We start from the raw sequence: 137,472 nt of genomic DNA on the forward strand, positions 1-137,472 counted from the left end.
AAGTTTTGAACTGATTATGTTTTGATTATTGTAATTAAAATGATGTGACTGATTATGATAATTATTTTTAGAGTTTATGTGCATATCTTTGAAATCGTTTAAAATTTTATCCTCGTATATAGCCACGTTCGCTGCTTCTGTTAATGTTGTTGGTTTAGACAATCGAACTACCATAGACGTTTGAGGATGGATTCCTAGCATGAAGGTATTTAGAGCGCTATCCTCGATTTGTTTAATGCGACCAATTAACTCGTCGTCATCCTTATGTATAAGTGCGTTGATGCGGTTATTTCTGCAATTTTCTACACGCTGAATAAATTTGATAATAGGTTCTTTATAATTCTGTTTACAATTTCTCAGTTCTAATTCTAATTGTGATGTATGTTTATTTTCACCGTAAGTAGTGTTTAGGAAAGATTTGAAATTTTCATAAGATTCAAATTTATAATTTGAAATTGTATATTTGGCGTTACCTACTACGCAGTGAATCATGAATTTTAACAGGACGGGTTTTAATTCATTCGGACATATCTCAAAAGCCGTATCACAGTCATTAAGAAATAGATAAAGATTTTTCTTTTCTCCATCGAAGGTTGAAATAAATTTAATCAGGGTATCTAAACTTAGTGACGACATAGTATTATTGTAGTGATTGATAATTTTCATATAAATGAATGAATAATTAATTTACCGTTCTGTTGTGGAGAATAAATACCTACACTTTACACTGTCACTGTTACAGACACTAAGCACTTGACACTCGGAGATTATGAGATTGATATTGGAGATTTGAAGACTTGGAGACTTGAAGATCTGATGGACGCTTGAAAAATATGAAGCTGTAGCTTGAAGAATATGAAGCTGTAGCTTGAGAATATGAAGTTAGAGCTTGAAGAATTGGAGTTGGAGCTTGTAGAATTCAAGATTTGATTTTGAAGAATTGGAGATTATTCGTCGAATTCAGGAATTTGAAGATATTTGAAGACTCTTGGAGACAGGAGTTTGTAGGCTTCTCTTGTAGATTTGAAGATATAGAAGATTCTTGATTTAATGATTTTGAAGATTTAGGAGAATATACAACTTTATATTATTAATTAGATTTTTAATTTCCGTTCGTTTTTCACAACGATGTACTTTAAAAAAAAAAACAATTAGTTTATAAGTAATATTATTATATGTTTTATTTTTAGGATTCTTGCTATTTTTAAAGAATTTGAATTCACCGTTAATTTATTTGCTTAACTTTATCCACACTTCCTGACACAGTGGCGCACCCAGGATTTAATATTGGGGGGGCCCAACGAGGAGAATGTTAATTAGTCCCATGGGCTCTTTTTCTTCTTCACAGCCTAATTTATCGTTTATCGGTCTTTTGTCTATTGCACCCGGTGTACCTACACCATGGTCCTCACATCCTGAAACGGGCCCTCAGGCTAGGATATTTGGTGGGCCCCTTACCTACCGCTAAGATTAAAGGCAGTGTGAAACACTACATTAACGTTTTTCAAATTGTGTTTTAGTTCAAATTAAGGGTACTTATACAGTGAATTATTGGCGATTTTTAATATATCTACTTTAATAATGGAGCTGTCGAGTATCGACTCATAATAATCAAAAAATATATTGCACAATTATATAAGTAATTGAAAATGTTCATGGCCATGAAGTATAATAGCGCCGCAGGCGACTTTTTTTACTATTAGAGCTAATTTATTATGTGTGTTTATCTCACTTATCTGGTCAACCCGACACGCCGGGCCCCCCACAGCCCGGGCCCCCAGGCTAGAGCCCTGTCAGCCCTCCCCAGCCATGACCTACACCACTCCGGAATTCGGGTGGACACATATGGTGATATAACGGAGTATTTATTAAATGTGTTTGATTGTTTTAATCTTATGTTCTTAAATAGTATTAAGTACAACAGTTATTAGGTGTATAAATAGACACACAAAGTTTGGTTTTTGACCTAATTTACAAAAAATTATAACGTGTTGGGTGCAATTTCGGTTAACGATGAGTTGACAACGTGAAAAATGGACATTTTTTTAAGGGTAAGTAACCTACCTATAACAATTTCTAGCATTTCTTCTATAACGTATAAAAAGCTAATTTGCAATACGTCTTTTAAGTATACAACGAAAAGGCAAATTAAAATAATATATTCAAAATTGACCTACCCAGTTGTCAGGTTTAAGGCCGCTATTGCTAGGTACAATATGTGTTTCTTGTTAGAAGTCCGACTGAAGAGTGTTTATATACTGGAATACTACTAGAAACTCTATAAAGGAACAATAAAGATGTTGCAACAAACTTAACAAATGAAACAAGATTTAACATGTAAAAATAACAATGAACTCATTGTTTCAGCCAGTCGAATCCACTGGCTGACTCGAATGGCACATAGCAGTGTTGTAAAAGAAAAAACAACTATTTTCGTCAATGACCTACCTATTTCAAATCAAAATTAAAACATTTTCTTGCGTTGATATTATTGTTTGACTGAAATATGTAGGTACAACTTATAGGTTTTTTTTATAAACCCCGTCATCAGTTTTATTATAAAGCGCAAATAAATTAATTAACATCAGACAACCAAAAAATATCTCACTAAATTATTATTTATTTTATGTATAATGACGCAGTATATAAATTTAGAAATCAATATATTATTATAGTACATAGGTAGATACTAATTCTTTTGGCAAATTTAAAAGAAACCATTCTATAAAAGCAGACCTAATTAGTTTATCTGCCATATGACTATTTTTGTCATTATGTTTGCATAAAATTTGTTAGGTACACAAATCTAGAAAACCCTTTTTAGAAGTCATCTAATTTCACCCACCATTAAGCAATCTATGCTTTATACGCTACCAGGTACCTATATTATAATAATATGATAATACGAAAAATAAGATTTGTACTTGGTAATAAAAATAAATGTTTTAGCATCTACGGTAGGTAGCGAAGGTGGTAGAGCGGCGATCTATAGTATCGTATCTACAGCTCGGCGGGTTCGATCCCACAGTAAGCAAAAAATACATATTGATTTTTTCAATCTATGTTTGTTCCCGTGCAAGGACCCAATGGGTTGAGCGAATGGTTAAGAATCATTCCTCGTTAAAAATCCTGTAATATAACCTCCACCACAGGAACCTCATGTGCTCTGTCGAAAATAGTACCTCATAAACTTTAACTTTCTATTATCTACTCTTTCAACATTAGTCTGTTGATCAACATAATTATACATGAAATGAAAAAATATTTTTGAAAGCATTATTGAGAAAGTAATAGCGTTGACATTAACGAGATTTTTTAATTTTTGGTCCACATTGACTTCTGAATGACAACTATGGTGTATGATTAACTATCCATTTTTGATATTCCTATAAACCTCAATAAAGTTTAGCTGGCAATACCTAATATTCACAAAATTGTTGATCTGCTTGTCAAACGTCAATTCTGACAACTTTCGTGTTTTTTAATGATTTTTTAAATGATGTCTTTAATCGAAATGAACACAATAAATAAATATATATAAACTAGCTTTTAAATAATTTTATCATGGAAACTGAAAAATCTCCTGTACATAATGTACAAATTCAATCTCTATCCGCATATCTGAAAACTGAACCGGTCATCAATATCTGTGGATGCTGCCTAGCAGAGAATAATTTGAGGAGTATGATATCGACATATTATTACGAAGGAAAACCGGAAAACTACTCTGAAATGATTGCTGGTTGTTTCGCATTAGAGGTGCGTAAATTCTATCGCCAATTATTCTGGTTATTAAACTGGACAAACCAATATCATTTAATATGGCTACCATGTATAATGTGAATTTGAAAAATTTAACATTACTATCCCCCAATATACATCATTATTCATTAACCCCTAGACCAGTAGAGAACTTTCTCTTTCATAAAATTCTACAAAAATATACGAGAGTACCTAATATAGTCAGACTATGTTTTAATGGCTAATTAAACAAAGATTTATTAATATCAAAAGTAAGATCGATATGGCAGTCTCATTGAATCTTGTTTTGATACCAAACTGTATTTAATTTCATAGCAATGTTTGCCGCAGTGGACATGCATTAAGTTTCAAACGAATGATTATGCATGCGCATTTTTGTAACGTGACAAGTTTACAAACCATATTTTTATTTAACAAATGTTCCTTCAAGGACTGCAGGAACACACAAGCAAATCGTTCTCATTACAGTACCTATGTCAGTAATCCAAGGAATTTATCTATAATTTTAATCGTTGTATTGATTTGATTGAACTTTGTGACATGAACATGAACTTTACCAAAAAATAATAAGTCTTCAAGTGACAATACCATCTCTTGGTAATTTGGGAAAACTTGTTATATTTCTTAAGTATAATATAAGTTATTTATTATTAATTATTGTCTGACTGTTCTTGTTCGTAGATGGTAGCGATGGATGAGTACCAAGAGAGAATATATTCCATATGTGAAGCGTGTGTTTCTCGACTTAGAGAGGCCTACTTCTTTAAACGCCAAGTTGAAGTTGCACAAGATTCCATTAAAAAAAGTCTAAGTAAGTATATGTTATACTTGTCTTATAATGTAGAATAGTTTTCATCAATGTAGTATATTTATTTATATGAGTGATCATTACAAATTTCAAGTTTAAAATGTTCAAAAGACGATATGAAAATAAAATAAAGAAATAATTCAGAAAGAGATAAAGCAGATAATACATAAATATATAATAATACCTACCATTATGATAAATATATGATAGTATCTCACTAATGTAGCACTTCCGTGATCTGTCACGTCCAGAGTAATCTGGCACTATCTGTGGCAAAGCTGAAAGGTGAAAAAACAATTGTCAATAAATAATTATTTCGGTAGACAATAGAATAATGTTATGTTTTGCTACTCCTTATGAAACTTGACGAATTTTTCAAAATTAAAATAGAGGAAATACGTATTATTATCTTTTAGAAAAATACAAATATGTATTTAAGTACTTACACATTTTCAAGTTTTCCATACATTCCTGTAATCTGGTAGGTACCATCATGTTTTATGAAGTGCCGGATTCGTGAGATCCTAACGTATATTATATAAGTCATAAAATAGTAAAGTAAATTACCATGTGTGTTCCTAATTAAAGTGCATAGAGTGGAGGTTATATTAACAGTTCTTGGCCATTCACCCTACATGCTGGGTTCTGGCACTATATCAAATATACATTGAAAAAGACAATATTCATTATTAGTTAGCGCACACGCGCACACCTTACAGGGAACATTGGTCTTCACATACTTTTTCCATTTCGTTCCAGTCTAATGGTCCAATCAAAAAAAAATTGATTTTTTTCAGTATCTATATAAAAACCCCCGAAATTTGCAGGTTTACATGAAAGTTTTGTGCGGAAATGCCAGGGGCCCTATTGTTAAGAATTTATGGAACATGTTGTTGTATATTGTACCTACATTCATAATATGTGTCGCTGAGTTTCAAAAGCCGCTATAACACTTTTTGAAATAATTAAGATATATATATCGTTGGATTCGTTATTAAAATCTCTACATGAAAATTCTATCGCCTCTTTCAAAAGCCGCTACGATTGACTGTCATTTCTGAAACAAAATCAATGTGTCTATCAAAACCTGCTATAACACTTCTGAAACATTCAAAAACTTTTAAGTTCAAAAAGTTTTTGGTGATTTTCTCAACATAATGAAAAAGTGTTATAGCGGGTTTTGAAACTCAGCGACACCTATATGCCCTATTTTTTATGTTGAACTAACGTTTTATTACTTTATTTTCAGAAGTATTACAAATAAAAAAAGAATCCATACAAAATGACTGCGACAGAGTGGAATATATTGATAGCATATTTGATGATGATATACCTTTCGATAGTAATTCCGTTAAAAGTGACAGTGATGATGAAAAAATTCTTTCAAAATTAAATAAACGTTTACATGTAAAAAAGATATCTAGTAAAAGAAACAAGAAAAAAGAAAAACATTCAATGCAAGTGAAAAAAATAATTAGAAAGAAGTCAAAAAATTCAAATGACTGTTTTGGCCAACTTGCTACAGAAATTGTAAATAAAAAGATGAAAATAAAAGTTAGCAAAAGCTTGCCTGCAGAAAAAGTCAGCAAACCTAAGGAAGAACCCTACATATTGGACAAAGAAGCTCTAACATGTGAAATATGCAACGAAACATTTCCATTACATAGTCACTTGGTCCGTCATATGCCCGTTCATTTTCCTAATCATATTTGTCATATCTGCGCTCGAGTATTTTCGACAAAAATAAAACTAAAAAGTCACATTTTTCGACACAAAGAAGTTCCGCAGTCATGTCATATTTGTAATAAGTCTTATAAAGGATCAGACAACTTAAAAAAACATATGAAAGGTCATTTAGGACCTAACGTTCTTTACAGGTGCCCTCATTGCCCAGAAAGATTTACCGTATATTATAGACGTATGAAACATTTAGTGGATGTCCACAATGATGAAGCCAGAAAATACAAGTGCAAGCAATGTCCCAAGAGATACTTCCAACAGTGTGCTCTGAGTCGACACATTAGAAGTGTTCATCTTCAGGAGAGATCTTGCATTTGCCACGAATGTGGCGATGCATTTTTTGATAAATCAGGTCTAACTGAACATATGCTCAAACATACCAAGGTCAAAAACTTCCAATGCGGTATTTGTCATAAGGCATATGGTCGACGTTTTACATTGAGCGAACACATGAAAATTCATAATAACGACAAGAGGTTCATTTGTCCTGTGTGTGGTAGAGCATTTACCCAAAAGTGTACGCTAAAAGGACACATGAAAACTCATGAAAAACTACCAAATACAATATGTCAAATAAGTGATTTATAAACAATAATAATGTGCTCAGAGTATATTGTAAGACTTAATATTTCCATTAAAAATAATAGCAAATTGTAAACTGTTCATGAATTTTGCATTTCAAATAACCCCAAATTTTAAAATACACAATAATTATCATGCAACCACAACACTAACATAAATTCAGGGCCGGAGAGACTGGGCTCCACCAGTATTTCATTAACGTATAACCAATCAGAAAGAATTAGGGTAAATGTGCTGCAGACGTGGCCATGAGATGTTACAACTTTCTTTTTAGACCAAACGAAACCTAATTTAACCTACCCCGACCTAATATTACCTCATATAATCTTAGTTTGTGATAATGTTGCATCAAAATGTATGAAAATTTCAAATTTTCCATTAACGATTATTGGATCGAAAACCCGATGCGCCGACAGAAAAAGGTATTTATTATAATTGTCTACATGGAATAAACTGTTTTTGTAAAAAAAAAAAAATCTACCTCTGCGGCACAATTACCAGAATTAGAATGAACTAATAATTTTCAAAAATCTTAATTTATAAAACTATTCAAGTACATACTGCCTTCCTGACCCCAGGGCTGGATTAACCTTAAATGAACCAGTTACAATGCTTATCGGATCTTGACATTTATAAAATGTCAATAGAGATTGACAGATGCTGTATATTTTATTGAAAATAATTATATAGCGCCCAAGGATTCCTTGATTTTTGAGTGCATCGAGTATTGAACCTTTATGGAAACCCATGCATAGTGGCAGTTTGTATTCCTGGCACCACTCTATGATTTCTCTGACGACTTGGATATGGTCCATAGTGCTGTATCCTCCTCTAAATCCGGCTTGTTCTCTCGGTTGGTTCTCGTCTAGTACATGTTGCAGACGGTTTGAGAGAATTTTTATGAATGTCTTGTAGAGAATAGGGAGTAAACTTATTGGACGATAATTTGGTAGGTCTTCTCTGTCACCTTTTTTGTGAAGAATGACAATGCTGGCATTTTTCCATGCCTCTGGGACATCCTCTTTGCGTATGCAGGCTGTGAACAATTGCGCAAGCACTTCGTTTGCATCCTTTCCCGTTTTTTTGAGAATAACTATTGTTAGACCGTCTTACCCCGGGGCTTTCCCGCTTTTCATGTAATTTAAAGTATGGGTTACTTCCCAGGATGTGATTTCGGGAGTATGGTCTTCCAAATTTCCATTTCTCTGAAGATCTAAGTCTATAGTCGTATCGTCAGTGTCATCACTGTAGAAATCGCTGTAGAACTCTTCAACTCGGCTTAACAAATGTTCCCAATTTCTGATGATAGAACCATCTTTTGCTTTTAGTGCTGTGATTTGCCGTTTTCCTATTGACAAGCATTACTTGTTTTTGTTCAAACTTCTCCCTGCTTTCACAATTGCTTGTATGAGGTTTACATTGAATTTACGAAGGTCTTCACTTATCTTTCTTCAGAAGGTTTTGCAAAGTGATGAAAACTCCGTATCGTTTTGCGCCTGTCTATCGCTCTTGGTTTTCCTTCTCTGCTCCATAAGAATCAATGTTGCCTTCGAAAGCTTGGTGGGAGGTGTGACTTAGAGTGATATTCGTTATATCCTCCACATTGGATAAGGAAACAGTTTTGTTCTTACCTAAGAAAGACGATAGTGCATTTTTGAGTTCATCTTGGAATTCAGTATTGTTCTTCAAGTATATACGAGCATTTGACTTCTTTTGTAGTTTGGATCTTTCTGATTTGACGTTCAATCTTAACTTACATCTCACTATCAGGTGATCGTTGCAGGTGTTAAACCTATTGATCACCATACAGTTTAAAAATGTATATTTTCTATCAGGAATCCTGGAAAATCCTGGAATACTAAATCTAAATCTTACGTAATGGTACAAAACTCTCATTAATCTTAATTTATGTTAAGATTGCTTAAAAAATGTGTAACAAAATAGAACAAAATCTTATTACTGTTTGTAGAAATAGATGTAAGTATGTATATGAATTATCAAGTCTCTTATTGAACTTTATTAAAAAAGGTAAATTAATGTAGATAATGATTTTCATAATAATTCCCGAACCAGAATGCTATTTTTAACTTTTCCATGGGATGGAGCAAAAATCTCGAGGATTTAACATTTTAACGCATTATTAATCATTGAAAGTTTTGTATTCTTTACTAACTCTGATCTAATTTGTTTTTAGTCCACACCATAGACTAATATACTTTTAGTCCACACCATGACCACCGACTACATTAAAGGTTGTTGACTTTTCTTCAAACCATGCATTTGGTGTATTAAAAATATCTACCTATATCAATAGTTAAATTGTCATGATTTTTTTGTGTCTTTTTTTTAAATACTGACGCATCATTTTAAGATTTCAGTACTGCCTGATAAAGCAACCGTCTCATTTACTTCATGGAAAGACTCATGCAATTCAAAATTTATTTCTCTCAGAAAAGAATTGTGGAAGGAAGTCCAGACCAAGGCCTCTGATAGATATTTCTTTATTCAAAATACCTGATAATTGAAAACCGCCTGCTTTATACTGAGTAAATGCTTTTAAAATATAAGTTTATATATCGAAAATGATGTTGTGTTGCTCCTTTCAATAATACTCATTTGTACCACGGTAGCAAATTTTGGCACAATTTCCCTTTGATCTGTGAGTCGAGGTTCGAATTTCTTTGCTTAAATAAAATTTCCTAGTTTCTTTTTCTACCGATGTGTTATACAAAATCAGAGAATTACAGGCAAAGACAGACTGTTGTCGATATTATCATAATATTACATAGATCGGCAGCCAAATACACCAATCCATCTTATTACAACAGTCAGAATTTCGTTAACAACCAATGTGTCATACATATTGTCCAACAAGAAGATTTAGGCACAAGCCGGAAGTCGCTGACGTTGACTAAATAGGAGGAGCTTGTTTAGTTCACAGTTTTAACACGTGGATAACTCGTCGCTAACCGGAAGGCGCTATAATCGAAAATGGGAGGAGCTTGTTAGTTCACAGTTTTAACATGTAGCCAAGAAGATCTTGTTGAACAGTACCTACAGACATAAAAAAGGGCTGCAAAAAATAGTGAATATAAAATATATTCTAGTTGTGTCGCTGAGTTTCAAAACCCGCTATAACACCTTTTTGAAATAATTGAGATATATATATCAATGGATTCGTTATTAAAATCTCTACATGAAAATTTTATTGTCTCTTTCAAAATCCGCTACGATTGACTGTCATTTATGAAAGAAAATCAATGTGTCAATCAATTCACGCTATAACATTATGTGTTACATTCAAAATCCCTATAACACAACTGACCAATAAGAAGCGAGAATCAGACGAAATGCAACATGGCCGCCACTACATTTATGTTGTGAGTTGTGGTAGGAGTGCTGTTTTGTTGATTTGATATTCTTACGATTTATAGTCTTAAAATGTGTGACGAACTTATAAATATGGTTAAATCTCCAGTTAATAAAGCTAGGAAGAGGTTGAGCCAACCAAAATCTTGGAAAGTCAACGAAATACGCCGTAAATGGTAAGTTAAATTAGACATAAATGTGTTAAAAATGCGCGGGTCATCATCTGAATTTCCAGTGGCGTGTAACTCAATTATGAACTGGTTAAAACTGTTCTTTTCTCTAATATATTTTTATAATTTATAATAATAAGTTTATTTTTCTGTATAAAACTCTATATCGAGGGTATACTGACAGAACGCATTAACTCAGTTTTTGCTGTTTTTCTGTTTTAAATGCCAAAATGTATACAATTTTACGCTCTACGTCCTGGTAAAACGCACAAAGGCATAGGATATAATGGTGAGAAAATAGAAACATTATTAAATCATATTGTTATTTTTTATTCTGATAGAAAGCATGATAATGACCTAATGTGTTCTGCGTATACAAAATACAGGACTTGTAACATGTCGTATATTGTGTTTGCCATAAAGGTTAGTCTTTATAATGTAGAAAAAATGTTTTTAAATCATAAAAAATCTACATGGGAGAACGCTTTGAAAAAAAAAATTAAAGTCCATTTTGCGATTATCTCAGAACTTGTTTTAATGACTTAATGCTTTCTGTCAGTAAACCCTCGATATAAACCTTTTGATGGGTGAACATTATCGCCTTATCACTTATCACATATTCAACAGTGGCAGTGTTATGTTATTTAGAATATTTTCAGTATGATTTTGTGAAGAAAACAGTTTGTTTGTCAAGCACGTCACTGTTTTAAAGAAAATATTTAGCTCTACAGTATTATTCAAATGGTTGCTCTGATATTAAATTTGATACTTTTCATAACATGTGAGCACCAAACCCCATACAACCGATTTATTGGTCAGGCACTAATGCGCGACGATAAACCATCTAAATTATTATATTTTGGAGCATTTTTCAATGGCGCCATTCACAAACCGCACTTGTATGTTATCAATGTGTAGGTACTGTGAAATGTTTTATAATTTATTACACATAGATACTTTATAAGTATAACAAATACCTTTCACATTCAAGTTCAAGTGGTGATGCTACTGGCTCAGCGCGGTGACGGATTATTTGACTCACTTATTTACATGTTATCGACTTAATTTATGTAATATAGGAACAAGATGATAATGTTTTTTTTTTCATTTTAAACTGCTATTTTAGAATATCTACCTACTTATAATACTAATTTTAAATGAAAAAAACGTTTATTAAATAAAAATATGTAAGTAACTCTTTTTCATCTTACCACGCGCCACCAATGGAAGATTCTGACTTTAAGTTGTCAAAAATTTCCCTAACAAAATACGCTATAACCTTCAATGCGTATTTCAAAAACCGCTATAACACTATGTAACTTACAAAAGCCGTGGAGCCAGTGGACTAGAATACAATATAAATAGATATACAAATTTTTTCCAAAAATAATCCATCATTGGGCAAAAAAAGAAAAACATCGATAATCCCTTTATCCATAAACTGAGAAGTTTTTATTGATTTTCTCAACAAAATGAAAAGGTGTTATAGGCAGTGCTCGAAATAGAAAATTTTACGAACCGGAAAGCTCAATATTTTTTCAAAAAATATGTGCAATATTCGATATAATAACTGTAATACAAAAATATCTCAGTTTTACATAATGTACTTTATAAAACATTTTCATCACCACATTCGCCCGAATCAGTTGTTTGTGACATCAAAATATATAATAATTTTTATTTTTCATTTATATTTTTATAAAAATCGATGTTTTTTAAAATATATATAAAAAATATTAAAACGACGAATTAGTCAAAAATCTACACCACATAAAATCTAAAACTTAATAAACTAAATTTTAATGATAATTATGACCGTAAAATATAATGCAATAATAAGATTTTACCCTGCAACGAATTCACATTTTATTACATTTTTTTACAATTGTAAGTTTATCTTTAAGTTTAAAAAAAATAAAAAGTCTTTTTAATGTTTTCGGATACATATTTATTAAATAATACAGTTGAAATTATAAATTATCAAAAACAAATCTCAAATTGCAAGCTTCGTATATTTCGGCTAGGTTCTCTGCTGGCATGCGTCTCCCCCTTAACCAAGATAATTTTTAAAAAATAATAAAAACCTATTTTCATTAATAATTTGATTATAATATAATATACCAATATACACCTACCTGCAATGGTTTTATGAGTGCCAAATACATTTTCCATTGTATATATTACTATTATAAGAATGACGTGAATATTCGAAAAGTGGATTGATTGCATCATGATACTTTTATATTTCACAAACCATCTACCTTACGTCCTTCTATAATCTATACCCATAATACCAGGTACCCTAAATAAATGATGTATTTTGTGATTTTGTCTGCACGCAAAAAAACATTGTTGTAATAATATACTATTATATTATCATATTGTCTTATTAAGAAAACGGAATAGAGCAATAAATCTAAAGGTGCTTTCTTCAATAAAAACTTTTATTTTTTATTATTAAACACATGGGTTGTCTAGAAATCCATTGTTGCGAAAAAATATACCTAGCTCGATGTATTTCTAAAAACAAAATTTAACTTGGTTAATTGTGGCACCCATTTGCAGTGGCGCTTCAGGATTTAATATTGGGGGGGGGCCCAAGGAGGAGAATGTAACTTAGTCCTATAGGCTCTTTTTCTTCTTCACAGCCTAATTTCTCGTTTATCGGTCTTTTGTCTATTGCACTCGGTGTACCTACACCATGGTCCCCACATTCTGAAACGGGCTCTCAAGCTAGGATATTTGGCGGGCCCCCTACCTACCGCTAAGATTAAAGGCAGTGTGAAACACTACATTGACGTTTTTCAAATTGTGTTTCAGTTCAAATTAAGGGTACTTATACAGTGAATTATTGGCGATTTTTAATACATCGACACATAATAATCAAAAAATATATTGTACAATTAGATATTTTAAAATGTTCACGGCCATGAAGTATAATAGTAGGCGACTTTCTTTACTATTAAAGTTAATTTATGGTGTGTGTTTATCTCACTTATCTGGTCAACCCGACACGCCGGGTCCCCCACAGCCCGGGCCCCCAGGCTAGAGCCCTGTCAGCCCTCCCCAGCCATGACCTACACCACTACGGAATTCGGGTGGACACAGAGAATTTTTTGGCAGTTCCATTAGGGATTGGGTTTCTAAAAAACCTGACATTAGTGTTTCGAAATTTTTGTGTTAGAAATTAAAATCTAAGAAATTTGTCTAAAAAGGGTGCTGGACAAAGAGATTGAAAGACTGAGTCCAATCTCTTTGGTGCTGGAGAATTATTACAAATCATTTTTTTGTCGTGTTTTTATTTGTCTAAGCCCAAAGGTATAGTTTATTGGCTTTCAATTTCAATGTTTAAAATCATTCTGATAATTTTCATTTTTGGGGGGTACCAGGGCCCCTTGCCCCCCCCCCCCCCCCCCCCCTGGGTGCGCCACTGCCCATTTGTATCGACATATTATGCAGGAACAATAATTAGGGATTTTCAACCAGTAAAATTATTGTTTAATAGAAAGATAATTATTTTATTATGTTTCAAAATATTTTGAACCGGAGCGCCATATGAAATATTTTGATGAGGCTCGAGAATTTTACGAGACAAAGTGCTATCTTTTAGGATTCCACGAGAAGGAACGGTACCTATATTCGAGGATTCCACGAGACAGAACGGTATTCTCGAGGAATTCACGAACCGGAACGGCGCTCCAGGGCGTTCTGCTCCATTCCGAGCGCTGGTTATAGGGGGTTTTGAAACTCAGCGATACAATTCATAGTCATCACATTTTAATGTGCCAATGAACTAAATAGTGTTTTTGAGTATTACACTGACAATGTTTTGGAATTATCATCAAGACTGCATACAAAAAGTTTATAAAATGAATCAATCTGATTATTGTCCAAGCCCTTTTGTATCAGACAATGATGTGAAATATGAATAAATAAAACACCACTGGTTCTAGTTACCTATCTACTTGATTATATTTTATTATTATGTAGGTTATCGAACTATTTTTCGTAAATGCCAAAATATGAACATAAAAAATTCACAAATAATCAGCTGTAAACTAGAGATTAGCCTTATTAAAAATAATGTCTATGTACTAAAACCCTTTCAAATAATTATTATTGAGGACCATCCAACCTCTTTGTAAAGTAAAGGCGGTCATAATTTTTGTTTTTATTGCAATATTCTACGCTGGCAACTATTTCGTAGGTTCATATTTCACTAAACAGATGTCAGAATTTTGCGCGAAATCGAAATAATATGTCAGACTGACATCTTGTCAGTTTTCAACAGAACTGTCAGATTTAACGAATTTTAGGAAATTTTCTGTTATAATTTAACTCTACGCGTAGGTAGATGACTTAATTATACTATGAATGAATAACCTAGTGTTCGTATCTCTGTCTACTTTTTCTTAATTTTCAGTCGAAGTAATAAGCTGCGATGTTTCCGTATAGTGTAAATAATAAGTTCTTTATTTTGCAATAATAATGTCACGGTTGAGGAGTTTCCTAAATTAATCATTTCGTTAATCAAGCTACCTCAGATAGTATGGACCTCTCTCCGGAAGAAGACAATTTTCCTGGGAGACTACTACATCAGGTAACAGAACTTAGGAAAGGATACCTACATAACAATTACACTGTGTTCCCACCTATTATGCTTTATTTTAATATTTAATTAATAGGCCTACTAAGTAATCTCTATAATCAATTAGTGGAAGTTACCTTTGGCGATAAAAAAACCGTGTTAAACTAGAATATTTTTGTCCTTCAATACTTATATGAAACTGGGACAAATTGGATTTAGAGGATAGACCACCTCTTTTCTATAAAGTTGTCCCAGTTTGGTTACGAATTTAATAAAATACATATTATAATTTATTCAGTAAGTTAATTTCAATTACATTATTAGTACTTAGATATCCATTATTTTTAAAAAAATTGTAGTACTTACCTAGGTAGTGAGGATTGAACGAAAACAAGTGCATTGGTTAGCAAGTTGAGTAAATCGACTTCAAAGTGAAATATTCTATTGGAAATTCTACATTCAAAGTTCTGTAAATGAGGTATTTTTCTTCAAATTATCCATCATTACTATTCCAAGAAGACTTCTTTATCTTTGTTAATGTTTTTAATGGTTTTAAAAGAAATTTTGTTGTTTACTCTACGATAATTTATTTATTTATGTTGACAGCTGTTTTGGTCTATGAACTCTTCTCATTGCATAAACACAAATTCAGTTAATAATGTTTTTAGTCTTTTAAGTGGGACAATTCAGGTCAATAACACCAAATTATATATACTTATAGATAATTTGGAATACCCCAGAAACATACATATTAAATATTTTCTAATAGGTATGTTTCTGAGCTGTTCCAAATTATGTATATTCAATAACAAATGCTACATTCTTAAATCTTTTGAACTATTCATTTGAATTGAATGAAACCATAGTTTAATTACAAATTATATACCTACCTATTATGTTGCTATTTATAATAACTAATAACATTTTGTACATTATGTCCATGAGATATACAGTGGAACCTTGATTAACCTGATTTAAGATACTGTATGGATAATAAGAAAAATGTGTGATTGAAAAAATGTTCTGTAATAAAAAATGTGTAACTTTCAAAGTATAAAAGTATTGGTAATGAAAAAAGATTTTTGTACGAGTTTTCGATTATCTGGAGCCCAGGGTTTCCCAAACTTTACCTGTAATGGAGCGCAAATCCTGAAATTTTATCGGAATATCTTGTTTATTTTGTAGAGTAAGTAAATAATACATAATTGATAAATTTAAAAAAAAATAGAAACAACAAAAATCGTTTATTTACTTGTAGTAATTATTTTTATAACATAACACATAAAATATTAGTGAATGAAGTTCTTAATGACTTCGATGACTTTGGATCCTTGAATTGCAATTCTTCTTGATATCAGGCACAATCTTAGAAAGTTGAATTCTTATATCTGGTGGGGCGTCGAGCCTGTTCCTGTAATTTGTCTTCGCTGCTGCATAATAATAAAATCCTGCTTCATGTTGTATGTCATAGTTAACGGAAGTAAAACAATAATAGCTTATTTTGACACACTTGGGTACTCTTCTGATAAATTCGCGGAACACCTATTCACGTTCGGCGGAATACCAGTTTTCCGCGAAACATAGTTTGGGAAATCCTGATCTGTACTATCTTCATCCCCAATCAGTCCAGATAATCAAGGTTCTACTGCGATCCAATGTTAGACATAAAATTCTTATAACATTTGATACTTAACAGTTACATTTTTGAATCCTGTTTCATGCAAAAATAGATGTGCGGTGTATTGAAAACTGCTCAAAACTCATTTTTCAATCAATGTCACTTGTACTCACTTAATCCTCTGCACGTCAATTATCCGCACTAAACAAACTTATTTATATACTGAGCACTAGGGAATCCAATCCCGAGCCAAAATTCTGATCCCGGGATTTTGGGATTACAATTTGACAATCCCGGGATTGGCATTTTTTTCCATTGTTAATATAAAATTTTTATATTTACAAAGAACATTGATAAAATCGGTCAAAAATAAATCTAGTATGATTAATACTACATATTTTTGACATTTATTGTTAATATTGTATACGTTCAATCTTGGAAATTCATAAGTTTAATACTTTGGACGCGGAAGACGCACACGGTGCGTAATGACCAGGCGGCCGATCGATGTAATTAACGTGCATTTTAAAGGGGGCAATTAAAATCTCATTATCTATTCAGCAGCGAAAGCGTTAATGGAGCAAATAATATTGTAATATAAATAATAATGTGAATTTATTGTGAGATTGCTGTTTCTGATAGTAAAGACTTAATGAATGGGTTAGCGAGATTTAAAATAGTACCTAAAGCAAATCATGGTGTATGGCCTTTCCGCTTCATAAATCTAATTAGTCAGCCAAATATGAAACAGCCGTAAAACGTATGAGATCATGGTGGAATTACTTTGTTAAAAGTGCGAAGCATTGTTTTTTTCCAATCTTTCTCATTTTTATTAATCTATGTGAAAAAATAAAATTAATTGGCAACTTACACATGGGTAATAAATCAAACTTCATTCACTCAGTTTATTTCTCATGTGGTTATTTGTTATTAAAAGTATTTTTCTGTTATATTTTAGTTTTTATTTTATTTTCCATAAAAATTGATAAAAAAATCAATCCTGAAGATTTCGGGATTATGTTTACCAATCCCGGGATTCATAGGTATCGAAAATAGTTCGAGATCCTGGGATTGAAATCCCTACTGAGCACTATTAATACTTCACATAAAATCTTTTAATCGTCTCGAATATTTAGAAGTTGATGGCGGACAACTAATCCAGGAAAACCATGAGAACTCCACTATAAATCAGTATCATATTATGTGCTATGTATTATTTTACATGGTGGCATTACACCTGAATGAATGTTATTAATTTTTTTTTTTTTTAATATGGGAGTCAATATTATATTATTATTAAATAAGGTTTTAGAACAACACAGCGATTAAACTCAATTAAGGACACAGATTGAAGAACAGCTCGACTGTAAAAGTCGTGTTCTGAAATATCATGGCGGCAACATAGCAATGGTAATTCATGGAGAATAAATACTTGTTTATATTTTATTTTCTGTACTTATGGTAATAGTTACAGCTTTGTATATCAATGAAATATGTAAATGACTGATAAACCACCTAATGTACATTAAGTTGCTCTTCCTCCTACCTCCTCACTATTTCATGTTATTACACAGGCTGCTCTCTGGGATAATGCAGAGCTAGCAGAAGATCTAGTAGGCGGAGAAGGTGGCCTAGTGGATGCACCCGATGGATGGGGACGAACCGCTTTGCACGCCGCTGCTGCATGCGAGAAGTCTCGGTGCCTGACAGTATTACTTCAGGCCGGTGCAGATCCTAACAAAGCTTGTGGCCCACGAGACAATTGCAAGGTACTTATTCAATTTTCATGTACTTCATGGATTTCATGTTATCGATGTTTAAATACATGAAATCTCTATAGAACTTGTCGAGTTAGACAAATTATTATTGCATTATTGAAACTATTTTCATTGTTTTAATTCATCTCTTTGCTGTATAGCAACGTCCAACCTCTTTTAGGCCGCGGGCCATTTTTTGTTTAGCAAACATTTCGGGGCCAAAAAGGATAGGTAAATGAAAAGTCAGTTAATGTCAATTCAAAAGTTATTAAGAAAGATAGTTATTAAGAAGAAAAAAATTAAAAAACAAAGATTATACTTATACGTACTTATATGTTATTAATTAATGGGACCATTGTGGCCTTAGTTGTTGAGCAACAATTTCTTTTATGTCAATATCAACATTTGTTGTGGCAAGTATATTTCTTTCTTTTGAAGAAGTATTTTTTATATTTAGTATTATAATGAAACGTTTTCATATTTTAATGTATGATGGGTAATTCTCTCCCCAATGTTTGATGAAAAATTTGCTGTATAGCTCACGGGCTGCAAAAAAAAATTGGCGGGATGCCAGTTGGACAGCGCTGCTGTATAGTATAACTCCTATAATATAGAATGTTTACAGGTGAACAATTATAATAGACCTATTAACTTTGAAATTCTGAATTGGTACCGAATACAATATGAGGAGCAAACATTCAAAACGTGATTTGTCACACAGATGTTGAGCTGAGATAATCAAGAAAAACATATTGTACTCAAAATGGTTTTTTTATTATAAAACTGTTTAAGGAAAGAATTTTAAACTTGGTATTTTGTATAATCCAAAATTCGCGGAAGTGGTTCATTTTTTGATTTGAAATTTGGACAAAACACGATTTGCATGAAACTTGTGGGCAAAACACTATTTGAATGAAAATCAAGGCATTATATTTTTTTATAGGATAAAAGGTTCTTTGAACACTGATTCTGGTTTCCTTTCATAGATTTTAATATGGACTATCAGAATTGACAATAAACGGCATTTTTCAAAATGTGTGACAAATCACTTTTTGAATGTTTGCTCCTTATATAGTCTCAGATTTTAATCAAACATAAATTCATACTACAATTACCAAATTTTTAGATTCTTACTAGATTTAATAATTAATCTGAATTATTTACGATATTTTCATGTCATAGAAATATAAAATCATCAAATAGCATGTAAAAATGGTTCAAAATAATAGTTAATTATGAAACTTTACCATAGTTATAGTACAATCATTATTACTAATACATTTTTTTGTCCTTTTCTGAAAAACTAAAGTGAGCCTTAACTTTGTACAGCTACAAATGCAATGATGTAGTTTAATCACATGTGCAGACTGTAACATTAACATATTATATTAGGACAAAATTAGTCTTAATATATTCAACTAATATAATATTAATATTCAACGAATAATTCACAAGATTTAAAAATCTAACATTCTTTATTAAACATAAGTACATAGATACGTTGGTAAAGCACACTGACCGAAATCTAATGCACCATATTTTTAATGATATGTATTTTTTTTGGTATTTCCGAATTATACATAATTCCAGTTGAGGGTCAATAAAAATGTGGTGTTGTATAAACGCAATCTATATCAAAGTCATGTGGAATGGCACCTTAAATATACTATTTCATTAGTGATAGACGGAACATTAAGATTGTCGACATATTTAAATACCTGGAGGATCGTTGGTGCATTCAACTCAATGCGGAATGTCTGGAACTTCCAATTATAGTTAGTCTGAACCAAATACCCCCTCTTGAATCTCTTAAAGTAACTTACAGAGAGCAACCAAATGCTGAGCTTCGAAAACAGACACTTTCAGCGGATACTGGGTATCCGGTGGCATGACTTTCTCAGAAATTACCATGCAGCATCCCATCACATCTAACATGAGAGGTTGTGGCATTGGATCTGGCTTAGCCACGTACCACATATGTGTCGCTGAGTTTCATAACCCGCTATAACACTTTTTTGAAATAATTAAGATTTATATATCGTTGTATTCGTTATTAAAATCACTATATGAAAATTTTATCGCCTCTTTCAAAGGCCACTACGATTAACTGTCATTTATGAAACAAAATCAATGTGTCTATCAAATCCCGCGGGTTTTTAAACTCAGCGACACATATGCCTTAACCTGTTCTATGCCAGGAGGTATTAGTATGGCCATATACGGAGGGCCGCGATTTTCTTTGAAACAATAAACCTTAGTAAAAATACTTTTTTTGGCATTATATTAATACTATATCATATAAACTTACCAAATTAATACGCGATGTGTCCATTTACGCCGTCATTTATTGAAATAAATCAAACTTAATGTTTCACAAAATGTCAGGGTTGTCACAACACTTACACAATAGAGATGAGAATGTGATTATGTATGAGAAGTAATTCTACAATATGCAGCTTCATATGCACTGGGAATCAAAACATCTTGTTCCTCTTCATCATAATCTACATCAAAATCACTGTCATCCGATTCAACAGTGAGGCCTGCTCGACATTTTCTGATGTACTTTGTGTTCCTTCCATTTTGATTAGGAAGAAGATTAAAAAATGTATATGTAAAAAAGTTCAAATATCCCAGAAACTTGACTTATTATATAAAGATTTATTACAAAAAAGTCAAATAAGTTAAACACTATGCGAATAAAATAAGTCCCGACACTAATATCTTATAAAATAAACAGTTACCGACACAGCACCCGTAAATTACGAATAAAAACGCAGAAAGTTTAAAAGTAATTATTATAAAACTATCATAAAAGAAATGAATTATAATGTGAAAATATTTCAGTCGCGAAACCGAATTAGATACGTCAAATACGACTTCTAATATTCAACTGGTATGTATTCCAAGATGTGTCACTCCCATTGAGTATTAGTGTATATTCAGTATTCGCCGTTTCTCGTATGCATAAGCGAACCATAATTATATATGTCGATTGCGTCTACTATAAGTAAACGGGAATCCCGGCGTGTGATTTGATAAATATCGGATCCGTGGCTCAACCCTACTAGTGACGCGTTTCGGTAATCCAAGAAAGCTTTGTTTAAAATTGACGTTTCGTTGATGATAATATAGAAATTGTCAAATGTAAGTATTACACCATGATCCTAAGAGATGTCGCTGTGTGGGCAATGTGATTGAATTATTTAAAACATTGACCTCAACCGATATATTGCGTTTCAAGTGGAGTGTCTTTGCACGCGCATTTTGCTTGGCCCGCCGTCTGTTCTCGGAATAGAAAAGCATGCTAAGACGCTGGCGGCAGTTATCCGGTTAAGATAGGTCTTTCCATCAAGCCAATATTGGATACCAAATGTTCTGGAAGACCACTAAATGCAATCCACAAGGTGTATACGGCGAAACTACAGGTGCTGTCATGATTTTGGAAGTCACGATAAGATTGACGATGGACAGGGATTCGTAGAGGCACCACATGGTGTCTGCAAGCTCAACCTGAGGAACGAACATGGAAAAAGAAACGGAACTGTGTTACTGAATTGTAGGTTTTTCACTAGTTTTTATAGTCAGGATGAGTTTATTATTAACCTTTTATTATTTTTTTAGACACCGCTGCATATTGCTGCTGAAAGAGGATATATAGAAAATGTGAGGGAGCTCATTGCTGCAGGTGCTTCACTGATCGTCAAAGATGCGGGTGGACTCACTTCTCTTCTGCTGGCTGAACTAGGCGGACATACAACTACTGCACGATTTCTTAAAGATGTCCAAGGTAATGTTTTCCTAACATATAATATTTCATTATATCTATTAGACAGAATAACTGTGCCATTTTGTCTATATTGTAAACATTTATGAAAAAGCATAAATTACCTATCAACAATTTGTTTAGCGTCAAACTTGAAATCCAGCAACAATCTGAATCTAAATCTTTTTTTGTTTACCAACCATCAACTTTTCAGCTATTATAAAACACGGGGATGGACATTGCATTGCTATCACAGAATATATTATTACATAATAAGATAGAGATGTAAAAGCTAGTCACCATGGTCAGGCCATAAAACACAATAAATGCAAAGCGCACCGAGTGTCCTCAAATATTACCAATATTGAATACGCGTTTCTTTAACGTGACAAACTTTAATTTATAATATAATACAAATGTAACTATGTCCCATATTTCCACACTCAAAAATTTAATCTTCTTACAGCCTCACCCTGAAGGTCACCCATTTCCCTTATTTTTGTGTTCCCTGGTTGTCATAGATTATAACTGCATTTTTTTTTTTATTATATGTCTCCTAAGTATTTTTAAAGTGGTATATTTTTCTATTTTTCCGAGCTATTTAAAGATAGTTTTAATAAGCTGAGAAAGGATATTAGGGTCTTGAACTTCTAATTTATTTTTCATACATGAATTTCACTTCAATCATATATGTCCATGAATTGAAGTTAGCAGTGGCGGCTTAAAGTACGTGGAGACACCAAACGCTGACTGATCTCCACCCTCCCTACAATAGAAATTATTCCAAATGAACTTTAACGGCCCACATGCTCAGCGTAGGTCAAAATTGAGTTTTTATTGCATTTTCAAACCATGATCCTGGACATTCCTTAAACGTTGTAGATAATCTATTTATATAATTTTGAAGCCTTATTATCCTTTATATTTATTTTAAACATTTGATGACTGCATAAAGTATTTTTGTTACATAAAATAGTATTCTTTTAAACCTGTCGCACTAATGTTTTAGAATATAGTCATATTTCGGCACATGAATGTGCAGTGGTGTTAAGATTTTTTACATTTATTAATTTTTAATCGCATTTATAAAACCATTAGTATAATTTATGACGAGATAATTTTAGTAAAATATTCACGATAAAAAATTATATTGATAATCTCTGTGATCCCAAATTTGACAAGAATTAGGCATTTTATTATTAAAAAAATCGGCAAGATTAACACATTTGAAGATAATTCTAAAGATACTAATTATAAGCTATTTCTTTGACCATTCAAGTGTGATAAACATTATACGAATAATGATTGCTTTATAATAATTATTGACCTAAGAATAAGGTAGTGTTTTTTTGAAATACGCCATTTCTTTTGTCATTCCCCAGTGGTTAAGCTACAACATACGGCCGTAGCCATAAATTGAGAAACTATAATTGAAATAGCGAGTAAAATGATATTGACGCGCGTGTTTGGACTACTGTTTAAAAAAAAATTTAAAAAAATCGGTTAGGTACATGTTCAAACACGCGCGTTAACATCATTTTACTCCCTACTTCAATTATAGTTTGTCAATTTATGGCTACGGCCGTATGTTGTAGCTTAACCACTGGGGAAAGCCAAAAGAAATGGCGTATTTCAAAAAAACACTATCTTATTCTTAGGTCAATAATTATTATAAAGCAATCATTATTCGTATAATGTTTATCACACTTGAATGGTCAAAGACATAGCTTATAATTAGTATCTTTAGAATTATTTTCAAATGTGTTAATCTTGCCGATTTTTTGATTAATAAAATGCCTAATTCTTGTCAAATTTGGGATCACAGAGATTATCAATATAATGGTTTTATAAATGCGTTTAAAAATTAATAAATGTAAAAAATCTTAACACCATTGCACATTCATGTACCGAAATATGACTATATTCGGAAACATTAGAGCGAGAGGTTTAAAAGAATACTATTTTATGTAATAAAAATACTTTATGCAGTCATCAAATGTTTAAAATAAATATAAAGGATAATAAGGCTTCAAAATTATATAAATAGATTATCTACAACGTTTAAGGAATGTCCAGGATCATGGTTTGAAAATGCAATAAAAACTCCATTTTGACCTACGCCGAGCATGTCCCCCCTTAAGGAAAAGTGTGTAAATTTTTAATAATTTGTATAAAATTTACAAATTTTGTTTTATTGCATTTAATTAATTTCCGTTAACTACCTCACCTTACATTTCTGTCGTATTTTATGACATGTTTGGCAACCCCCTTGCGAAATGGAACCTGTGCGTTAACCCACCACCGAGCGTTAAATATACTATTGCTGTAAGGATTTTCTCAGATTGTAAAAAATACGCATCTGTTTTAAGATTTTGGATCTATTTTGAAACAAGCGTCTCCTGCGCTCCAAGAAAAACCCTCGCTGTTAGGTTATAATATAAAATGCGAAAACTATTTCTCAAAACCAGAGACAATATTTTCAGAAAACTGAAAACCCGTTTTATTTATTTTAATCCTAAAGGTTGACACAGGTTTTGATCAATACGATGTCACTTGTTGTTCACCACTGATTTTTCTAAAAATCAGACATTCATTCAAAATTATTCTCGTGTAAGATTACAAGTGCTTGGGGATGCTTTCATTCAGTATATATATATATATATATATATATATATATATAGAATAATTGAAATGTATTTTCAATAATCTTATTTTGGTTATTGCTGTTTTATTTTTTATAAAATAAAAACAACTATCAAAATTAGGGTTCTCATTAATTCTTTCAACATTTTTATTATTAATAAATTACGAAGATACGATCGGTAGTTTCAGCAATAGCTATCTAATTTTTTCGTGGTCGCAGAATATTTGAATTGCGTTCGAAAACTAAAAGCAAAGCTTTTGAAACAGCCGCCATTCTATTACGCACCACACGCACTCATTATTGATTATAATTCAAGAGGGCGGGGGTTGCGTGCAGAAAGAAATAATATGACATCACATAACCACTAGTGCCCTGCTTTATTTCCGACATTTACATTTATTATTACATTCTATTACCATCACATTTCATTTTTATTTGGTACAAAATATAACACTTCCGGGTAGGTATGGCAGCTCCGCAAAAAATCTTCCCTTATTAAAATATAGACACGTACATACTTATCCGACTTAGCATGCGCTAGTGTGTAGCTGTCAAATTATCGAAAGCCTGTGGATTCGCGGATGTCAGTTTCGGGTGTACAGCCTTACCTTAGAAACCCTGCGCGACAAGACTCTCGTTTTGTTAATGTTTTCACCAATAAAGAATTTCGCTCATTGCTCAACGTTTTATTATATAATTTCGCTTAGTTCTATGAATAAAGTTATCGTAATGAAGTGATTGGTATTTTCGTTTACGCTTAGTTTTGGGGGGAATATTCAAAATTTTAGGTTATACCTATCTGTCAGTGTGCCGCCTATTTTTCATACGGATTTTCCCATTGTGTCCTCCTACCTTCCTATTAGTTTTCCGCACTAGAGATGAATAATTTATTGTATTTAGGTATCACCATACAAAATATATTAAATTGTATAAAATGTAAATTAATATAAATATTGATGATTACCAGATATCAATCTTCATCAACATTAATTTGAATATTGCCGGCATTGTATTGTTATAAAGATATCACATCCACTATATGCGATGAAACATCGTAACATAGATAAATTATTACTATTACAGAATAAAAAATAACCATACTTTATATCCGGATAACAGCTGTTTGACGAAAAAATTGATGCTTTGCTTCTTTGACAAATATATTTTGCCATTAGGGCTGTGGCGGTTTTGGGTACGTGGAGATTCGAAGCGCCGACAGGTTTAGTGCCAAACAATATGTTTACGCGATAAACCACAATTGAGTGTTAAACTACACTACTGCAATTATTGTTATGTCTGGACATTTTACACTGTTTAATCGTCACTGTTCTGGCAGAAGACACTAATTCGAAAAAATGACATATTGAGTTAGTTATACCAAAATGTTCCTTATTTCAAACTTTACCGTCTGGAAACCTTCTTAATAAATAAACAGTCTTTATTTTAAAGTAATCCTTTTTACGATTACTTAATAAACTCATATGATAGACCATTTCAAACATTTTAACAACTTCAAAGTCAAATTACTCAAAACTAGTATTAATTCTCCAGTTAGTGTGTTCTGCCAGAACAGAGACGTAATAATGTTATGGTTTCGTGTTTTTTTTTTAATATTTTCTCACATACCTACTATTAATAAAATGTAACATACTTTCTAACAAAGTAACTGCAGTCATCTGCTTCATGGAAAACCACCACAGCCATTGGGTATCTCCTAGTTTTTCGTAATAATACACTAACATTTAAATATTAGATACTACAGTAACACAATTTTAGAAAGTTTTGGTACATTATAATAATATTTTTATGCATTTGAGTCCTCTTTCTACTGGCGTAATTATTAAATATATTTTATTTTTACCATTAAATCATAGGGATATATATTGTATTTAAAGCTTTTACTGTGACATTTAATGACGTCATGTGCATAGCAGTTTGCTTATAATTTGTATTCATTCGGTGACGGATAAGGGACAAAGATACCTTATAAATGTCGTAGAAACTTTAGTCATTACGATACCCCACACAAATTTGGGATACTACCAAAATCCGTTCTTACAAGATTCGTGTTATATTCTTATCGGAATCTTATATATTATTACAATTTTTGAAAAAGCATACAGATATTGTTTAGTTGTCTATTATATCAAATTTAATTGTTATATTAGTTTATAATACCCAGCAAGAAATAATAAAGAGGCAATCAAGAAAGTTTCGAAAGACGTGATATAACTTCGATAAAAGTGAGATCTATTATTTTATAATATCATCATTACATTGCATATACATAATATTATGTTCGATATAAATCAGGGATGTCCAACGCGTCGATCGAACTATCGCGTGATAGATTTTGGTCGAACTGAGTGATAAAAATGTAAAAAAACTATTTTTATTTCCTTAACCATCTACGTCAAAGTGATACGTCAGAACGCCCGTGTAATATCGTCGTAATACTCGATTCCTATTACATCACTCACAGCTTGCCGCAGGAGTGCAAGGAAGAAGAGATGTGAATCCCCTTGATTTAAATTGAGGCGTAGTTCCCCGTACCGTCGCATAGTACGTTATTTGTATAGTAGTAATAATAAATGCGATAAGTGTCCAAAAAAAGACGAAAACTTATAATTTTCCCGACGAATGGGATAGTCGGTATTTCTATGTGATAGTGAAAGACAAGTTTAGTTAAGTTAATGAAAGACCATGTGGGGTGTGCTACTTGAAGTTGATCAATGATCACGCGTGATATAGATTAATTATTATTATTTAATACTAAAATATATCACCGAGAATATTCTAGATATACGTACCGTTCACACCCTATTTAAGTATAACTTAATTGTCCGTCTAGTCCACGGCTTCCTAACCCGTGAGTCGCGAGGTGATTTAAATTCTGATGAAAATTATCATTCTCATGCACTTCCCTTCCTAATGTTCCATGAATAGTAAAAGTCGCGTGCTTCGTGACTGAATCGCACAGTTATTTTACATTTATTATCATCTTAAAATATATAATTGTGCGATAGATACTACGTATTTTTTTTTATTTTTTTATTATCAATTTTTTGTCGGTAATTTACTACATTCTTTTATCCTGTAAAAACACGATAATGATGACCTACCGTAATTATTGGTCCACGGGAATTTTTAGGTTCTACAAAACTGATTTGACGATATCTATTCTATCGCGAAATCTTTCTCGAATGCTTACTTGTTAGTTGGTTTATTTTGTAGACTTTCCGCGTTACTCCCCTTAAACCTACCTACCGGATCGAACTGTATATGTTGACCAAAAACACGAGACAACTCAATATAAAGAATTGAGATATCTCAAAGAAACAGGGGGAGGCCTTCAGCAGGCAGTAAAATGATGTTCAAGCAAAACGCCTTATAGTCGATATTTAAAATGGAAAATTTCATGAACGACATGCTTTTATCATTTTCGTCAATACTCTCACTTTACATGGATTGATGATTTCACAAACTATTCTATTAGGATCCCAGCTCTGTTGATACCGTGTGAATTCTTATTTCAGGTGAAGTATCGCCGAATTTAAGGTAGATAATACATACCTATATACTTAAAAATCACTATGGCGAACGAGAAGGCTCTCTTCCCATCAATGTGTTTAATATAATAATTTACAATAATAGGAATCCCACTCTCGTATGTCAGCCAAACACTTAGGGGGTTGCTCATGGGATGGTCTCGGCAGAACTTTGATGGAATGTTCGTTACACTGCGGTATAGAGCTTGTGATTTCTCGATTTTTTCATTTCTCAAAACTCGACAATTCTCAAAATCAAGAACATTCGTTTTCTCAAAAAATTTAGATTGGTTTTTGTTTTCTCTTGCCGAATATTTTTTCAGCTTTTTTGGTTTTTTTTTCCATTCCTGAAATTCCATTCAAGCCTTTAGAAAAAACCGAATCATTGCATATCTAACAACTTTTTTACCGGGAATTTTTAAATTCCGGTCGCGGTAGGCAGTTTACTATATTTATAAATTTTCGAGAATCTCTTTGATGATTTCTCGAGAAATGAGAATTCTCGTAATTTCTGAAAATTATTTTCTTAAGATTTGAGTTTGGACTTTTCTGATTATTTATATAGAATTTGCGAGACGAGATTTCTCAATCACAACCTCCACTACAATAATTATACATCCACATAATTGGAAAATACATAACAATTAATTATTCTGACATATTAATTTGCATTCAGTAAATTGTGATATGAAATTGTGATATGATATATAGGTACTTACTTATTTGAAGATTCTTTATTAAAAAGCAAAATAATATTATCAGCCAATCGAAATGTGGTTACCTAACCTAACTCAATGTTTGTAGATTCACAGTGTCTGAATGATGGCGAATGCAATAAATTGCTCGTCACTTAGAGTCGGATGATAAAATTAGCAATAATTAAGTCAATTTAGGAGTATATTTTTTACTGTGAGAATTTACGACAATGGCACAAAACAGGTTTAGATAATAGTCCTAGTTGGGAAGTTACACAACACAATTATTTCTATAATAATAATAGGTACTATCTATTCCTATTCATCAGAATCAACATTATTTGATATTAGGTACTCGTGTGTTATATAAGACAACTCGTTTTCTAACTAAGAACTCTCAATTAATTAAATATTTGTATACTTTAATATGAATTCATGAATAGCAAATTTTTTTAAATCATTGTTCAATACTGATACGAATTGGTCGTATAAGTCAATAGTCGATAAGTTAGTAGTGAGTAACAACCCACGTAAATGTACCTATGTAAATTAAGTCGTTCCGCAGCATCATTATACCTATCAGTCATAGAGCATCTCAATTTCCGACCAGATAGGACATCTTTAGGTACCATCTATTTGCAATTCTCGGATACCGCTCGATTTCTTGACTTACACGAACTACCTATATAGGTTCCTAGTATTCGCAATATCGCGATAGATACCGCTCGATTTCTTCGATTATTATTTTTTTTCCAAAAATAACTTAAATAAATTTTGTCGACTATGAAAACGTAAAATAATGAAAGCCGGAGGCGACTAGGTAGTTGCTAAAAAACACATTTTAACTCGTAAATATTACCATATCGACTGCTTAATCTGCAAACCAGCTAACTGCACTTTTCACAATAAATGAGATTTTGATGGCATTTTGTTATAAAGCATGTTTTTTATGCTCATACAAAATTTCAAACTCCTAAACCTATAAATAAATGCGTCATCGTTGTTCACACAAAACAGTCAACTTCAGGTGCCAAATTTCCAATATCGTAAATGCAACAATATAAAAGGGAAGCTAAAATAGTGTATTAATACATAGTGCAGCTTATTTCTAAAAAAAAAATCACGTGTATTTTTGGAATTGTTAAATTCCGCTCGATAGTTAAATTATTATGTTTTTTCTCCTTCCTGAACAATTTGTCCAAATGGAGTTAGCCGGTTTGCAGATTAAGCAGTCGATGTGGCATATTATGTTATCTCTTATTTTTTTAAATTTCGAGATTGTCACATAATATAAAATAGAAATTGACAAGCTAAATCATAAAGATAAAGATCTAAGTGTATCTTTTTATGTTAGCAAATATTCATATTATTATGTCGATACAGACATGGAAAAAAAATGTCGAAATTTCACTCGGATTTGTTTAATTCCAGGATTGAAATCTTTGTGCGGGATTACGATCCAGCGTACTAGTAGACATAGGTACTAGGTAAAAAGTATTCTGACAGAATTATAAAATAATTCAATCTGATCATTACTAATAATGTACTGTCATAATTGTAGTAAAAAGTTGCGGGTAGGTAGGTACTTGTACCTACGTTGTAAACTGCAGCAAGCGATAATACATATACTAGACTAGATGTTTTGTTATCTTTGATAGTATATAGTTACTTATATTAGAAATATTATATATTAGAAATAATGGAATACGGGAGAGTATTCAACATGAATTATTGTATACCTAATGATAATCTTCTTTGTTGTTTTTATTTAATAAAACGCATTTTTTTGTGTAGTACTTATTCCACTTTTAATCAATAGATTAGGACCGGTTTCGTCCGCCTCAATAAAAAAAATGTATATACCTAGCTACTAATTTGCCACTGAAAATTACTTAGTTGTGTCGGCCAATGTGTCAATTATGCCTAAATTGATTGAGTCTGCATAACTACAAACATAACAATGCAGGATTTACGCGATTTTCACCAATATTTCTAATAGTAATAATCGAATATTATTAAATTTAAGTTGTCGGCTACATTCAACGCTCAGGTTTGCCGGTTTGTCGTAGGTATAAATAAATAAACCATAAGGAACCGGAACTATTATATCACTCACGACCGCGAGACATTTATGTATTCAAAATAGTTGAAATGACCGTGATTTTAGATATTGCTTTTTGAACCATGCCAGATTATTGAGGGTTGATGCCGCCACATTTTCAATACTTAGACATATTGTTATCTACTTAAAATAATGTTTTGCGGGATTATTGTGTCTTGTGTCAGTCTAAAACCGTCCATTGACGACATGTATCGTGCTTCGCGTGTGAATTTTCAATTATTATTTAAATAATTTCGGAATCTCATATAACATTGCTACTAACTTAGTTAAATTAAACATTTTCTGTGTATTCCAACATATACCTACCTATCTATATAGTATGTACACTTATACAAACCAAATGTTTAATGTACAAAAATCTCTGTAAGGTGTGTTGAGAACGAAAATGTGCTAAGTATGTATTTTTTCTTATAAAATAATATTAAAATCGAGTGTTCTAATGCCTATATTTTAATTTTAAAAATTCCATTGCCGATGCCGGAATTATGATTTTTATGGCCAATGCTATTATGATGCAAAGTGATGTCACACGACATTAATTGGACTTCGTAACCAAGGTGACAAAACAAATAACCCCGAGATGCATAGTGTCGAGATACGTTAAATCGAAATTACGTCAAAATGACATGCAAATATCAAAATAGCGACTTGTAACGGAAAATAGAAAGTAGATAGTGGGGCGATTTCTTGATAATTATTAAAATATTTTTTTCTATTTTCATACAATGGTAAAAATATGCAAACGGCACGATATAAATTGAAAGCTTGATTCTAAATCAATCTTAAAAATAAACTTTATACAAGTGATTTAATTGTTACATTATCATTGGCAATGCGCGCACAGTGATAAAGTATATTTTCTGTCTTTTATGGTCAAAAGATCGATTCGAGATTCGATCTTCATATGATCATAATATGGGCTTCGACAGTGTAAAAAATATATAAAATATACCTACAGTGTAATAATAATAATATAAGTATATATATTATTTTTTTATTGACAGCAGGAAATTCATATAAGTACTTAAGTATTGTTCTAATATAAATATGACGTCTGTTACCGAAAGTGTATCTCTAATATATAGATGTAAATAATATTGACGTATTTAATACTATTTATTAGTCTTTCATATTTGCGTATATAATTGGTAAGTACCTACTAAAAATAATTTTCCTTCGTGGAAAATAAGCAAACGACATTCAGATGTAATTTTTTCAGGTTATCCTTATCACTAGCCTCAATGGCGTTTCGTGCGCATGTTTTTATATGCGTGTACATTATTTACTAGCGTTAAATACATATTCTTGATATTCCATGCATCTCATGCAAAACTCAGGCGGCTCCCTCACATACGTATTCACTTTCGATTCATTGATAATAAGATGCGAATGCTAAGAAGAAGATAATAAGAGAATGCGTTCATTTCACATTATTTATCTCGACTTTGTCAAATAGGCCACAACTAATAACTTTCTTTTGATAGTGTTTAAATTATTTTATCTCCGAGAAACTGGTATTGTTTTTATAACGGTGATCTTTATTGTTTATTTTCTTATAGTATCCCAACGAATTTGCTCATATGACTCACTCTCTCTTCTATAGATAAAATACAAATTTTAAAGATTAAATTATATAATGCAATGGATTTTGCTATTGAAAAAAAAAAGATAACAGTATATCCATGGCATCGATAACCGGCATCAATCAATATATCTATCTATAATGCATTGCACTAATATATTATTAACGTTTTTGCTATGTACTTATATTATATCAATGTACAAAATCGATAATGTGGTCGTATTTTCTACAATGATTGAGACTTGTTATAATCGTTTAAAATAAATTGCATTGAATAGGTATACAAACAGGACAATGTAAATGTCTCTTCAACGGCATGAGAAAGTGCCAAAAAATAAAATAAACAATGTGTAAAGCGGTGGAAATAATACGGCAGCATTTTAGCGCTAACCGTATCAGTTCGCCAGTTTCAAGTGGACGACAAACACTAATCAAAACATAGCGGCAAATCGCGATCAAAATTCACGAGATATAAACAGTTAGTGATTGCCTGCTTGCCCATCGGAGTGGATCTTCGGTGCAATTGAAAGTTTCGAAAGTGAGTGTTCCGCAATGCTGGAGAGGCTGGTGCCATCTCGCATGGCCAAGATGAGCCGTAGCGAGTCAGCCGACGACGCCGCCACTCGCAACGGAAGGGCTGCGTCAGCTGCGACCGTCGCATCGTCAGGAAAGTCTCCAGAAATGGCGTACGATGCCTGCGACTATTTCACAGATGATGTGACAGTCCCTTGGATGGAACTTGGCAAGTAATTTCCTCGATAGTGTAATGTCATCTTGCAGTGTATGTAAAATGTTCTAATACAGGAATATCTCCCTTTGGTGCATGCTTTTCGTGTAATTACTATTTATTATGTTTACAGATGTATCGGTTTAATGTTATTTAAATATTCCTAATCGCGCTCAACTATTTTTTTAAATACGAGCTGTTTTCGACTGCTTGGATAGTTCGGTAGAGCACCAGACTTCTGTTCCAAAATATCCTAAATTATTTTCGAATACGTTGACTAATTAATACTTTGGACGCGGAAGACGCACACGGTGCGTAATGACCAGGCGGCCAATCGATGTAATTAACGTGCATTTTAAAGGGGGCAATTAAAATCTCATTATCTATTCAGCAGCGAAAGCGTTAATGGGCACTGCTCTAGATACAATATCATAATCTTAAATTGGACACGTTAGCAGAATAACTAAAATACATGGACGCGAATTTGTAATATGTACTCGTATTACATTACAATGCAGGTAGTAGGTGTTTATTTTTCAACTTCCTACATACATTATAAATTATATCATGGCGGTAGGGTACTTATAGGGTAATTATAGCTTGGTGGATGGTACTGATGGTAGACAATAACAATAAAAACATACAGGGTGCAGATATCAGCAACATGCTATGTGGTTCGGATTTCTCCGCACTTACACAATGGAGCGGGATTTAATAAGAAAATAGTCAAATCTCCTGGTTATGGCACAGTTCATACAAATAATATTGACAATATGCATCAACTATGGCTATGAATAGATCAACAATGCTGCAAAGCCATGAATGTGGATTGTAATAGTATATCAAAGTAGAGTTTATGATTAGAGTTTACTTACTGAAAGAAGATTTAAAAAATCGTGGCTGCCTTAATCAATCATATAACTATAAGATCCACCAATATAATTTATCCGCTGAGTGAGGGCGCCGCATGCTAACATTTCACATATTATTATCATTCAATACTTTTTTATACGGTGATGAACTTAGTTATATATTCGAACACTTGACGATTTGTGATGGTATAACTATAGGATAGGTATAATCACAATAAGTATGTATGTCCATTTGTATATGTGCCTAAACTTTTATATATAAAAAAAAATCTTCGCATTTATGCTTGCTAGTTTGTGACTCAACTAGTCGCTGTAATTTATATTTATTTATATATTAATATAATATTATATATTAATAAATATATTTTTGTAAATTCCTGTAAAAGCTTATTTTATAATTTCCTCTATTTCTTCTATAATTTTAATCGTCTGTTTATTTAAAATATATTTAATCACTGGCCACCATGACTTTCTCAATCTCTCGACGTGACCTAATAATAAAATAATCACTGGTCTAAAAAACAATAGCAATTGTTGACAATTTATTGATAAAACAAGAATAATGTGACAGATGCATTTTTAGTAAGCAAAATAATACGAATAAAATAATATCATCATCATCAGCCTGAATCTATCCACTGCTGGATGAAGGCCTCTCCAGGCTGACTCCACTTCTCTCGGTCCTGTGCGTTGCTTTGCCACGTACTTCCGCAGAACTTAATCATTCCATCGATCCAGCGGCCTCTAGGTCTACCTTACGGACGTTTTGTACCTTTTGGGTACCACTGGATGACTAGATTTGTCCAACGATTCTCCCTTCCTCAAGCTACGTGCCCAGCCCATTTCCATTTGAGACTTTTAGCAAACTCTATTACATCGCAAACCCTTGTCTGTTTCCTTATCCACTCATTTCTGTTTTTGTATTTTTGCGTTATGCCCAGCATGCACCTCTCCATACCACGTTGTGCTACTCTAAGTTTCTGGATCTCTCTTTGACGTAGGGTCCATTTTTCACACCAAAAGCACTCCAACCCAGCTTTACTCTGCAAATAATTTCACGAAATATACATCCATCTATAGAAACGTGTTGTCCTAGGACCTAGATAGACGTAGTTTTTCACCCGTTCGAGTTGAGTGCCATTGATGAGAATCTCTTTTTGGCCTGCAAAGCAGTTGAACGTGATTTACGTCTTTGTGACATTTATTTTCAAGCGTACTTTGTTGCTTACTTCAGCGAGTTCCTGAATTCTGCTTTTACTATACATAATTGTATTATGTTATTACATCAGTGGTATACTGGGGAGTGGAGACGGAGTTCGAGAGCGCTGCGAGACTTTTTTTTTCAAAACGAAGCGCGACCGTAAACATTTTAAAACATTCTACAACAACAATAAAAATACACAGAATTATAAATCGCATGAACCTTAAATATTTTCTTAGTGTTAATTTTACTCTTTGGTCACATTCCCTACGAAGATAATGTGCGCATTTGTGTAAACATTCTAGGGAAACGGTAATAAAACTTGGTGGCTACTGACTATATTTCCGCCGGAAAAATATCACAATGGGTTAATTTATATCTTCTTTTATATTTAACCGCTTGACCGAACTCGATCATGTGCCTACACCTCTTTCGCATCGATTCACTGACCACGTCGTGGCTAACTTCTGACTGTTTGAGGTAGGCGCCAAATTATGCTAAATAAAAATGCTATTCATGGGTCCTATTTTTTTCGTCTGGTCATCTCTTTTATTCAAATTTACATACAAATCAGTACCTAACTATTGAAAAATTCTAATGTGGATTTAGGGAGCGAGAGTATAAACAATATTACAATAAATTGATTAGCGCTATTTTTTCATTTGACAGTATATTATCACTATCAGTGACTATTGTAAAACCCTTGCAATTATTTATTTTTTGATCACAAAAAGTATAATAGTTGTTCCATGAATATGCGGTTATAGCAGTTTCTCACATTATTATTTTATCAACACGAGCATTTATTTTTTAGGATGAGAAAAGATATGGCACTAAAAAGACATAAATTTTTCCTATTCTACAGATTGTTTGGCCCCCAAAAAATACCCCATATTCTTAATAATTTTCGTCCTTTATTCGGCACGTGGACCTTAATCCAAATATTTTTTTTACGCGGTAACACATTTTGGCCGGTATCCACGTGTTGCGTATCCGCGTATCGTATCTTCGTCGTGCATCATCCAGTAATGCGATACGATGCGACACCGTCTGCTGTTTCTCGTGTCGTCACTGCGTATCCGTATCACACTAATTACCATAATGTCATATCATTCCTTACTACCATATATATACCATATACTTACCACTATAGATACATATTTAATTAAAAATAAATGAATACCATACCTATATCATTTTGCTTCTCACTTGTACAGTACTTTTTTTATAGTAATATATATATAATGTACATTTTTTAACACTAAAACATGCCTAGAGACCCAATGACAGTAGTGTCTTTAGTAATTCATAGAAGTGAAAGAATCACAAACACCCTGACTTTGAGAAAATCACATATATATATTGTGTCCTCACCGGCATCGAACCCGGAGCTCCCGTATGAAAGCCCAGCGTCTTATGCACTGCACCACGAAAGCCTTGGTCATGCTATTTTTACAACACGGATGCACATAACCGTTGAACGTAAGATATGCAATCTGACAGTAGATTATTTTTTAATATCGTCATTGGAAAAAATATATCAATATAGGTAGGTACCTTATTAGATAACATTTATCATATTCGTAATAATTGATTTGTAGGTTAGATATTCATTTAATTAATGATATCTAATATATGCCGAATGGAACCTTAGATTATAATATTATAAATAGAGTATATTACTTAATCGACGCCAATTTAATAACGCATTAGAACAGGCTTCGTTAGACATACATCGGTTTTGGTACAATGTAGAATGTAGACTGTAGTACTAAGGCTCTCCACATATTGCTGGGAGGGACACAAGGACAAGGAGGAAGGACTGACATGAGACAATGAAGAATGGAAGATAAGAATTGAAGAGGCCATGTCTCGATTTGTGATATAGAGCCATTGTAAGGAAGGATATTATTTGGATCTATTGTAAGTACCCATTTATTGTGTCTTTCCACGAAGAATTGACAGTTAACACCATTGAAACTGTTGTTACGAAAATGTGTTGAAAAATTGTCATCCTGCTTAATTTAAAAATTGTTTCCTACATGGTTTTGATTCCGCTTGTGGTAAAGTAGTGACTGATATTTTTTGTTGGAATTGAACAAAGCCACAGATTACTGTATAAAAAGCTGTTCGTCAAGGAAATTACACGGGTTCCAATATCATTCAAGGTTGTAATAATTTCACGAGTCAGCTGTTTACCTGTGCTTTTCGACATTTATTTATGTTTTCAATTAATCGTTAATATTTTGTAAATAAATAATTATAAGATAAAAAGAACTTTTTATATACGAGTACTTACAACGTTTTTAAATTCTGTTGAATAATATAAACTTGTAAACTTGACTTGACTAGCTTAAATGATCAAAAAAATTTGTACTTGACATGTCATATTGATTTCCATAGTAACGCACATATATATTAATAATTTAGTTGCTAGGACCCCAGACCCTAGCAACCAATAATGGTGTCGAAATAACTTTTCATACAAAACAGAATTAACTGAAAATGAATTCAATTCTACTTAAAGATAGCTAAAAATGCATTGGCATCGTGTTCTGATATATTCTAAAAGTTTCAATGTCTAGCTAGTCGGGAAGTTAGTTAAAAATCGATTGCAAGATTTGTACCGGACAAAGAACCACCGGACAAATAAGAATACGAGCTAAGAAAAACGTTGTAAAATACTACAGCTTTTGCGGTTTTTATCGATATCTTACAGTTTACAATAACCAAAAACGGTGTCGCTCTAAAATAACAATGATAATAATATGATAAATATAGTTAATTATAGGTACCTACTAGTTATATGTATAATTCGTAACACATACCTACCTACTGTACCGTCCGTACCTATCTGCAACTCTTCTCGTCAGTCTATGAAAGTCTACGTGTTTATCACAACTCTATAGTTCCTCACACCCTATCCATTTTAAGGACCGAGTATTTGGAAGGCTTCCAATTATTATTAATTAGTGAGTATATTGTATTCTTCAACAAAATTACTAGGTACCTAGTGATTTATACCTATTCATACATAAACGAAGCATTCAATGTATACTTTATTCCAGTGGCGAAGGGTGGAGGTAGGCTGTTAATATCCAATATAAAAAGTGCACATTAAACTTTGTCAGTCATTCGTATTATTCAACTAAGACTACAATTTACAGATGTGTTGGTTAGTTTTTAAAAATCAATTAAACCTTGCCTAAACCAAACCATAATAGTTTTGATTATGGGCGATTCGACAAAATAGTGCACACTTTTTTGTTCATACTTAGGTATTTGTTTTCGATTACACATATTACACATATTGTTGGTAATTTTTTTTTAAATTCATTAAGCCCTGCCTAAACCAAACTATAATAATAGTCATTGGATGAAAAATATTATTCTGTCCATAAAATATCCAAAATTATGTACGACTTAATGATTTTATGATAAGTGAAGTTTAGATATTTTATAGATAGACGATTATTTTTTGACTATTACTTACTATGGGCTGGTTTTCGCAGTGTTAATTGATTTTTTCTAACCAATACAATCTGTAAATTGTAGGCTTAGTCCAATGAAAACAAATACGTATGACTAACAAAGTTTATTATGAACTATTTATGTCGGATCTTAACAGCCTACCTCCACCCTTCGCCACTGCTTTATTCAGTATTCGCCTATCAATCGACCTGCATACAATTTTATATTTTTAGTTTGTAAACCATGTCTCTCCTATGTACTCGGGGCGTAATCAGTGACATCCTGTGGTGGTAGGCAGGTCATGCGATGCTTAGAGGTAGCACATTATAAAATAGCCGGAAAGTAGACCTAGAGGTCACTGGATCTAGAAATAGTTACTTACTGCGAAAGTATTCGCCATTGGATTCATTCAGAGTTCAAACTAACAATGATGATGAGTCTGTCTTTGAAATCTCCTAAAAGCTACGATTCTCGTTATCTTAGACTTTAGTTTCGCTATTATCTTGTAAACATGAACTAAATATTATGAGTATACATTTGTTTCTTATTGTAAATACTCTAATAATAAGTAAATATGCTTGTCTGTTAGCTGAGTGCTTCCCAACCTTTTTCATGTCACGACACACAAATTATAACAAAAGTGTGCTGTACACTAAAGAAAACTTATGTACCTGCCTATCAGTTTGTTCGACTTCTTAAATTAACATGTTTTACAAATGCCACCCATAAAAATAAGCAAACAGAATTCCTTGTGATGAAGATTTTTTTTGTAATTAGTAACACAATCTACTCCATAATTTTAAAATATCGGTGTGTGTACTTACGTACGCGCGTTAGAAGTTATACGTCTTTGGCGTAACAAAACAAAAACAAAACTAGTGATAACCTAGATTCTTCGACTAGCTCTTAATTATCTTGTTAAATTACGCACTCAAGAAAAAGGACCGCTTATTGGAAGGCCGTTGATTTATTTCTATACACTTTAACTTATATTACTAAATTATATAATTGTTTATCGTTGTTTTTATTTTTAAAGTAACAACTGTCACTATGACGTCTAATAGTTTGTTTACGTAAGGAATGGCAAATGGCCGACAATAATAAATTCGCTGCCTAGACAACGGAACAATTCTAAACTATAATATAATGCTTTATAATCGTCACGATTGGAGTATCATACTGTGGCGTAATGATAGTGCGTTCGGCTGATAACCGAACAATTGATGGTTCGAATCCAATCGAGTGCGTTCATTTTTGTGTGAAAAAATAAATTATGTGTTACATGTCACACGCCAAAAATACACTTTGATCTGATTTTCCAAACGCGCCTAAAGAAGTATAACTTCAAAAAGATAAGCAACTTTTTTCCGTTACTTTTTTATCTCGCTGAATTTTCGCCTGTTTCCCATGTACTCAGAGACTTGAAAATTGGTACACAAGTAAGTATTATTGATAGTGGATAATAATGCATATTATTGCTTTATTTTTGTTTTATTATGAAATAAATGTAAAACATACCTAACGTAAATTGCACTGTCATTGAAATAAGTATGTAATTGCAAAGTTAAATGCTACATAATCAATTATTTAAACGCTAAACAATAATGTTAATATCAATTTCATTCCACCAAATATAACGAATCGTACGGCGTTGACTACATACACCAGTGGCTTTAAATCTTTGTGCCTTAGGCCCGTTTCAGACGGGACACCGGTGTCGCGCTCGATACAATATAGACGGCCTTTGTATTCGAATAAAGGTGCCTTTGTATTATGTTTATGAACGCCCAGAGCTAATGAGTCAACGCATAATTTCGCGATATAAATTAGAACATAAAACTGGCTGCGGTCATAAAAACATGTGTATCGGCGGCTTGAGAATGTAGCGGCCGTACCATACACGAGAATGTACCATACACGCTTTGACTCATTAGCTCGGGGCGTTCATAAACATAATACAAAGACCCTTTTATTCGAATACAAAAGCCTCCTTATTATATACGAGCGCGACACCGGTGTCCCGTCTGAAACGGGCCTTAGTGTGTCGCTAAATATATTAACAATCGTCGTCAGTGTCGACCATACGACCGAGAAATAAACATCTCTGCAACATGCATCAAGCATAATTTTGCATTAATTTTATATTTGTATACTTACATTTTATCAAGGCGAAATTTGTTTTTGCCAAAAAAATCATTAAAACGTTTTATTCATTTATATATTTATTATGTGTCCGCTTTTTTTATTGATATTTTTGCAAATTATATATCCAATACAAACATTACTTCTGCCAATATTTTGCCTTTTGAGATGTGAAACTTTAAAAATGATACATCTAATTAAGGACGTGAGATATCTCACTTATTGTTTGACCTACACGAAATACCTACTTATTACTACGATACTTGGTGTTCCGGGGTAGTTTGGTAAAGGTTCAAATGTGCCGATTTGAAGGTGGAAAAACACTATCCTAAATGCTCGAGTTTTACTCTGCGCGATACTACCTCCCAATTAGGGATTCCAATCCCGAGCCAAAATTCTGATCCCGGGATTTCGGGATTACAATTTGACAATCCCGGGATCCCGGGACTGGTCCCGGGATTGGCATTTTTTTCCATTGTTAATATAAAATTGTTATATTTACAAAGAACATTGATAAAATTGGTCAAACATAAATCTAGTATAATTTATTCTATTTAAGACATTTATATTGTATACGTTCAATCTTGGAAATACACAAGTTTAATGGAGTAAATAATATTGTAATATAAATAATAATGTGAATTTAATATGAGATTGCTGTTTCTGATAGTAAGGACATACTGAATGGATTAGCGAGATTTAAAATAGTAAAGCAAATAATCATGGCGTACTTATGGCCTTTCCGCTTCATAAATCTAATTAGTCAGCCAAATATGAAACTGCCGGAAAACGTATGATATCATGGTGGAATTACTTTGTTAAAAGTGCGAAGCATTGTTTTTTTCCAATCTTTCTCATTTTTAATAATTTATGTGAAAAAATAAAATGAATCGGCTACCTACACATGGGTATAAATCAAACTTCATTCAAACTCAGTTTATTTCTAATGTAGTTATTTTTTATTAAAAGTATTTTTTCTGTTATATTTTCACTTTTATTTTATTTTCCATAAAAATTGATAAAAAAATCAATCCCGAAATCCCGGGATTATGTTTATCAATCCCGGGATTCATAGGTATCGAAAATAGCTCGGGATGCCGGGATTGGAATCCCTACTCCCAATCATTCGCGGCACATCGATTGTGAATCTCTATGTTATATGACAATTGTATTGTTACTTCTTATTAGTATTACAACAAAACTAGAAGGTATAATATGAGTAGCAATTACTTACATAAATAGTTATTATACCTAATTATTGTAATATAATTTCATATTATCAGTAGTGACTGGTGGCATTCATTATTATATTTCACTAACAATCAGTTCGCACACTAGTATAACTTTACTTAAATATTGACCACCAGGTAATTTTGCGAAAAGGTAATAATATGTACCTCTCGTCATGTACCACTGTACAATCACATATTATACAACGATAAAATATTATAGTTTTGTTTCATGTGATCAGTTGTTCGTTGAAGCTTTTTTATTAGAGATGGAATGGGAAGAAAAATAGCGTCGCAGGCGAATAAATCACCTCAACTTTAATGTATGCACCAAATACTTAATATGTAGTAATATTATTTTTCGATGCCATCTGGATATTTACAATGGTTCGAACATCGTTCCATCCTAAGCAAGTCATCCGTTGGTTAGGGCCATGAAACACAAAATTAATCTGTTCTGTGGTTAGGGCCATTCTAAGGGATTGTTTTTTTTACAATAGATTCCGTATAGATGGCGGATTTTTCACCTGCGACGCCAACGGATGGTTAATATTTGTGGGTAGGTAGGTGTGGGTATATCAGAATTTCAAAAATATTATTTTCATATATTCAGTTAAACTAGCCGCGCATAATATAGTATAAATAAACATAGATAGTAGATAATGATTTCGAATGTGAGATTGAAAATAGTATGGGATGGTATTGGGTGACAAGTTGTCAATGTAGGCCACTGTCTACTGATTTACACGTACATTTTGTAAATTGCCCGTTTGTACCCTAATAAGACAGGTGACAATGAGGTGGGAGTTCCCCGAGATTTACAGACCGCTTCAAGAGCTCCGCCGAACAAAAAAAGGTTGGGAATAACTTGCGTATTGTGATGTCCCTACTAATTTTATTTGTATCATCAACTAGGAATGAGAGTATTACTATCTTGTCTTGAATAAAGACAATATTTAAATAATATGTTTTGTACATATTATAAGGAACTATTAACCAAATATTTCAATACCAACGTAATATAATATCAACGAGAATGCGCATAAGTACGTAGGTATTAACTAAAATATAACTTGTTCTTGTCAATTAAATTAGTTTTGACATTGAGTTACCTACGTTAGGTAAGTATGTACGTAGTCATTAACATTTTTAAAGAACATGATTTGATGTGACAGTGTCGCAGTCAATAAATTTAACTATTTTTTTAACTGGAATTAAAAAATGCTACTTATACAATTATCAGAGCGTAAAATAAAATTGAATGTATTAATTGAGTATTAATTAGTTATATAGTTATACTCTAATTCTCTAATAGGTGTAATTTATTATTTAATTTATAAGTTTGATTGATTTTTAGTAGGTATTATATTTTCCGTCCTTTTAGTTAATTCTATACGTTGACATTGATTAAAATTTATACATAAATACATCAAATATAATGAATAATACCCCGTATACACGTGCATGGATTACTGCTGGCAGTATGTATTATCGTGGCCATAACAAAAAATACACGTGTAAACACGTATTATCGTGCAAATTACAAGATTGCACGCATTAATCAAATAAGTTCAGAAGCTGCTTTCACGGGACAGAGTTGGCGCAGATATTCCATGATAGTAGCGAACCTGCCGGTAAAAAAACGAAGTACACCGCGCAGACTCATTTTGAGGTTAACCGATTTTCACGACCTGTCAAATAGTACCTACTATAAAATCATAACATCACGTCTCGTTTACTCTTAAAAAATGAGATTGTCGAGACAGTCAGCACTTTTACGTATAAATCGCGATAGTCTAAAAATACACACTATTGGTGCAAGTAAATACATGCACATGCACTGTGGTGAATTATGCAAATTCAAGACATTCACAACATGACATGAAAAAAACAAATAAATAGTATTAAACAGTATCAAACGAGTATAAACAGTAAGTACAAAAATTATAAAGTACCTACATTAAATTACGCCGAATCAGTTAAGTAGGTACCTACACCCTATTTAAAGGTTTTATAAAATAACGTCCACCTAAACTCATCATCACATAAGTGATTTGGTTGAAAAAAGTTTTTGCCAGCCCAATTGGCATTACCAATGGCAAGTTAGTTCTGCACTTTGCGAGAACGAACAACTAATGTTCCCGATTTCTAAGATAGTTATATGGGACACAGAGATCAACACTATTAAGTATTTAGCTAAATATAAATTCCTTCTGACTTTTAGACTTCATTATGTAAGCATACCTTAGAGAAATTTAATCAAATAAAGTCACGTATCAATACAGCCTAACCAATAATTTCTTCTTAACCCTCTCCACTTCAACTGATGCGGTGCCCAGATAATCAACCCAGTCTGCTGCGAACTAATAAATTATAAAGAATTTTAATACCGTAACATCCGAAAAGCCGCGGAAGTACGCAAAACGAAGCCCAAGATATAGTGCATTTTTACAAAATGGTAACCATATGATGGCCACTAAATGTCAGTTTACTGTCAAACATAATTCCTTGATCTCTTACAGATGATTTTCTCAAAAGAACATGCATCGAATATTGAAAAAAATCAACACACGTTAGGCTCTAAGTAAACAATAAAAGACTGCATCTATCAATATTGAAATCCAGTTTGTTACGTCTCCCTTTCATAATATATATGTATTGATACAGTCTATTATATCAAGCTGAAGCTGAAGAAAATCGTTCATGGTAACAAATTCCAAAAAAAAGTTTCAAGTCATTAGCAAACAATAAAAACATCATTTAACCAATGCTATGTTTTTTTTAGAATTATGAATAAGCATGTCCCTGCTTTTTCGTACAAGGTGGTTGTTAGTAATTTTGAACAATCACAGACACCCAGACTTTGAGAAAAACACATAAATGTTGTGTCATCACCAGGAATCGAACCCAGAACTCTCGGGTGGAAGGCAAGCACCTTACGCACTGCACCACGAGAGCCGCCTGCCACCAATGCTATGTTATAATTTGAAACCCTCTGGGCGATTATTCAACTCCTTCGGGTTTATTCTATACACAAGGCTGCTTTCGGCCGCTAACTAGGGTAGGTTTGTATCAAAGTATTAGCATTTATTGTAACAATTACAAGAAGTTGGTTGTAATTGTTGCAATAAGTGCTATATTTTAACAGCACCTTTCATGGCTGTGATAAAATTTAGAGCGAGATAAACAGTTTTGTCTGTTTAGACGGCTAACTTATTGTAACAAGTATAATACCTCAATACAAATATGTAATAAATACTATCACTTTAGCGTTCGATAGTTGCATTGTGTATAGAATAGACCCGCATGTGTAATTACAATCCCCTAATTAAACATTTATAATTACGTTGCCACACTACATCTTCAAAAATGACATACTTACTACTTTCCTTATTTATTAAATTTGAATATGGATGGCTTTATCACAAAGATCTTGCAGCTCCCCACACACGTTCCCTACCCGGTAGTCGGTACCATCTCATCTCATTTATTATTCACCTTCTCACTTTTAATATTGCATAAATTTAGCATCGTTCCATATTTTTTGCTCGAGATATTTTTCTTACAAAATTTCTCTCGAAACCCAGTCTAATGGAAAGATTATATTATTATTATGTAAATAATATTTATCTTGCAAGTCGGTGATTTCGTCGTTATATTTTATTTTAATAACGTATGCATATAATATGCAACTGATTCCCAACAAGGGATCCGTGGAACCCTGTTATTCCGTGAACCTGTTGAGGGGTACCTCGGCAATTCGAAAACGTTCGTTTGCGAAAAAAGTGCAACTTAAAAATTATTTTGGAAACCAAATGCGCCCGTACCATTCGTCAATACCGCCTGGACAATCCCCCTAGATAAACCGCCCGCAAAAATACAGAAATATATAAAACAAGTGCTTTTTTGGTTTATCGATAGAAATTTACGTACTCACGATAATCAGTGTAATTTGAAATTTAATCCGTTGCAGCTGTTAGTAGAGTAATAACTTTAAATCATCAGCTTTTAACACGTAATGCCTTTGTATGGTAGTATTTCTAATTTAGACTATTTAACGGCCCACATGCTCAGCATGTCGAAATGGAGTTTTTATGCTATTTTCAAAGCATGATCCTGGACATTACTTAAACGCTGTAAATAATCTATTTCCATAATTTTGAAGCCTTGTTATCCTTTATATTTATTTTAAACATTTGATGACTGCTTAAAGTATTTTTATTACATAAAATAGTATTCTTTTAAACCTCTCGCTCTAATGTTTTAGAATATAGTCATATTTCAGTACGTCCATGTGAAGTGGTGTTAAGATTTTTTATATTTATTAATTTTTAAAAGCATTTATAAAACAATTAGTAAAAAATTATATTGACAATCTCTGTGATCCCAAATTTGACCAGAATTAGGCATTTTATTATTCAAAAAATGGGCAAGATTTACCATTTTGACGTACGCTGAGCATGTGGGCCGTTAAGGTGGATGCGAATAATACAATTTCTGATAGAATACAAAATGTGCACCTGCGGCGCCAACACTCTACATTATATATTTGTACATGTGTATAATCGAGGAATAATTCAAGTACGTTGGTTTTTTTTTTATATAAAAATTGTGTGAAAGTTAGTGTTATAAAATGTGTCAAAATATGAATCTGCAAACTGCGGTTTCTTCGTGGGAGGCGTAACATGATATGTTTTAATTTATTTATCTTATAATCTGCACGAAATAATAATATTATGCTATGATTAGATCAGTAGACAATGTGACAAGGAACGTCGGTGCAATATTTTGAAATATGGATTTTGACCACATTCACCGCAAAGAACAATTTCTATTTATATCATACAATTATTATTTATTTCAAATACATTACTACTGGAAATTGGAATCCACAGTCTACTTACACCATGGATGGCGAGCGATGTACGTTTAGTAAAAAGACTATGAATAATTAAAAGTAATATTATTGGAGAGTCCGATTAAAATGTTTGTAAATGATGAAGGTGAACACATTACTCCATACATATTAATTTAATAAAAATTCTTCTGTTCAGCATGATTGCGAACAATTATTGTCGACGATGAATTATATCAAATCGAAAGTAAGACATAGTCTTGATACTCTTGATAATGATTTGACTGACGCGAGTTTATTAGAAATCTCCAATTATAAACCGTAAAAATAAATTGACATCAGACAAACAACATCAAATGTCTTACTAAATTGTATTTTTTGTATATTACCTATGCAAATTTAGAATATAATTATATCTATATGATAGGTACATACCTAAGCTTGTTTGCTAAGCTTACGATGCACCATTCAGTAAAAGATTTCTGCTTATAGTTTGGTGCACTTTCCAAAGGTTCGTCATCCCTAATCTAGATCAGCTGTTTATAAATTGTAGTGCACGTATCATGCGTAATAATATGTACCTTGCATTTTTTATTTGGATCGCAACTTATAACTAAACTGTGAAAAAACTAGCTAGAATCAAAAAATGCTTCACGTGTAATTATCATTACCCCACAAAATTGAAAAAAGCTTCCCAATAGTTCGCGATCCATCATCAGTTTGAACAACGAGTAAACTTCATTATGAAGATATATATATATCCATACATAGATAGATGTGTATTATAATCTTTATCTGTGCGTCAACACAATATTCTCTAAAAAACTAAAAAAACCTAACCGTAATGCATAACAACTGCAATTTCATACATTTCACCGATACTTTTCATTTTAAATAATCAATATGTACGTAACAATATGTATGTAACTAAAATTCTTATAGATTTAAAAATATATATACCTATATAAAATGAGTGTCTATTGGAAGTCAAAATTATTTACGTTGTATTTTATGAATATTTTTATCATTAAAATATAGCTTTTTAGAAGGTTACCACCGTCCAAACTCTGGTCACAGCGATTTTTGAAAAATAGTTAAGTACCTACTTAATTATATTTTTTAATTAAACTTACTCCTAACATCGGAAAGAGTGATGAAAAATATGAAAAAAATATTTATCACATGTTTTTGAAAAGTAAAATATAATATTTTATATTCAATAAATTGTAACAGTAAAATACTCGAGATGAAACAAAATTCAAATTTAATTCCCGTAAATATGGCTGTCCATACTAACGATGGCCGAGCGGTTACGGCGACGGCTTATAATATCGTAGGTCTCGGGATAGAATCCCGGGTCTTTAAATTCATATATTGTTTTCAATATGTATCCTTGGATCGTGTACCTAATAGGTTGAGCAAGTGGCTTAAATTTAATGTAACGAAAAATGTACACAACCTCCACTTAGTGGAGGCCAATAATTTATGATCTTAGGATCCAACACAGTAAAATATTACCTCTTTTGTTACCTACCACAGCCTACATTCCTTCAACAGGCACTCTTCGTCACTGCCACATACATACTCGCCATTACAATTTATTAATTATCCATAACCGCAATTGCGTAAAATATGGAAATAGACAATAATATAAACTAAAAAATAGCGACAATATACCAACCTACAAGGCTACAATATATTATTCTAATATTATATTCGTATATTCATTTCGTAGATGTCTACTCGTAACGGTGCGGGTGCTCTAAATTGAAAATGAAACCCAAGTCTATAATAGTGTCAAATCGAATCAAACGAAAAAATTCCGTGCTCCTGGGTAGGGTACCCTATGACATTTTTTACATATTTTCCTTTTAGTTTTGGTACCCGCTTGATAACTTGTAGTTATAGTGCCCTAATAATTTTTCCGTTTATTTTCGACAGTGTCGGCTTATAATGGCGTGGATCCCAGGTTCGAATCCTTGATCTGGCGATCTTGATCGCATATTGTTTTTCAATTTATGTTTGGAGTCAGAGTGTGGACCTAATAGGTTGAGCAAGTAGCTAACATTCATTTCTCATAAAAACAAAAATGTGTTAATGCAAACCTCCACAGATCAAAAGAAGAATGTTTTTTTCTGAGACGAAAAGGCGTAAGTGATATTTTGATAAAACGACTCATTGGTGTAGAACAGTGGTGGCCAAACCGTGGCGCATTGGATGATTACAAGTGGCATCTTTGCATCTACTTATTCTTTTGAAGTAGGCGCCATAACTGAATCCATCTTCATATTTTCAACACCTGGTGCTCTCAGTTCAAGTCATACAGCCTTATTACTCATTAGTTCGTCCCATTTTTGACAGTTTACAATTGTAGGATGTGAACAGTGTGTGTGCATGAAAGAGAAGCAAGGTCGCGAATAACTGATTCAAATTAGAAGAATTCTCTGCTGCTCTTAGTAACAAAGACTAGCGAAATCCAAACACTCAAAAGCTCTCAGTGCTCCATCCCGCTCAGAGCTCTCTCTCTCTGATCACATCCAACAACTGTGGTCCAGAGTTATCTTCACCAAACGAGACTCTCCGGCAGCTGTAGCACCATCAGCGGGGTCCATGACAGCGATCACTCTCTCGTCCAAGAAATCATTTCTGCCTATTGTAGATTGGTGCTTCAATAAACGTGTGGTTTTTGAACTGGCATAAATTATTTAATTTAATTGCGTGTTTGAATTATTCCTTTTCCTCCCCTAAGCGAAGCAGATCCTCCCCCTATCCCGAAAAGGTGCTTGAGTTGTATGGCGCATCTGAACTCGTCTGTGAAAAAAATTGGCGCATGGTATGCGTACTAAGAGTTAATCCTCGACAAAATTACAAATATATTTTGATAGGATAGTTAGTAAGTAAAAGAGACATTTGTCACTTGTCCTTTTATTATTGTTTGTTTCGGTCCTGTGTTGACTGACATACCAGTGTGGTAGTGATAGCATGGCCCCCATAAGGGGGGGCTGACAGGGCTCTAGCCTGGGGGCCCGGGTTCAGGAGGGGCCCGGCGTGGCGAGTCGACCAGATAAGTGAGATAAACACGCATCACAAATTTGCTTTAATAGCCAAAAAAGTCACCTGCGGCTATTTTCCTTCAATAATATTATTTAAAATTATGTGGTTGTACGTTACAATTCTTCCATAATTCAAATAGATGTACTTATTAATATATATTAAAAAAACACTAAATAATATATACACATTAATTTTACCTCGTACCTACACTATTTGAAAAACGCTACTGTAGAGCGTCTCACTGTTTTTATCCTTAGCGATAGGTAGGGGGCACTGCCAAATATCCTAGCCTGGGGGCCCGCTTCGGGATGTGGGGCCCATGAGTTATAGTGTGCATAAGCAATTTAGTATGTGGAAAAAATTATAATATGTTATAGTGATTCCTCTATTTCTTCATCCGTTTCCTTACCTCTTGATTATACGTGGACTTTCAATACTGTGTGAGCCAAAAAGCTATTGTGTTTTATTTTATATATCTCCCTCTGACAGATTTTTTGTTATTTTCTTTCAGAGGAGAGCGAACGTTTCAGAGCAGCCCAGCATGCGGAACTTCGAGCTGCTTTGGCAGGCGGGGTTCCTCTACGGCCTCAACTTGCCGCCCTCGGCCCCGAAGCTGGTCTGGTCGTCAATATGGCCCCTTCCGGAGCCAACACACTATTATTCACGTAATATGTGTTTTAATTTCCCCTTTCATCATCGTCTTCTCAAGTGTATCGTCTACTGCATTTACTAAATTATAATAAAACCTCTAAAACATAAATATTAAAAAACACCCAGAGTAAGATTCAAACTCACATGTCTTAATGAATGCTTATATCCAACATACTGGTGTGTCGCGAAATTTTTTCAATAAATACAATTTTTGTATTTTTTTTAAATTAATAACGTTGATGTGTCGCGAAACATTAATTGATTTTTAAAGTGTGTCACTAACTCAAAAACGTTGAAAAACACTGATTAAGCAATCAATCCATAATATGTTACTCTTGCACCATCTACCAAGCTTCCACATAGATGTAGTAAATAAATAGATAGTGTTTGTACACATATATACCTACTACATAATAGTTTGCAAGGAAATCTAAGCTAATTCTTAGAATAGACAATGCTGATCACATCAAGAAACCTACCATTTTCATTTTTTCAAACAATCATACAATCATGCCAATGGCATGCTAAAAGTTACCATGTCTTCAATCGATCTATGTTCCGGAATTGGACTACCAATATTGTAATTAAAAATCAATTTCTAACATGATTTATAGTTGAGGTCAGAAGTAATCCAAATTTTTAGTAATATTGTCCTTGCACTTGCTAATAATTAATGTTACACCTCAGATAGTGCAGTTATTAATATTTTTTTGCAAAAATGACAGATCGAAAGGTTAATAGATAAAGGCACTCACCCAGGTAGTGAAAGATGTGAATTTTTATTGGTATTTATTTTTTTCTAATAAGAATGAAATTTTTTTTATATGATAAATTTTAAATAATAAGAATTTACATTCTTATCTCTTGTGTAGATTCGGTAGGAACAAGAAATTATATATTACATTCCACAATATTTATGTTTTAATCGATCGTTATTTTTGTTGTAACACCATTATAAAACTAGGCACTCGATTGTCTTGATAATGGTGTTGCAACCGAAATAGTTGTCTACTAAAACCACTATGTTTATGAAAATTAATTTTATACTATCACACTTACTCATTCCATAATCACCTCCTTTTTATCCATTAGTAATCACATCAATGATTCAATTTAAAAAGAAAATGTTTTCAAGTTGTCTTTTAAATTCAAGTTTCATTTTATAGAGCATCAGAAATGGGTCTAGTCGATGCCGTTAGAGCGCTAGTGACTGCAGGTGCCGATGGCCGATCTCATCCCGTCACTCGATATTCTCCTCTCTACGTCGCCTGCTATCATGGGAACAGAGACATTGCGGAAACACTTCTGCTCCATTTCCCGGAAATGGTTCAGGTAATAATTTTTATTCACGAGACCCATTATATAATAAATATTTTATGATATGATTACTGTGTCAAAATATTTAATAAGAGTATTGTAACGCTCTGAAATAATCTTCGTAAATCCTATCACTCATACTGTCAAATGATACACTGGGGATTTTATTAAAATAAAATGGAATATCATAATATGATAACATTCAACGTGTTAGTATTTCTGCTTTCTGCCAGGCTACATAATTTGACAAAATTCTAAAATCAACTAAGTAACATACATTTTTATCTTTCTAAGATGCGATTCACTTTGAGTTTTTCTTAAAATGCTAATTGTTCAGTCAAGTGATTATTATTTTGAATTACCTACGCCAGATGTCGGCAACCCTTTCCCCATGGAAGACCCAATACAAAATTAGAAAGGGTTTTACCTTTCAGCATCATCAGGCACTATGCACACTCTTAAATTTCAAGTTAAATCGTTATAAATACCTTTAAAATGCTGATGTTATTATGCACTAACTGAATTTAATAGCATGCATAGGCTATCAGTGCTGTAGGTGAAAAAATCTAAACATACTCTCAAAATTGTAATATTCTCATTCCTTTCATTAATTTCCTCTTCTTATAATACACCCTTCAGCATCACATCAACTCCAAAGTAAATTGTCTATGCAATGAAAATATAAGTACATGTTTAATCATAATATAATTATAATACAGCTTATTGAGGATTACGGTCCTCAGTATTATACATATTATAATAAATTATGCAAGTGCTTTTACAACGGCCAAAATGTTATTATACGATGAATCCATAATAAATGTTCATCCATGAATTTATCAGGCTTCATTAGAAAATTAAAAATATGCTAAAAGTTTATTGTCAAATACATTGTTATTTTACATGAACCTTCTACAAAGTATGTGATTTGAATATTTCAGCAACAAACTGTCGAGAGATGGCTCCCTTTACATGCAAGCTGCATCAATGGACATGCAGAATTAGTCTCTTTACTTTTGAATTTTCCATACCCAGACAGATTGATGACAACATTAAGGTAGGTATCTACACAGAATATTGTAAAAGTATACGTTTTCTTTACATCAATTATTATATCATTATAATGTTCCGGTAATATATATTTATAAAAAAAATAATTACATTGGTTATAGGGACATTTCTGGAGAGTGGGAATATCAAGCGGTGTTTGATATCAACCACCGAGACGTAAGCGGTCAAACAGCTTTCTATGTCGCCTGTCTTCTTGGTAATCGTCCTATAGTTGACTTGCTTCTTCGACATACTGTTCGGGCAACAAAAGTTCTAACACAGGTAAATAATATATATTATTATAATAAATAATAATAATAAATGTTCATGGAGAATTATAACCAGAGGGTTGGAGCAGACCCTGGACCAGGGTCTACTCCGCCCCGGATAAAATTATATGTATACCTACAAATGATACAAAATTTAAAAAATGAGTAGTTTTGAAATAAGGTTTATCCTTTTCCTTTCCTTCCTATCCTTTTCATTATTAATTCTAAAGTTATTTATCACTCCAAATAATTCCAGTAGTAATAACTCCAACGCTCTGATTATAAGTGATATAACTCGATATGATGCGTCTATTAGTAAAATCGAAATCCACACATAGTCAATACATAACTAACAACAGATACTTACATTAGTAGCCACTTGATTTTCATGTGTTTCGTCTTTTTGCAGTATGATAGAAAAAATAAACCAAAGTTAAAACAAATCATTAAACAAAAAATTTTATATATCACAAACATAAATGGTAAAATAGGTTCTCTGCATCCTTTTTTTGTCAATGCATTTTAAATAGTGATATTTGATCGAAATATGTATTTTGAAATACACTAAATTTAATAACATTGACAAAAAAATCTTTATCTGCTTCTCTCATAGAATAAAATTTGTGTTTCTCAACCTTTTTTGGCATGTCACCCCATTATGAGTCTTATATTTTTCTGTGCCCGCCAACCCAATACAGTTGTCAGGTGGGAAAATTAAAAAATTGCACTGTGAATTTTTAATGAAATTATTTCAAGCATATTTTTAATGATCTACATTCTACACAGTACCTACTGTTATTTTTTTTATTATTATTAAATTGACACTACCTCTATTTAGTGTGATTGTGATTGATGTAGACTTGCCCCCCCCGGTTGAGAATCACCGCAATAAATTAAATTAAAATATTAAAATTAATTAAGTCATATTCAGAACATAATAAATACAGTTAATATTACTTTTCTTAATTTTGTTATTAATAAATTTTTCAGGAATCAGAGTCTCACGAAGAACCATTGACACCGACCTCAGTGAAGAGTGTAGACCGTGGAATAATTGTCAGTCCTACCAGAAGAAGAATATCCGACGGCATTCAATCCATTATGTCCCGCCTGACTATGAGCAGCAAGCAGCCACTCAATTCTCTTGTAACATTTTTTTTTAAATTCATCCATTAGCTACATAATATTATTTAAACTTTGCTACCTATCCTAAAAAGGCACCAAATTGTCCCATTCCAAATTTTATTCATATTTGTTAAAAATTAAACCCAAAAGTAGGCCGTCAAAATATGAAACAAAATACTACAGCGTAGAGGCAATCACCTAATGGAGATTATGTGCACAGACTGGTTGTTAGCCAATCCCCTTACCTATGAAGCATCAAACACAGATTGAAAAGTTAGATTTTTGTCAAACGCGGTATTCGAACCTGTACTATTAGAGCTTAAAATATTACTCCTAAGTTGAAGTTCTTTCTTTGACAGGAATCTAATACGGATGTTCGAGTGCGTCCCGTGCTACTGGATATGTCCATTGGAGCCACACAGGACACTTGTCTCCGGGCGGCTATCAGAGGAAGACACGTGGATATCGCGCAAACTCTCTTGGCAGCCGGAGCTGATCCAAATGCGCCATGTCACATTCAGGTAATTATATCATTCTCCTATAGAGTGCCATTATTTGTATAGGAATACTCTATATTCCCTTCTTACCAATTAATTATGTATCCTCGAGATAGAATTCTTTAAATTTAGAAAACTTTCTTTCCCTTTCCACTTTTCTTTTCAACAAAGAAGGTTATATGATGTGTGCGCTGATTCATTATATGTCCCAAATAATTTGGACTGTAAATAGATGTAACATTATACATTATTTCTTTTATAACATTTGAAAAACATTTGCAAGCGCATTAAGCATGGTTAACTTGATAAACTCTACAAATATGAACATCGCTCAGTTGCCATTCCGATTTTCTTATTCATTCATGAAATATGGCGACCATTTTTTATGTTCAGAGTGATTAATCACTCGAGTGTAGTAATAAACGGTTTTACACAAATTTTATAAGATTTTTAACTAAATATTAATGCCAAAGTGCTGGCTGTTTATCTACTAATCATGACGGATTATCTTTATATTATACGCCCTGCAAATTTCAAATAAATGTATTAGCAGTATTGTAAAGTTCACTACAAATGAACCTGGAATGCAAAGTCACTTGTAGCTAAGTTCATATCTCTACAAGTGGTCCTTTTTTTGCTTCAATTTCATACATTTAGGCTCCATCTCTATAGGAGGTTTTCAACATCTTTGATTTGGCCAGATATTTAAAATCAAGCCATTACACAATGAAATAAAATCTTAGATAGCCTTTCACAAATAGTTCCATAAATATTTTTTTGTATTAGTATGGTACCGAGTATGTAGATTTTTCATTAAAATTTCTCTTATTTTACAAAATAACAATAGTAATAACCACTACTTTATCTAATAATAAATTTTGTGTTATATATTCAAGTAACATAAAATGGTAACCTTATAAATATACTACTTAAATACTTTTTCTTAAAAACACCTCAGGTAATTACTAGTATTTTACATTTTTTGTTGACAGCATTCCAATTCTCATCATGCATCAATGGGATCATCTCAGTCACAATGTTCAATGTATTCAAATATTCCCCATTGTTCGTCAAATGGTTCGACCTCCTCAGCATCAAACACAAGCATTCCTGCCACTCCGGAGCCCATTAGTCTACCAGCATTAGTAGAAGCTTGCAAGTAAGCCATTCAAAGTACCCAACCAATTCTTCATTCTTAATTTTTTTACGTTTTACGGGATTAGAAAATAAATGGCTCTAAAGTTATGCACCTACTGGTGGCCTGGTTGATAGAGCAGCCGTCTCTGAGGCTATGGATCGCGGGTTCAATCCTGCGGCTGGGCATTATAAATGTGCGTGGTTTTTCAATGTTTGTTTCGTCCATTGCAATGATCCATTGAGTTTAGACGATTTCTCATAGAAACCGTTATTAATATAACCTCTATTCTGTGGTGACATGCTCTGCTTAGGACCAAAATACTCTTTTAGATATTTAACCTTTTGATACACCCCTGTTACAGGCGGGCTTCTCCCGGTGTAAAATAATCATTTAGTAGCTTAAGTCGAAACGTAACCCTGACCTCTAGAAACGGCTTCATAAAACATCTAATCTGATTCCTTGCTCAACCACGTAAGTATTTCCTTTTAATTTAAAAAGTAAAAATGATGATGGATGAAAGAGATAATTTTAAGACTAAATATAAGGATTTAAATATAATAAATTTTGCCGCGCATTGTGCGTGAAATCCTCGCGCGCCGGCGCCAGGGTCAGGCTCGTGATTCGCCGAATCAAAGATCACGCGATAAAATTTGGCCAATCACGAGAGTCCTTTTTTTGCTGGATGGCGTCGGTACGAGGAATTTAAAAAGAAAGAAAAAAGGATGTTAGTAAGCGTCCCCTTTCCGATAGGTATGGACCTGACGACTACAACTGTAAAAATCCCAAATATAATTTGTAAAACTAAAAATTAAGAAAATGTAAAATATAAACAATATCACGTTACGAGCATGAAGGACTGTGTTTTATTTACACTCCAACCGTTTGAATTTCTTTTTTTGTGAATCCGGGGTTCGATGGACGCCTGAGCTAGCCGCAGGAACCCCGGGGATCTCAATGGCGCCCTTGGCAACGTGAAGCTCGAAGAATCGCATGGATTCTTCCGAACCCGCGAAATAAAATTTACGCCCGCGAACGCTAAATAAAAGTTTACGATCCAGGAGCCGGAACAACCAAGAAATGGTTAACTAAAAAGCGGACTCCGACGTAACCCTTATCGAAGAAGAAGTGCTGTCTCCAACATCAAACCGGGAGGGCCCTCTGGTGTTCGAAGACAGTCCACATACGGAGCTGACCGCGCCTAGCGTCGTGCTGGAGACCGTAGCACCAGCGCGTCTCCAGTACGACGAATGGCTGCACAAATCCCACCTATGGAGACCAGACGCATCATCGACGGTATCCAGCGAGGAGGGCTCGTAGAGGCCACGGCCCACTCACGACGAAAAACGGCGAGCAAAATGCCGATTTTCCTAGGGTATCACTAACATGTCGTGTACCCTAGTCGACCACGGGATGTTTGGTGAGGAGAGAAAAAGGAAACGCGAGGCTAGGGAGCCTCACAAGAGGGCTGAGAAGGCGCGCAAGCTGAGATGAATCGAAGAAGCTGTACGGGCGCAGGCTCGACCACGAGGAGATGAAGCAGGACCAGTCGCCAACCCTCTAGTCAAGGGTGAACGCCGAGTTGCTGTTGGAAGTTTCAGTGTAAACAGTGTAGTTAAAAGTGAAGATAATAATCGTAAATATCCGGAAATTCTTCTAATTACGGATAAAAAGTTAATTAAGGACCCACTTTCTGAGCCCTATAATCTTAAGTTCGTTAGTAAGAAAAATGTACATTCTAGTTCTAAAAATAACGCTTCGCAAAGTGACGCCAATTCTTTCCGTTCAAATAAAGTAAATATGAATGAATTCGAAAACATTAACATTGAAAATCGCAAACAATTTTATAAACGGGAAAGAGGATATTCTACAGTAGCGCGAAACCTGTTTCAAAGTTACGCCGTGTTAATAATTTGAATCCAAAGAGAAACGAAGAAAATAGTATACGACCGTCACTATTATTTCTTTACAAATTACCAATCGTAAATTTAACACAGCGAAAACGGAACGGGAATAATAAGGCATCACTCGACGAAAGTTGTTATGTTAAATTTTAATAAGTTAAAATTAGGTATAAGAGGATGAAAGTAGAGATTGTATGCCTGTGATAAAAAAAAAAAAAAGATGAGTCAATAAGCCGTAAATTTCTCAACGGGGTTTCAATAATAATAACAAAACGTGAGAGGCACCGCAAATCGGTGCGGCGCGCCTTGGAATAGGATGTCGGGCGCGTAAAACGAAACAACAATTTTTTTTTTAATAAAGTTAATTACACAGTTTTAAGTGTACTGATTCAGAAATAAATATAATGAGAGGGTGGAATATTTCAATTTTTAATATCAATGTGATTTATACAGTCAATACAATGTTGCAAAATAATTATGGGTATTAGGGTAAAATATTAAAAGTGATAGTAAGTACCATAAGTACAATGGGAAGATTTTATATAAAATTAGTAGCTATTTAATGTATGGGGTAGGAGTAATTAATAAAGTAAACTCGAATAAATTTAAAGTACAGGAAGTCTAATGAACGAATAAATTACTAAAGAAAGAGAAAGAATAAATACAGATGAAGACAATTTGGAAGCACAAAGGGAGCCACCTCTCGAAGTAAGCGCATCCAAAGGCAGCGTAGCCGAAAATTCATGATACCAAAGCTTGATGGTGTGGAGAGTGCGCACTCTCCTTTCTCGTGCAGGTTCATGGAGAGACTAGGGACGTGACGCCTGAAAGATATCGTGAAACAACAAGAGGTACTTCCGAAGTGTAACCATCTATAAAAAAAAGAAAGGGAAAAGGATACTTATTGTAAACATCCATCCTAGTACCTGTGGGTAAGCCGTGCCGCCGTCAACGAGCCTGGCCGTTGTACCGCTATACGATGCCTTGCCCGCAGTAATAGGAACAGATGGAGACACAGTACCTGTCCATCTATGAGGTGATACTCCAGAGACCAGCAGATCAGTGGAAAACTTTCCACAGAAAGATATCCGCTGCTCGGAACGAGCCTGGCTCAATAGTAACGCCACTACCACGCCCTGGTTGCAAAGGCAGACGACGCCAAACGAGGTACGCTCCTATTGCACCAGAAGAAGTAAAACGTAACACGAAATAATAATTCCGAACGAGGGCCAAACGTCTACAAATGTAGCCCCTAGGAATACAAAAGAAAGATTGGAAAGCGCGAGAGTCAAAGACTGCAGCTTCGCGACCCCTCCACTGACTAATAAAAACGAATAAAATAACAAGAAAACCTAATTAAAACAAAGTAACACAAAATAAATGTACTACACTGAAATTAAATCAAACTCTGACCTATTCAAAAGTATCGCGAAAGCATTGCTTTGAGCTGAAAATAATAATCCAAAATAAATATAGAAAATAATAAAAATAGAGCTAAAGTATAGAGTTTTATGTTAGAATAGTTAGATTGTAGTTGAATTCTTTTATAAACTGTTTATCATGCCATGTACTTAACGGATGAACAAGGAATTGGATGGGTGGCCGATGAGATCAGGGCGTACCTTTCGACTTTAATCCAGATGGGGCGAATGATACACCCCTGTTACAGGCGGGCTTCTCCCGGTGTAAAATAATCATTTAGTAGCTTAAGTCGAAACGTAACCCTGACCTCTAGAAACGGCTTCATAAAACATCTAATCTGATTCCTTGCTCAACCACGTAAGTATTTCCTTTTAATTTAAAAAGTAAAAATGATGATGGATGAAAGAGATAATTTTAAGACTAAATATAAGGATTTAAATATAATAAATTTTGCCGCGCATTGTGCGTGAAATCCTCGCGCGCCGGCGCCAGGGTCAGGCTCGTGATTCGCCGAATCAAAGATCACGCGATAAAATTTGGCCAATCACGAGAGTCCTTTTTTTGCTGGATGGCGTCGGTACGAGGAATTTAAAAAGAAAGAAAAAAGGATGTTAGTAAGCGTCCCCTTTCCGATAGGTACGGACCTGACGACTACAACTGTAAAAATCCCAAATATAATTTGTAAAACTAAAAATTAAGAAAATGTAAAATATAAACAATATCACGTTACGAGCACGAAGGACTGTGTTTTATTTACACTCCAACCGTTTGAATTTCTTTTTTTGTGAATCCGGGGTTCGATGGACGCCTGAGCTAGCCGCAGGAACCCCGGGGATCTCACTTTTCCACTCGAATTTTTTTTTATAGGTACATACCACCCACTCGAGACTTTTTTCCGTAAAAAGCATAATTTCAATATAAAACATTTAATTGGTGAAAAAAATGTAAAAAAAAAAATATTTTTTTATTTCTATAAAATAGATTTATAATGAATATACTGTACTTATTTTTAGTTTATTTATAATTCTTCATTGTGTGGTATTTCACAAAGCAATCTCCAATATGTAATCCTGGCTTATCACAGAATCGTAATGAAATAGCGGTATGTAGAGAAGTGGCTATAAAGTGTAAATCGTCCATACATATAGTTATGACTGTAAATATGATCCAAATGATTTGCCTTCAAATATACTTGTAATACAAGCAGCCGTCTCGTAAATTTTCTAAATTAGTTTCGGGCTCATAACAACTCATTCCCAGTGCGGTACACATTATCAAAAGATTTCTCAAAAAATAATAAATCGATATGTAATAATTTTCATTTGACTCATTAGAGTATTTCACATTATATTTGTAAGGTTCTGAATCGGCATAATATAATAGTAAGTATTGTCATCAAAAACAGTCTATTCAAATATAAAACTGTAAACTATACGAGACGCCCCTGCGCAAGCGAGAACCAATAAAAAAAATAAACACTTCAAAATCATGCGTGACAAACAACTTCAGTTCACTTTAGTCTGGAAACGTTCAATAAATAAAATTTATGTGACAAAAAAACATTGCTTGCAAGCAAGCGACCTACGAATAAAAAAAGAGAAGATTCCGATAAAAATACTATGTAGAAATTACGCACGCAGTATTCTTTTGCCGACTTCTTTCTCAGATAAATGTAATAACCTATTATTATTCATTCTAACTTGATTGAAATCGCATTATAAAAATTGCTGAAAATATTACAAAAAATGACTTTATTGGCGTGCCGCCGCTACGGCGGCACTCGAGTAATACAGGAAACTTCTAATGCCGCCGATATGGCGGCACTCGAGTGTTAAGGGTTAAGTGATGGAATAAGATATTATGATTAATTTTTTAATTAACTGATATAATATGAAACTATACTTACATATTATAATATAGTACTAATATATTTCAAAATAAATTTAATAACCATCAGCGCATCTATTCTATACACAAGGCGGCTATCGAGGGTAGTTTATCATATTTATATATTGAGGTATTATAATTGTTATAATAAGTTAGCCGTCTCAACTGTCTATCTCGCTCTAAAAGTTAACACATCCAAGAGAGGTGTTGTTAAAACATAACACTTTTTGACACATCAGATGGTTAACTTATTATATGTAATATTATTATATATTATATGCATAAATATGATAAACTACCTTCGATAGCCGCCGTGTGTATAAAAGAGATGCGCTGAATCGGTTTCGTGTGTCTAGAAGGATATGGTCAATACCCAAGAAATATAATTGTGAAAACCTAATATTAATATCTTACTATAACTAGAACTATATAAATTAGACTGTCGAATATTAGTAAGTAATAATAAATTATTGATTGTATGTCGTCTTACTCGCTTCATTGAAATATTTATGTTCACTTTCAGAGCTAGAGATCATTCCCTAGTCGAATTACTTCTCAAGCATGGAGCGCTCGATATGAACTGTCAGGCATTAAGAGAGGTTGCTAATGTTGGCGATGAAATACTAGTCGCACGATTGCTAGCAATAAAGGTCAGTAAATTCTGACTATTTAACTAAATTGTTGTTTCATTCAATAGTCGTCTGTGGTAATAGAGACCATGTTTACCGATAGAAATTACTGGTACTGTTCGGTTATACCGGAGGCAGCGGAAAACGCATTTTGAAAATAGTCGATAAACTGGATTATTTGTTAGTTTGGGTTAGTTTAGGTTCGGTTAGGTTGGGTTAGGTTAGGTTAGGTTAGGTTTGGTTAGGTTAACCTAACAAATAATCCAGTTTATCGGCTATTTTCAAAATGCGTTTTCCGCTGCCTCCGGTATAACCGAACAGTACCAAATTACTATATCTTACTTAATTACATACATGGTAACAAACAGTGATTCTATTTTACGAGTAGAGATATCTAACTGAAATGTTCTCTCTCTCTTTGCTTGCACAGGCTTACCCAGACCCCGAATATAAAATTAATAAGCGAGGAATGACGGAGAGTATGTCAGTTGGTGGACTTCTCAGTCCGGGAAGTGTTGCCAATCCGATAGAAGCAGGTGATGAATCTCCTCCTCAACAACGCAAAACTCCGCTTCTTACCTATAGCTCAATTTTTCCCAGTCAGCCGGCGATGCTCAATTGGCACAATCAAAGTTGCCGCCTCACTACTGTAAGGTATGTTAAAACAGCCATAATTTTTGTCTTTATGGATATTGAATTGAATTATTAATGTGCTCCAATAATATTATAATATATAATAATATACATAATATGGTCCATTTTACATATTTCAAAATTAAATATGTTTTTAGAATGTCCTGGATACAGGAGGCAGCATTGCATGTTAACCCGCGTCTCAGAAGCTCGCCGCGTGGCCGATCAGTCGCATTACATGCCGTCACCCGCATTGATATTTCTGGAAACGCTCTAACCTTTATTCCGTTGGCTGTACTTCAAATGACAAGTCTTAGGTGTGCAATGTTACAATATTGTATCAAATGTTTTCTTAATGATGGTGTAAAAACCAAAAGCACTATTGAAACTAATATATTAACAATATTAATTTGTTAAATTAAAATATATAATTCACAGGTATCTAAATGTGGCCCAAAATAAATTGGAACGCCTTCCGTGCGCTTCTGATGCTGAAGACAATCCCGAAGAAACGTCTTCGAGGGGTCGCCGTAGTCGTAAATCTTCAAATCAAAAACATAATCCTGATGAATATTTTACAGCACCGGTTCTAGAAGAAATATATCTTCAGGTATAATAAATTTTGTGAAAATAAAATATTTATTATTTTATTAAATTAGTGGATGGATACTGATCAAGACAATTATATGTAGTCACATCCTATTATGATTATAATTTAGTTATTTTTTTGGTACTTGTCAAGTAGTCCAATGTCAGGGATGGCCGAGTAGTAACATGTCGACTTATAAAGTCGTGGGTTGTGGGTATGAATCCCGGGTCTGGCAAAATCAAAATTTTTTTTTCAATATGTGTTTGGACCCAAAGCATGGGTCTAGACTCTAGAAGGTTGAGCAAGTGACTAATATCCATTTCTCATAAAATAACAATATGTTATAAAACCTCTGTGAAGCGGCCAAGATCCACATATTTTTTTTAAATTTACCTATCAGTATCCCTTTGAAATGGACAGAAGTGGTCCTGTGGGTCTATTCTATACTTATCGAACACTAAATTGATAAATAGTATCAAACTTAGGGTAGGTTTGTATCAAAATATTAGCACTTATTGTAACAATTACACGAAGCCGGTTTTTATTGTTGCAATAAGTGCGATATTTTAACAGCAGCAAGATAGGTGCTGTTAAAATATAGCACTTATTGCAACAATAAAAACCGGCTTCGTGTAATTGTTACAATAAGTGCTAATATTTTGATACAAACCTACCCTAAGTTTGATAATATTTTTCACTTTATCACTTTAGCGGTCGATAAGCATAGAATAGACCCACTGATCATTATTTAATTGTATGAAATAAGCATTACATAACAAATGATGTTTATTTTAATTAATACAATGATCTTCCACTAAGAATTGACAGCTAACACCATGAATAAAATTATTATTTACACAATAATTTTTCCATGTAAATAGTGATGTATATTGACGTGTGTTGTATATTATATCATATTATATCCCCGTACAAAAATAATTGGACTTTTCAGGAAAATCGTTTAGAAAATTTACCAGACGCCCTCTTCTCCTTGCCTGCACTAACAACTTTGGACGTTTCCAACAATAAACTGCGTAAATTGCCTTATGCTATTTGGCGGGCACCTCGCTTGCGTGACGTCAACGTCTCACTCAACCTCCTGAGAGATCTACCGACGCGATTAGAACACGTATGTCTTTATTACTCACATTGCCACTATTCTAATATGCCTCATTTATTTAATCAAATATTTTTTATACTGCTTCATTTGTAGGATAATCAATTTGTTTAACTCGTCAGGTTTCCCTAGCTGAAGACGCTTCGGCTCTCCTTTCTCCTTCGAACTCATCACAGGACGTTCGACTGCCAACTTCCAATTCCTCAGGACAGCTGTCGGTGGCTTCAACGGGAAGCGGCGACGGAAGCTACGGAATGAATGGGCAAGGTCACCTCTCGCCCGCGTGTTCTTCATCTTCCTCTTCAGTGCAGCGGCGCAGCTGGAGCGTGGACCGAGTGTCATCAGCGCGAGATCCTTCCAGTTCCAGAGACGGTTTCTACGAATCCGCAACCCTGGATGAGGAATCATTGCCGTGTATTAAGAAGGTCGAAGGGGTCATGTGAGTTATCATAAATTCTCTTAATTCATTTAATTTAATCAAACCCTTTTGCGTATATACCGTAGTGTATCTGATGAGAAGCACTCTCTCACAGGAAAAACCTTTCCCAAGAAATTCCTTTTGTTATTTCAGTCAAACCTGGATGACAGGAGATCTTCTCTCTGACCATATGAGGCTGTAAACTTACAAAGTGCTAAGATATTAGCCCTTGTGGAAACTGGATTATAATAGACCCAAGTAGCCCGGTATTCGGCGTTATGGCAACGGTCGTCTTCAACCCCTACATAGAAACCGCCCCTTTACCTGCATTTAGCTGAGTGGAATGAATCATTAATTTGTGAATGAGGAAGTTCTCGAGTTGCACAAATGTGAATTCTCGTATTCCCGGAAAAATTATAACTAACTGCAGAAAGATCACCGGTTGGAATCGGATGTTTATCACGGGCAGTACTGCTCCACTGATATTACAAATTTATTTGCTTATTTACTATTGAAAAATCGAAATATTTCACTAATATACACTTGTGAATTTCAGGCAACAAGAGCTGCGTAAACACCACCTATGGACCCGCGGGCTGGAAGTAGCGGAGAGGCCGCCATCCCCTCCGCCCTCGGCCCGTTGCTCCCGCCTGTCGTCACTGAACTTGTCCCACAACCAGTTCACATCGGTGCCATGTGGCCTGCCATGCCTGGCACCTGCCCTCGCACGACTGAATATGTCCTACAATGGCTTGCGCAGCATGTCGCACGTCACCAGCTACCCCAATTCTCTCAAGCAGCTCGACCTTAGCCACAATCAGATCACCTGCTGGCCCAGCTTGCCACAGGTAATCCACACCACCAACTTTTATTCATATTAAATAATATTATGATGAAAATTGGATTCTTGCTGAATGACAATAATCCCATAATAACTATAGCTAATACAAATTAATATTATGTATGTACATAAATTATATAAGGTAACTTTTTCTTTTCATATACAAAAAAGAGGTTATAAATATGTCAATTGGTATAGAAAAAAAGAATTCTTAGATTTTAGTAGTGATGTATGATGTATGATGTATGTAGGCATAACTACTAGTGTCGGCCTTTAGTAGACTCAAAAAAATGTTTATTGTAATATCATGGCTGCAAACGTTTTAGCAGCGATCTGCAGAACTACAGATCTCCCTCACTTTCAGGTATATATCTACACCTCTTACCCCCGAAAAGTCCTAAACACTCCATACAGTGCTATAAAATTGCAGCCATGATGGTTTTAGATTATCATATTTTTTATCTCGAACCATTAAATTTTGATGAACACATTTACTGGCTTTTAGAATACATTACAAGTAACAATACAAGCAAAAAAATCTCATTTCCACTAAATCCACTCAAAACTTAACCCGGCCGGCGCCGATGTCACACACCTTGTACAAATCGGCCAAATTCGCAATGCGCATGTGTATAAATCGATGCCACCGCGTCCATATTTATCATACGGGACTGATTTTTTCACGTAAATTTGGCCTGATTTGTCCTTCTCCTGCTACCTATGACATATTTTAAAAGCATTGGTTCTAAATATAAAATAATCACCAAAGTTTCGAACCAATTCGTACGGCCAAGTTTTGCCGGTCGACAGAAATCAGTTTGAACTGCGCGCCGCGACTGCGCAGTATACGACAGACTTTCAACCGAGCGGGCCATTGCGCGGGATTGTATTTATCGCATACAAGTTGAATATTTACCGCAATCGTTGATAAATACTTTTTTTGCTGTCTGGTGTACTTATCACATTAAAACTGGCATGATTAACTATTGAACGTATGATTTTATTTTATCGCGATTTTTAAAATACTTTTTGTACTGTCTACCATGTCCCATTTTAGTGAATGTGAAAATTAATACTGATATCAATAACTATGGTGTGTGAGTTTAATGGTTTCTGTGATTTGGCGTTTCTTAATACTGTAGTTAAACATTTTAAAAACATTTCATAGTTTTATAGTGCGTAAATATGGAGGAAGAAAATGTGCGTACTAATGAGGAATTGGACTCAGATTATGACATGTCGGAAGAGGAATTGGAACAACATGAGACTGATCATGATGTTGACGATACGGACTCTGACAAGCCAATTGAATTTTTGCGGTCATGGAGAACTGGTCCGTATATTCCAATAGTTCACGAATTCAATGATTGTCGATCTGGCGTGACATCGAACGACTTGGACGAATCCTCTCCCGAATGTCTTTTCTTTGAACATTTTTTGAATAAAAATATAATGTCGGAAATAGTGAACCAAACGAATACATTTTTTAACCATTCGTACAGTGCGGGAGACCTCGGACCGAAATCGCGGTCACACAATTGGACAGACACGTCAGTGCCGGAGTTGTATACATTTTTTGCCGTATCAATGCTGATGACTCGAAATAAGCACACGTCGATAGAGGAACATTGGAGTACCGATCCTTACCTGCATGCAGACATTTTTGGGAAAATAATGGCTAGAAATCGATAGCAACTTATTTTACAAATGCTTCATTTTTCTGATCCTAGTGTGACCGCCTCAAATGATAGACTAGCTAAAATTAGATTACTGTTAGAACACACAAGAACAATTTTTAGGGAAACGATGATACCGTATCAGAATCTTTGCATAGATGAGAGCATAATCGTGTTTAAGGGTAGATTAATTTTTAAACAATTCATTCCTTCCAAAAGACATCGATTTGGAATAAAAATGTTTGTGATGTGTGACGTAATGACAGGATATATTATTGACTTTATAATTTATTGTGGGGAAGGGACTGACATACAAGACAATGAAAATCTCGGTATTTCCGGTGCGGTAGTGACAACGCTAATGAAAGACTATATCGGGAAAGGTCACACCTTATGGTGTGATAACTGGTATTCGAGTCCGGCGCTCTTTAAATACCTTCACTCTCACAAAACGAATGCTTGCGGTACAGTGAGAAAAAATCGTAAAGATATGCCAGAGTTCAGCAAACTGAAAAAGGGAGATACCGAGGCTAAGTACAATAGTCCACTTTTGGCTCTGAAATGGCACGATAGGAGGGATGTTCACATGCTATCCACCCTCCACGATGCATCATTTGGACCAACGGGAAAAGTGAACTATAGAACTGGCGAAAACATTGAAAAACCAAAATGTGTTATAGATTATAACAAAAATATGGGTACGGTAGATAAGTTCGACATGATGCTTAGCAACTTGTCGTGTATGAGAAAATCGATCAAGTGGTATAAAAAGGTCGCATTCCACATGATCGACTTATATTTATTAAATGCTTTTTATTTATATAAATTTATTAAATCTGACAAAAAAACATTGGGCGATTTTCAACTCTGTGTAATAAAACAACTAGTGGACAAATATTGTGTGAGAATTTCAAATGCACCCCTGCCTAAGCCGACAGCGTCAACTAGCGATAATCCCGTACGATTATTGCCCAAAAGTGCAATGGGACATTTGCCAGAATACATTTTACCGACACAAAATACCGATAAGCCTAGAAGAAGATGTTTCGTATGCGGGAATTCTAAAAAAAATTCGAAAAAAACAAAACTCTCTCGCTATATGTGCCCAATGTGTGATGTTGCGTTATGTCTGTCACCTTGCTTTAAAATATATCACACATCTAAAGAATTTTAAAATAGGTTTATTATTGTATTTGTTTTTTTTTTTAATATGTGAGTTCGTGTTAATTTATCAATAATATTCAATAAGTGAAGTGTTTGTGTAGTTTAAATATATTAAAAGGGTCCCCTTTATATTTGTTTACGACTCAACCTGAAGACATTAATATGTGATTTATCGATATGCACTTGAAAATTAGTAACGCTCGATTCGTGGGAACGTATGCACAAGTGTCGAAATATTACACACCGCGCAGAGCTCTAACTATTTGCTACAAAATGGCGACTTGCGGTAAGTTCTTTCAAATTTGGATAGCATTCGTTTGTTCGAGTGTTTCTGATATTATAACTGATTTATTACGGTTTTTTAGTGTGTCGAAATTATCTTAATGGCTTTGGGTTCTCGACTGGAGCTGTGACATATTTTTTATTGCTTTTTTTAGTATAGAACAAAGACGATAATGAAATTCATGCGTAGTTATGGTGCATCATACGATTTTCGAGGCAGGTGCCGGGTTAATGGTATGTATACTTCTGCCAATGAGGGCTTTAGGAAAGTACTTCAAAAAATAATATTTACAAATTTTTTTTTTACAATGTAGGTAGACAGCTGGGGTCCTCTGGAAGAGGGAAACTTGGCATGCTACTGCGCGGGCGGATGGGGAGTGCCGCGAAGCCGTGCTCGGTCAGCAGGCGGCGTCAGGAGAGCTGTTCTCGCCGCCCTCTGCTCTGCCCGTAGGCACTTACGTTTAGATGGATTGAGAACGCTTGTAAGACAACAAAAAGCCATTATTTAATATAGATCAATATTATTTGCCACATTACAGAACAACTGGAAAAGGAACCATACCCAAATCCTGAAAAGCCCATTATTATTTTGACACTGGAACCCTTGATTCTGAATCTTGATAAAACTAAACTGGAACCATCAGGTTCCAAAGATTCCATTGTTTTCTTTAATTTTGCAATATTTTTATACTACTATTAAAAATTTTTGATCATCATTCACATATGCTGGAAACATTCCAAATAAAATATTTATATTATTGCACATTCAGACAGTGTTTTATAAAAGTTTTAACTATCTGCCTAATGTGGTTGAACACCTGTAAATTGTGATACCCAGAAATTCTACCTGGTAATAATATAGTATAAACAGATATCTCATTTTTGAGGTTTAAAATATACATACATCCATAATATACCTATAACTATGGTTGGTAACTATGTATGTATATGGATTTTGATGTAATCAAACCCATTGGATTTTTTCTCTCGGTTCGACAGTTCTCTGTTACAATGTCAATAATTCTATGGTAAAAATTCTAAAGCCAGAAATACTGCAATCAATTAATTGCCAATACTCTCGATGGTTCAATCAAATGGTATATGCTTGTGTATAACTAAAGGTAGTAGGTATAAACCAGTATTATAATACCAAATCTTTACTGCACACATTCAGTTATACCTGTTCAATAGAAATTCAAACGCTAATATATGATTGTGAAAAAAATTGCACAAGTATGCAGTTACATTTGTAGCCAGCGTTATATAATATTTAATTGTGTTAGTTGAAAGTATTTTTCTGCTATGATATAGATTCTGGCGGACAATTTACTGACTCGCATTCAACTGACAACAGATGACGATGGCGGTGGACTCATAGACGGATTAGAAAGAGTTTCCGTTGGAGACAAACAATCCAGAGACGGAAATCTCAACAATGATGACGATGATGACTGGGTGAGAGATTATTATTTATCATTGCATTGCAGTACATTTTGAGCACCGCGCTCGCCTCATATAATTTTATCAATTTTCTTATATTACATTAAATCCTAAATTCATTGAATAAGTTACTGCTTTATGTAGTGGTCACATTGCGCATGTGAAAAGGTTACTGTTTTTGTTTCAGAATCTCATCCCTGTCGTCAGAACTCGGCTTCTCTTCCCGAACTTGTCAATGTTGGATGTATCTAATAACATGCTCAAATGTATACCTCTAGCTATACATGAACTCTGTAACCTATCCGTCCTTAATATCAGTGGAAATGCTGGTAAGTCCTACGTTTAATTCAGGAATGCTTTTCTAATGTAACATCGTCCATGTTAAGCCAGATTATGTATTATCAAAATCAACGACAGAAACTGGGTTTTAGCATGATTCTACTCAATGTGATTTGTCAGTTACAATAATTTGACTGCATAGAGACTTTATCTTAAATATAATTTTTAAGTATATATCAGCATCAGTTCGTTTACCTATTGTTTCTAACAGTGTTTTATAGCTATATAAATTTTTCTATATTTATCTTCTAGATATATCTGAACTACCTCCGCAAATGGGTCTCCTCGGTAGGCTCTGGAATCTCAATACTAATGGATGCCCATTACAAGAACCTTTGCGCTCAATGATAGACTCAAAAAAATACAAAACCATGGACATTATTGGTAAGAATATAACCGTATTATGAAGTTGTACACAATGACATTATTAATGGACAACGCACTCAATACAGTAGCTAGCAAGTAAATTCGTGCATATCGATATTCGCACGTGTATAAGTAGACGTCACGCAATTTCCATTATGCGATATCACGCATCGGGAATTTATAGCAATATCACCTTTATTGTAATGGTGTTAGAACAGTGTTTCTAGTGTCAATGTTCATTTGAGCGAACCCGTTCGAACCGAACCATTCGGCAGACCCAACAACAAGTATTGGGAATTTATAGCAATATCACCTTTATTGTAATAGCGTTAGAACAGATTATGCCATTCGGCAGACCCAACAAAGAAGTGAGTGTCATTATTTTTTCCAGATGCTTCGTCCATATTAATGTCATTGGTTGTACATAACTAACTAAATTAAATATTCTTTAATAATTTTCCATTACGTAATAATGTGTTGTTGACACAATAACAATTACTATTAACTTTCCAATGTAAAAAGTACCAATGTTTTTATTCCTTAATTGATAGATAAATAAATAAATAACTAGGTACCTATTCTTCAATACTTAGGTAAGTATGCATATTGTATGTAACTGAAATTAAAATGCATTACTATGACTTATACATATTTGTTGTATTTCTAGGTTATTTAAAATCCGTCTTAGAAGATGCCAAACCGTATGCTCGAATGAAACTCATGGTAGTCGGCATACAAGGAATAGGTAAAACGAGTTTACTTGAACGATTACGACAGGAAAGTGCTCCGGCACATAGAAGACGTCCTCCTGAGGTACAATCTCTATTTTAAAGGTGGTTTTATTTCATGACGTAGTTAGTTTGATGCTACTTGAGATACATGATTATAAATTGAAGACCATTTACTTCTAGCTGCAACCATAAAAAGTGAAAATACATACGCATATTTTTGTTGCATTGCAGGTACAGTAAAACCTCATTAACGGCCCACGTGCTCGTCGTAGATCAAAATTGAGTTTTTATTGTATTTTCAAACCATGATCCTGGACACTCCTTAAACGTTGTAGATAATCTCTTTATATAATTTTGAAGCCTTATTATCCTTTATAGTTATTTTAAACATTTGATGACTGCATAAAGTATTTTTGTTACATAAAATAGTATTCTTTTAAACCTCTCGCTCTAATGTTTTAGAAAATAGTCATATTTCGGTACATAACTGTGCAGTGGTGTTAGGATTTTTTACATTTATTAATTTTTAAACGCATTTATAAAACCATTAGTATAATTTATTACGAGATAATTTTTGTAAAATATTCACGATAAAAAATTATATTGATAATCTCTGTGATCCCAAATTTGACAAGAATTAGGCATTTTATTATTCAAAAAATCGGCAAGATTAACACATTTGAAGATGATTCTAAAGATATTTATTATAAGCTATGTTTTTGACCATTCAAGTGTGATAAACATCTTATGAATAATGATTGCTTTATAATAATTATTGACCTGAGAATAAGGTAGTGTTTTTTTGAAATACGCCATTTCTTTTGTCATTCCCTAGTGGTTAAGCTACAACATACGGCCGTAGCCATAAATTGACAAACTATAATTAAAGTAGGGAGTAAAATTATGTTAACGCGCGTGTTTGAACATGTACCTAACCGAATTATTTTTATTTTTTTTTAAACGGTACATGTTCAAACACGCGCGTCAATATCATTTTACTCCCTACTTCAATTATATATACTTATATTATATATGCAGTCATCAAATGTTTAAAATAACTATAAAGGATAATAAGGCTTCAAAATTATATAAATAGATTATCTACAACGTTTAAGGAGTGTCCAGGATCATGGTTTGAAAATACAATAAAAACTCAATTTTGACCTTCGACGAGCATGTCCCCCCTTAATAAGAACCCTGATGATTGTAAATTCGGCGTAATTCGAAATTTTCGCAAAAAAAAAATCCCTTGAATCCCTAAAACCATTCCTTTAATTCGAATTTCGTAATTCGAAATGATTTCAGAGTCCTAGCATGTAAAAATATTCAATAAATCGTAATAAACTACACTATCATGAGCCAATCATTGAAAATTGTGACAGACTTTTCTTAAAACATTATAAATTACTTATTTTATCAAGGTAATAAAAATAATCCTGACATTTTATGACCCATTGACACACACAGCGGTATGTCATCAGAGGCACAACTACACTCCACTCAAAGGAAAAACAACTCACATGTTTCAGGGCTGTAGGTATTTAATTATTGATTGTTTATTGGGTTTTCACATATTTTTACTAGAAAACCAATGCCAAACAATCGTGATGGAATCGCAAATTGGAAAAATATTAAACATTTCATATTTTTTTATAATTCTAGCTCAACACATGGTGGTAAATACCTACCTACATTACTTGGTAACTTCAATTAATGGAATAATGACACATGGCACAGATTTTAATTTGAAAGAATTGTATCGGAAATTTGGTAGGCAAATCTATGATCGTAAACGAAATTAATGAAATTCTCAAAAAAACAATTTCAAAATTTTAATATTTTTCCCCCATACATTTCATATTTCGTAATTCGATTTTCGGTCCCGTGGAAATCGCATTGATGAGGTTTTACTGTAATTCTAAAAATAAATACATTGGAATTATCAATATATCAAAGTTTAATACATATTATGTAATTATTATAGAACTCAAAAGTTCAAATATTTTGAGGTTGGATGATAACAATCTAATGCAGCTATACTCAACCTGCGGCCCTTTAAGTTTTTATGTGCGGCCTGAAACACATTTATTATCAGGATTGATTCACTATTGTAATTTTTGACGAACAGATATGTATATTATTATTCTGTTTTAGTTTATAATTTTTCAAATCTTAAAAATCTTTTGTAAAAAGGGGGGGGTCAATTCATGATTTTTTTCGTCACACCAGTAGTGATGCGGCCCGCGTTACTTTACATATATATGTATTTGGCCCGAAGAAAAAAAAGGTTGAGTATCATTGATCTAATGTAACTATGCTAAATTCTAATGGATTCAAGCTCTGTACTATTCCATTTAAGTCGTTTTTTGCGACCCGGGTTTCGCCTTTCGGCATCTTCAGGCGCCGTGTACACTCACCAAAGGCAAACACACACTGACAACGAACACCCTTAACTCTACCTTATATAGTAAATCAATACAATAAAGTAGGTAAAAACTCCATTACCTATCTATTTAGCAGCCCAAAGAAAAGAAAACATTTAGCAGCCCAAAGATTGGAGAAAGACACTTCAACGTTTGCTAACCACTTATTAAATGAAAAACACACGTTTGACATTGAAAAGGGTGCAAAACTACTTCACAGTCATACGGGTGATTATAAATTATTCTACCAAGAAATATTAGAAATAAATAGAGCACAGTTGCAGAGCTTACCTATATTGAACGATCAACTTAGCTTTCCTAGTAGCCCTTTGTTATATCCTATATGATGTTTTACATATGAGACTATATTAAAAGACATATTTTGGATATATTAGGGTTTGAAGTCTTCGTTTTGTTAGGAGAAATAGAGTTTCTAAAAAAATACCGTAATATTTGGTTTATATCTACATTATATTGCATGTTCATTTAGTTACTTCACTTTTATATTATCAAGTTCACGACTTTTGCAGCTGTTTTGCATTTAATCTCGAAATCGAAAAATTTGCAGATGCGTTGGTTTTACACTCACGGTGCGATATGTTTGTATGAGGTTATATATGTTTGTATGAGAGTCTATGGATGAGGATTTAGGTATGTCTAGTTGTATAATAAATATATATATTATATTAGATGAGTTATATATTATATTAAGCGAGTTTATATGTATAATTTTGTTTTTGTTAAAAAATAATGTTATAAAAGTAGGTACCTTGTAAGAGTATTATTAAAGACTAATATCTCATTAGTTAACTCGATTAATTATTTTTCTTAGAATTGACGATTTACACCTCTTGAGTGTATTATTTTTATTGTTATAATGAATTTTGACCTATTATTAGGTTTGACGATTTATTATAATAATATGCTGTCCAGTGTATTGTTATTAATAAGATAGGGTTTTTACTAATTAGGTTTTTTACTGACACTTCAGCTATTCATAATTTGTTTATTGTATTTTTTGTTGTAATTTCTGACTAAATAGATAGGTAATGGAGTTTTTACCTACTTTATTGTATTGATTTACTATATAAGGTAGAGTTAAGGGTGTTCGTTGTCAGTGTGTGTTTGCCTTTGGTGAGTGTACACGACGCCTGAAGATGACGAAAGGCGAAACCCGGGTCGCAAAAAACGACTTAAATGGAATAGTACAGAGCTTGAATCCATTAGAATTTAAATTCAAATTCCATCAAGTACCTTCGGTCGAAAGTATTAATATTGTAACTATGCTAGTATTTCCTATAGATAATTGACAATTTTTGTCAACATCGAAAATGTTATCCAGACAACATACATATCATTGCAATATTATGTAAATTGAGGTCTCAAATAGTCATCAATTGTATAATCACTTGTAGAGCATTCTTAAAAATATGTTTAGCATGAAGGGTTATTTAATTTGAGCTAAACATAATTTTAACAGGATTCTGATAGATCTTATGCATCTCTCTAAATCCAACCATATTTCACATTTTTATCATAATAATATAAATCATCAAATCATGCTTTCCATTTATTTTCTCTTGGTGTTATATGGAAATTATATGTTTCTTCTATATCAGGGGTTCACAAAGTGTGTCCCGTGTGACTTTTTGATGTGTCCTGCGAGATTTATGTTAAATCTGTATTATTTATTATTCTTCATATCGAATGTTAAATATCCTCTGGCAAGAATGAATGGTCAGATACTTTGCTATTTGTGTATGCGGATGTGCGAAGTGAGGGGCATTCGGCGCAGCTGCAGCTACAGCCGCTGCCATAGTTGTTGTGTTGTTAGCTGTCAAATTTTACTGTTTCTGTTGAAAAATAATATAACCCCAAATCACCACTGTAAGTCCGATAATGTTGCAATTGCATTCAAGGTCTGTTGCAGTTACGGATGCGCAGCTGCCATTGTTGTGTGTTAGCTGTCAAATTTTACCGGTTCTGTTGGAAAATATAACCCCAAAACTAAAATAGATAAAAGGCATCGAACACAGGAGGTAAAGAGAAAATTTTAAGAAAAATGGAGTCTACTATATTTTGTAATCGAACAAAATAACATTGTTTTATGTCTTATTTGCAAACAAAATATATCTGTTATGAAAAAGTATAACTGAAAAAGACACTATGATAGAAACCACGTCAGTTATAATAGTGTAATTGGAGATAATCGAGCAAAAATATTTGAGGCTTTAACAATCATTAAATGCTCAAAAATCAGTGTTCAAAAAAATAAAAAAAGTATCAGTTTTCAATGAAATAATTGTTTATTTTTTTTTAAACTGAAATTGAATTTTTTACAAAAGAAAGGGCGGCCCGCCGAATATTTTTGATTTCAAAATTGTCCCTTTGGCGAAAAAGTTTGTGAACCCCTGTTCTAAATTATATTTACTGTACATACCTACCCGTATATTGATTTTCTGACTAGGTTCATTTCAGCAGTTAGCAAAAGATTGATTAACTTACTGTTAAACTATTCTATATATATTATGTACATATTATATCCAATCACAGTCGTTTAATTGATTTTCTCTTACTGATTGATAATAATAATTATATATGTATTGCTATTCTGCTGGAAGGAAGTATATTTATTCATTCGGGTTGAAGATGACTAACCGCATGCAATGTATTTTTTAATGTAGCATTGGGCAAAACGCATGGGAAATAAAAACGTTAACACAAAAACGTCCCGCGGAACAAACATGTCGACTGTCGGCGTGGACATAGGAGATTGGGTGTACGATAGACATCCAGTGAGAAGCAGTCGATCCACTCACGGACCCGTCATTTTTAGGACGTGGGACTTTGGCGGCCAAAAAGAGTGAGTGTGCTTCCTTGGAACGGTTTTAATATTATTATAACACTGGGTACTCTGAATTATAAGGAATAACTTACCATAGCTCAAAATCGCAATAATATTTATTATACAAAAACTTTAAATATGTGCTCTCACTGATTATTCTGATTTATAATTATCTCGGTTTGGAAAATGTCCTTTTTTAAAATGATAATTATTCAATAGTTATACAGTCGAACTTGGTTATTACGATCACGGAAATAGCAAGATCTGAGGAAACATTCGTTGACATTTTAGTTTATGATTTTCTCCATACATTTATTCACTTTTATAACGAGCTACTTCTCGGTATACCGAGCAAAACTGTTAATGTGTCGATCGTTTAAAAACAACATTTTCGACCCTAAGCAATAAAATCCGACCGGGCAGTTAACTAGACCGATACCGCCGGGATCAGATTACGTTTATGACACTAGTTAAGTGTTTAAGTACCTAATTGGTGTTTTCGTCGACAACATTGAAAAATATCCACGCATATGGTTGAAATTGCATGTAAAAAATCCAAGCTTTGTGAAGTCAGTTTGAACCTACCAGAGCCGGCGGCTCAGCACTTCATTACAATAAACAACTAATTTTGTAGTTTATGAATGCCATGCTTGTTTCGGAGATTTTTACGATGGTTTTCAGATTTTTTATGTTCTATGCTTAACTCATTTAGTGCTGACAACACGACTGGCGCGTTTACATTAGTTGGCCATAAGATATAATTAGTAATTATCTGGTCAGCAGTGAATGTTTTAAATAGAACATGGCGTGAAAAATGTTATATAACGATATAACGAGTAATGCTTATAACGAGCAAAGCTTATAACGAGCAAATTCAGTCGGTCCCATCTTTCTTGTAATAACCAAGTTCGACTGTATTAACATTACATAATATCGTCAGTATACTGGCAGAAAACGTTAAGTCAAAATTTAGCTGTTTTGACCTAATAATGCAACTTGATAGATTTTAACACGCTCTATCGTCTGGAAAAACAAGCTCATTCATATTCCATTTATTGTTTTCGTAATATAAAGATGTCAATACGAATTAAGTTAATTATGTTCGCATTTCTTACTGGAAAATAACTATAAGTACACTTAAAGTTTTATGACCGTAGAGATTTAATATTTCTATAGCTGCACAAAAACGTCAACGTGACTTATATCTTTTTGGCTGTACACATTTATGCCACTGCTCGGCTATTTGTACCAACTTAACTGAATTGCGTACGTCATGCGCGCATTCTACTCATCGATTGACAGTTGATTTTATATGCATCAGGCAGTTTTGAGCGCAAATAAGATTTTATTTTGGGAAATATTGACAGCAATGCACCCTTAGATACGGAGGCTTCGAATTGCTGAAGGTAGAGCGCGTGTCATTCGTAATTATGTATTTCTAGGAAGAAATAAAGATTTTTTGGCCATGTGTCGTAGTACCTAACATTATACCTCCAGAACTACATCCGTGGTGTGAAAATTTGCCTACTTCAACTTCATTGGATAGGACGTCATTACCTGAGCCATCGGAATTTGATTCTGATGTGGAAGAGGAATAACTCTTATGTAATTTATCTCAATTTGTGTAAAATTAAATGTGGGTAACATAATTAACTATTACGTATATGTTTTTTTTTATAAAATAGATCATAGGTAGGTAGGTACTTAACTCTTGTTTCAATATTTTTGGAAACAAATTAATAAACAAAATACTATGTAATTTCCATTTTTATTTTTATCCTCTCCTCTAAATACACGTAATTGACATAATTAATTAGGTATTGATTGTATGAAAAAAATTATAAAGACTATTTTAATTTGAAATTAAAATACCAATGATACACAAAAAAGTCATCAAAGTAGATATTTTTTCATAATAATGTCAAACAGAAGTACCTCTATTTCTGTGTAAATTTCTAATTTATATAAAATTGCAAGTAAAAAAATCCATTTCTATAATGATTAGGAGTCCTGTATATTACTAGCCAACTACCTATAACATTTAACCTATTGCCACTCCATTGACTCCAAAAGTGTACTGGTAGAAAACGATAAGTCACCATTTTATTTACAAATTCAAAAAATCAACAATAATTATTACAAAAAATACTTGCTTATACTTGAATTGAATTCTTACATGATTAATGCATTTCATAGAGTGGTTTGTTTAATGAATAATGATTTAGGTGAAAAAATAGAGAGCTCCAAACTTCTTGATTTTAGAAAAAGTCGATTTTCTCAAAACAAGGATTTTTGACTTATAGCTTTCTGCCAGTATACCGACGATATAACAGATACATTATTTAGTTTTCAGCACTGCCCTCTCCCTGAGTTACACATCGTTAGAACGCTAGAAATTCAAAATTATAGAGTAACCATTGGCTGGGACCATTCTTCTTATTTGTAGTTTTAAGTGACATTCTGTAAAAATGTGATGCATATTTGTGTCGGAAACTCGCTTATGTTATGGGTCTCATATTCGTATCCCGCATATGACAAATTCACATGTTGTTTTTCAGTATATGCTTGAAACCAGAGCATGAACCCAATAAGTTGAGCAAGTATCTGTCATCCATTTCTCGTAAAAAAAAAACATAATTAAAAAACCTCTTCGGGAGCCGACTAGGATCCGCATTAAATTTTAGGAACAATGAGAAAATAAAATATTAAACTTTTAACTGCAATTCCAGGTATTATTCTACTCATCAATACTTCTTGTCTCGGCGATCCTTGTACATAGTGGTCTGGCGAGTGCCGGATGGATTGGCGGGTCTGGCTGGTCTCCAACATTGGTTGGTCAGTATTCAGGCTCGAGCTCCAAACTCTCCCGCCATCATCGTCGGGACTCACTATGATGTCATAAATGAGGTAAGAGATTTAATATAGATAGATAATACTGTTTTCCATACTATTGAATGTGTACTTATACATAAATATTTAAAGATTATAAGTACTAACTGCTAATAACATTTCAATTTACAGGCATCAGGTGAACCGTCTCCCGAACAATTGCAGAGAATTATCAGAGAGCGCTTCATATCAGTTGCTGACCCGGAAAAGCGAGGATTGCCCAGAGTTCTGGACAGCGTGGAAGTCAGTTGCGCCACCAGACATAACATTCGACTTTTGTCCAACCTGATCTATGATACCGTGTTCAGTTTAAGACAACCTGGTAAAGATTCTGAATATATTAATTGAGTTAGCATTTACTTGGTAGAATTCCATTTTACAAGAAATGAAAATATAATTAATATTAAATTCTGCAGGTTTTAAAAAAGGGTTTGTCGATAGCTATTTCGGTTGTAACACCATTATCAAGACTATTCAGATAGGCCGTTTGCCTTTGCTTAAATACTATACATATAGATAGAGACAGAATACATTTTCTTATTCGTTCAAAAAATATTATGACTTTGTATACTTATAATTAATTGTAATAAGTATTAATAATATATTTTTTAATATTTTATTATAATTATATACAATATAAATAAATATATATATTTTATTTAAGCAAAGGCGGTCTATCTGAATAGTCTTGATAATGGTGTTACAACCGAACTAGCTATCGAAAAACCCTTTTTTAAAACCTGTAGATTTTAATATTAATTATATTTTCATTTCTTGAAAGATTCTGAAACTATAATTTCTATAACAAATAGATACAAATACAATATTCTCAAAAACATCTTTAAAAATATCAGTTCTATTACTTGCAGATTTGCATACATCTGCGTTAATTTGCCAATCAATCATTCACTTGTAAAGTACTTGTGTGGAAAAACATTTTCATTGCATACCATTTTTTCAATGAGCAGGAAGTAAAGAACTTCTTCTTGAGCAGAGAGTTCCGGCCTCTTATCTCGCATTGGAAGATGCAGTCGGTGTTTTGGCAGCCGATCGACGCACCAAAGGCTTAGATCCTGTTCTTACACATGAACAGTTCAAACAGCAGGTCAGACATATCTTTTCTTATTACAGAATATATTGTCTCTAATATACATACATGAATTATTACCATTTATAAATCATGTATCGACATCACATATTATATATTTGCAGGTAACACAATACATGCAACAGAAATTTCATCGCACCTTCAGAGACCAGGCCGAATTGCACCAAGCTACTATGTTTCTTCATGACAATGGTAAATAAGTACTTACATATTTTCAATTTAGCTCTAATCTCAAATCTATTACATTTATAAGCTTTACGTCATGTCATGTCATGTCATTTTGGAACCAAATTCAATGCATAAACAACTCTGTCAAGCTCCATTGTATGGCTTAAGGGTAAGCTCTACAGAATTGCCCTTGAGAATTGAAAATATGATTTTTTTATATGTGGTCCGGAATTGTTGGTCTACTAGCAATATACAAAGGTCGCCGACAATGCTTGTGTCAAATGTAAATGGTCTCTAAATTAAATTTAAATCATAAACACGGTCGACGTGAAGACAGAATGGGGTGACCAAAAAATAATATCTTCTAATATAGGTAGGTACGTAAATGTTACTAAATTCAATTAGTTAATCAACTGTTTGGGAGAAAGTATTGCAACCAATATGATGGTGACATTTTCAATTATGTGGTTGCCACAATATAAACTTAATAATATATTAATAACTTTTAAACCTGAAATTGTCCGAGAATTAAACATACGAAGGATGTTGAAATGCATATCTACCTACATTTTTATTTCATGTGCTATCCAAAAAACATTAATAATGAATAGTATTTATTTTTAATGTGTAGGACCTACATATTAAAAATAATAGGTACTTATCGGACTGGCAGGCAAAAAATAACGTCAGGGTTGTCGAAGACGTAATTATTTTGTATTTTTTAAGTTTTATTTATAATATTTATATTATTTAAGTTTTGTCCATCTAATATCCACTGCGGTTCACGTAGTGGCATGTACCTGTTTTTTGGGGTCAACTAATTCAAAAAGAAAACACCCATAATAGAATTTTTCCAGTTTTGGTTGCATTATATTCCAACTCATTTCCGATTTTATTAATGGAAATTTCTCGGTGTACATAGTAAATAAACCTACGAATAAAAAAAGACAGGAAGGAACACATTGGTTCATCGCAGTAAAAACTGGCAACCAAATTCGCCATTTTCGAGAAAGCGACGATTTTGCGTAAACAAATATCACGTGGTCTGCACGTGTGCGGTAAACTTCGTATGTGTTTGTAATTTTGTGTATTTTATGTTTGTGTATCATGCATTGTCGGCCATATTTTCCGGCCTTTCTGATTGCCGTGATTTTTTATTCGTAGAAACAAACAGCATTTTCTATTAGTTATATAAAGTCAACTTTGAGCTTTGAGCCGTGCTCACTCATGAATGTAATTCTTCATTTAAGTAAGTCTATATAAATTTTGATGTTATCTTGCAGAGAAAACAGTTATCTGACCTTTTCACTATATTATATACATGCAAATATAATGTTTTCAAATAATTGATATGGATTATAAATAATATATTCCATCGTATTATTTTCTCGAAATCATAAAGATACTATAATAGTAATTGAGTATCAACCTATGTTCAATTTGAATTGGGTTATAATAATAATATACCCGTAGATATATCAATAATATGTTTGCTACGATATCCACCCAAGTTATCAGTATGTACTTGCACAGGTTTGATTAAAAACTATGATAAAATTAACATTTTACAAATATTATATTATTTTGACAGCCCTGTTTTCTGATCAGCGGACACGTGCAGGTGTTTATCAAATAATAATGTAAGATTGTCCACAATAATAATAATGTAGAAGGTGGACAATAGTAATAATAATGTTTTTTTTAATAAAATCTCCGATGATTAGTGATTTTTGCCAAAAGATCGATTTAAATTAACGTGCGTGCGTACGCCGAGGTCCATTTCATACTAAATTATATTTGAATACCGGGTTCTTCAGCCCCCCCTTAAAAACTATATAATATAGATCTTTACAAGAATTGGATGACAATTTTCTGAATCAAAAACGTTAAAAATATTTAAGGTAATTTAATATATTGTATAATAATATGAAGTGTACAACCAAAGACCATCAATATTTTAGAAAATACTGTGATAAACTCATAAAGTAGAGAAGACAGGTGCATTAAAGGTCTGGCCACACTGTGCAGTACTGAACGGAATTTAGCCACAGCATCTTTCCCACTTCTACCGATACCGGCCACACATGCGGATTTGTGAAATCACCACTGATCAAACTTCAGCCCTGTTTTTGATTTCGAATGTATATGAGCATCTAACATGACAACCAAAAAACAAAATCGCGAAAGTCCCATGAGTAATTGCGAAACCAGTTCAACCCTACTCATAAAATAACACATCTGGCGGAGTCTTGCACAACGGCAAAAATGCAACTTCTCTGCTGTCATGCTAAAGAGCAGTAGCTTTATATATTAGACGTTCCATCTCAAAGAAGTGTTATATATGTTGCCGGACGTAACGGAAATGCAACAATATTCTATTTCCACAATTCCACACAAAGTGAACCCCCTAATATTTCCTACATTTTCTTATTTCTGCAGGTGTCCTCCTTCACTATGATGATGCTACTTTGAAAGACTTATATTTCCTCGATCCTCAATGGCTTTGTGACATGTTGGCGCACGTTGTCACTGTGAGGGAAATCAACCCATTTGCAAGATCAGGTATCTTCAAAAATAATTCATCAACAATAAAAATTAGTTCATACTCCAACAGGTTAACTGTAATTCTATTTTCTCATTGTAGGGGTGATGCGACTAGAGGACATGCAGTTACTTTTCAAATCGTCAAGGGCGGGTGACAGTCGAGACTATGTGGTCTCTCTGCTGAACAAGTTTGAGGTGGCGCTCAGTTGGGACGGCCGATCTCTTCTTTTGCCGCCGCTGCTGCCGAGTGCAGAACCCTCTTTAGATTCACCTAATAATTGTGTTAAGGTCACTTCATCAAAATTATTTTATAACTTACTGTTGTATTCATTACCATTACATAATAATATCCGGCTAACCCCCTCTATTGATCGTGAAGGATATGTTTTGGACATGGTTGCAATAAGCGAAATTTCGTGATCAATGGAGGATTTAAAAAAATAAAAACAATTTAAAAAATGAAATCACTTTATTAATAAAATTAAATAAAATAAATGTCATGGATAAAACAAAACAACTTACTTACAATAACTTTGCAAGAAACTGAAAAAGTAAAAAGTAATTTTCTTCTGCGTTACAAAAAAGAATCTACTTTACCTGCACTTATAACTTAATTATTTGTGAGCGAGTGAGAAAGATCGTAAGAGTGTGATTTTACTAATTATGACGATTCCTGTCATGTGACACATGCCAAAATAGGTGCAGGACAAAAAAATGTTATTAAAAATCGATTGTGATAAAATGAATTCGCACTCGCTGATCACTCGCTTGTTTATAAAAAGTATTTCATTTAATTTTATTCTCATGCTGCCATCGATATACCGTCTTTGTTAACCAGTTGCTTGCAGCACCTATGTTTTCTAATGTTTTTAAAATATTGGAATTGATGTTTTGCAGTTATTTGCACCGATTAGTATCCACATTACTGACGCAGGCACCAATAAATAATTGAAGTTCCTAATTTATCTGCGTGAACTTCATACACATCTGATACTATTGTCATTTCAATGTACATATATTTAATTTTATAATTCAAGAATTGTAATTTTCCATCAAGATCAGTTTTAGAGACCTGGATTTCACCTTTCACTAAAACATATTTTTTCTTTAAAGTATCATTAGTCAGTAGAATTAATTTTGTTTATTTAATATTTCAGATTCCGATGAAAACACGGGGATGGTCCGCGAGAGGTCATAAGAAGATTGCTGTTTCTCCTTTATCAATTCTGAATCAAAAAGCCGACGGCTTGGCACCATCAGGTACATTAAAAACTGCCATTTTTAATTAAACAACTCATTCATTGACATAACGACAGTTCATCAATGATAAAAACAGGAAATACTATGACACAAAATCACACCTGCCATATTGAAATTTGATAGTAAATATACTACCAAAACCAGGAGATTTAACTTCTTCACCGTGAAGCATTTAATTACTATTTAATTACCACATTTAAATAACATGCTAATTATATCGAATGGTCAACTAATGAGGACACAAACGGTGTACTGTCAGCGCTGAAAGGATTAAGAATCTTCGGTCCCATTATTTAGCAGTCCCAGCATATATTTTGAGTTCTTTGGTTGACCAATTTGGTAACTACACCACTGTATCAAACCAATAAAATCTATCTGTCTTTAAATATTACTCTTCAGAAATATTCATATTGATTTTATGTCTTGTGCTCATTCCGCTACCTTCAATAATTGTAGGTACGATAGTTGCTACAAGTGTGCCATGTGGGCCGGAGATGTCAGCATGTTCAGCGTTTGGTCGGGCGCGCCCACAGCACACCCTCCGTCGCCTCCTGATCTCCTCGTATTCTCCGTGCGGCTTCTGGCCACGCCTCATCACCCGATTGCTGGCCGATGATACGATTCCGGACATCGTCGACTCCTTTTATCCACTACCTAGTGAAGTGAGTACCTGAACTAATTTATACCTACACAAAACCTTCATGCCGAATAGTTGCACCATGGGATTAACAGGCAGTGATGACCAACCAAAGAAAACAAGAGGCTACAGAAAAAAACAAATAATTGTATCTCTATTTTGTCTTCTAATAAATTGTTACATGTTATCAATAATAATTTTTCTACCATTATGAATTTTTATTTGATTTGTAGTTTGAAAGAGACAGTGCAGTTATGAGAATTTCAAGCCAAGGTTCGGAATGGTGGCCTTGGCAGTCGGGAGTTCGACTTCTCCGAGCGGGCATACTTCTGCTGACCGTCAGAGAAGTGCCACCAGAACAATCCATCTACCGCACCACCAAGTAATACAATACCAAATTATATTATGCATTATTATAATCAATCTCAACCAAATAAATAAATACCTACATATTATACATATTTACATATCAATGGCAAAGACTACCTATTGCACAGATATAATTGAAAATTATTACAATACACACATGTATTGTGAATCACACCAAGTAATGTCCAGCAATTCGTTCAGGTTTATTCGAGAAAACAGAATATGTTCAGTTTATTTTTCATACAGATTTCCAAATCTCTCTTATTTCTACGGATCGGGGTACTAGTGGTTATCATACATAATATCGTCATTGTTCTGGCAGAAGACACTAATTCGAAAAAATTACATATTGAGTTAGTTATACCAAAATGTTCCTTATTTCAAACTTTACCGTCTTGAAACCTTCTTAATAAATAAACAGTCTTTATTTTAAAGTCATCCTTATGACGATTACTTAATAAACTCACTTGATAGACGATTTCAAATATTTTAAAAGCTTTAAAGTCAAATTACTCAAAACTAGTATTCTCCAGTTAGTGTGTTCTGCCAGAACAGAGACGATATATTAGTAAAGATTATCAGACCAATAATTTCATACATACTGATTATGTGTGTCATTAGGTTCTTACATCGTAATTTTAATACTGACGGATAGAAAAATAACTCAATTTCCACTATTTGGTGCAATTACATTATGTTTCACAACTTCTCGTAGGTATATGTTTACATTAGTTTTTAACAAGTCAAAGCAAATGTTTAATAAACAACTAGTACTGTGTTTTCGCGTATGTAAAAATGACTGTGTAGATTACTTATTTATCTATATGTAGTCAATAGGAACTTATATTGATTATGATTTTGAATATTCCTATTTCACTTCTGAAACTTTTGTTTTCTATTCATTTGGTGATCATTGAATCTTATGTAATTTGTACACATGTTAAGCTATTGACATTTCAGATTTCGATTAAAACAAGAAGGAGTGTGGTGCGATTTGGATACAATTAGTTCGTCCATTTTAGAAATACACCTACCTGCTGATGAAATGATTATCAAAAAGCCAATAACAGATGAACAAGGGGACACCATTGGATATCAAGTATGTTTATATTCTCCGACGGGTAGTTATAGTCCGTCTTAATGCACTATGTAATATTGTAAATTATGGGAATATTTAGCAAACAATAAACATAATATTCCCATTTGAAAACATATTTGTCCAATATTGAAAAAACTATATTTTCGAAAGAAAATTATCCAATTCTATTCCTTGTGTAAATTGTAATGAATTTTTCTTAATTTTCAGAATATCACAATAAACCCTTCTACTGAAGCGTTGGCTAAGCTCTTGGTAGTGGTAGTAGACCATATTGATATTCTTTTGGAAGATTGGTATCCCACTCTCGGTAAGTTACACCAGGTATTTTTTAATTGTTCTTATTTCATCACGTCAATGGCACTTTAGAATCTTATTGCAGCAACACCGTCCTCTTTAGACACTGAAAACTGGTATTAAAAAATTCGAATTTTAAACCAGATACATATTTTATTTGCAGCCAGCTAACTCCCCCTTTACAATTCAAACAGTAATTGCTATATACATAATATTTACAAATTGCTATTATATAATTAAGAATCGTAATCCTGGACTGTGGAATTAGAGGAAATGATGATTAAAAAAACATTTCATTAAATTAAAAATTATTATTGACATATTTTAACATAACATGGGCAGGATCTTAACTTAGTATGGTCAAATATGGACCGAACGCCGAAGTTTTGTAAAGATTTTCATTTTAAACATTTTTTATTTTAGGTACAAGGTTTGTGCACACGTCCGAGGGTCGTTTCTTAGTGACTAGGCTCATTCCGTGCCCTCGCTGTCTTTCTGAAGCAGACTCTTCTGCGTCAAATGGAATGGCAGGAGCGTATCCAAAAGCTAACGGCCAAATCGGTGACCATATTAGAGATATACAATCCCACTTCGATGAGGTAATTGTAATTTTACTATAGCATAAAGAGATTAAACTTTAACTTGGAATCTCATGACCTTTCTAGTATTACAATAATGCAGCATTTTTAGTGTTGTTGAATTGGTAGCCATGAAAAATAAAATTCTGTAAGTTGCCATATTAAAATATGTTCCATATTATAGTCAATGTTTGTAGTTATTAAGGCTATACCTCAGTTGAGGCCCGGTCTAAAAAGATCGTGGCTAGGTGATGCGCGGATTGTTGGTAGCGGGTGCAAATGACCCATGCCGAATGAAATATAATTTGTCATATAAATCCAACATGCTTCCATTTAATGTTCTTTTTATTGTTCTATTAGTAACAATAATAATATATTCATTGACATGTTTTCTTTTTCAATTAAATGGGTAACGTTTTTAGTCATCTTTACACGATTTAAGAATTAATACCCCCGTCGCCATCACGAAACAAATTGACGTGTTCCCAGCTCGGCGTTCTCTCTCCGAATGCCAGCGACTCCAAAATTTCGTCGCGCCTATAGTTGAAAATTATTTGCCGTTTCACTGATGTATCGTCTTAATGAAATAATACCATCCATTCATAATAAATTAAAGTTTCAGAACTTTTGTGGCTATAATGTAATTTAATAAATGAATCTAAAATTATATTTAAATGCATGCGGTTGTTGACAGATGGAGGGGATAATAATGTGAAAATAGCTACAAATGAATCTGCATTGCGTAATAACTTGAAACTAATTTAATCATTAGTCTTAATAGTCTAATTTTCAACTTATTTTCATATACTTAGATCGTCTTAAGCAAGTTTTCTTTAAATTAGACAGATTTATAGAATGTGAGATTATTAGTAGTGTAGCCACTATACTCACAAACTTTCCAGTATATGCAGAGTTTTTGTTAGTTTATTCGGACTGTAGGAGTATATGCAGTGTTTGAAAAATACAAACGGTTGTTACAAATGCAATAGTAAAATGCTAGAGATTGTACCAGATTTATCATGCAGTTACAATGGTGAATAAGATAGAGATTGAATAAATTGGTCTATTACTTTTGCAAATGGAAATTTAACATTGTGGTCGTCGGACATTAACAAAAATCGATATGTGGTTTTTTGCAGGCCTTCAAACGAGCTCCGCGGGAAGAGCATTGTGAGGCAGTGATAAACGTAATGCGGCCTAGAGCCTCACAAGAGTCTTGTGCATCCGATGGTGATAGTGGAGTAGGGCCTGATTCCACAGGTAAATAAATATGTCTTTTGCACATGCAGTTATAAATGAATACATTTTCAACTATATTTTCTTTATGCATTCGTAGTTTTATATAGTTTCTTTTTATATATGTGGGAACTATGTAGTTACAATGTCAGTTGCCTATGTACATTTTTATTCCGTGGTATTCGCAATAAACCGCATGTATTAAAGAATGCAAATAGAATATTTGCTATAATTAACATGTGATTAAAAATGCGAATGGTGAAATAGAATAACCTTAAACATATTGTAATTATTTGAAAACTATAATTTGTTATTTATCAAATATCATAGTAATATCGACCAGTAGTGAAGGTGAATGTGATTGGAATGAGAGGTGAAGTGAATTTACAGATAGTATTGGTTAGTTTTTAAGAATCAATAAAAACCTACCTAAACCATACTATAATAGTTTTCATATGCTATGGTTGAATATATATTTATATTGTTTTTCAATTTGTGTATTAGTCAGAGTATGGACCGAATAGGTTAAGCAATGGTTGAATTATGAATACATATTATTACACATGATGTTAGTTGGTTTTTTTTAAATTAATTAAACCCTGCCCCAACCAAACCATAATAGATAAAATATATTATTCTATCTACAAAATATCCGAAATGATTATGATTTAATGAGATAGTCGATTATTTTTTGACTATTATCTATAATGGCTTGGTTTTGCAGGGTTTAATTGAATTTTAAAAACTAACCAGCACCATCTGTAAATTGTAGTCTTAGTTCAATAAAACAAATATGTATAGTTGATAAAGTTTAGTGTGCACTATTAAGTAGAATCTTAACAGCCTACCTCCACCCTTTGCCACTGATATCGACTAATGGATGTTCTCAACTTTGCGATTAATTTCCTATTTTGAGCTAACAAAAGGAGCTGAGTTTGACAGCCAATAAAAAATAACCTCACGTTTAAGGTAGAAAAGAACAAAATTCAATAAATGATAAGAATATAAAAACTGACATTGCCTACATGAAAAATGGCTTTCCACTGACAAAAAACAATGTTTTATTATTTGATTATAAATATTGTCACTTTTTAAATCTCGTGATATTAATTTTGCATTAAATAAAATTGTTAAATTCATTAGTATGTTCATATTTACTTACTTATAGCTTCAACTGAGGGTAATACTATCAATAAAATTACACTGTTAAGTTGGTTGATGTTTTTCACCAGGTTCCTCGAGAATGCCTTCAATGGAAGGCGTGGTAGGACCAAATATGATCATATTACCGCTTGCCACTCATGCGTGGACAGTGGAGGAATGCATCTTGCAAGCGGGCGCATCTGCCTGCGTCGATTGCCCCATCCACAGAGAAGTTAAACTCGTCAATTTGGCACCAGACGTTGTAAGTCAAATTTATTAATCTCAACATATTGTTAATTTCAAATAGTTTCCAAATAACTTGAAGTTGTCTTTCAATCAGACAGAGCAACCGTGCTTATTTGGTGACTAATTTTATTATATTCCAATCAGATACAGGTTCTTTGTGGTGTTGCAGTAAGAGTTAGTAGATCAACTACTTATAATGAAAAAGATGTGATGAAAATGAATTGTGTCATTTTTAGATGTTCTTGGATCTTGGTGCTCATCGGATAGCTGCGAGTGCAGACGTGACGCGCGGAAGTCTGGCGGGCCGGGGGGCTTTCGGTTTGGTCTTCCGGGGTGAGTGGAGAGGCCGAGGACCTGTCGCTCTGAAGGTTCTACAACCCGTTGCACCTGGACCGCGCGCTCCTAACAGTGCTATCGCCGCTTACAAGGTATACTCTTTTAATTTGTAATAATAGATTGTATAGTTAAAGAAAACGTTGTTGATAATCGCCATAACTGTCAAACAGATTATTAAATTATCTAATGCACACTAATTACACAGGTAAATTTAACTAGGTATCAGTTTTTTTTTTAATTTGACAACCATCATCAGCATCATTAGCTCGAAGACTTTAGCTGCCTGCTGAGTAGATTTTTTAACAATTTTTTTCCCAAGAAATGGTTATTAGCCATCTGCTTAAACTATTTGGTCCATATTCTTGATCCGAATGCTCGAATAAGAATTTATTAGTCATGGCATTTGAACCTGCGATTGACAGCATCAAAAGTGAAGTTCTGCCACCACTAAACTGCAGGCATCAGGCTTTGAATAGTTTTATAGAAATTGTGATAAAATGTTTACTAATGCAGTGCACACTTATAAAATTATTACAATTATGAACTAAGTAAAATGTAATGATGTGATTGCAATCATCACAATCTAATTGAATGTGTACATCCAAATGTAAGTTAAGTACATTTACAAAATGATTAATAGGCAGCTGCTGCAAGGTGGGACAGAGACCCGGCTCAAGCAGCGTGCCGCGCCTACTTATCTGCCAGAGCTGAAATGGGGGTCCTTCTGCCTCTCAGCCACCCTAATGTTGCACCTCTTCTGGCAGCCTGCACTTCACCGTTGGCCCTAGTGCTAGCTCTGGCTCCAATGGTATGTAACTTGCGTTTATTTCTTCCCATAATTTCATAAAGAAGTGTGGTGTAGGGTAAGCGATCCCAAATGTGTTTTAGATTCATACTGATACACTAAATAAGGACCTGAAAATCATTATAATCTCCCGAATACATCAAGTTAATAATGATGAGTCGGTACACAGATATTTTATATCCAATTTTTACCGAAGTTATGTTATAATCAAACAATTTCTACTGTAGATGGAAGGAGTCTTAGACCTCTTACGCATTATCGACTGGTCTCCTGCAACCATGGTTGATACAACCACGTGTGTAAATGGTGGTTTCCTTTCTTATGCTTCGTGGTTGCTGTCAACCTTGTTGTCATCAACTGGTTGACAGTGTGTAAGGGGCCTTGTATCATTCCGTATTAAGAATTTTGAAGGTAGTTTGATTCTCGAATATACGATTGTATATGTGGTTGTATTTGTAATGAGTTTATTATATTCTTATTGGCTTACCCAAAAACAAAATGGCGACCCGTGTTCTAGTTTGAAGTCTGTTGCTATGATTACATAAACTACGCACACGTTTAACGTGATTATTTATCCTAAAAATAATGGGCAACGTATTGCTTTTGACTGCCTACAAATAACTATAAATATAAGGGAGAATCATTCTATGGGTATTTAAAGCTAAATTTTATATTCAAATGTCTGCTTTGATATGGCAATATGTGAGAAGCATGAAATATAAAATTGAAGTTGAATTCAATTATAATTTTATGAACATACGTATATTCAAGGTTTATTTTGACAATATATGTACCTAGAATCTTGTAATTTAAAGTGGAGTGTCACAGTTAATGTATAAAGTTCTCGTTAAATGAACCTCCGGTGCAAAGTCACTTGTAGCTAACTTAATTAGCAGACCAGGGGCTTTTTTTTGCTTCAATTTCATACATTTAGGCTCCTTCTCTATAGAAGAAGGTTTTTATCAACATCTTTGGTTATTATACACAAAATGCCCATCTGCATCATACATGTCTTCATGCTGTAAAATAAACATAATATGCTCATTTCACCTTTGATTTTCTATCAATTCCAATGTTTCAAATTTTATTTTCTCAAACCATACAAAAAGTGGACACACTATCCGTGCATTAACCCATCGATATATTCTCATATATATCAAAGTATGAATCATTATCCCTTCTCTATTCATAAAACATATTCAAATAAGGTTTCCATACACTACTTATAAAGAAGATAAAATATTACCCGACCTAAAAACTAAAGACAAATATTTCAGATTTCGACAAGTAACTACTAACAGTGAGCTTTGAGGTTTATTGTTTACATTATTTTCAATGAATTCAGGGTGCCCTGGATGGAGTGTTGCGAGGATATCGACAGTCGGGGGCACGTCTAGGACCACATTGCGCTCAGGCCGTGGCCGTTCAAGCTGCCAGGGCTTTGGAGTACCTTCACAGACAACGAGTGATATACCGAGACTTAAAGGTATATTATTATACAATAGACGCATTTACCTGTCTAAATATAATATCATTTAATGCCACATCGAATGACCGGTTATATTCATCTGTTTGAACCCAAATTATAAGTGAATAATGTTTATGACCCGTGATATGATTTTTGAGTACGTAAACAGGTATAAATACTTAATGATAACTTGATTAGTTTTGATAAAGAATGTGTGAGTGATAAACTTCATGCGTTTTCTCATGTCTTTTATGAAAACAGAGGCCAAAAAACATGTGTTATCTTCAATAGATAGCAGCTTGTAGCGCATAAATAAACACATTATTATTATTGCTTCATAATAAATCTGACTCGTGTGGTTACACTTATCATGTACACTGTAACCCTGCTTCTATGTCAATTAATTACTTAGCATTTACTTTACAGACATGGTTACAAAACAACTTAAGTAAACAAGTTAATCAATTATACATTTGATAACATATTTTCGTTAAATCTTGATAGAAGGTCGTCATTAAATTTGGTATAAATGTCTAGTACTTCTGATATCGATACTTATTTAGGTCAAAATAAGTTTCACTAAAAGTGTTATCAACTGCAGATTTTATTACGATTTATACAGATACGTAGATAAAATATCTGTGTGTGAAAAGGAAAGCATGATTAATCTTATTGAAAAATAAGTTAAAAATACTAAATCAATCGTAATTCACATAGTATGTGTAAAAAAGAAAAGGGACGAGTCGAATCAAAGACACTAATAGTAAATTTCACATAGAAACACAGAAGTTACCATGCTAAGTTGTCCAAAACTTAAAACCTTTTTCTTTCACATACAAGTATACTTTAGATATTATTATGAAGCATTTACAGAGTAGTGGACATAGAACCTGTCTTCTAATACGCGGGCCAATGGTTCGAATTTCGCCAGCTAGATCTTAATAGGTTGACCGAATGAATAAGAACTGTTCCTAGTAAAAAAATGTCTGTTAGATATTAACCTCCAATCAAGGTTTTTGTAGTCCGGAAAAGTAATCTTTATTAGATACTTTGTTCTGTCAAAGCCTACTAAAGGTTAGATGTTTCATAAGATATTTTGTTAGCTGTGATATTTGTTTTTATATGGGTAGCCTGCTGTCATCCACTAAATTGACTGACCCCTTTGGGGTTTAGGCCGAAACTGGATTCTGATGGTATTATAACAAGGAGTTGGTTGCAGCGTTGATAAATATTATTGTTATGTTTCATTTAAGTAGTTGTGATATGTGTCAAAAATCAGGCATAAGGTGTGTAACAAACATTTTTACATGCTCTCAAAATTTATAGACCCAAGTATAAAGCCTGGCTGCCATAATTTGCATTGGATTCAGCTAATAATTAGCAGTTATAATTATTGTAAACTACGATGTCTGTCTTGATCTGTAAAATATAAACTGTTAAAGCCAAGTTCTTGTTTATTGAACTCTGACAATTCCACTTTTCTGTTATAGGCTGAGAATGTTCTTGTTTGGGAGATGCCGCCTCCTGTTGGACCCTTCAAAGATCATCCAGGATTAAGAGTCCATATCAAAGTGGCCGATTACGGTAAGAAAAATAATTATATTTGACAAGACTACTCTCAATAGATTGTATTCTAATTTGAATTGCAAATATCTATAATACACCGGGATATATCTATCACGTGCAGGTATCAGCAGATTAACATTGCCATCTGGAACAAAAGGGTTTGGAGGCACCGAAGGCTTCATGGCACCAGAAATCATGCGTTACAATGGGGAAGAAGAGTACACAGAAAAGGTAACAAAATGAACTGTTTTGTGTAAATAATCGATATTGTATGAGGGCTGTGGTTAATCATAAAATATGTTATATTGAACATTGTAGAAGTCAAACCGGATCAAACTTTTTTATATAGGTACCTACTTTTTTTTAAATTGATCGATAATACTTGTGTACTTAGGGCCCTATGCTTAGTCATCTTTTACCTAAATATCGAGGTGTAAGCATTTATGTTGCCGATTTTCGGTTACATAACACCTAACGAATGACAAGTGTCAAATGAATACATATTGTCAAGAAAAATCGAGTAGTTACTCATTTCGGACAGTGCATAATTGAATTGAGTACCAATTATATTACACACACAAAAGACTAGCTGTATTAAAAATATTGTATTACATTTTTCAAACTATCTAAACAAGCTTGAAAGTTTTTGTATGCATGTGTCAACTGATGTAGTATTGCAATCATGGCCCCCACAAGGGGAGGACTTACTGGGCTCTAGCCTGGGGGCCCGAGCTGAGGAGAGGCCCGGTGAGGCGAGTCGACAAGATAAATGAGATAAACACACATCACAAATTTGTTTTAATAGTAAAAACAAGTCGCCTGCGGCACTATTTTCCTTCCTTAGTTTTATTTATATTTATATAGTTGTACGATACAATTTTTAATTCTGTATCGATACTCACAACTCCAATTCAAATGCATGTAAGTATTAAAATACACAAAAAAAAAAAACACTAAATATACACATTAATTTTACTGCGCATACCATTTGGAAAACGCTACTGTAGAGCATCACACTGCCTTTATCCTTAACGATAGGCACGGAGGGCGCCAAAAATCCTAGCCTGGGGGCCCACTTCAGGATGTGGGGGCCATGATTGCAATACAGTGGAACCCCGATCAACCGTTCTCGCATAAATCGTTTTCCCGCACGGATCGTTCATTTTTGAAAGTCCCGCCAAACACCCATAAGAACAATGTTAAATAATCCCACATTAACCGTTCCTCGATTTATCGTTTTCCTCGATCTATTGTCTAAATATTAGGGTCCCGTCACAAATATTATTCCGATTGACCGTTTTTGTTGAATATTTTCCATTTCGCTTTCGTAGAATTGTTCTTTTGACCTTTCAGTCGCGTCGCTTTGTTTGCACAGGTCGGTCGGCGCTCAGGCTTGCCTCGCATCTCGTATCACGAATTTTTATAAGTCGCAACTAAAATGCCCCCCATGAAGAAAACTAGAACTTTAGCTGAGAAACTGAAAATAATTCAAAACGTCAAAATAAATCCAGAAGAAAACAAGTTTTTTTTTTTAAATAAATTATATATCCCGCATTTATCGTTTTTTTCAGGGTCCCTTGAAAACTATAGAATTGGGATTTCACTATAGTTGCGATTCAAGTAGTATTTTTCAAAAGCTAGGGACGGTGCGTGCATTTATTCAAATAAACCACTGATAATAAATCAACCATCAAACTACCATTTAAAGCTTATACTAACCATTAATTTATCATTATTTAAATTATGAAATATCATGATTTGTAAAACAACAGATGTTTCAATCGCCAAAAGTGATGTTGCCATGTTATCTATTGTTTTGCTAAAATATCAACTATGCATAGAATATTTACATTACGTTGACATCTTTGCATTTAGCTCTTACAACTTAGTATGTGCTTATAGTAAAAAAAATATTATTTTAATTTAAATTGTTAAAATCTGAGCATCAGTCATGGTTGCGGTCGGGTTTGAAAGCAGATGTGGAGTTGAATTTGATGTTTTTTTAAAACAACACCACAGTCAACTTAAAACATCTCGGATATAATGTAAAACATTTCATGAAATTGCTGATTATTATGATGATTGAAATGAAATTTATTTCCGTACAGGTGGATTGTTTCTCATTCGGAATGTTCCTGTACGAGCTGTTGACATTGAGGCAACCGTTTGAGGGGCACGAGGCGGTTAAAGAGTGTGTTCTGGAAGGTGGGAGACCCCCTCTCACTCACAAGGTACCATGCCACCTCACCATCCTCATATTTACTGATCGAAATTTATTTAGACTCATGAAAGTTATATTGGAATGTCTTCTCGCACAAAATGTTAATCCATTGAATTATAAATAAATTACTAATAATTTTATTTTATAATAGCTTTTTATATACGTTTTTAAATTTTCTGTTGAATTATTATGCTCAATATGCTCAAACTTATACTTGATATGAAGTAAATAAAAAACAAACAAATTTAGAATACTGAAATATCATTTTGATTTCCATAGTAACGCACATATATAATAATAATTTAGTTGCTAGGACCACCCACTTAGCAACCCATAATAGTAGATTGGATTACGGATTTCTTCCGAAATAACTTTTCATACAAAACAGAATTAACTGAAAATGAATTCAATTCTACTTAAAGATGGCTAAAAGTATTAAAAGAATGCATTGGCATCGTGTTCTGATATATTCTAAAAGTTTCGAATGTCTAGCTAGTCGGGAAGTTAGTTAAAAATCGATTGCAAGATTTGTACCAGATAAACAACCACCGGACAAATAAGAATACGAGCTAATAAAAACGTTGTAAAAAGATATGTTATCTGATATCCTCAAGGAGTTGGGAGTATAACTAGAGCGAGTCATGAACTCTTTATACTACGCACTTGATGACGATTTCTCAGTGTAGTTGAAATGGTAGCCTTAGAAAAATCAACATTTCTTTAAACATGGCAACTACAAATGTTATAACTGCCATTGTTGCCGTTTATTCATAAGTATGTATGACATACACAATTTTTTGTGATTGTTCATGTACTTACCACATTAGCTACATTTATATTATAATGTGAATACTTTCATTCCGGTAGACGTTAAACATGTACGAAATGCATAATTTGGAATGCCTTAGAAACATACCGTTCTGAAAACATATTGGTATAGAGCGGGATTCAAACCCGCATTATTGGATTCCTGTCACGATCAATGTATCGTCGATCCCTATTAAAAAAAGTCGGATCTGAAATTTTGTCATTTTCGGATTATTACTTAAAAGTTATTTAACCGGATAAGTGCCACCAGCGTCCTAGCACGCTTTTCTATTCCGAGAACAGAGGGCCAGCCATGCAAAATGCGCGTGCAAAGACGCTTCACTTGAAACGCAATATATCGGCCGAGGCAATGTTTTGAATAATTCAATCGCATTGCCCATACAGCGACATCTCTTAGGATCATGGTGTAATACTTACATTTGTAATTTTCTATATTATCATCAACGAAACATCAATTTTAAACAAACCTTTCTTTGGTTACCGAAACGCGTCGCTAGTAGGGTTGTGCCACGGATCCGATATTTATCAAATTACTCGCCGGGATTCCCGTTTACTTATAGTAGATGCAATCGAAATTATGGTTCGCTTATGCATACGAGAAACGGGGAATACTGTGATTCCTGAATATACACAAGTACACAATAGCAGTGACACATTTTCGAAAATATGCCAGTTGAATATTCGAAGTCGTATTTGACGTACCTAATTCGGTTTCGCGGCTGAAATATTTTCACTTTATAATTCATTTCAGTAATTTACGGGTACGATTTTGTAATTTTTAAACCTTCGTAATCTGTGTTGTGTGTCGTAATTGTATATTTTATAAGATATTAGTGTCGGGACTTATTTTATTCGCATAGTGTTTAACTTATTTGACTTTTTGTGTTATATCTTTTTATAATAAGTCAAGTTTCTGGGATATTTGAACTTTTTTACATATAAACCTTTTGATCTTCTTTCTAATCAAAATGGAAGGAACACAAAGTTCATCAGAAAATGCCGAGCAGGTCGAAGATTTGATGTACAGGGTTGGCATAACTGTTGAATCGGATGATAGTGATTTTGATGTCGATTTGGATGAAGAGGAACAAGATCCCAGTGCATATGAAGCTGCACAAATTGATGAATCTGTACCGGCTGATGAATCTGTTCCAGTTTTCGAATGGGAAACCGATGATTTTGTCCCCAAAATAAATTCATTTGATAGCTCGAGGTCAGGAGCGGACATAGAAAATGTTGATAGCAGAGAATCGGAGTTTTTCAAGCTGTTCATAACCAGCACGCTTATGAATTTCGTTGCCATGGAAACCAATAAACAATACCAATACGTCAAAAATCACTGCAATGAGTTGAGTTGGAGATTGAAACAATGGGTAGACGTAACAGTAGGAGAATTGTACCTCTTTTTGGCAATATGTCTTTTGATGGCCTGTAATTCGAGAAATAAAATACAAGATCACTGGTCTACAGATATTTTACTATTTTCTCCGATTTACTCAGATACGATGCCCCGCAATAGATTTCAAATCATTCTTCGCATGCTCCACTTTTGTGACAATACGCAACAAATAAGTGGGGACAAGATTTTCAAAATTAGATTCCTAGTGGACTATTTCAAAAAAAAGTTTGCGGAGTGCATGTATCCTTACATGAATGTGTGCATCGATGAAAGTTTGCTACTTTTCAAAGGCAATTTGTCATTTCGCCAGTATATCCCATCAAAAGCAAGCCGTTTTGGCATTAAATTTTTTGTGATATGTGACTGTGCCACCGGATATGTACTGAATTTTATTGTGTACACTGGAAAAACCACCGAATATGTAACACACATGCACATGGGTATTTCAGGAAGTGTAGTCTTGACTCTCATGGAACCATATTTGGACAGGGGACATACCCTGTACGTAGACAATTGGTATACTAGCCCAATTTTGTTCCAAAAACTACATGACCGGAAAACGAATGCTTGCGGCACTGTAAGGAGAAACCGAAAGGGATTGCCAAAGCATACAGAGAAATTGAAAAAAGGAGAAATGAAAGCTTACCACACAGACACTATTTCGGCACAAATCTGGAAAGATAAAAGGGAAGTGTCCATGCTGACGACTCTTCATCCTGCCCAGCTCACCGACACAGGCAAAAGAACGTATCGGAATGAACCGATAATAAAACCGGAATGTGTCCAAGATTACAATAAAAATATGGGTGCAGTTGACAAATCAGACATGGTTTTGTCAAGTGTACACTCGACGCGCAAAACAATGAGGTGGTACAAAAAAATGTTCTTCCATCTAATCGACCTCTCACTGTTGAACAGCCATATACTGTTTTGTCAAAAAACTGGAAAACGTGTACCGTTGGCACAATTTCAATTAGAGGTCATTCGACAATTAATTAACGAATACAAACGTGTTGTGCCTTCCAAATCTTCAGTTAGGAAAAGACATTCAGAATTGCCATCGCGTCTCACAGAGAGGCATTTTATGGCAAAATCACCTCCAAGTGCTAAAAAAGTCAAAACAATGGCAAGATGTGTGGTGTGTTTATCCAGGAAACTTCGAAGAGAATCAAGGTATGAGTGCAAACAGTGCAAAGTGGCTCTTTGCGTTGAACCTTGTTTTGAGACATACCACACGGTAGAAGACTATTATTTTTTTTTTGAATTCGTTATATTTTTATTTGGTTTTAAGACTAAAGTAGCACATTGTAGAATTACTTCTCATACATTATCACGTTCTCATCTTTACTGTGTAAGTGTTGTGACAACCCTGACGTTTTGTGAAACATTAATTGTGATTTATTTGGATAAATAACGGCGTAAATGGACACATCGTGTATTAATTTGGTAAGTCTATATGATATAGTATTAATATAAAGCCAAAAAAAGTATATTTACTAAGGTTTATTTTTTCAAAGAAAATCGCGGCCCTCCGTATATGGCCATACAAATACCTCTTGGCAGAGAACAGGTTAAACACTTTAAACATTTATACCACAATCACAATATTTTTTGTTTGTTTGAAAAATTTTGAGGTACTCGAGTTAAAAATGACGGATCTACCGAGAGTGTCCGAATAACAATGTCGGTTCTTACCAACCGACATTGTTGGCTGGGCGTGGGTGAGCAAGATGCGTCGGATCTGACAGTTGCTGCTATGTTCACCGGACAGACGGATGTTTTTATAAACGTTTAGAAAAGTTTCTATAACCCGTATTTTTATTCATTATGCCAAGCAATAGGTCACAAAGTTTTTGATGAAACATCTTTGATTGCTCGTACTGAAAAATAGCATTTTGCAGATCCGACTTTTTTAATAGGGACCGACGGTATGTAGTAATTATTGCTAAAACTACTATCCATTCATAACAAATATTATGTTTCAGTGTTATTTTAGTAATATATGTACATTTAATTATTTGATATAATTGATTGATTGAGTTGTATTGAATCTAAATAATATTGTGTTTAAATACTTGCAATTTTTGTTGGCGATAACAGGGTGAAGTCTGGTACAAATGAATGTGTAATTTAAAATGACTTGCAGCTAATTGAACCATTAGTCTTGGTATCCATTGTCAGATTCACTTTCATAATATGTTTGAGCTCCATCTATATAGAAAAGGTTTTTGCGTATCCTGGCTTAAGAAGGACCATGTTAAATAAGGTATCTTGGCTTTAAAAAAAATTCATCGGCCACCTATTAAATGCATTTTGTTAGTTACTGTAGACAATCGATAAGACCTTTCTCAAGATGAGGTCTCAAAGTGAAATACACTTTACAAGGTATTTGTCTCTGTCCAATGCAATGTTATGGAGATCACAAAGTGAAACACAGACGGTTGCTCTCTCAACTAGACCATTGTGGGTCGCAAGTCGTTGGATTGCAAAGTTACCAATGTAATTGCATCAATGCATTTCATGAGGCATCGAACCTTAGATACTCTTCCGTTCTGTTCTTTTAAAATAGTCTAATGAAATGATTTCCAATGTGTAATGCAGGAAACACTCTACCCTTGCTACATGCTGGATCTGATGGTGGCATGCTGGTCGGGCCAGCCGGAAATGAGACCGTCCGCCTCTCAGATCGTGTCGATCGCTTCGGCTCCCGAATTCACCCACTTGGCGGACGTGGTATCGCTACATCACTCTGCTGATGTCGCCAATGCCGCTGCCACCCAAGTTTCCAATATAACAGGTTTGCACTTTGATTATTGATTTCACATAGTCATATCATTCTGAATGTCTTATTTTTCCATATATATATATATAAAAAATTACCATTTTTTCTATATATTTTCACAAATTAGTGGTTATATTAATATGGTATTTTTTAGAAGAAACATTTGTTAGTCATTCGACCAACCTATTGGGTTCTTGCTCTGGGTCAAACACAAGTTAAAAACAATGTGTCAATTTTCCATTTGCCTTATCCAAACTTAGGGAAAAGCGGAAACTTTGTCACCTCTCTGCCATTAGGTACTCAACTGTAGGAATGTCATAGCATTATTTATATGTCATTACACGGTATGTATATTTTTGCAGAAGAGGGTGCTTCCGGTTGGGAGTTGTGGGTGCCGAGATGCCGACCGCGTTGCGATGTGCTGGCCGTCGCAAACTCTCGCTGGCTACATTATCACGCGCTTCCAGTTCCCTCCACTGCTTCGCAAGGTATTATATCTATTTTTATTCAGAGTATATACATTTTAATTTGACTACATCATAATATTAAAAGGTTATTGCAGGTGATATTATATTTTATTTATATTTTCAGATCCGTCGGTAGATGAACCCACTCTGCCGACCGTGGTATGTTCCGTTGGAAATACAGTATGGGTCGGAGACTCCATAGGACAAATACATGCCTACAAGTAAGATAAAGTAGATAATAAATAATTAGTCGGGTATAAATTTAGATAATAAATGATTATAGTAGTGATTGGTACTTAAAAAATAAAACTGATGTCTAGTTTTACCGCTAATGATTGCATTTTCGCAAGTCTCTTATTTGAAGTTATGAAAAATTGTTTCTTACTATCTATAACCCAAATAACGGTATTAGTACCTACCGAAACAGGTATTAATGACAATATGAAATTAATGATGGTCTTTTTAAACCAACTATGTGAAGGTTTTGATTTTTAAATATTTCTATAAATAAATATTTAATTGAAGGATATAAATAATGATTTCATTTAGTAATTGGATACACACGAATCGGTGTGCCTATAACCAACAATGAAGAAATTTAACATCTACTTCTATGTATATAAATTTTGAGATAATTTTATTTCGTAAAGTAGAACAATTAGAATCTGTTAAAATCAAATAAAGCTGCTAGTAGTGCATAAAAGATACAAATAAACATTATACTTTTGGGCGAACTGTATCATTGCCAAAGATTTTGGAAACAGAAGGAGCCTTATATTGGTAAACTCCACAAACATTAACATCTGTCATCACTTGCAATTATCATTATTATCATCAGTTGCAATTCTGATTTTCTTACTCACTCAATAGCTGTCATTTTTTATGTCCATTATGATTACTTTACTATGAAGTGTAGTGTTATTGGCTGCTTGTCTACTTGTGTTGGATTGTCTTTTCACCCTACAACTTGGCAAATAAATGTCATAGCAGTAGTGTGAAGTTCTCTGAAAATGAATCTCCAATGTGAAGTCACTTCTAGCTAACTCAATCAGTGAACTAATGATCCTTTTTTTGATTCAATTTATACATCTAAGCTCCACAAAAGAAAAAGGTTTTTTCAACATCTTTTATCATTCCCTTCTTACAAGTTATGTGTTCAAAAATATATTTAAAATATGTTCCCCATCCTCGTGCTAGAGTATAATGATACACATGTACGTTACAGACCTACAAACGTATCTGGAGAATGGCCAAAAATGGAACTACAAACTACCATAGGACGCCATATTGAAAAACGTCATTCGAATGTCAGATTTTGCCAGTTACGAGTCGTGGTTGGGTAGTTTTCGACAGTGGCTCCCCCATCTCATTCTCCAGATAAGTTTGTAGGTCTGTAATAAAAGGGCGAACTGGATGTGATTTTTTTTTTAAATAACATCGCTGGTTTCATTTATATATATGTTTTCAGTTCATCAGACTGTCGACACATATTTTCATACGCTTTGGAGTCAGGGCCGATGACTTGCCGGGTTGCCGCACTTTTGCATCTTCCGTCTCTTTCGAGAGTCGCAGCAGCTCTCTCTAATGGGAGGTAATTCAATCATTGACAGATTATGACGTTATTCTTGTAAACTTAGTGTTAACTTTTATTCCCATTCTTACCAATTTGATTTATTTTATTTCTACAGATTATTTTTACTCGACAATAATGCGACTCCATTGAGCTCAACCGCATGTGAAGGAACATTTGTAATGACAGAATTGGGGGCGGCAACGGCTCTCCACTGCCTTGCTGCATACTGTACCGATGACTTGTAAGTCCATCCTTAACGAGTCAACAATTTAAATTTTAGAAAAGTTAACTGATGTAGTATGGTTTTCTAATTGAGTGGGACCTATCAACTCACACACAATTTTGCCATGTTCAGATAAGTCAATTCATTCTTATCTTATTATTATAATATGTCTCATTTGTACATAGCTATTCTACGAGGGTGGGTCAATAATTCCTTAGAAAAAAGCATTAAAACAGTTTTTATTTTTGTATTTTTTTTTTATTTCTCAACATAATCTCCTTGGAGCTCAATACACTTGGTTAGACGTTTCTCAATTTTTTTTAAACCGTCAGAAAAATAAGTTTTCGGAAGGTCCTCAAAATAAGCATTTGTCCGATCGATGACTTCTTCATTTGAAAAAAAACGTTGTCCACTTAGCCATTTTTTTAAGTTTGGGAAAAGGAAAAAGTCACTGGAGGCTAAATCTGGCGAATACGGTGGGTGGTCGACCAATTCGAACTTCAATTCTTCAATTTTAGTCATTGATCGTAAACATGTGTGAACACGGGCATTGTCCTGATGAATGAGGATATTTTTCCTGTTTAAATGAGGCCGTTTTTCTTCAATTTCGTTTTTTAGCTGGTCCAATAAAGATGCATAATAATCCCCTGTTATTGTTTTTCCTTTTTCCAAATAGTCAACGAAAATAATTCCACGTGCATCCCAAAATACAGTAGCCATAACCTTACCAGCTGATTTTACGGTTTTCGCCTTCTTTGGACATGGTTCGCCTTTCGCAATCCACTGCTTTGACTGTTCTTTCGTCTCGGGAGTATAGTGGTGTATCCATGTTTCATCTACAGTCACAAAGCGACGAAAAAATTCATCCGGATTGCGTTGCATGAGCGACAACAGGGCTTTAGAGGCCACCACCCTATTGCGTTTATTGTCGACTGTGAGCAAACGCGGCACCCATCTTGCAGAAACTTTTTTCATGCCCAATTTGTCATGTAAAATAGAAATGACGCTACCTTTTGAGATCCCTGTAACCTCAATTATCTCACTCAACTTTAATCTTCGGTCACTTAACACCATATCGTGGATTTTATTGATCATTTCTGGTGTAGTCACCTCTACAGGACGTCCTGAGCGTGGTTCATCCTTTGTTGATGTACGACCACGTTTAAATTCATTTAACCAGTTATAAATAGTTGCAAGTGAAGGAGCAGATATGCCGTGAACTAAATCCAACTCATTTTTTATTTCCTTTGCTGTTAACCCTTTTATATTAAAATGTTTAATAACAGCTCTAAACTCAATTTTCTCCATTTTTGTAAACAAGCAAATTTTTTTTTTAAATGTACGAAAATAAAAAACAACAATCCGACCAATCTGATTGAAACTTCGCAGCATACTGAATCGGTAGTGCCGCTGCATGAAAACAAACCGCTTACAGTACTAGTCGCGCCACCTGTCGGCTTTTCTAAGGACTTATTGACCCACCCTCGTATAATATAGATTAACTAAGTACATACTATATACCCTATTCAAAAATAGCAAATCGCCCAATGAGAGTTAATAAAATGTGATGAGTGACTACAGTCGAATTTACACACTCTGTTACTTGAGAAATTTACTAACTGAAAAATGAGCTACTGCCTAATGACTGGAACCTCAGAATATATCCAATCTACAAAAAGGAAGCAAACTCCAATGTGTAAACTACCGACTGAGGTGGTACATAATAGCTTATCTCTCCATCAATGAAATATAGGATCATATCATGATTAACAGACTTATTGTGTAGCATACTACAGATCCTAGGGAAATCTCATAAATTTCACATTGATACCATATATAGAAATATAATCGAAAAGCTTGGATTTTTCTCAAAGCTTGTGAGACTGACAAGTCCTCAACCTAGCCAAAGTAAAGTGTCAGGTTGGGATTCAAAATGTGACGTTAACAATAATTGATATATAAAGGCCTTAGACAAGAAGATTGGGTGTCCAGAACTGGAAGAAAGAGGATTTGGATAGACCTGTATGAGCCACGAGTTAAGACCCACATAGGGTTGTAGCGCCACAAAGACGAAGGTGTATGTATATCTTGGACATCTTCACGGTTCAAATTCCTTGTAGAAATCGTTTGTTTATCATGTGAGAAACAGTAATCACTTTCAGTGCATTAGTTCATGCTTGATTGCTTAGCAGTTTACAAAATATATTATCTGCAATATAATATTACGGTTATAATTTTCTTTTTGTTCTTTGAGCAACTTGTTTACGATGTTGTTATTGCTGTCCAGATAGTAACAGACCAGTTGGCCTTAATCAAAAGTTCAACTGATAAGAGTTTCAAAATTATTTTATTGCAAACTCAGTAAAATGATGATTTGTAATCACACGTGTTTGCAAAATATTTTCTTCATTTATCGCAATAATAAAACAGCAGATATGTTTCTAGATTAATCTACGTTCCACAAGAACACATAAAAATTAATCAAAATGTATCTATGACGCACTGATTAGGTACATAGAAACAGGGTTGAACAATTTTTAATTAGTTTAGCATTACCATTAATTTCATTATTCATTTTAAGTTTTCTTTCTGAATTTCTTCGTCAAAAATGAAGATTACATGCAGCCGTGGAATAAATTTAATTGAGAACATTTTTTCTTTTCATTACACACTTATGAATAGTAAGTATTAGTATAATAGAAAAATATTTACAATAATAATTGAAATTAATACTCCTACCAAGAGTGCTAAGCCAAAAGGTTGTTAAGACATAGTCGGAGAGGTGCCGAGTGAAGGAACGCAATGTAAGTACAGTCAACGATTGTAAACATAATAATCACATTAGCCCTGCACACTAGAAGAAATCGCATCTGCGCATGTTCAAGGTTACATTGTTCCACTATAACGCCCTTTTCAAAATCATAGGATTCAAGTAGAAGACAAAAGTAGGAGTGATTCCCTAATAGTCATTTCATATGGGTCCACTCAGATTCTGATAGTTGGTAATAGAACAATGGATTTTTTAGGGTCAGTTTAATATCAATTTGTTCCGATTAGATCAATGGTCCACAACCTATTTGACAGAAGCGCCGCAGTGGGTGCAAGTGTTGAAAAATAATGATATATTTATACCCACTACACTAGACATACATTTTAATTATTTTTAATTTAATAGTTACATATCAGATACTGATTATGGGCCGGGGGTTGTGCATCACTGGTTTAGATATTTAGATACATTATAAATTTAATATGACTGAAACAATGTATGGCTTTCAGTTGTGAGCTATGGTGCGGTGGTTCTCCAGGAGGGGGAGTCTCCGTGTACAGGCTGGTGGGAGGGCAGGGCAAGGGAAAGGACGGAATGGAAATGGGGGTGGGAGCAGGAAGTGTGGCGAACGTTACAGAGCTTCCCTCTCCGTCTCCTCCGACATCTTCGTCGGCACGTGTCCTGCATGCTGTTGCTCAACACAACACCGTTTGCACTTATGTCTATCCAGGTAAAACTAATATATCCAAATTTCCATTTTATTCCGTCATCTTTCTGAATCAAATTATTTTACCTGACCAAATGAAACTATTGAAAAACGATTTAATTACTTTAAACCTAATTATGTCAGTACTGCAAGAATGTTGCTTAGTCTTTATAGATTTAACACAATACAATACCACGACCCCAACTAAGTCGGTGAGAAACAATTTTGCTATCTAGAATTATATAAATGCGACATCAATCAATATATAAATAATTACAAGATAAAAAGAACTTTTTAAATACGTTTTTAAATTTTCTGTTGAATTATTATGCTCAATATGCTCAAAAATGTACTTGATATTATGAAGTAAATAAAAAACAAACAAATATAGAATACTTACTGAAATGTCATTTTGACATTTCATTTTGATTTCCATAGTAACGTACGTATATATTAATAATTTAGTTGCTAGGACCACCCCCTTAGCAACCAATAATAGTCTTTTACTTTTTATGGATTTTTCTGAAATAACTTTCCATACAAAACGGAATTAACTGAAAATGAATTCAATTCTGCTTAAAGATGGCTAAAAGTATTAAAAGAATGCATTGGCATCGTGTTCTGATATATTCTAAAAGTTTTAAATGTCTAGCTAGTCGGGAAGTTAGTTAAAAATCGATTGCAAGATTTGTACTGGACAAACAACCACCGGACAAACAAGAATACGTGCTAATAATAACGTTGTAAAACCGGTCCTCTTCTTTTACATTTAATACAAACACGTCATATTTAAGTCATTTTCTATTATTATAGGTTGCGTAATTTACCAATGGGATGCGGAACAGAAGACTTTATTAGCTCGTTTGGATTGCTCCAAACTTGTACCTTGCTCTGAAAGCCTTCGATCCATTTCTATTGAGGAACATCTCAGTCCTGGAAGGTGTCAGGTAAATATTCCAAAAACAAATCAACAGTCCTGTAGACATTTTATTTAATGGCCATAATGAAAATGGTTCTATGAACACATTTTAGATATTGTATTTTAATTTTTCTTTTCTAGGTGACTTCATTAGCCGTTTTGAATGATGATGTGTATATAGGCACCACTTGGGGTTGCATAATTATTGCAGAAAGAGAAACCCTAAGACCCGTTACAATATTCAGACCCTACGAAGAAGAGGTAATCTATTTTTAATGTTTTATAAAATATTGTATCTTCATGTCTTCATATTGCATTATAATAATTCGAGGGCTTAGTGTCAAACAACACTATCTACAAAAGTGCAACTTTACAGGAAAGCCAAAAATCGTTATTTTAGATTCTTGTTACTCAACAAGGAAAATGTTTATTTAAAACCTAATGTTAATATTTTATGATTTATTGTGTATTGTACATGTATCTTGCTTATGATGATGTTAAAATTTATAGGGATAGTTTTTAAAACATAAGAAAACAAGGGTTACTTATGTAATTAGCGTTAAACTTTACTAACGATTTAATAAGAAATTAGAAAAAATTGACATATAGCCGTAAATGTAAAATAACATTATCTCAAAAAAAAAAACACTTTTTTGTAGATAACGTCTGACTTTAAACACTCGAACTAAGCTAAAAATTATTTACATTGTATTCTAGTTTATGTGAGTTTTATACTATTGCAACTCACAAGATTTGAGAATGTTATGTATGTTTAATATAATAGAATTTTACATTCTCAAATCTTGTGAATTATTCGTTGATTAAAGAAATGGTTTATTAAACCTTCCATAATAATATGTTCATTTTGATTTCAGGTTCGAGCTATTATACCGTTACCAGCTTATAAAGTGAATTCCCATGACGGCTCAGAGAATCAATCCAGAGATGGCGAGCATGATGACACTCCTCTGATTGCGACTATCGGACGAGGCTATCGGAGTTTACTTTCTAGATACACGGATCTACAGAGTCAAGTGAGTGTTGTTTACGTTATAAATAAATCATTATCAATAATTTGCAACAAAAATAGAAATGATAAATCAATAATATTATCAGTCTCTCTCTTATCAGACACTCCTTTGTCTGCCGGCAATTTATATTAATATTTTGTTTACAGTTTCATTTCAACAATATCCAGTGGCTGTCAACCTACATGAATATGTTTTTTTATTATTTCAGTCAATTTCAACGCCATCTTCGAATGGATCTGGCAGTATGCACTGTTTGTTATGGCGAGCTGAATATTGGGCAGCCAATTGATCTCCAATGTATGATGTCAATCTAGACGGTTTAACAAAATTTTTGCTCAGGAATCACTTCGCTTACCCTTGACACCTGACCAAAATTAATTTTTTCATTTTTATTTCACACTCCAAATGCATTGAAAATTTAAATTAGCAGTTACCAGTAAGTGTAGATAATTCATATTATGGTGTATATTTGTATGTCAAATTAATCTTATTGAAGACATCTTTTCTGTTAACTTCTAAACATTAAGTCATTTATTTTATTAACAACTTTAACTCAACCTCATTGATTTCATATTCAAATGATACATCTTTTTTCTAATGTATTATTAAACATTGAATCTAGGTATAATCTATACATAATTTTATGTATTGCTGGTTTGAAATATCACTGATATTGACATTTTACAGATTTAATACCTTGTATTTTTGTCTTTTATCTTTACAAATTATAAATATATTATATACTTGTATATATATTTGTATATATATTTGTATGTATTTGCCACAATCACAAACTACTAATGTTGGCAATTTGGTTATGAATTTTAATGGTTTTCGAAATTTTTGTATGGAAATTAATATCCATTAATATATATGCTCCACCTTAAGCTACAGCCCCTACACCCATAGAATTTACTGCATAAATGCAACAAGCAGCGGGAAACTGTGGTGACTTGCAGTGTCTACAGTCTGCTGCAAGTTACTACTTTAATTGCATAGCTATAGCCGAGGAGGGGACATGGACTAAGAAAGAGAAGCAAGAAGAATATGTTTGCTTCTGTAACAAAATTGTGATACATATAATCAAAAAATATTTGGGTAGTTCTGTACAATTTTATTCTAGACAACGAAAATCTAATAGTTTATGTATCTTTATTCCAATTTTAGCTTATACAATGGAAACTCAATTTTACGTGCCCAGAATTCATGTTTTCCTGCAATTTGTGTCTATAATACGTATTCAAAATTCAATTAAAATTTTAAAAAACATTTATTTTAAATACAATTACAATTACATAATGTATGTACATAAATGCACAACATATTATCTTTTTATAAATACGCCTGCCGTGTTCATGGCCAATATTACAGCACGGTTGATTTAGTGCTAAGGTATATGCGCATTCCTTTTTTATAGGCACAACCAGCGCTCGAAATGGAAAAGTTTACGAACCGGAGCGCTCGACAAATTTTCTGAAGATATTTATCCCTTTCGCTGCGAGCCATTTTCGCGGGAATTTATTTTCAGTCAAGTGATCTGTTAAAACGGTCACTACAGCTAAAACAGATCGATTCCAAAATTAAAAAATAGATTACTAGATGAACTATATATCAGTTATTCCAAATGCACCAAGAAATAAACTATATTCGTTACATTCTCACTAAAATAAATCGAAGAAAGTGAAGACGCTAAAAAATATCTAAGCTTTGACCGCGCGTTCAAAATGGCGGCCGTCCACTCTTCACATAGACGGTTTCAACACATACTACCGAGCAATTCGCCGCGTTTGTATTTGTCATACACAGGGCTGTGTTGAGTACATGCTGCCGTAGTTGGTTACGGTCTATGACAGATATATTACTAAATCACTTGTGGAATAATCAGTGGGTTATCGCTTATCGCATTTAGTAAGTCGTAAACTCAAATTTTATTACCGTTTCAAATTCTGAACCTATATTTATTTTCGTCGCCATAAAATAATGTGATCCACTTATTCATTAGGATGTTTTGGAGAATAAAACACTAAAAATAATTACCGCACTGCTAAAATATTAATATAATATAATTTATGAGGCGCCGTCGGCTTTTTCATTGTACAAAGGGCCTGTCGAATAATCGCCAGGCATAATATGAGCATGTGAACAGAGCTAACACAGTTTCGTGGCACATATAAATTTAAATTATTACCCATTATAATAATGTAAATATCAAATATGGAACAATGAACAAATCCAAACAAATTTACTGGAGAGCTGTGCATCGATAAAATATTTTCCAGCATTATTTCTTCGATAATATTATGTGGTAGTGACATTTTGGTGGGTGAAATAATTATTTCACTTATATTTATAATGACAAAAAATACTAAAAACAAATCTTCAAAATGTTTCTATCGAGATCACAAATCACTAAGAAAAAATACATAACACTAACGTAATCATAATAATTAATTAAAAGGTAAATAAAAATATTATCGATGCACACTTTTCGATGCATGACCAATGTTTTGTTTTGATAACCCTGGTGACGCAACTAGTACACCCGTCTTCGCAATGGCGCGCGATTCAAACGACTGAATAACGAGTGTTCTTTTCAAAAATATATTTCCTTGTGTTTTACTTGACATTTTTATGATCTGTTGCCTGATATGTCTACCTAAAGGTTTGAACTAATTTTTAAAGCATATTATCCACAAGTGTCTCTTCTAGTTTGGTCAAAAATACGAGATAAAGTCTATGGCATGTTTACATGCCATACGCAGTCTAAGGGTTAAATAGTCATCTAATCGAATGTGTATTTTATAAAAATAAGTGTGTCAGATTTTCTATTCTATGTCCTATCTAGCTCAGACGGCCAACATATTTTTTCCACGAGACGGAGCGATAATTTTACAAATTTCACGAGCCGGAAGGGCGCTCTGGTGCGTTGCGTTCCATTTCGAGCCCTGGGCACAACTGCAGTGTACAATAGCAAGTTTATACAACACAGTTGGTGGGCAATCTTTCACTTTTTTTACTTTAGCCGGGATGAGCACATAGTATTTGTCATTCTTCATTTGGCTCGAATATTATAAAATTTGTTTAGTTGTTTTGTGTTGAACACATATATTAAGTATTACATCGAGAGCCTAAAAACCTATTTTACTTGCATTGATGACGTACAATACGAAATCTTCAAATCAATTTATAATATTGAAAAAGTTTTATATAAACAAACCAAAAATAAGTACCAACCAGACCAATTTGAATGATTTCCAATAAAAGAATATTTACAGGCGAACCTCGACTCTCGTATGTAATGGGTTCCTGAAAATGTGTACGAAAGTAGAGCAATGTTAAAAAAACATCAAAATGTGTACGAAGGTGCGGGAAGTGGAGGAGAGAAGGGCGATTGCGTGGTTTTTGCATTTTCAATAAAAATTTAAATTTTAGAACATACGAAAGTCCAGAACCGCCTGTATTTTAAAAAAATATTTTTTCAAATTATTTAATTTTGATTTACATTTTCCTTCTATTTGTTTTTTTTTTATAGACTATTCAAAAGTGTATAATCGGGTTTTACTGTAATTTACGTCAGCTGAATGCAGAACTATTCTAACTCACATTTGAAATATTTTGCAGAAGAGTTTTTTGAAACAGCCTACTTCAGTTATTTATTATTTATATAGACAAGTGTATGCACCATTTTTGTCATCAATATCAATATCATCAATCCTGCTAAAATATGATGTGTACATTTATATCCATAAAGATAATAAATAATTTCAGTAAGATGTTTCAAAAAACTCTCTGAGAAATTTCAAATGTAAGTTAGAATAGTTCTGCATTCAGCTGACGTTTTTAATTATACCCATCCTCTTGTTAAAAAATGCAGCCTTGTTATTCGTATATTTTTGATCTGTGATTATCTACACCATTTTCTTTAAAATCATCTTGAGATTATAATATTTTTCCAGTAATTTTATGCAGATATTTGTGCTAAATATTCTTTAATTTGACTGTACTGTGATCTGATATTCAATTACATAATAACGCAGCTATATTTTAGTATTACATAATATATTATAAGTTACCATTATTTTCATAATATTCGTTTTATTTTACTCTAATACGAGCACAATAATGAATCCCTAGAAATAAAAAATGTTAAGATATTTTTATTGTTATTTTTTCGTGTCGATATACATTACAAATTCTTTACAATATAGCAGTGGCGAAGGGTGGAGATAGGCAGTTAAGATCCGACATAACTAGTGTACACTAAACTTTCAGTCATACGAATTTGTATTCATTGAACTAAGACTACAATGACGTGCAGACAGTGTTGGTTAGTTTTTAAAATTCAATTAAACCCTACCGAAATCAACCCGTGATAGATATTAGTCAAATACTATTCATATATCTATAAAATATCTAAAAGTATTTCATTAAATCATACATAATTTTAGATATTTTATAAACAGAAAAATATTTTTTATCTTTTAGTAACGGCAGGGTATAATTGATTTTTAAAAACTAACCACCACTATCTGCACATTGTAGTCTTGGTTCAATGAAAACAAATACCTACGTAGTATGACAGAAAATTGAGTGTGCACTATTTATGTCGGATCTAAACAGCCTACCTACACTCTACGCCACTGTAATTATAGTAATATACTATAATATCCTAAAATAATATATTTATTATAAACATTATAATAATTAAGTAGGTTTGTTATCTATAATTATCACAAAATTAAGAATACTTTGGGTAAATTATCCATCTCATTTTTATGTTTAATATATTGGTTGTTTTTCAACATTAATATTATGTAGTGATCTTATCTTATTTTTTTTCATTCAGTCATTGTTATTTTTATAATAATCTCGTAAAGGTTAATTTCATATAATAAATCATTTTATTATTAATTATTCTTGACAAACATTTGCATGTTTTCTTGGTCTGACAGATAAGATATCAACTCCTTATCCTCACATATTATGCAGTAAACTGTGAAAGTTTACTCAAAATGAATGTAGTATGATCATTGAAGCTGTGTTTTTTTATATTTTGAATGTTATAAGATTGTTTACTTTGTTTGCCTAATCCAAGATCAATGTGTGATAGTTGAATGAATTCTTGGAAGTAGACCATTAATTAATGATTACTTGTTACATTATTGATGTTTTATATTTTGTCAACTAAACAAATCCATATTCTGAAAATAATATTAATGTATTTAAGCGTCCAAAATTTAATTAACCAGGAATTGGCTAAAATAGTCATGAGAATAATGCGAATTCTAGTCAAATTTTCATCATTATCGTGAGCATTTATTTTTACCTATCATTCTTGAATTGACTTTCCTTGGTGAAAACTAATGTTAACCATAATAAATTTTGCATATTGTGCATTTTGTATGTATATCTATTTGGGATATTTGTATGTATATCTATTTATAATGTGGTTGATTATTTCTTTCCCCTCTAACCTTGTCTGCTGTTATAGAAATAAATATATTATGGTGCCTTGGCGTAAGCAGCAATGCCCTATAATTATGTAAATATTTATTTTTAGAATCATTTGCAGCTGCAAAATTGTATTTTCTATCATATTTTTGAAGAAAAAGCAGCCTTATAAGTGAAATCGTGAAATATCTAATTTTTGGTTTCAGTTACGTAGAAGATTGTTCTCATATTCGGCTTACATACAAATGTATGACAGTAACATTGAATATTATGGAAATGTGTAGTTTTTTCGTTATGAACAATGTGAATATATAGGTATATTATATTTCGTCCAATTATGATGAAGTTCTCTCATAAGAATAATAATTCTTTATAAAAATATATTATTTGAATGCATGGATAGTAGCTTGTAAAATAAATTTAATTATCACTTCTACCCTTGTTTGTTACACCTATTGAATCTTTTATTGTACTTGAGTGTGCATATTTTTTCAATTACTTTTAACAGACTAATAAATTATTGTAATAATATTATGTATCTACTAAATGTGTAAATAAAAATAATGACAACACCATCCACCATTATTATCATTACTAGGAAATCACACAATCAAACATGACTTTAAAATATTATTTATATTTGACATGTTGCTATATATCTGACCATCATCCCGGCAGGGCTATTCTGATATCAATAAAAAGAGTGAAATTTGCTATCCCGTATTCTGAGAGTTAATTGTCGCGAAATATCAACAACTGTCAAGCATGTTCATGTCATTTACCACGGATTTGAATGGCCGTGCTACCAACTTGAAGTAAGATAGAAGACGATAAATACCTCATGTTGAATTGCAGTGATTTTGAAAATTAATACTACTTTTACTTGCACATATATTATGCCAGAAATATCTCTTCTGCTCTAAGGCAGGAGTGCCCAACCTTTTTTTCATCAGGAGCACATTTATAGCCAAAAATGGAATGGCAGGTAATTTTTTTTACATAACTTACATAATATACTGCATATTATATTTGACAAATAAATATTAGTTCAATATTTTTAACAATAATTTCTACCCTCTGAAGTTTTAAATATAATGAAGCAGATTCTTAGAAATATGTAATTTTGTTTTTTTATTAATAAAAATTTAATGAATACATTCTTCACACCAATACATTCTTAGCGTTGCTACTATTTCTACACTTCAAAACATAACAAATAACCATTTTGGCATTATTCTAAGTATGACAGGAGAACATTTCACGTCAACAGCACAGTGAGAAGTGAACAACAAACTTCTTCTTCTTCTTTGGCCATATCTGCCCCTTAGTTGGAGCATACGGACACCATACGACGCCTCTAAGAATCCCCGTCGCTCGCCAGCGTTCTTGCATCGTTCCATGTCATACCAGCATCCTGTAGCTCGGCCATATTCAATATAGATAGTATCTAGCGGCCTTCTAGGACACCGGAATATGGTTGACTTGAAGAACAGGCAAGCCAGGTTGAGGATCTCTTCTGACATCCGCAGCACGTGACCAAGAGCCAGGTCCAATCTCGCAACTACACTCTCAGGGTGATGCTCTAGAGCACGGGTTCCCAACCTATGAGTCGCAACCCCAAAGGGGGTCACGACGGGTTTTCTGCGAGGTCGCCAACTTATACAGTCAACTAAAAAAAATATTCACTGGAGAATTAAAGTGGACATGGATTCTGATTACCTTATTAAAAATGCCTTTTTCAATTATTGCATCGGGGTCGCGGGCACATAGTTTTTATAAAAAGGGGTCGCCACCCGAAAAAGGTTGGGAACCCGTGCTCTAGAGGGTGCTAGGTGCATTCTCTTATCTCCTTGTTACTCCTAAAATCATACCACCTCACACCCAGTATCCGTCGCAATCATCTGTTTTCGAAGCTACAAGGTTACAAAACTAACGCATTCAAATTTTACCAAATGTTGCCTCACATCCTGCTCACCATACTTTGAGGCATTATTCTATCTCTAGATGATAAATTTAATATATCCAATCAACCATCACAAAAATTCAATTGGATTTTCTTTTATTTCAATTTTGATACTTATAATCTGATTCTCTGAATGACATAGTGCTACCTACTGTTATATTTTTTTTCATAATGGACAATTCGTCGGGCGGCTCTCGTGGTGCAGTGCGTTAGGCGCTTGACTTCTATCCGGGAGTTCTGGGTTCGATTCCTGGTCGGGACACAACCTCTATGTGTATTTCTCAAAGCCTGGGTGTTTGTGATTGTTCAAAATTACTAACAACCACCTTGTACGAAAAAGCAAGGACATGGTTAATAATTCTAAAAAAAAAAAAAAAATTGTGCAAGTATGTGCAAATGACATTCTAAAAGTTGCCACATTTTCAACCAATTTATGCTTGACCGGATACCAGACTTGTTTTTTTTTTTTAATACCTAGATACTAAACAATGACCAAACATTTTATTTCGCTCCATTCCAATTTGGATTTCCAACCATTTTGGATCGATTCTTGTCACATAGGGAAGGATTTAACTAACTTACGCAGGGCCGTATTTACTATGGAGCTAAAGAGGCTGTAGCCCACGTCCTCCAAGGTAATGCCCCGGGGTCAAAAAAATAAAACATAAAAACATTTATGAAACAACTTAACGGCAAACGAAGCAGCAACAGATACTTAATTTCAATAAAATATGCTATTGACAATCAATTGCAAAACATTATGACACCTAAAGAAATGTTTAGTATACACAAATTAATGATGTTATGACACACAAAAACCATTAATTTTGCACACATCAGCGAACACATTCGTGGTTAAAAGATGTGCAATATCATACAGCTCAAAACCAAGAATACTGTTAAAATATTTGACAATTTGTATATTCCATATTCATGAATTGTTTTCTGGTGCCTCCAATATCTTTAGCCCAGCCCCCCTTCAAGTGTAAATCTGACTGTAGATATGCCTGTAAACTACATGAATTATCCAGTATTGATTTTCTTATAAAACATATCTAAATAACCGCATTACGATATGTAACTACCTACTTACTGTTTAGTAAATAAATAAATATATTTTAAATGCTAATTTACCACATTTTTTCAAAAGTCTAAAAATATTCACAAGGAAGTGGTTGTGGTTAAAACTTACGAAAACATAGGTACGTAGGTATGATATCAATCAGAATTATCATAAAAGCTGTATTTTATATGCGCATCAAAATTGGCAAAAATATACATAGCATTAATTGGTTTTATTATAAAACATTATCTTGTTTGTAAATATCATAAATCCACTTTAATTTTTGTCCTGGATCTCATTGAATTTGGTCATGGATAAAATGTGGCTATTTCTATCAGTGGGGTATTCTCTTATTCAAATCTATATTGTGATAAATATGAAGGGTAATAATTAGTTAAAATGCAATCGTAAATTCTCATTTTGTATTCCACTACATGCAGCAAAGATATGTTTTGTTAGTTAAGTACATAAATACTTTGTAGTTCGAAAATAAAAATGTCTCCCACACAGTATTTAGGTATTGTTATTTATGGATCTCTCATATGCCATGGCATGTGGTAGACTGGTAGACACATCATATGGGTAGAGTGATATTGTGGCTTATGGATGTGGCCAACACGTTATCACCGGCCTTCTGCGCGCTCTGAAGCGGAGATGGCAGGCCGTGATAACGTCAAGGTCAAAGCGGGGGTGGGGGACAGAAACGCACGGGGTATTTGGTCAAGGCTGGTTTATTTCATCGTTTTGCAGGGTAGTCGTTACAGATACGATACAGGTTATTGTCGTCGTTGGCGGTCGGTTGGTAATTGGCGGGCTGCAACGTGGTGTCGCGGCTGGGCTGCTGATTGATTGCTTGGCATCCGAGGCGAGTCAGTGCTTGCGGCGTGGCGATCTGCCGATGTCAGATGTGGTCTTTTTGGCGGGCTGTCCGGAATGCTGGCTTGGCTTCGCGTCCGAGGCGAGAAGAGATTTTGCCGATGTCAGATGCTGTTGGTTCAGCGGTTGATGTCAGAGAGATGCTGGCTGGTCGACGTATCAGGCAAGAGAGAGCTTTCGCGCCCATCCAGATCCAACTGCCAGATTCGCGGCGTCCTGTTTTATCCGTCGGTCGGGAAGCTCCCTGTTTTACCGACGGATTGACTAGTGGCGGCGCGAGCGGCCGTTTTTGATAGACCGCGTCTGTTTTGGCGGGATTTTGACGAATTTGAATTTCAAGGAGACGGGTTCCGCTCGGCCGAGGGTTGCGATCACCGCGAAGAGTGGACGTAGGCTGTGGTATTTTGGGAAATATGATGGTTCGGTCCGCCCTTTGAGGTAGTCTCCTGTGGGAGATTTCCATCTGGTATCAAACGACCTCTCCGGGAAACGACCGAACCGTCGTCTTTTCCATCAGCCTACCGTCGCTTGTCCTTGGGGGCCGGTTCACCTCTGTGCGGCTTTGACGCGTCCGATGGTCTTGGCGTGCTTGAGGCTCTTTCGTGTCAAAACTGCTGAGGTTTCCACTTCCACATGGTGGTTCCCTCGAATCGACCAGCTCATCGCATCCTTGGGCCGTCGAAGAGTGAGGTGGGACCTGTTGCGCCTACTAGTCGCCGCCATTGTGTGACTAGAGACCAGGGCACCAATCTCAGCTTCCTCGTGAGGTTTTCGCGGAGGTGTCAGACATGTCAGTCAGGGACACTCCGTGATAGCGCCGGTTCCAAGAATAGACGTCTGGTGATGGGGTCTGGTGTTGGAAGTGGGACCTTGAGTTCTTGAGCGTCGTCTTCTCGCACGTCCAAGGCGTCGAAGCGGTTTGGCCATAGGTGTCGTAGTTTTAAGGCGGGCGTGACATCCTCGCTGGCGTCGGATGTTTGTCGATTAATGCTGGGGGTCTTGCTGTGTCCCTGGAATCTTGGCTTCCGCTTCAGTCTTCTTGGTCCCTCAGGTTGCAGATCCGATGTAGCCTTGGGCCGTCGGCGATTGAGGCGGTGTCTGATGTATCTGCTGGTCACCGCCGGTTGGGCAACCAGAGACCAGGCGACCAACCTCGGTCTGCCGTAAGGTATATCACGAAGGTGCTGGGCGTCGCGCCGGGGCACTCCGTGATAATGCCGGTGCCAAATGGTAAGCAGCTGGTTATGGGGTTTGGTACTGAAGCTTGACCTTGGGTCTTTGCGAGGAGTGTCGTCTTCCAGTGCGTTAAGACTCGCTAGGCTTGATAAGGCTAGTGGTTATGCTAGGCGAGACATCCGATGTTGGTGGCAGATGTTTCGCCTGGGTTTGAGGTACGAGCGCCGTTGGCTGGCACCTCGCTGTGCTGGGTGACGTCGGTCACGAAGAGCGTCGGCGTCGGTAGCCGGGGCATCTCCGTGTAGCGTCGCGACGCCGTTGGCCATGACATCTTACGTATTCCTCCGTGGGCCAGGGTCGACGGATGATACCGCTGGTCGGAGGAACATAACGATGCTGCTGTCACGTCTTGCGATGGAGCCGATGTCGATGATGCTGTTGTCGGGCGCCACTGGGGTGCTGATGTCCAGTGTTCGGGACCACGCGGCTTTTGCGCGGCCCCCAGCATTGTCTGGCTATGCTTTCTACATCGAATGAACTCGCGAGAGTACGTTCCGCGCGATCTCGTGCGTCATTTCCGCTGCGAGAAACGCATCGCCGCGTGTCTCGATGTCGCGATTGCACGCGCGAAACAAGGTCAATTTGACATTGTAAATACCGGCCGTGTGTTTCTCCCCCGGTAGAGTGAGTACTCGCAAATGTCACTGCTTGAGGAAGTTCACAGTTGTACTCACTCTGCTGGCGTATCTCAGGGTCGATGCTGGCTCCGGTGGACACAATCCTGCCCACAAGCCCCACGTTGACGGCGATCAACTTATCACCGGCCTTCTGCGCGCTCTGAAGCGGAGATGGCAGGCCGTGATAACGTCAAGGTCAAAGCGGGGGTGGGGGACAGAAACGCACGGGGTATTTGGTCAAGGCTGGTTTATTTCATCGTTTTGCAGGGTAGTCGTTACAGATACGATACAGGTTATTGTCGTCGTTGGCGGTCGGTTGGTAATTGGCGGGCTGCAACGTGGTGTCGCGGCTGGGCTGCTGATTGATTGCTTGGCATCCGAGGCGAGTCAGTGCTTGCGGCGTGGCGATCTGCCGATGTCAGATGTGGTCTTTTTGGCGGGCTGTCCGGAATGCTGGCTTGGCTTCGCGTCCGAGGCGAGAAGAGATTTTGCCGATGTCAGATGCTGTTGGTTCAGCGGTTGATGTCAGAGAGATGCTGGCTGGTCGACGTATCAGGCAAGAGAGAGCTTTCGCGCCCATCCAGATCCAACTGCCAGATTCGCGGCGTCCTGTTTTATCCGTCGGTCGGGAAGCTCCCTGTTTTACCGACGGATTGACTAGTGGCGGCGCGAGCGGCCGTTTTTGATAGACCGCGTCTGTTTTGGCGGGATTTTGACGAATTTGAATTTCAAGGAGACGGGTTCCGCTCGGCCGAGGGTTGCGATCACCGCGAAGAGTGGACGTAGGCTGTGGTATTTTGGGAAATATGATGGTTCGGTCCGCCCTTTGAGGTAGTCTCCTGTGGGAGATTTCCATCTGGTATCAACGTGAATACTTATAGCAATTTAGACAAATAAATAACAGAAGGTTAATGCAGCTAATAATTTTGTTATTAAGCATAATATTTTCACATTTTCCTCTTGTTTTATTCAGGTCCAATTTAAATAGAAATAGGTATGAGCAACATATTCTTTCATGTTCCAAATTTTCAATTTTGTTTTTCATTCCCAACACCCTGTGGTTTCATTGAAAAATAGGTTGCCAACCTCTGTACTACAGAATATCAAATTTGCATAGCCTTGAATAAGTGCACAACAGTCTCAAATGATAATGGATCAATTTCCTGGCAATAAACAATTTACATATTTTTGTTGACATTTGAATAAAAACATTTTACAATCTTAATTTTTAAAATGTCAAAATAGGTAAGTAGGTACCTACCTAATTAAAGTGTTAACAATGTTTTCATTTTACATTTCACATACAAATGAAAGAACTGATTTCAATAATTAATTCATTTTCATTTTGTTTTAAGGTAAGGTGAGTCGGGGTAAGTGTGACATATAATTCAATGAGATGAATTTCAACCTGGTTCATGAAGAATAGGTGTGTTTTAAGCAGTTGAAAACTTTACCATAGGATCCACAAAAGCAGTGGCGCACCCAGGATTTAATATTGTGGGGGGCCCAAGGAGGAGAATGTAAATTAGTCCCATATGCTCTTTTTCTCCTTCATATAATTATTTTTACATATTTTCACAATACATGCCGACATATTTGTACAGTTTCTCTTAGTTTTTATTAAATTGGAGGCATAGTGGCGGTAACCGTTGAGCGTGTCATCAGCGACTGGCGGATTGGAAGTGACTAACAGCGACCATGCTGGACATGTGCACCTAGTATGCTAAAACATTACTCAAATAATATCGGCTGTGCTACCCGCTTGGTCTAGAGCAGTGTTTCCCAAAGTGTGGTACGCGTACCCCCTGGGGTACGGGAAGAGTTTGGTGGGGGTACGCGCTGCACCGGGCTATGGCAGCGCCTGGTGCAACAAGCATTAATATAACATCCATGCTAGAAGGTTTATCGCATGCGGAAGAAGAGCAATTGTTGGAATTATTAGCTTCAGATGGATTCTTGCAAAATAAATATAAGGAGTGTACTTAAACATCATTTAGGTTGCAAATGCAACATGTGTATCCAGTTTTAACAGAGAAATTCCTGAAATACATCTTGCCTTTTCCAACTTCATGGTGTGGAACCGCATCTCAGATTAAAATTAATAACCAGGGAACCAAATTACGATGATCTGTCGTTTCAACATAAACAATTTCATCCTTTTCATTGATCATAATGAATGTTATTTTTTATAATGTAACTTTATTTATATTTTATTATGAATGATTTTTTTTTCGTTTATTATTATTTTGTTTATGTACTACAAAAGGAAAATATAAATAAATTTTGATTGTTATTAAAGTACTTATATGCATTTTTCTTTGGCGAGGGGTACTCAGTGTTACGAGAATTATAGAAGGGGTACACAGATGTCCAATGTTTGGGGAACACTGGTCTAGAGAGCTACAATATTTATGCCGAATTCCACCGAAAAAAAATGTTCTTTTGATTTACACCACCACCGACTGTAGTGGGTGTAGTCGTTCTTTTCGCCGAATGTTTATCGTAGATTTTTGGTTTTGTAATATTGAGGTTCCAAAATATTAATTGAAAATGGACAAAAAAAAGTATTATTGCATTTAACTTATACACAACCTACTCAACACAACACAGCCTAATATCTCGTTTATCGGTCTTTTGTCTATTGCACTCGGTGTACCTACACCATGGCCCCCACATCCTGAAACGGGCCCTCAGACTAGGGTATTTGACGCTCTGATTATTCCACCGCTTAGATTAAAGGCAGTGTGAAACACTACATTAACGTTTTTCAAATTGTGTTTTAGTTCAAATTGAGGGTACTTATACAGTGAATTATTGGCGATTTTCAATACATCTACTGGAGCTGTCGAGTAACGACACATAATAATCAGAAAATATATTGGACAATTATATAATTTAAAATGATCATGTTCATGAAGTATAATAGCGCTATTTTACTATTAAAGCTAATTTATGATATGTGTTTATCTCACTTATCTGGTCAACGCGACACGTCGGGCCCCCCACTGCCCGGGCCCCCAGGCTAGAGCACCCTCCCCAGCCATGACCTAGACCACTCTGGAATTCAGGGTGGACACCGAGAATTTTTTGACAGTTCATTAGGGAACGGGTTTCTAAAAAAACCCGACATTAGTGTTTCGAAATTAAAATCTAAGACATTTTTCTAAAAAGGATGCTGGAGAATTACAAATCATTTTTTTGCCGTGTTATTTCTTTAAGGGGACGCTCTACAGAATTGCCCTTGAGAATTGAAAATATGATTTTTTTATATGTGGTCCGGCATTGTTGCTCTACTGGTAATATTCAAAGGTCGCCGACAATGCTTTGGTCTAAAGTAAATAATGTTATCTTAATTAAATTTAAATCATAAACACTGTCGAAGTGAATAAAGAATGGGGTGACCAAAAAATGATATCTTCTAATATACGTAAATGTTACTAAATTCAATTTGTTAGCTGTTTGGTGGCAAGTAATTGCAACCAATATGTGATGGATTGCCACAATATAAACTTAATAATATATTAATAATGTTTTAACCTGAAATTGTCCGAGAACTAAACATACGAAGGATGTTGAAATACATATCTACCTACATTTTTATTTCATGTGCTATCCAAAAAACATTAATGAATAGTATTTATTTTGAATGTGTAAGACCTATTACATAATTATTAAAAAAAATAGGTACATATTGTTTAATTCTAATGCATATTTAAAAAAAAATGTGGAATATAGTTTATTATAAAAAGAATGTGACTTTTTATTACTTACCCGATTGGTTTAAATTTAGTCTGACACTTTTACAAACAAGTAACGCAACTTTACTTTTAGTTGGTAGGTACAATAATTATTGTATTTTGTTGGTAAGTAAAGCCAATGCAAGAAATAATTTATACTTATAAAAAATGATTATTAACGTGGTCACCCACAGATTATTTTTTTATTCAAAGCTAGCGGATCGCTGAGAACAAGACAAAGGTACCGAATCACCCAGGGCTGTCGAAGACGTCTTACTTGTTTTTATGATAAATTGTTTTTAATTGTGTGCAATTTGGCGGAAAATATAATATATACAGTTGCTTACCATTCGGTTATCCAATGAGCTGGGTTTTGTTTACTCTTCTGCCGACATCCTACAGTTTTACTTTTTATCTTGCCCATCTCGCGTAAAGCTATCTGATATTACTGCCACTGCACAAAAGCATTACAATTAATATGTATATAAGGAAGCCACTGTATATCTTACTATAATACGGCATTTTAATATTTTTTGGTCACTAGTCAGTTTGTTACACTTACCCCAATATTGGGGTAAGTGTAACTAAATTCATCTTTATTCTAAAAGTGGTTCAAAACCATAACGTATTACATGCATAGAAAGGTAATATTGCATTTAATGGATATTGAGTCTTGAATTAAAACTACAGTAAGTATATAATTTCAACAAAAATGGACTAAAACATTTATTTTTGGGTAAGTGTGTCATACTAATGTATGAAGCGCTAGTGATGTTCCGAAATAAAAACGACGTATTTTTTATAAACTAACGTATCCTAGTTGACGGAAATCCGATGCAACTTACGAGTTTACTCTTTGAAGAATCATGGGAAAAACTTGTTATGTCAACATTATATATCCTTTGTGGACAATCAAGTTATGGTACCAATTGATTACAAAAAGATCGCAAACTTTTTTGCGAACATATTCTACGGCTAGCGGTTTTTAGCATGGAACATGCTTTTGTCTTGGCCACCCGGGCGGATTCGTTACGAAAACATTGCACAGGCGGGGGGGGGTAACAAAAACAAAATAATAAAGTCACGAAAGTAGCGCGGCGCGGGCCGAAGTGGCTTCAGTCGGCCGCGAACGGCGCTTCGGGAATGACATGTGGCCCATGCCCCGCAATTTATTTTATTTTCCTTCGAATTTGGACAACCAGCATTCAGAGAATCAGTGGGCAAAGCATGTTACATGTTTAGTTTTTTAGCCAACAGGGTTTAAGTAACCATCATATTTAAATGATAACTTATTTCTTTTAATGAAACCTATACCTAAATCAATTGTGTCCGGGTACTTCGTTTTTAAACGGTGGGTTAATATTATTTTCTTTAATATAGTGTCCAATTAATTCGAGGACTACTTTTTTTGTGAGACATGCTTTTCCAACGTATGCAAATGTTCTGCCAAAGATGTTTCAATCTCCTTGGGTAAAATTGTAGTTCTGTTAAAACTGTCTTCTCTTCTTTCGTAAACATGAACAATAATTATAGATCGTGGATCCCGTATTTTCTCGCAACTTCATATCCTGTCAATAGATTGTTTTTTTGTAATTTTCCTTGGTCGTAAGTAGGGATTCCAATCCCGGGATCCCGAGCTATTTTCGATACCTATGAATCCCGGGATTGATAAACATAATCCCGGGATTTCGGGATTGATTTTTTTATCAATTTTTATGGAACATAAAATAAAAGCAAAAATATAACTACATTAGAAATTAACTGAGTTTGAATGAAGTTTGATTTATACCCATGTGTAAGTTGCCGATTTATTTTATTTTTTCACATAAATTATTAAAAATGAGAAAGATTGAAAAAAACAATGCTTCACACCTTTAACAAAGTAATTCCACCATGATCTCATGAACGTTTTACGGCAGTTTCATATTTGGCTGACTAATTAGATTTATGAAGCGGAAAGGCCATAAGTACGCCATGATTATTTGCTTTACTATTTCAAATCTCGCTAATCCATTCATTAAGTCTTTACTATCAGAAACAGCAATCTCATATTAAATTATTTGCTCCATTAAACTTTGTATTTCCAAGATTGAACGTAGATATACAATATTAACAATAAATATCTTAAATAGTATAAATTATACTAGATTTATTTTTGGCCGATTTCATCAATGTTATTTGTGAATATATTTTTTTTTACTGACAATGGAAAAAAATGCCAATCCCGGGATTGTCAAATTGTAATCCCGAAATCCCGGGATCAGAATTTTGGCTCGGGATTGGATTCCCTAGTCGTAAGCTCCTTTATCTGTCTTTCGTTTATATTTACATGTGGAAAAAGTGCACATTAATAATTATCCCATGTTAGATAAGCACTTATTTTAAAAACTTATGTATTAAATTGAAACACATGCACTCTTCTGAGTACCCACTTAGCTAACATAAAACTATAATAATAAAATTTATATATAAATATAAACATTTTATTTCAATAACGAACATTTTTTCGATCGATATAAATAATGCGTCGTGTCCCATCACTAGTTAAAATAATGACAATGCGAATTCATAGAAAATATATGGGGGAAGTGTGACACAAAATAAAGGTGCACTTACTTTCGTGGGGAAAGTGTGTCTACTCGATTAAAGCTTTAAAATGCTTATCAATAAGTAAAACGATAACAACACGTGAAGCAGGGAATCAAAACACATATAGTCACCAATTTTTACAACCACAATGTGCAGATCTCCATGTTTTAAAAAATAGTTAAGTAACTGCTACCATATCGACTATTATCGACTTCAAAATGTCGTCTGGAGAATAACCCATGTAGTCACCTCTAAAAACATGGTATCGACACCATTTCTAATTATTTTTATAAATCAGTGACTTTGCAATCACCTTTCCATAGATGGCATCATCCAATTTGTAGTAGATACCGAGATATCTTAGTAGCTACACTTACCCCAAAGTTACACTTGCCCCGATTCACCTTACCTACCTACCTACCTACCTGACATGAAATTTATATCCTTCTACAATATAATATAGGATAGGTATCACAAATGAAATGATTGATTATTTATAATTACATATTTATTATTTCGCGAGAATTCTCAAAAGCTATAAAAAGTAAAACTTGATTAGGTAGTTGGTAAGGCAGGCTTAAAGCGCGTTGACACGGTCGAAGTACACTTGGACCGAGTGCCATCCAAGCGACAGCTTCATAATTATTCCTATCCAAGCTACTTGGACCGCGTTCTACTCATCCAAGTTAGCTTGGATAGGAATAATTAGTATGAAGATGTCTCATACTATTACGAATGCGCTTGGATGGCAGTCGGTCTAAATGTACTTGGATCGTGTCAACGCGGCTTTATTGTGATTAGGGTTGCTAACTTTTTTCTGAAAATTCCAGGACATTTTTCCGAAATCACGCCCAAAACATTACACGGCTTTAACGCGTCCAAAAATCATCAAATAACGAAAACTACAACGGGATGCCAATTCTGCAACTTCAACCAGATATCTACTCGTCCCGGTAAGAAAAACGACTGGTTCATCGAATTCATTAAAGAAAATTCAACTACAGTCGACACTCGACACCTTCCGTTCTTTCACTCTTCTCCGACTCAAGCAACTAAAACATTTTAACACCCGCAAAAATATCGTCAACATTGAACTTGTTTTTTTTTTATGTTTTACGTTTTACGTAAAATTTGCGGTTCAAGCGGCGAGTTTTTTTCATTTGTGAAAACTAACAAGTCGATAATGTCAAACACGTTGGCCATCCATGATGTAGGTAGGTAATAAAATAAAATAGATATAAATAACTAGTTATTACTGCAAAAATATGCGTTTACAGTAAGTTTACTTACAGACTTACACCCGTACTATAATTATAGTACAATACTATATTTTTATGCAAATATGCCAAAAATATTATTATTTTGAAGGATTCGAGACGAAAAATGTTTCTGTACCTACTACTATAGTTTTTTACAGAAATACTATAATTTTTACCGTTTCATTTTATCAATATAGAAAAAGATGGCTAGATGGATAGACTCAACTGAAACCATTTATTATGACGTGATATATCAGCGATGGCGAACCTATGACACCGCAAGATGATTTTCCATGGCAAGCGAATGTTTTATTTTGAAGAGAAAAAAAACTAAGGGTAAGTGCGGCATAAAAATCGATTAGATGAACTTTAAGTGGATGGTGATTCTTAACGGATTGTAATATCTCTTTGAAATTTTTGTTGACTTCTAAACAATTTATCCCTTTTTCAATCACTGTAATCATTACATTAAAATATTTAATGGTTAATCATAATTCAAACGTTTTAATGTAACAAGGCGAATAGACGCTCTTACCCCCCCCCCAGTTGGGGTAAGAGCGTCTAGTTGCATTATCTCTCAAAATATTGTCAATAAACGAAATATGACAACATAAGTATTATCGAATGTTTGAAGTACAATATTTTGATAGTTCATGCATGTAAATTTCATTAAGAAATAGAATATATTTAATGAAATCAAAAAAGTTGGGTAAGTGCGGCATACTTAGTACTAGGGATGTGACTGTGGTAAAATAAAAAGAACAAATATTTTTTTGATATTTTATTTGCCGGAAAGTTGTATGTGTAGGTACAACATAAAATCCTTATAAGTTGATTATTCTTTAATTGTAATACGAAAACACTTCTTATAAAATTTACCAAAATCGATAAAAAGAGTTTTGAAAAATCACATGTCAAAGATTTGAATAAGTTACGTACAACGTAAAATCGTTAACAGTTACTTATTCATTAATTGTAATTGGAACACATATAAAATTTACCATAATCGATAAAAATAGTTTTGAAAAATCTTGGGTTTGGGTTTTATCAGTCCATTCATCCCATACATACTTCCCCTTAAATACGATCAGGGGTGAAATTTTATCCCCTTTCGCATTGCGTCCTAAAATACTGTCGTATTCTCTTTTCCTGCAGAACTGATCGTCCTTGTGGAAGGAAATCCAATTTCACCCAGAACTTTGGTTCTACTTGGGTCTTTTGAAAAACTAGTTTCATCAATATTATATATATATTCTGGTCTATTTTGAAGGCACAGGTTTGTAAGTATACCTCCAAGTAGATCATAGTATTCGTTGATAATAAAGGGATCACAAATTTTCTTCCTTGCATATTCGACGGCTTGAGGTTTTTTTCGGGAATTCCATTTTTGAATGGTGTTTTCAAATTATTTTTTTACAACATATTGCGAAACTAGTTCAATAACTTCTTTTTTCGTTAAAGCAAATCCATATTTCTCCATAACGTGTAAATTCTCTGCAATTTTTCCTTCAATTTCATGTGATAGAGCTGATGTTCGTCCCATAGTTTTTGACTTTGCACCTCGCCTCCCAATTATGTGAGACATAATGGTCATCCTCGGTATTTTATATTGTTTGGAAGCTTGGTAACCATTTAGACGACCACTTTTTACTTCTTTAACTGCTTCAAAGAGTTCGTCCTTTGTATAAGAAGCACCCCCTTTTGTCTTCCGAACATAATTTCCTGGGAATTTGGAATCTGAAACAAATTATTCTCCAATTTAACTAAAATATTGATAAAAGTGAATTTGTCATAATAAAATATAGTGACTATATGCGAAATTAAATTCATTTATTACATGTCGAGGAAATCAATGTGATAAAAAATATCTCCGCCCTACAAAATAAAAAAATTGTAGGTATATACCCACTGAAATCGGTTATGTACATTATTACTTATAGTATTGTACGTAGGTATAGGCTAGAATTTGAAATAAATAATAAGTACTAAATAAAATGAGGCGTAGAGTTACAAAACCCGCTCTGGGCTAATAGTTAATAATAAATAGTTTTGAAATTATATCATTCGTTAATATGAATGACAATGAATTTTAATTCAATTACCTATGTTTATTAATATATCGTACTTGTAGATTAGCTTAGCTGTAATAACGATACATAGTTAACAATGCTGTGCTATCTTGTAGAAATTCCGTTATATTTATAATACGTTTTTACAATAAATTTAAAAAATCCCACTATTACCTATTTGTATATAAAAAGTAGACTTTTATTTGTCGGATTTGGTTTTATGAATTTAATACTATAAAATAACTAATATACCTAAGTAGATTATAAATATTATTGCTTAAAAATATTATCTTTTTATTTTTACATTTAATAAATAGGTTGGTAGGTAAGGTAGGTTTCCCACAATCATGAAATTTGAGTGACATGTAATGGGGTGATTAATTATTTAAAGGCAGGTACTTAATTCCGCTGGGTTTTTTCATTTATGCTATTGATATTATTAAATGTGTTATTGTTATTCTAAATAAATAATAATGCTTTATATCAACACAAAGCATTTTATTTCCAAGACAAGTACATACCTACCACTATTTTTAAAAAATATTACGTACCAATACAACAGCTAAATATGTAGGTGCAATGCGAAAATTGTACAGCTGCCAGTAGGTAAGGATGGCTACAAAATATTTTCTAGATAAAGTAAATTCTAAAATATATTACATACGTAATTAAAATAAATACGGACCTCTACTGAACTATCATCCCCTGTCGACAATGTACCACTGTGCACCAAACAGCGCTCTTTTTTAAAAATTCAGGTCAGGTAGCGACTGACAAAGACCGCTCTTGGGATAATTAAAATGCATTTATTTAAATAAATACGGCTTATACATTGGATTTGACATTTTATTATACTTATACCGTATGTAACGGAAGAAATATAACATTTAAAATTACACTTAAATTATCATAATATCCCCAAAACAGTTTTTCGTGATTTACTTAAAACTCAAAAAAGTCTCTGGAGCGGGTTTAGTAACTCTACGCCTCAAATTAGAAGTTGTGAAAAAATGCTACACATTAGTTACAAAAATTAATATTTTATGATTGCATGGCACATCACTAGCTAAAACTTATCCATACAAAAATATAACAGTGCATGGGGGAAGAGCGTCGGACCGGACGCTCTTACCCCAATGATATTTTTTGGCGGGGGAAGTGTGTCTAGTCTAATAAAATATAATCATTGGCAATAATTGCAAATATTAAATTTAGACAACAAAATATCATTTAAGATAAAGGTACTTACCAAAAATCACTTGTTTAGGACGAAAGATTGTCGAGATACAGATCGATTAAAAAAACATGTCGATCTTACACAACTTATATTTAAAACACTAAAAAGTTATTGACCATAGACGCTCTTACCCCGTAGACGCACTTACCCTAACTCACTGTAATTTAAAAAAATATTTTTTTTACAAAAAAGTTTTACAAATAAATATATAATTATATATGTACCTGCTTATACACAATAGGTATATATTAAAATATAATGACGATACAGCCATGTGTATTTTATTCGATTTTTAATATTATTTTTAGCAATCGATTCACATATCGATGCGATACTGAAGTTATTGAAAAACATGAATCAAGAAAATCTAAAAAATACACCTACCCATCCTTTTAGATCATTTTTATTATGTAAAAATATTACTTGTGTATACATTTCATACACCACAAATTTGTTGGTACCATGAATTATTGTAAAAAAGTCACTATTTTATTTCAGATAATATTATGGGTTGTACAGATTTTTTTTGTAATGTAACGCGGTGGAACGGCGTTCCGGCACCTTCATTCACGGTATTTTTAATGTTTCAAAAGCAATTAGACGAAACAATGTTCGCGCTTACATAGTACAATTAGTTAATTTTCCTGAATCATCTCATATGAAAAAACATATCGTGAAAAACTATCTCGTTTGATATACCTATGCATTGAAATCTATTACCATTTTCTTCAAGTGAATCTAAACGCGAATTTTCGCAAATGAATCTAATTATTTTATTAATTATTAATCCATTAAGAGCTTCGTTGAAGACCAAAACAGTTTCGGTACTTTTGTTCATCAAACTCGTCGGACCACCTTTGACACTTTTTGATCCTATCAAAATACATTGATCGGTGGTTACTCAGTGGAGTATAAAAGGAATCGAGACAATTTGCCAGACGAGAATTGGACTGAACTTTGGAAATCACCATTGCCACCACAAAGGGGCTGACAGGGCTCTAGCCTGGGGGATCGACTGGATAAGTAAGATAAACGCACATCACAAATTTGCTCTAATCGTAAAAAAATCGCCTGCGCCGCTAATTTCCTTCAGCCGTATTAACATTTTAAAATATGTGGTTGTGTAATTGCATTTTTTGATTAATGATTGTTAATACACTGAATATCCTTAATTTTACCACGAACACCATTTGAAAAACGCTACTATATAGCGTCACACTGCCTTTAACCTTAGTGATAGGTAAAGGGCCCGCCAAATATCCTGGACTGGGGTACCGTTCCATTAGTATATTAGAATATTGGTAGTCAACCAGATTTACCAGATGGTAAATTTAAAGAAGATTCTTTAAATACCTCCAGAATACAATAAATACTAGCTATGTTAAGTAGGTATTTTCAATCTTATTTCTATTTTTCGGATAAGTAGAAATAATACCTAGCAAGTATCTTTTAAGAGTTTAGAATATTATTGAAATCGTCTTTTCCAAATCAGAAATGTTTGTGACACCTGTAACAGCTGCTATTTACTATTTTTATGATGTCTCATAACAAACACTGAGAACAGGAAGAAAAAACACCAAGAAAAGATCTCATTTACAAACAGCGTCAGCGCTTTGTAAAAATGCGTCACCACCTATCAGCTAGTGCTTGAAATGCTACGCCAAGCTGACGACGTCACCGATTACATTTACCAAACATCGGTCGTTGTAAAAACTTAAAATGTGAAAAAATGAATAAACCTATTAATTTATCAAAAATGTAAATAATACGATTTTGGGTTAATTATAAAACAGAGAGATTTTCCCCGAAGTGGCCTCAGTAACGTCCCGTGAGGACAGACAGCAGGTCATGGACTGTTTAGGCCAGTTTAGGGGTAGGAAATAGAAAAATACAACTCAGAGGGTAAGTTTCGTGGAAACCACATGCATTCTCCTGTGATGCCAAAAGGAGTTGTCTACTGTCCACAAATATCATTTCACATATATATGAGAAGTTTAATGGTATTGCATTTTTCTAGCTAGATCAACAAAACCACGAACGTAGCAAACGGCTCCCGGTCGCCTGTCATGCCTGCGTGAGTGCGTGGGGAGATAGAGGTTTGGTATGTGCCGAGCTTGTAGTGGGCACGACTCCAAGCCAGTGTTTCCGACTTTCATTCAATAATTAATTGGCATTTTTAATACAAAAGCAATAACACTTTATAGTAACAACAGTTAAATCATGATGTGTGTGATTTATTTCTGAGTTACTACCCTCATTACATTAGTTATTATAGATCCATTTTGATGCTGAAATGGAGCCGGAACCGAACCTTGAGATTCTATATCCGACTTTATATTATGTTGAAAGCTATTTAGGTTTATAAATCTATTCTAGGGATGATACGAGGTAGGCCCGTCGTAAAGTGATTGATCCAAGAAACCTCGCGCTTTATGGAGGCTTGCGCCCTTTCGTTGTTGGCGTCGCAAGAAAAAACATAAAAATATGAAACTACAAAAAGAAAGTTGGTCCTTTTTTAATCAAACATTAGTGATATGCCCTTGTAAAATATCTAACAAGTTAGTTTGTGAGTTATGTGATATAGGTAATTATGTGCACAACTACTTTAATTAAATGAGAATCTCAGTTGTATGTATACATTATTGTTTCAACAAGCTATGTTTCCATCTGCAAACAAAATATTTCGCAGACTTTTTTATATGTAACACTAAATCGGAAACATTGTGATCACGTCACGTGAGCTCATATTATAGAATTAAACTTTAACACGTATTAAGGAATATGTTTTTTCAATAGTTTACGTCTGTCTCATAATATTCATTAAAACTTGTCACGTAAGCATAGACTCGCAAAGCAAAATCACAACTTAAAAACAATAAAATTGTAAGAGCAGGTGACTAGAAAATGTTTAATTTGCAGAAAATAAAATAATACTTCATCACGCGTGAGGTTGGTGGAGCAACCTGATACGAGATGACTTCAATGTGATTTTACGTTCAAATATCAAGTAAAACGAGATTGCAACAGAGTTTGTCCGTGGCGCATGCTCACCATGTTTTTGTGTGCATCCATGTGTCGTGTAATAGTTCGGTCTTGATAAAGTTTACAAAAATCGCAATATAAAAAAAGTTGAAAAATTGGTGCAAAGTTTTAAATGTTAATAATGCTGAAGGTTTTACTTAACAGATAGTACCTACTCATAGCACTAACCCATGTTGATATGCATTGTTCTAGGGCTCAAAATGCGCGTCAACTCCGGTTTGTGAAATCTTCAATAACATCGCTCTTTCTAGTGAACACACGTTTTTTTTCGTTGATTATTAAGTAAATACCTAATCATTTTCTAAAATCTTGTCAGACAAAAAATATGTATTACATTTCATACCTACTCGTAAAGCCCTATTTTACAATTAAGTTATTAATTATAACATGAGTAGGTACATCTCAATTACGTCCCGTGGAAATACGAAGGTCGTGTACTGTTTAAGTGCGGAAAATAATAAATTGTAGAATTGATGCTTGCTGAATGTCTACAATTAATTTTATATTGATTATTTTAGACTAACTCTTTAAATAGGTAGGTACTAAAATGCTTGCTATAAGTTATATACCTACTAATCATAAAATATTGGTTGTAGAAGTATGGCTTGCTTTCGTGATTTATTCATTATAACTTATAATTAAAAATTAAGGAACTTACATAGGTACATTAAGGGTTGAAAACGATTCTACTCAACTTTTGATGCTGAAAGTTGTAAAAAGGTGACTATAAAATTGATGCGGTGCTAGATATTGCTGTCTTGTAGGTAGTCAACGCAGATCCTGTTTCTATGAGTTATCCCTATAATAGTTATGGGGTATTTAATAAATAAATGAAATGTTAACTAAGTAAAATTATGTTTACATTTTTTAAAGTCGACACATAAATCCTTCTATTTCCGCGTGGAATCGTTCCACACGAAGCACTGGCAGAAATATCATTACATTATAATGCGAGCAGCGACCACACAAAAATAGATCGAGAAACTTCTAGATATTCTGTACAGGGGTAAGAACACAGAGGAGCCTCTTCCTACCTAGTCCGATATTCTTATTATTATATTATAACCACGTTATAATGTTATAAGTGTTATAATATGTAGTAAATATTCCAAACGTAGTTTACCTACCTAACATAATTAAAGGTAGAGTAATTCCCACTACACTAAATTTCATCAAGTAAAACGTTGATTTTTATAAGTACTTACATTTTTTCAATTTACTATATTTTGAAAATTTCATCTGTCAAAACTGCATAACACGTAATAACATACTTAAAATAATATAAACTAATCTTTAATAAATAATACATTGTCGTGATATGTAGGTATTAGCTTTTACAAAAAAAATATATAAGTAAGGTGAGTTAGGGTAAGTGCGGCATAGAAATCGATTAGATGAACTTTAAGTGGATGGTGATTCTTAACGGATTGTAATATCTCTTTGAAATTTTTGTTGACTTCTAAACAATTTATCCCTTTTTTAATCACTGTAATCATTACATTAAAATATTTAATGGTTAATCATAATTCAAACGTTTTAATGTAACAAGGCGAATAGACGCTCTTACCCCCCCACTTGGGGTAAGAGCGTCTAGTTGCATTATCTCTCAAAATATTATCAATAAACGAAATATGACAACATAAGTATTATCGAATGTTTGAAGTACAACCTTTGGATAGTTCGTGCATGTGAATTTCATTAAGAAATAGAATATATTTAATGAAATCAAAAAAGTTGGGTAAGTGCGGCATACTTAGTACTAGGGAAGTGACTGTGGTAAAATAAAAAGAACAAATATTTTTTTTGATATTTTATTGCCGGAACGTTTTATGTGTACTTACAACATAAAATCCTTATAAGTTGATTATTCCTTAATTTTAATACGAAAACATTTCGTATAAAATTTACCAAAATCGATAAAAATAGTATGAAAAAATCGCATGTCAAAGATTTGAATAAGTTACTTACAACGTAAAATCGTTAACAGTTATTGGAGGAGGCAATTTCAAAATGGTTACATTATTTTTTTTGCCTCTTCTATTACGTTGATGGTCACATGAGATTTGTGACCATCAAAAATCAACAACGTAGGCCCAGATGTTTCTATTTCTTTCACAAAATGATTTTTGAAATAATTTTCAAAAACTACAGACTCCGTCCATCCATTTTTGGTTGCAGCATATCTTCTGCCAGAATTTTGGGTTTTATCAGTCCATTCATCTCATACATACTTCCCCTTAAATACGATCAGGGGTGAAATTTTATCCCCTTTCGCATTGCATCCTAATAATACTGTCGTATTCTCTTTTCCTGCAGAACTGATCGTCCTTGTGGAAGGAAATCCGATTTCACCCAGAATTTTGGTTCTACTTGGGTCTTTTGAAAAACTAGTTTCATCAATATTATATATATTTTCTGGTCTATTTTGAAGGCACAGGTTTGTAAGTATGCCTTCAAGTAGATCATAGTATTCGTTGATAATAAAGGGATCACAAATTTTCTTCCTTGTATATTCGACGGCTTGAGGTTTTTTTTATGGAAAATTTGTGTCTTTTACAAAACGCTCTGTACCAATCTTGGCCGGGAATTCCATTTTTGAATGGTGTTTTCAAATTA

The 137,472-nt window shown here is 33.9% G+C and overlaps 2 protein-coding genes across 2 annotated transcripts; both read left to right on the plus strand.

Moving 5' to 3' along the window:
* Positions 1-3,424: 3,424 nt before the first annotated feature.
* On the plus strand, positions 3,425-6,967 carry LOC147072117 (uncharacterized). The gene is made up of 3 exons (XM_085946362.1): positions 3,425-3,759; positions 4,444-4,573; positions 5,820-6,967. The coding sequence occupies exons 1-3, from the start codon at positions 3,565-3,567 to the stop codon at positions 6,896-6,898; spliced, it is 1,404 nt and encodes a 467-aa protein (XP_085802488.1). The 5' UTR covers positions 3,425-3,564; the 3' UTR covers positions 6,899-6,967.
* A 7,689-nt stretch (positions 6,968-14,656) lies between these two features.
* Lrrk (Leucine-rich repeat kinase) lies at positions 14,657-114,876 on the plus strand. Its single transcript, XM_085946759.1, has 53 exons — positions 14,657-15,031; positions 18,212-18,406; positions 22,019-22,184; positions 50,814-50,967; positions 52,120-52,285; positions 53,212-53,327; positions 53,443-53,602; positions 54,580-54,735; positions 55,074-55,235; positions 56,204-56,370; positions 62,083-62,209; positions 62,619-62,842; positions 62,980-63,138; positions 63,260-63,431; positions 64,363-64,539; positions 64,650-64,966; positions 65,502-65,793; positions 69,223-69,390; positions 70,220-70,363; positions 70,536-70,677; positions 70,940-71,071; positions 71,721-71,866; positions 76,892-77,070; positions 79,782-79,959; positions 80,074-80,263; positions 80,910-81,046; positions 81,154-81,241; positions 83,657-83,779; positions 83,862-84,049; positions 84,919-85,021; positions 85,478-85,683; positions 85,892-86,040; positions 86,988-87,126; positions 87,334-87,433; positions 87,844-88,019; positions 89,138-89,258; positions 90,467-90,639; positions 90,860-91,051; positions 91,600-91,767; positions 93,110-93,250; positions 94,723-94,816; positions 94,920-95,029; positions 96,907-97,029; positions 101,848-102,043; positions 102,391-102,516; positions 102,620-102,716; positions 103,964-104,086; positions 104,184-104,309; positions 107,571-107,791; positions 108,581-108,714; positions 108,828-108,947; positions 109,562-109,720; positions 109,926-114,876. The coding sequence occupies exons 1-53, from the start codon at positions 14,981-14,983 to the stop codon at positions 110,004-110,006; spliced, it is 8,154 nt and encodes a 2,717-aa protein (XP_085802885.1). The 5' UTR covers positions 14,657-14,980; the 3' UTR covers positions 110,007-114,876.
* Positions 114,877-137,472: the final 22,596 nt, after the last annotated feature.

Source organism: Rhyacophila brunnea, unplaced genomic scaffold (assembly GCF_057557595.1).
Source record: "Rhyacophila brunnea isolate RB1 unplaced genomic scaffold, BYU_Rbru_1.0 scaffold_2, whole genome shotgun sequence".
Classification (NCBI taxonomy): domain Eukaryota; kingdom Metazoa; phylum Arthropoda; class Insecta; order Trichoptera; family Rhyacophilidae; genus Rhyacophila; species Rhyacophila brunnea.

Coding starts and splice junctions, on each gene's coding strand:
- LOC147072117 (XM_085946362.1), top strand. CDS start 3,565: ATGGAAACTGAAAAATCTCCTGTACATAATGTACAAATTCAATCTCTA. Junction 3,760..4,443: donor CTGGTTGTTTCGCATTAGAG/GTGCGTAAATTC, acceptor TCTTGTTCGTAG/ATGGTAGCGATGGATGAGTA. Junction 4,574..5,819: donor TTCCATTAAAAAAAGTCTAA/GTAAGTATATGT, acceptor CTTTATTTTCAG/AAGTATTACAAATAAAAAAA.
- Lrrk (XM_085946759.1), top strand. CDS start 14,981: ATGGACCTCTCTCCGGAAGAAGACAATTTTCCTGGGAGACTACTACAT. Junction 62,210..62,618: donor CACGATTGCTAGCAATAAAG/GTCAGTAAATTC, acceptor TTGCTTGCACAG/GCTTACCCAGACCCCGAATA. Junction 83,780..83,861: donor CAACCCATTTGCAAGATCAG/GTATCTTCAAAA, acceptor TTCTCATTGTAG/GGGTGATGCGACTAGAGGAC.